At 40.7% G+C, this 144,179-nt stretch overlaps 1 protein-coding gene and 1 long non-coding RNA gene across 8 annotated transcripts; both read left to right on the plus strand.

Annotated features, from left to right (window-relative positions):
* The first annotated feature begins 25,908 nt into the window (after positions 1 to 25,908).
* Positions 25,909 to 79,797, plus strand: pcdh19 (protocadherin 19). Of its 7 annotated transcripts, none has more exons than XM_039813523.1 (5): positions 25,909 to 29,180; positions 31,706 to 32,051; positions 55,550 to 55,608; positions 57,385 to 57,569; positions 77,693 to 79,797. In XM_039813523.1, exons 1-5 carry the CDS (start codon positions 27,034 to 27,036, stop codon positions 78,250 to 78,252), a joined length of 3,297 nt encoding a protein of 1,098 aa, XP_039669457.1. In that variant the 5' UTR covers positions 25,909 to 27,033; the 3' UTR covers positions 78,253 to 79,797. The 7 variants fall into 7 exon arrangements, with proteins under 7 accessions (XP_039669457.1, XP_039669458.1, XP_039669461.1 ...); XM_039813524.1 differs by having other exon boundaries at positions 57,397 to 57,569; XM_039813527.1 differs by having other exon boundaries at positions 31,706 to 31,838.
* Positions 79,798 to 82,310: 2,513 nt separating this feature from the next.
* On the plus strand, positions 82,311 to 84,258 carry LOC120566339. The gene is made up of 3 exons (XR_005640378.1): positions 82,311 to 82,439; positions 83,568 to 83,611; positions 83,797 to 84,258. It is a non-coding gene; the product is annotated as an uncharacterized LOC120566339 (long non-coding RNA).
* Positions 84,259 to 144,179: the final 59,921 nt, after the last annotated feature.

Here is a 144,179-nt window from a genome sequence, read left to right on the forward strand (position 1 = left end):
AAATGTGACGTGAGCAACGTGTCTGAAAGTTGTAAGTCTTCTTGTAGCTGTGCCAAGAGAAATCTCAATCATTTCCAATCTTACAGAGACGGAGAGTGTAGATATATGTAAGGAGATAACATAAGCACAGGCTAATTATTGATAACTAACATGCTAGTTAACATTCGTAATTAAACCTAAACAGCTAATGTAAGTCGAAACTGCCTGCGAGCTTCTCCTGTACTATACGGTAATTCCTCTACTGTGCGACAGTAAGTCACTTAGTTATGACACAATCGTTAGCATATTTTTACAAAAACGTCTGCTACGGAGCCATAACGTGAGGTACAAGGTAATGGAGCCGTTTATACGTTGTCGTGTTTCTTTAGAACTAAACAATGGACAAATAGAGTCTTTAAACGCTTCAGATGTAAAGTTATTCGCAGTCAAGTGACGTAAAAAAAAAATGGCGGTCAGTGGAATGCTAACAAGAGGTGATACCTTTGTAGCAACAAAATGGCGCCATCGGAGGTTCGCGTTCAGAAGCGAAGCTTACCCCCTTGGGTTTCACCTGCAGTATTAGCCCAGGACAGGAAGGCCTGAGGTTGTTGAATTATGCCTGTTGAGAAATAGGTTTTCATTAATGTGATCCTTACCTGTGTCTCTCCACTATTCAGAAAATGATTTTATGTAGAGTAGAAATGCCCAAATACTTATTTAGAAAAAGTATGAAATAAATTTGTGTGCATTTATCTTTGGTAATGGAAGTGAAGCGCCTCAAGCTGCAGTATTTGAGATGTCAATTAAAAGTCCTGAGTGCAAGATGACTCACCAAATCTTCAATGCTAAGAGATAAAAAGCAACCTCTTTTAGCACCATTGTGCATTGAGCATAATTCTTCTGTTTTTTTGTTTTGGCCCAAGTTCTATTTGTGCTATAGGTGCACAGTTTTTCATTTAATATGGTATTTAAAAGAACAACCTTAGCAAATATTTTAGTTGCTGTGGTTGAGTTACTGCTGACTATTGGCAAATCTCCACTCATGAATCAGTTTAAGCTTGAATCCATGTACTTTCAAATTAAGTTGCATGCCACCACTTTGAAAAAGTCTTTGCTTAAATCGATGCTGTAAATATGTGGGGTGCAATGGCAATTCACTGTTTTGGTGTAAGACACAGTGAGTTAATTTCAATGCATGTAATACATTTTACAGAATCACAGAACCAGGTTTTTAACTAATTATTATTATATTAGTGATTAGTCTGTCAAACATTTTCTCAATTCATCAATTAGTTTTGTCTATACATTTTTCAGGAAATAATGAAAAATACACAATTTTGCTTGCATTCGGTCCGATCAATGGTCCAAAACCAGAAGATAATCAGGTGCAATCATAGAGAGCTAAGAAAACCAACAGATATTCATCATTTTAAAAGGTTGAAACCAGTCATTTTGGGGCATTTTTCCTTTGAACATTTTTCAAACAGTTAATTGATGATTAACAGACAATTAACAACAATTTTAATAGACTAATCAGTTATTCAGCTGATGGTGTTAGCTCTACAGAACACTTGAATCATAATATCCAGATTTAGGGTTTGGGTGCTCTGCTTATTAACACGTTGAGGAATACAGTATTTCACACTGAGACTGAGAAAATGATTTGAGTTGATTTAATGTATAGCATTTAAAGAATTACCTTACCTAAATGATACTGAATATATAATACGCAACCACATTTGCAGTACAGTACCAGTAAACATTTAGGGTAGATTCATGTTAGCACTCCAATTCAGAGAGAGTCTTAAATAGAAAGTTTTTCCTAACAACTCAAAGATGCAGAGGGAGTGGGCCAGATTGTGACCCTGACAAGTAATGCTCCATAGATTCTTAAGAGACAAAAAAACATACTATGTGAAATGCATTTGACTTTCTTCTTTATCAAAGAAGGCAAACATCTGGGGGGCAGAACATCCACTCTGTGCTCTCTATGCACATCCACCCACATGTAGAGTGTCTCCTTACTTTGCCGACATTGTGTAGTGAAAGGAAGCCTCTATTACAAATGGTTCTATTAAGTGCCCTCAATGGAGGATCTTTTAAGAAGCCTTGTGGTAATGATGGCTCCCACCTTCTCGCTCGGCTCTCTCTTACTCTCTTGCGCGTCTTCTTAGCTCCACCCGAACCGGAGAGCACTAAAACACACTTGTCTCCTCATCTCTTTTCAACGAAAAGAAGATGACTTCTCTCTCTTATACTACCCCTTATGCATATCTTAGGCACTTTTAAAAGGGGGCCTTCAGAATTCAGCAGGGCCGTTTGGTATTCAGCCAGGCCAGCTTATGGTAGGGATGAATGCAGATCAGTGCTTTTACTTGAGAATGTTTGATACATCCAAAAATCCCTCGTAGAAATGATTATGGATTCTGGGGGTATCTTGGGTCCTGTTTGAATAGGGTGAGCTGCAGGCTGATTCCACAGCTAAGAAGAACAGAGGAGATCAGCCTTCATTGTCAGGCCTGACAAGATTAAGCCGACTCGAAAAGCTGATCAAACCAAGCGCGATTCTGCGTGGCGAGGCGAGAAGTGGTGGCATAGGTGGCTGCTCTGAGGTGTAAACAGAATTCTGACATTGACAGGGACCCTTCATCTCACCCTGCAGGGCCAGACAGAGGCTGTACCCTCCCTTGCGGCACCACAACCACCTTGTGAGGAGACGCGATGACCATGAAATCCTTATCTTCCTCACATCAGCACTAGCAGATATTGCTACACAGCAGCATGGCTGCTACAGTAAAGTAAGTGGCAGTCGGATTTTATCTGTCTGCAAAGGGATGAATCAACTGGTTCAGTTTCCTTTTCTGCAGAAGTGATCATTATCTTTAACCTCATTATTCTGGTGGGCCTATATGTGTGTGTGAATATGTGAGAAATTTCCCTCACCTCAGTTGCATAGCTTTTTTCCTTTTTTGCTCTGTTAATAACTGTCGCCTAGTAATGAATGTGGTTATTAAAGGAACAGCTGTACAGAATGGTATTAACATAAATCGGAATTTCTGCTGGAGCAGACAGACCCATTTAATAGCATAACAGATAAATACATCTCATTTGAAATGTCACCTCATGCACCCCTCACCCATCTTCAGTTATTCTGTTTTATGTGTGGTCTCTTATGACCAGCCATGCTAGTTGATTATAACATTAGAAGAGTTGCCTGCTCAGCAGTCAAAAGTATTACAGCCTCCACTACTGTAACGGCCATGTGTCTTCCTCTCGACATTTTCATCTCCTATGCAAATACAGACCCAATGGAGCCAGTAATCATTCATCAGGAAACTGTCTCCAAATGGTAACTGCTTCTGTCCTGCTCATTCATTATTCATCACCGTGGACGGGTCAGGCGGCAAGAGGCTCCACTAGCACCACATACACAGTCAGCCTAATTCCACTGTTTATCTCTCTCACTCGCAGTATTGAAATAAGGGAAAAGTCCAATGCTCTGCTTATTTAGCTCTCTGCTGAGTGTCAGAAGTGAGGCTGTGTAGCTTGGTTCACTTCTCCGCACTTGGTTTTAATAAAACACCTTGCCCGCTGCTGATACTCCTGTTCATTACTGTGCTTAATGAGAAACTTCTGCATACACTACGCAGAACACACAGTGAGCGCACCTTTCACAAAATAAGAGGGAAATGTGTTTAGGGGGGACTGGAGGCAGAATTTGTTATCACGAATGTGACAGGCAATAGGACATCAGCGCCCTCATAAACAGGCCAATATACAAAGACCTCGGTGGAAACAGTTGTATCTTTAGTCTCGCTCCTGCTATCGTGTGCAGTGTTTAATTCAAATTACACAGAGGCAGCGAAAACATCAAACCAACATGTTAACCTAGCAAAGGAAAAACGAGCTTCCCTCGTAGCAGCAGCACCGTGCTACTGTGTCTTTCTGGTGTCTCGTCTTGATCCCTGCAGGAATTTTCTGTCTGTGTAATAATAACCACTTCAAAGCGAATACGCTTCCCTGAATGTGTTGTGCATGCATTTAGAGGTCTATCTTCCTCTGTTATGATTTCCTGCAGCAGACTACATGTAAACACACCAAAGGCAAATGCACGCCAACCTGCTGGCTGTACTCTGTCACCATGTGAGTCAACTGTCTGGGTTTTTAGTTTGATTTGTTTTCAAGCAAGAGCCCGTTACTTTGATGGATGATTTCCACGTGCGGTATTCATCAAGACTGTCGAGTGGGTTACTTGTCACCATTCAAATGAATGGTTAAACTATTTGTATAATGCTATGGAACTATATACTGGCAAAATTTGAATTTACTTTGCTAATGGAACACATCCAGAAATATTATATGTGTTTTGTCTTCAAGTTGGCTGATAAGCTAAATTTATGATTGTTAACTTTTGCCCTACAGCGACAACTTCAGCAGGGGATGCCATGAGTTTTTAGTTTTCAGCTGTGAAGTTTATAGAAAGGGCCAGGGTACATCCCCTCTAGTCTGTCATCATACTTAAGTGGAGCATTGTCTGGGCCCTGCAGCTCCCCCAGATAAAACTGCCAGTGGTGCAATTTCCTCAAGACCCCTTAGGGCCCATAATTCTCTTTGTAGGTTGTCTGACAATTTGCTAAGCAGTTGAGTCAGGGACACAGGGAGACTGAGAAGTGCTGCAGCTTACAGAGTGTTCACAAGAGGTTCTGCAGACAATTCTGCAAGGTTACTTGAACCATTAGACTTTCAAATTTCATCTATAGCAGTGAAAAGGGAAATATCAAATCTGATTCTCGGGAATTTATGGCGATGAGAAGCAGAGATGTGCAGACACACAGCAAGTTAATGAATTCAAATAATACAACAGGGCTTTTCTTTCAGGGAGCAAATATTTTTTAGTGGTGATCATCAAAAGGAAAGAAAATCCAACAGACGTATGTTGAGCCCGATGAAATGGAAGGAAAAAGGTGGAAAGGATTTCGAGTACCACTCTATCTAGCACTGGTGCTTTCTGGGCAACCCAGATTTAGCGCCTCACATGCGTTAATCACTCTGCCAAGTGTAAAAATTGCACCAAAGGAGGGCGTTGGCTTGAAGCTAGAATGACATACATTCAGCACGCGTGAGACGCTGTGACTGATGTACTACTGTACATAGAGGGAGCCAAGTCCTGTAATGATACATAATTTTCCCATCCACTTGTCATGTTGCAGACATGATTGTGAGGGAAGTTTTATTGGGGTTTATCAAGCCATCTGTAATGCTGCAAAACTATCACTAAGCTGTTCACAAGGACACACTGAAAACTTATATTTATGCAAAAATCTGTTGTGCTGTCTGTAAAGAACTTTGTATTTGTTGTGAGTTGTGTGTGTGTGCGTGCGTGTGTGTGTGTGTGTGGGGCGGGGTAGGACGCCAGGACGGCAAGAGACAGTCATAAAATTCATATTTGGTGCAATTACCCATGGAAGTGAAATCATATTTCCAATCTTTTTCACATTTTTCCCCTCACAGTAAACCATTCACGATCAACCTGTAATTGATTGTAGGAATGAAATTGCCTGCTACAATCTGGGGTAGAATTGACGAAGGGATGCCGTGGGGGAACTAAATAACAAATGAGAGGACAGGATGAAAGACAGTGCTTTAATTCACCACAGCTGATTTGATAATAAAACTCGAGCCCATTTCACAGTATAGCCAATTAGGTCTTCAGTGAGTTCTGCCATCACTGCTTGAGTTTTATTCCTCACATCCAACTCTGTGGCATATTTAAAACCAGTGTGTCACTTATTGATGTACGGTTTTATGAAAATACCTTGACATATACAATTGTGCAAATATTACATATAATTAAACAGCAAGCTATAATTCAATTAATTCCGTACATTATTATAACTTGTCAACATTTTAAAGCCCTCTCCACTTTGAAAACTTTTATTTTACAGCGAGCTCTCTTGACTAATTTTGCGATGCAAAACACACGAGGGCTCCAAGGTGACATGAAGTATGAGTCAATTCTTCATGTGAGGGAAGCAATTAATTAGGATGTCAAATCTAGAGAGCATCCTTGCCTTCATTTTTCTTCTTAATTGGGGAATAATTTGGAATTTGGAGAGGCGGCAGATCACATGTAATGAAGATTGACACCTGTTATTTCTCCCTGTCTCAACCACCCACAGCAGACTACGATTTATTAATGGTCGTGCCCTTCTGTAAGGTTACATCCACATGCTTCTTCTAAGCTCGCTGTGCATTCAAGGGTTGTGTCCCGATAGACAGCGACGATCGGTGGGCTGCTGGGCGCCACCCTTCAGGGCAGACCTGGATGATAGAACAAGACTGCTCTTTCGGGCTTGACTGCTCATAGCCAAAGAATTTCTAATAAGGGAAGAAGTTCCACTCTCTTGATACTTCCGGCTTCTGAAGGTTGCAGTTCCACTCTGATTCCATATAGGGGACGCTCACAGGCGAGTGCAGAATGGATGGGACTCTATGGAGCTATACCCCTCAAAATCCACTTTTCTCAGGATATAATTTTTTTGTCCAGTAATTTGAATGTTGCATTCGAAAGGGGAGGCTAAGAAAATACACACTGCTGGGTGTTAGATTTTTTTAAAGTGGCTTTTTTGTTCTAAAAAGCCTTTTAAAATGTCAATGATGTCATACACAAAGTACGGCCAGAGATACTGCTTTACGGCAAGCTCTGAGTCACTTCCTTTTTTCTCTCGAGGCATCGACAACACAGCTGACAGGTAGGCTCTCCCTGTTAATACATGTGCTAGAAAAAGCTAGAATGTTTTAAAGACTATGCCGAAATATTCACTCTGACATTCTAGTTCCGCTTCAGATGCCATCAAGTGGGATCTCTTGTTGTAATCGGTCCTTCAAATCAGCATTCATTGGCAGAATGCTAGCGTGTTATGGGCAACAACGACTCAACCTGTAAGAAATCCAAAGGACATAAGTACTCGTTCATTCAACTTTCGACCTATAATCCATGTTGAACTTGCAAAAACTACAATCAAATCTGAGGTTTCTCAACGACAATCAGGGCGAAAGAGACAAATTTAGCCGTCTAGCTCCATAGAGTCCCATTCATTTTGCACTCGCCTGCGATCGCCCCCAGTGGAACTCTGGTGGAACTGCAACCACATTTGGTACAGTGGGGCTTAATAGGGAGTGAAATGGCTCTCCGTAGACCGGCTCTGTCATAGCCCATGTAACAGCTGTCTCTCCCAGAGTGATGACTTAATTTTGACTGCAACGATCCCTCTTCAAATCAATAAGGCTCATCAATGGTATTGCCCCCCTGAAACTAGTATCTGTGTTAACATATGTCAAAAGGTCAAATACGTGTGTTTCCACCTTTCACACAGCACACTGTTGCTATGATCGGCCCACCCTGAAATTAAAGCTGCCGCCTGGATGTGGAAAGAAGATTAATTGCCCTCTACAGTCTGGCTGTACTTAATCTCACATCCTTGAAGTGTGGCTATGTGAGATTAGGCTGCACTAAGCCACTGAGCGCTTGGTGTACACAAAGACAGGGACATGTCTAATTGCATGCACACATATGTAAAACAAAACACAAACAGTTATGTGTGCTGCTACCCAAATGCTGCTACCCACATACAGAGGTCCAACCTGAACAAATGCCCATGTAAATCAATGCTACACACACGCACGTACGCGCATACACGCACACACATCTGCTAAACCAACCACCAAATGTCAATCTTCAATCCAGAGTAATTCACCGGAGATGCCGACCCATGCTGTGTTGTCACAGGACAGAGAATCTTAATCAAACCTGAGCTCTGTCAGGCCGCTGCTCACCTTTTTTGTTCCCACAAAACCAAATTAAATGAGAGAGGGTGGGAGGTGTGTGGAGAGTTACTGGTCTGAAACAAGAGCAATGCCTCCCATCGAAAGCAGGACTAAATAATCATTGTTTGCGTGTAGCAGATTGGGCAGCTTGAAAGGGTTAAGCATCAGTGGATTAAAAACGCCGGCACACATCCGTTTCCATACTCTAATCCTCTTAGTGCCCACTCCTAATACCTTTTTATATCTTTCCTATCTTTCACTGAGGTGAAAGATCAGATTAGTTGCCAGGCTTTGACTATATCTTATTACAACCTTATCTAACACTGAGGGGTTGTGAGCTTCCAGTTTGGCGGGGGCAGCCACTTCGCTGGGCACTGGCCTTACTGCCTTTTGTCTAGAAACTGCAGTATCATGGTTCTTGTGTTGCTGTGGTAATTGAGATTAGTCCCTAAGAGAGAATAATTTGTCCATCAGCCCCTGATTTGTTGATGTATTATTTCCACGTTTACTTGTTTGCAACGTAATGTCAGAAATCACTTCCTCTCACCGGTGATGTGGCAATTTGACATGAATTTGTTTTGGTGACTGAAGCAGGGAATGTAATCTAGATGTTGTGTGTGTGGTCGAGGAAGGTGAAAGTAAACCCAAGCCTTGCATTATGCATCTAGAGCCCACTGCGAGAAAAACTAAGTGCCCTGAGGACCTATCATGTGGAGGCATGATGTCTATTGACTCTGACATGTATAAACCCATTTGTGCACACACATACACACACATATAACCCATGTAATAAGCCACACCTAGTGTACTGTAAACAAGTAGTCTGTCAACCTTAGACCTAAATTCAATTTATACACTCCCCCCAGCTGAACTAGATCTCATATGGCTAATATCGATCATTTTCTTGCAAAAGTTAATGAAACATATGAGAACACAGGAGTTGAATCAATGAGGCAATGCTGCCATATAACAGAGATTGTTCACATATTCACAACTCTCCCCTGTAGACAGGACGAGCCACAGCATTGCAAAAAAGCTTGTGCAGTGAACTAATGCAACTTGTCATTCACGCCAAAAGGTTATTAGGTGCACTTTAACCTAATGAGGTCCAGCTGGAACAATGCCTAATCAGGTCACCTTTACAGAGAACTTTTAATTCACAGCTGCAAAAGAGAGACTATGCTGAGTCACTTTCCTGTTTGTTCTGTAGCACTTTGACTGTGGAATAGTAGACACAACCTTCTGCCTCCCAGTGGTTAATAACTTAATCAAGACCTTCTGCAGGAATGGTAAAATATCACTCAGTAGCACATTCAGATGCAAAGTTGCAGAGCTGTTGCTACATTCATGACGTTTGGCAAATGGGAACATCATGTTGTTATGACGTAGGAGTGTTCCCATGTTACTCAAAAATGGTTACTCACTTAGCTAGTCCTGTAGTCACACCATATAAATGGTGTAGCAGCAGCCTAAAGTAGCAATTGTAATTGAATCACATATTTCTAGTTGTTAATTAGCAAGTTAGATATAAACAAACTGTGTAGGCTATATAGCTCATTTTTAAATGAAACTGAATCAATTGTAATTGTGTTAATAATGGATTCTATTTACATTGAACTGCCAATGATGTTGCTTTGCAAAAATGGTCAGTTTGTTGACGCTTTCTAGCAAGTAATAGATATCGCAACTGGGAGGCTGATGTGACTGTTTTTTCCTCTCAGAAGCTCAGATTTATAGTGGGTACAATATGACATTCAATTCAGTTTTCAATTCTATTTTATTATAGCCCAATATCACAAATTTGTCTCAGAGGGCTTTACAATCTGTACAGCATATGACACCCTCCATCCTTTGACCCTATGGATAGGGAAAAACTAGTCTCCTCCACAGCGTGCTGAAGGAGAGTCTGGCTACTCCACATAGCATTCGGGGATGGGAGGAAAATGTGCTCTGGTTTAATGGCATTTCTTAAACCAATCATAATTGTCATGGGCGGTGCTAAACTCCGCACAGAGCCTCTGCAAAATAGTTGTGCGATAGAAAACTCAGATTGAAAAGATAGTCTTGCTAGCTGTCTCAATTTACCATGCAGAGATCTGAGGAGCAGTTAACAATTTAGTCCTCATAAATCCACAGAATTTAAAATCCCAACACAAAGAAAGCGGAAGGAAACGGAAAGTACATGCATCCGGCGGAATTTCCTGCAGCACTGGAGCAATCCGGGAAGTGGAACGCAAAGGATATAGACTAGGGAAAAACTAACGGTAGAAAAATGGTAGAACCCTCAGGGAGAGCATCAGAGGAAGGATCTCTCTCCCAGGATGGACAGACGTGCAATAGAGTTGTGTGTACAGAACAGACCACCATAATGAATTTACAGTATAAAAAATACGTATGACAAAATGATACACAGAAAGTAAGATGAGAGGCAGAGGGTTGAGACAGAGAGAGAGAGAGAGAGAGAGAGAGAGAGAGAGATGCTCAGCAACAACAACAGTAGTCTTGCATTGCCAGCTAGTCCACACAAGATTCCGGGATGGGAGAAAAACGTGCTCTGGGTTATTGACATTTCTTTAAACGAATCACAATCGTCTTGGGCGGCGCTGAGCACCAGACGCAGGAATGGTGACATGGTGACTGTGTTTTGGTGGAACATGTGCACAAAGGGAGGCGAGTTCTGGAATTAAAATGGCTGTCGAGTGTGTGATGAGAATTTTACTCAAAGAAAAGATATAATTGGATTGTCGGTTCCAGCTCGGAGGACGTTTTTTGAATCGACCGGAGTTTAGAATGCCAACACAAAGAAAGTGGAAGGTGAGGGACATCCGGCCCAAAATGTAGGACATCCAGTGTAACCTCCGGCGGCACCGGAACAACCCCATAAATGAAACGTCGTCGATATAGACTACAACAACAGTTATACTAACTAACTAAAAAAAATTTAATTAAATACAATCATTTGTAGCTGTAAATGGTGGTCACTGATTATGCATGATGTTTTTAATGTTTTGTTTTTTCTGCTTCCCTATTATTGTTATCCTGTTGATTTTCCTATTAACATTTCTTTATTGTTGCTATTTATGGAATTGAAGTGGCCATTTTTTTTTTAACTTAGTTCCTTTTTTCCCATTATATGTGTTTACATTGGTGTGAAACAAACTCTTGGATGCATACCTCTGCCACCATACCAATCATCTAACAAAATACTGTGAGCCACCCATTCTCACTGAGAGAATGCCAAACAATGCACCTTTGACTTATATACTCTGCCTGCAGTGCTCATATACTCTGCCTGCAATGCAGTGCACTTTCATATCAGCATAGAGAAGGCACCAGTTAATCCACAGGGTTATGATAGTGAAAGTCCTTCTTTATCCACCTTAAGATGATCCTGCTTTTGCAGTCCTGTGCAGCCCAGATATCAGAGCAGAGGAGAGAAAAAATACACGAGTATGCATAGAATGTACATCCTGAGGTCTGCAAAGGGCCACGATGGCTTGCCAACAAACACTGGAGTTTTTCCACCTTTGTGATCAGTGAGGGACACAGCAGAGGAGCCCCCAGGTTGGTGCTCTGACAGCAGTATAAACACATATTGATGGGGAAGTTTAACAGTGTAGCTGCAGCAGAGCCTGAAAGAAGCTGTCTCAAGCCTCTCTGTTATGTGACTACACTTGGTGGGCAAATGGTCTTGGTAAGACAAAGTGTCTGTGTGATAGTAGCATCATTTAAAGGCACGCTGTGGAGTTTTTGACCATTAGTAGTGCAAATATTTGCTACGCAAAGATTGCTGAGCAGAGAATGAAGTCACACTCTGTCTGTGTATATGCTGTAATTCAAGTTTCTCTGTTCTTTGTTTTGATAGTCGGTCCGACCGCATGTGCATGAAAAATGTAGGTATTTTAAGTATTGGGGAACAGTCTGTAAGAGCCATATGCAGGCTGTTTGTTTTAGTATTTTGAGTACAGCTCCTTTTAAAGTATAAAAAATTTAAGCATTTTATGAGGAAGGAAAAGCAGTGTTTGCTAGGCATCAAGGATACACACAATGTGTTTTGACATGCAACACTGAATGTTTACAGAGCACCTTTAATCTAGTGTTAGTTTTAGCAGAGACTATTTAGAAGAGACATGCCACTTCCTCAATCCTCAATACAACTATATAAGGAAAAACCGTAACGGCAAAGATGGCGGTTGTATGCACATGTCCCGCCCCTCCCGCTGGAAAGCCAATCATCTGCTTTTTAACAGTCAAGCCGGGAAACATTTAAGCCTATCGTCTAAATGAAGTTGGTGTCGTGAACCCTTGCGCATGCGTAGTAACAGTATAACCTGTGGGGAAATAGGCGTTTTAAACCTTATTTTGGGGCAAAGTCATCAAACTTTTTCAGCGATTTTTATCATATTCTACTGCTGTTTCTATACATGTAGTTTTTATGTCCCGATGACCAGTGAAAGTGCAGTTCTGACTCTCTGCCCATTCATTTAGATAGGAGCCTGGTCTTGTTAGTCCGAAATAGCTGCCCGGAGGCGTTGCCAAGATGGCGGCCGAGTGGCATGACTTGCCTAAAAGGACTTTGGTTTTAGTCTTTTGACGAAAAAGTTTATTTGTTTAAATATTAGTCATTTGATTTAGTTAGTTCTAGTTTGGTTTCAAAAACTAAAGCCATTTTAGTCTGATTTTTGTCATCATTTTTTACATTAATCCTGAAAAATACTCATTCATTCATTTAGATAGTAGCGCGAAAGATAAACGACTTAAAGTAACATTGGACATTAACGTTAGATTGACATTCACACTTTATAATGTTACATTAGCTTACCTCTTTATAAATGTCAGTGTGCTTGTTTTCATAGTTTGCCCCGGCCATTTTGTTGCTGCTACTTGTCTAATTCTGTTAATGAATTTAGAGAACCGGTTACGTCAGATAACATCACTGACAGAGACGGAACATTACTGCATGTTAGATGCTGATGATAGATGTGATACAAAACTTCTACACTAGTACAAATAGGTTATGCACTCATAAAACGATGGATTGTAAAGTTTGTAAGTACACCAGAAGTGTATGTAAATAACACTTGCCTGTTGGCTTCTGCTCTCTGCTGCTGCTGTTGCTGCTGCTACCGAGTGCTTAGGGACGTCTACAAATTACAACACCGAAAAGAGATACAACAAAAATATTTATTAAATTAATGATTAAATAAGGTAATGTCTCCAAACTTACCTCAATTATAACTTGTCTCCTGCTAGTTATACTACAGCACTTACTTTAAAAGAAAAGTAAAATTAATAAATATTTTTTATATTTTTGTTGTATCTCTTTTCGGTGTTGTAATTTGTAGACGTCCCTAAGTACTCGGTAGCAGCAGCAGCAGAAGAGACGAGAAGCCAGCAGGCAAGTGTTATTTACATAAACTTCTGGTGTACTTACAAACTTTCCAATCCATCGTTTTATGAGTGCATAACCTATTTGTACTAGTGTAGAAGTTTGGTATCATTTCGGGCATTATTAGTGGGGTAACTTACGAGATACATCACTGGATCCATTAGCCCCTGCGCTAATCTATTCAGCTGATAACGCTACTCTACGCTAACTCTCCCAATGTTCGACCCAGGTGAAAAAAGCTTCTGGGCAGTTGGTAGGCTCGAGGTCATGGTGCAAAGGACCCTAGGGTGAAATTACTCCGAACCATTACTTTAATAACAACAGGTCACGCAGCTAAATCAATTTCTGAGCAAGAGCTAATTTTGGGCGGTGGAGGATACATTTCTACTAATTGGGAGCTAGACAACAGTGTGAGTCTGCAGATACATGCAGGTCTTTGAGTAGGACCTTGCATTAACAGTAATTTGTTAATTTGTCCGTCTTTCGCCTTGTTGTTGAGTTTTCATTCAATTGACGATAAATACATTTTGCGATTGCCTAAGAATATTTTTTGTCTTAATTTGCGTTGAGGAAAGTAATACTGCTTTAATCTATTAGTGGTTAAAAACGGTCCCTTGACACGACATGCTTTTCTTATGTGTGATAAAACCCATCAACCACTATAAACTATGGCTATACAGTATATACTGTATATAACTATAAGAAAATAAAAGAGAAAATATCAAAGAGGATGCACAGCCGCTCTATACCATGTGAAATATCACATTTCTGAAATTCTGATTTCCACAATCTGTGCTCAGGTCTGAGTGAGTTTTACCTCCAGTGCTGCCATTTAGAGCTCACTTCCACAGCGCATTGATCCTGAACTACATCTTGGAAAATAGCCAGTGCCCAGGGAGCAAAAAGAAAACTGTTGAATAGCGTTTCCAGAGATGTCCCCCGCCACACACACACACACACACACACACACACACACACACACACACACACACACACACACACACACACACACACACACACACACACACACACACACTCACACACCTTAAAGAACTGCTGACATCATCTGCATCTCTTGACTTATATGGCTTTCATAAATTCAAATACACGGTTGGTTAAAACACATGAATGAGAAGGAACAACTCAGGTGGAATACAAATAGCAAGGCTTTACAACCATATCATGAAGCGGTTTCCAGGGAGGCAGAGCACTTGAGTGTGGACATCTCTCTTGCTATCTCTTTCTTTCTCTCCATCTCTGGCTGCAGCGTGAGTCTGGCTATGGGGAAATTACCCATGAATAAAACAACTGTTGACACAAAGAGAATTATTTTTTTGCCCTTGCTCCACTGTACGGGCAGTGGATTATGAAATCCTGTGATCCATCCTCAGTCCTCAGGCCTCAGTAAACATTAGCTGACACATGGGGGAAAGGAATTCCTATAGCCTCAGGGCCAGATTGCCTCTTGCCAAAAAAAAAGCAGCACCATCTATACCTACTACATAGTAAGAGAGATAATGAAGATTAGAAAGAGCAATTATCTTAGATATTCAGGTAATAAGGACCTTAAAGTTGTATGGAATAAAAGAGGAAACCTTGGGACTAGTCTGAATGACTTTCTTTGTGCTTATACCAAGCACACTATTACACTATTTTGGCCAAAAACGACTAATCAAGAAGTGGCTGAAGCCTGAAAATGAAAGAAGCTGAGTTTTAAACAGTGAGTTTGTTTTAACGAGACTGCTCACACCAAAAAAAGACAGCATCAGTTGTTTGTTTAAGTACCAAATGTGACTTATGTTTACTTGACAAGGACCTCTATTTTACTACTACTACTACTACTACTGTCTGTCATAAGCAAAGGTGGAAGTAGTGTGATGTTGTAGTAGCTCCTCAAAACCTCTTTGGTTAGATGTTGGCGGTTTGTATCCCATGTCCTACCAACAGTCAACATTTTGGTTTTTTTAAACCATCACTGCAAATTTTCCCTAACCTGAACCACGTTCTTCCTTTACCTATGACTATAATTGTTTCCTCACTTTAACCAGGTTATTTTCATAGACAGTATATAATGGAGCAACAGATCCCGTTGCTCTGGACGGAGACCAGTGAAGGATATTAGAAGCACTTTTCCGGTGAGCACTGAGCGTTACTGTGCAGCCTCCAACTGAGAGAGATGACGTAGATGTGACATGAGCAACCTGTCTGAAAGTTGTAAGTCTTCTGGTAGCTGTGCCAAGAGAAATCTCAATCATTCCCAATCTTGCAGAGATGGAGAGCGTAGGTATATGTAAGGAGATAACATGAGCACAGGCTAATTATTGCTAACTAAAATGCTAGTTAACATTAGTAATTAAACTTAAACAGCTAATGTAAGTCGAAACTGCCTGTGAGCTTCTCCTGTACTATACGGTAATTCCTCTACTATGCAACAGTAAGTCGTGTGATTATGACACAATCGTTAGCCTATTTTTACAAAAACGTCTGCTACGGAGCCATAACATGAGATACAAGGTAATGGAGCCTTTTATACATGGTCGTGTTTCTTTAGAAATAAACAATGGACAAATAAAGTCTTTAAACGCTTCAGATGTATAGTAATTCGCTGTGAAAGTGACGTCAAAATGAATGGCAGTCAATGGGATGCTAATGGGGGGTGAGTGCTTGTTAGCATCAAAATGGCACCATAGGAGCTACTCTCGCCATACGTTCGCTTACCCACTTGGTTATTTTAATCAAAACCATGATCTTTTCTTAAAATTAAACCAGTTTTTCTTTGTGTCAACAACATGCAGGTTCAACCCAAAATCTATTCTCTTCACTTTGAATGTATGCAGAGAGCAACCAACTGTATTAATGACCACATGAGCTTACATGTTATCTGTACATGTACATGCAGAGCTACTAGAAGGTTGTAAAATAGAAAATAAATTACCCTATACAACCACCAAATATTGTACCAATACAACAAACTGTTACAATATATAGAAATCATTCCACGCTGCAGCTGATGGGCCAAGACATTAATAATCCTCAGGTCTCACATTGTTCACACATTACCACATCTTAGCACAATGTTCAGCACAGTTATATCACATCTCAAAAGAGCATTGACCTCAACACATAACTGGCAACCGTAACCCAGTGCACAGCTGACCAACACTGACCTGAATAGTTAAAATTAAATGATATAAAGGCCATTATGCTATTCAAATATTAACCTGACCTATAGGAGGTGCTGTTTGGTGTAATTTCTCCCCCTTTTTCACCCCCAGTAAAATGTCAATGTGCCGAGTTTTTCCTGTGTGCATGCTGCCAGTTGCCATTTGCCCTGAATACTGCCCTGGGTGCTGAAGCACTGACTTATTTGATATAATACATGCATTACTGCAGTGGAGCTTCAACATGTGTAAGTTTGTCATAATTTTTTCTAATGCCCAGAGGAAGTGAAGAAAAGCATCAGAAGGCAAAGCAGACTCATCTCTCAGGCCTGGGCTCGAGTAAAGATTACAAACTCTAATGTGTTTATTTTAAAATGTTAAGGACCTCCAATTCTCCATGGATCAAAAATCACGGTGTGATGTTCAAATACAATCTGCTTTTCCCAGACCACTCTGTACGGCATGGGTAATTAGTGTATACTAAACAGCATGATATGCCTTTCATGTGCCATTTCCTTAATCCCACATTGCACAGAGGGATATGAGTCTCCCAAGGAAATCAATCCTCCTGTATCCCTGCATTTTCTCTTACTTGGATATCTGCAAAGGGAACTGCCACCTTCCTGTAGCACCTTACACCACCTTTAACGCCAAAGGCTTTGAAGACAGCTAATTTCCATACTAATTTCTTTCTTTTTCTGCCTCCCCTCACCGCAATTCCAGACCGGGCACGAGGCAAGAAGACATGTGTCGCTTGATCTAATGGCAGAGGACTAATTGCATTCTGGGATACATGCCTGGAATTTAGAATGTTCAACAAAAAAACATGTTGTGCAAGCAGACCACATACAACATCGGGACAATTAATAACCCTCCTACAGGGGAGAACATTTGGACTGTCCAGACTCCCAGAAGACTGCACTGCTGCACTTATTGATATCTGTGGCCAGATAGAGACGGGCCTGCCATCCCTAGGCAGCGTGACTCCACTTGGGCTCCACTATGACTGGACTGTTATGAGGCCAACTTAGCCAGCCTGCTCCAATCATAGGAGCACAAACAAGCCCCTAACCACACTGAATGCTAAGCCAGATCAGTCTCGGGGGTGGTTTGTCAGGTTTTGCAGGGATAACATAGCATGAGATTATTTTTTCTCGAGCGCGCGCTCACTCTCGCTGTCTCTCTCCCTCTATTTCTATCTCTGTGTCTGTTATTTTGAATTCACATCTCTCTGAGGAGGAGAATGCCTTTTCAACACATGCTGACACGCACACTCACATCCATACATAGTGGAATAGACACAAATACGCCTGTGTGCTTACACCTACACACACTCACCTCCTATCTCCTCTCGACACAAGCAGCCAAAGCGTTCGAGGTCTCCATTTATACGGTTCAAATGTGGTTCAGCTGTGAAATTAAGATGAGGTGTTGACAAGCTAATGCTGAAATAACAAGACCTACTAATTTGTGGCAAGCCTTATGAAGCCTGTGCCATCAAATGTAGCTGGAGCCCAGTAGTAAGGTGGTAAAGTGTAACATTTTAAACAGGCACAATCATAGGGCAAAGTCCTCATTACTGGACACTGGTGGCACATTATGAAAAGCAATAAACATGACCCCCACCCCCCCTGCTGCTGCATCTATCCCGCAGGCAACATATGGGCAAGAGTGGCTGTGCTTACCCGCCTGGGGTTTGATAACAATTATGGTCAGTGGTAAAGGAAGTGTCATTTTCTTAACAAGACCAGCAGGAAGTCAACGTTTATTAGAGTGAGACTATAACCTATTTTGGAGTATCACTAAGGTTTCTGTCTTAAGTTCAAAAGTGCAGTTTTGCTAGGTGTGTTTGGGAGTTAGAAAGGGGCAGTGGCAGGCACACTGGATGTGTGCTGTGTGTTCTGTGGAGGGATGTTATCCTCTGTGAATATAACCTGGTTCTCTCATTTTACAGCACACAGCCCGGTCAGGCTAGTCCGGATTTACCAGAGTATTACCGGTTAAATCAGCCACAGCCGCTCAAAAAAAAAATAATTTCTATATTAGATTAGACAGACAGATTAGAGAGGGAATAACCCCCCCCCCACCCCCAACAATATGTTCTCCTCTTCTTGGATCCCTAGGTTATGAATACAAAGATCAACAAACACATTTACTTAAAACTGACATATGTCACCAACTTTAAAATGCCGCTAAGCATGGCCAAGTACGGCCAAGCATGCACCAATCCAAAAGGATGGCGAGAGGTAGTGACCGTGATGTTGATGATCACTGCTTCATTCTGAGGGGGGTAAAAGAGGCACACAGCCGCAATAATTTGTCTTGACGATAAAACAGCTGTAAACACCCCCAGGGGGAGGAGGGGGGGGCGACGAGATAAGCACCGTGTTGTGGAGATGGTATCAGATGGCAGCAATGTCCCACCCAGGCACCATACTACATTTCAGGTGTTCTATACACCATGTTGTGCCTATTAATCAGAGCTGACATTAAATAAACACAGCAACACAAAGCTAATTGACCGTACGCCAGGTGAACAGAAAGTTCTGTGTTCACAGATCCTGTCTATTGTCTATTCAGAGCCTTGGGTTTGTGTGGCTCTTTTTCTATTTTTATTTTTTGTTTCTTTAAGAGACCCAGGCCTCCAAACAAAGACAACTGATTTTGCACAGCAGGCTAATTAGACCAAAATGAAATCTCCGGCGTGGTATTGTGCTCGTGATTACACCTATTGTGCTTCATGCTATGGAAACGGAAAAGAAATGTGAACTATGGTGGTTTAAACAGTCAAGCATTAAAAACATGCAGCTCCAAAATCTGTTCTCAATATAGCAGACTCGTTCCAAAACACCTTGACTCAAAGAATGTGTTTTACTGGCCTAGGTTGCCTAAAGCATTCATAGCTACTGTAAAATGTTCAATATCCCAATTCAGATATGTTTGAAAGAATGCTGTTCAGAGGTAAATAATTTTCAGGGGAATTGAAATGTGTTACATGGAGCACTTTGTTGATTTGGGAGAAATACAACTGTAAGTGGCAAATATCAAGAATAATGTGAGGCTCCAAACAATCTGTAAAGCATGTCCTCTCTTTAACATGGAGCCCCTGCAGGCAGACAAGAGAAAATCAATAAGTGAACCAAATATTTTTTTTGTAAATGTATGATTGTCTCATTAATTGTGATAATGGTTGTCTGTGTTATCTTTGGGACAGGAATGCATGTCTACATTATTTTACAGGAAAAATAAGAAATGAGAACATTTTTAGTCTATTTTTCTCTTACATTGGAGCAAGTATCATTTTAAGTGACATACGATAAAGTATTCTAAAACTAATTCCACTTTGAAGGGAGTACTTTAACAAATAGCCATTTAGAGTTTAAATTGCTATTTATCATATAGACATTTAAAGAGTAACAGAGAGAGCACAGTTGGCTCTAAACATGAGAGGACTGTACACAAAGTCTGTTAATTGCCATCTAACAGCATAAATAGCTAAACCAATTATGCACAAACACAACAAGCTTCTCTTAAACGTCTTTCATTTCAGAAGCAAATGGGTCATTGGGTTACTAATTATCAATTGTTTAAACAACAAACTGCATATTAAATCAATGCAGCTCTTGATGATCAGGAGCTCCACCAACCATGCGACTACAAATGCCCGCATTTAACAATCCTTTCATTCATTTGCATCTGTATGCATCAAGGTCCACATCCATTTTAATACAAGACCATCCGCATCCATTTCCTGCACGCGTCAGGCAAAGCAAGACGCGAGCAGTAATTCCATTAAACCTGAGGGAGGCTATTCAGGAGAACCTTTGACATTTCTACCAGAACACATCAAATCAAATCTGTGAAAATCAAAAGCAGCTCTTGTGCTGCTAAAAAAATAAAATAAAAAGGACACAGTTGTGTCCAACAAGTGCGTCATCAGCAGCCATTACATTTTTTTTAATCTTTTCTTCTGTGGTAACACTTGAGTAGATGAAAGAGGAAAGTGTCCAGAAGAGGCACAAACACAAATACTTCCACTTTTATTTCGACTGACTGATTCACGGAGAAGTGATGGCGAGGAAAAGAATTATTGAGTGGTATTAACGCTGATTGAATGACACAAAGCCGAGCTGTACCCACTGTACTCTTTCCTCCTCAACTCAACCAAGATGGGAGTCCCAGGCCAGTGCTTTGGGGAAATTAGGATTAAAAACAGGATTAAATTAAAAGTAGCACAATAACAACCAACAGCACAACAAAAAAATAGTTGGTGAAGAGTAGGAAAAAAAGCCCATTTTGCTGTTGAATTGTACTTGCAGTCATGTTGGTGAGCCCAAGGGACTCTGTGAACCCTCAGATGGATGGTGAGAGTTGATACTAATTGATGTATCATGGACGGGCACAGTGTGGAATGGAGTGGAGGGCGTATCGTCATTGACGAGAGGCCCATAGATTAAGCCTGTCAGTTCCCCTTCCTTTTTATGCCTCTGGCAAGGGGTGCTCAGGAGAAATCAATTTTTTGAGAAGCTGTATAGATGAGGACCATAATAATAACGTCATCTTCAGCTCCGGCCAAAATAAGCGTGGCCATTTTGCTCCTTCAGAATTAATGCGTTGCTGTCTGTCTTGTGCTAGCTCCTGTAAGTCTGTGTTTGTGCATGGGCCGATTTCCAGTGTCGGGCAGGACATAGGGGTGATAATGCCAGCTTCTGTCAGAGGAGCTTAGATATTCCTTTCCAAGCAAGCAGCAGGGACAGACTACAGACGTGTGCCATTCCTTGGCAGCAGAGGAAAAAAATGATATGAAATAAATCAGTCATTCTCTGTGTACTTTCAGCTGCACTGGTTCAAGCTTTCCGCCACCACAAATGCCTCAGAAATCTGCTCATAAACCAGGTTGTGAAATTCTTACATTGCCTAGTTCTGCCTCCTGTCTTTAAGTTTAAGAAGAAGCCGCTGCACAGCCTTAACGCACACACAGTACAGTGCAACACATTAGGAAATACATTTAAATATTCATATATGCTCAAGGATGAAATATTCTATAATGGTTGTAAGAACCATATTTCTCTAAAATATAAAACTATGTTGATGGACAATAAACACACACATCGAGTTTGGACTAATTTACCATTCTTCCATTTTCTGCCTGTTTTTCATCATCAACACCAATAAGAGGGAGCTTTAATTCAACTCAACAAACCTTCGGTAAGATCTCAGTTTTCAGTTTTCTGTTGTGTGATTTTGACAGCATTGTTGTGTCGGTGTTGAACAGTGTACTGCAATGTGTGTAATAAACCTAATGTATAGATTTTTCTTGGGTAAATACCTCATGTTTGGCACCGTCTTCTTTGAGGGTAGCTTTATGCCAGAATATAAGGCATAACATGACACTCCTGAGCTTCAATAACATTTTAATGAATCAGTAGACAAGTAAACATATTATCTCTCACAATCACTTCCCCTTTTTCTATCACCAACCAAAATAATGGCGATGTAAACAAACACTGGTGCCAAACAGTCAATGCACCACCACTTCACAACAAAACATTTAAGGATTTTAACAAAGCGGTAAAATCAATAAGGGACACAATAGAACGCCAACAGCAGGAAAGAAATTGAGGTAGATAGGTAGCTCATAAATGAAATATGCCACCACTCTCTGAGAGAAAGAAATACATTGTGGCTAAATTACTGCGCTATAGTTTATGATCAAGCGTGCTGCTCCAGGCAGTGCTGTAGCCTTGTTTTCCACACTGCACTCAACTGCAGGGATAAGGGGTACATTTTTAACTCTCTTAGCCCTCACCTCATCAGACATTGTAGCACTCCAAATTGGACCAAATCTTGCAAACCCAAGGATGTTTAACCCTTGCATTGTAGGGTTAACGGTTGAAGTCTCAGCACAACCCTTTTGACATGAACCAACTCACCAAATCTAATTGCCTTAAAACAATATTAGTCGTATAAATACACGACGACCTATGAATATGACAGTCACTTTCTGTTGAGGCCTTTAAATCCAAAGTATTACTCATCTTTTTACCTTAACTTGTGGGTCGGTCTCAGTCTCAATGTATAATATAAGCCTAGTAGTCCTGTTGAAAGAAAAAAACTTTGTAAAAGCCACTGCTTCTCAATAACCCTCTGTTGTTTGTGTTTAACAAGCACTTATGTGAGCATCCCTCTCTCTCTCTCTCTCTTTTAACTTTTAACTTTTAAGCTTCTCTGTGCCTGACCATCGGCCATCCTGGGACCTCTCTCTCTCTCTCTCCTGCCTTATCCCACATGTTGGATCTGGATCTCCGTCCTCCAGGAGATTCAGCCACTCCTCTTGTCTCTCTCTCGCTCTCGCTCTCTCTCTCTCTCTCTCTCTCTCTCTCTCTCTCCTCTCTCTCTGTCTGTTTCATCATCCTATCTGTGTTAATGATGTGCTTCAGTTTTGCTTCTTGTGTTTGTGTAGCCTGTCCTTTCCAGGTTACATGGTGGAGAGGAAAGTCGTGTGGCTCAGGCGCTAGTTGTTTGCCAACACCTGGAAGCTGCTTGACATCCTCCTGAATCCATCTTGTTCATATATGTTCTCATTCTATGTATCATGTCATATGGATTAACTATATTGTAATGTTATTACTGTATATTAGGCTATTCTGTACACACAAATATATTGCACTTCTGTCCGTCCTGGGAGAGGGGTCCCCTCCTCAGTTGCTCTTCCTGAGGTTTCTTCTACTTTTTTTTTTTTAAGAGGCTTGTTTGGGGAGTTTTTTCCTTATCTGAAGCAAGGGTTGAAAAGGACAGAGGGTGTCGTGAGCTATACAGATTGTAAAGCCCCCTGTGGCAAGTTTGTGATATTGGGCTATATAAATAAAATTGACTTGACTTGAAAAACAATGCACGCTAACAATATTCACTATTTTTTGTATATTATACAAGCAGTCTAGTCTCCTGATCATTCACAGACATCATGTAACAATAAAAGCACATTGCATTGTGTTATTGTTCAGTACTTTAATTGGCACTGTTACCAGGGAGAACTTGCACCTGTTCATCTTAGAGTCAAACAGGCAACTCAAGCCTCTGTAACACCATCTTAGACTGATAGTGCATAGTACGTTTTTGTATTTCTAAGTTGTACATACAGCCATCAGAAAGTCCCCTGCCACCGGTTGTTTAAATCACTGACATAAAGAATGTATGAGCTTAAAGATCCTTCTGGCGCTCTCCTTAGGCGACTGCAACATGCCGTGAAAAGTGTCATGGAAGAGCAAACAAGTTGCTTTGTTGAGAGTTGCTTGTTTGTCAAGATTATGCTTGCATTATGCAAGAGAAGAGAAAATATTTTCACTTAAAGAATATCACATCTGAGGCATTTAACAGGGATTCTTTCAGGAGAGAGCGTGGCCTCATCTTTTTTTATTTAACTACACTTATTCAGAGATAGTGGTGTGTGATTCTGAACTTCCCTTTGCTCTTGTAACCTGTAAGATATAGTAACACAGGTGTTTATATACATTTATTCTGAATTATATAAACAGTTTATCTCCATCTAGTACCCTAAAATGAGCCCAGTGAAGCTGCTATTCATCCTCAAGTGTTTTATTGACTGACGGTTTAGGTATTTGTAGTAAATAAAAACATAAATAAATAAGGTCCATATTGCACAATAAGTACCGTATTCTCCTTCCCATACATAGATCACTCTTTATTGATTGCCAAAGATTGGATATGGCTCAGAACTAATTCACCTCTTGGACAGCATATTAATAGTGGTCAAACTGCCGACATATATTCCAGTATAAGGAGGAAATTGATTTGGCTGTGTGTTTCATTGTTATTCTTGTGGCACGCTGTTCATTGGGCTGAAACAGACTCGGGGTGAAAATGGACAAGCTGGAATAACAGAATCGAGCGGCGGCTGCGGACGCTAGGTGTCACCCTTGTGACTTTGAAATCGGTCTGCCCAAGACAGGATGTGATGGCGGCTGCGCGCGCCGGTGAGAGGCAGCAGGCGGACAGGCTGGCTGCTTAGGAGGTGTGTGTGTGTGTGTGTGTGTGTGTGTGTGTGTGTGTGTGTGTGTGTGTGTGTGTGTGTGTGTGTGTGTGTGTGTGTGTGTGTGTGTGTGTGTGTGTGTGTGTGTGTGTGTGTGTGGGGCCGTCTGTGAGAGTGTCGCTGCTTCTATCTGAATGAGAAGATGTAAGGGAGGGTGGTGATGAGAGAATATATGCAGAGCAACAAGAGGGACTTTATATTCACCCCCCTTTTTTCTTTGGCAGAGTAGTTTTCTTATTTTGTCGACAGGCGTGAATTGTTCACGTCATAAGGAGCCTCAATATTATGTCGACCTGAATTACATGGAAATAAGTGATTAACTGAATAATAGCTAATGATTGATTTGTTGTTTCTTTTCTTATAATGATAAGCGACAGTCTGGAGGTCATATTCCACCCACGTTATTATTACCGGTAACCTTTTATACATGTGGGCTTTGCAGCTGACAAACAAACGATGTAATTACAGTGAAGGCAATGTATTATTTTCCATAAGATGAAACTGTTCTGTTATTAATCTCACTCCATTATACGGTAGGCACGTGTTTACTGCTGTATATCCAAAAGTATTTAATGTAAAATTCAATGTATTAATTCATTAAGTCATTAACAGTAACCAGGTGTGAAACAGACCGTTGGTTGTGATCTTAAATAAAATGAAACCTATTATTGACCTTAGCATTTTAAAGAATACTGTGTCCCCGTGAGGTTGTGTAATTGATAAGAAGGCTCAAGGGCAATATTTAGTCGAAAACCCTTTTTTTAAATTTGTGTTACATCTAAAAAAAATAATAATAATAATAACGTGGGTTATGTATTGATTTCGCCGATGGCAAACCATGATCTAAAATCTTTTTCGTTATTGGGAGTTGCTTCACCACGGTGCCTGGTGCTGCTTAGTAAGTTCAGACGCAGCCTAGTGCAGACAAGAGACCCATGTTGGAGTGTAAATAATGTAACAAAATGTGTACAGTTGCAACTTAAAATAGAAGAAGAAAATGATATCTGGTTCTTCGGTGATGCTATCTGCTTTGGCACACAGGTTACTAAACTCTAACATGTCGCTGAGGGTCAAACAGATCCATACAAGTCCATAATAACCTCCAGGATCTCCATTGAAAGACTTGTTCCAAGTAATTTCCCATACTGTAAGAGAAAATAGGGACAGATCTGTGAAAAGTTATCCTTAGCATCCCTTCTGTGCCTCCGCTGGGAAAAATTTTGTCTGTCTTTTTTTTTTTTTTTCTGTGCGGTGCGTCTCAAAGACCCCCAAGGGTCCCCAGACCCCACTTTTGGAACCACCGCTCTCACGATCATCTCTTACACAGCATCGTGTTTCAACTTGTACGCTGTAATTGCCCGTTGAGTCGCCCATCTGCAGGAGAACAGGTAGTTGGCCGTGTTTCATTGCTGTACTTTGCCCCACCCACCAGCAGCTCAGCCCTCCTGTGTAACCCCTGATTGGCTGAGGGGATTGCAGGTCCTGAGACTGAGCGCTCGGCTCGGAGCTGCGCGGCCGCCAGTGTGCACCAGTGAAGCGAGAGGAGCGCTTGTTGGAGTCAACTAGACAGCCTACTGGCAACGAGTGGTGATTTCTTTCTTTTTTCTGCCTCAACCAGGGTGGATATAGGCTACACTGCTTCTACTTTGCTGCAGCCCAACATGAAATGCTTTTTGTACATATAGGCTCTTGCATCGGTTCCTCCCCACTTCCTTTTGGCTACATTTACAACGGATTTTTGTTGTTGTTGCATGGACTAATTATCGGGATATCTGCTGCCTTTTCCAAGTGAGATACGAGGAAATGAATTAGTAAGTAAAAGCTTCAAGACTTCGGACAGAATGAAAGACTACATCTGCTGGAAATAATAATAATAAAAAAAAAGGTAATCGGGACTTCAGTGATGTGATGAGACATTCCTGCAATCGCACCCCTGTTCTTTAGGCAAAGATATCGGGACTTAAGCTGTTGAATAATTTTGTGACTGCAGATCATTTTAGCTTTTTTTTTTTTTGATCAGATGTGCAGTTTGAAAGCATATAGCCGAAGAGGAAATTGTATCACTGCTTGTAATATCACCCACAGAGCAAGATGTTTATCCAAAATGCGACTTAAATATTTGCTGGCATCAAAGCGGAGAATTTAACACGGACTTTTTGAACCCCATTACTTCATCTGCACGGAAGATTTAAAAATTGTGTGGACCTAAGTATTTTTCCTCCTTTCAGGCCACTTGAAAATGGACAGTTCATCATATGAGTCATATGTAAGACCAGTTTGCCGCTTGAGAAGAGCTGCACGGATTTACACGGTTAAATCACTGTTGTGAGAATATTGAGCATGTTTTCACAGATCTGTCGTACCCAATGTTTCGCCCGCTGCAGTAGACCGGAGGATGTGCTCTGCCTGAGAAGAGTAAAATAGGCTAAGGCACTTGTTACAATTATAGCTTTCACACAATGATATAATTTACATACATAAGAGCTAGGCTATTCGTCACCCAAACACTTTACTGGACATTTGAATGAGATGATTAATTTGGAACAGTTTTCCTGTTTTTTTCTGACGTGCATTCTTGTGCGTAAATATCAAGGTCCTTATTAGGCAGTGAAAACTCAACAGGTACAATGCAAACCAAGGAGATGGAATTAATACAAGTAATTGCTTTCTTCCTCTTATTCTGGGTCGGGGCTGAGGCTGTAATCAACCTAAAGTATGGAATAAACGAGGAGATGAAGCCCGGGTCAGTAATTGGAAACGTGACAAAGGACGCACTAAAGCAAGGATTTGAGATTTCACTGCAGCCCCCATACTTAAAGGTTATTTCTAATTCAGAGCCACGATGGGTGGAACTCAGTCCAGCCGGAATCCTTACAACCCAAATGAAAATAGATCGGGACGTAGTTTGTCGACAGAACCCAAAGTGCATTATTTCCCTAGAAGTGATGTCAGACTCTATGGAGATCTGTGTCATCAAAGTTGAAATTGAGGATTTAAACGATAACGCACCTAGATTCCCAACGAGCCACATTGACATTGAAATTTCTGAGAATGCCTCCCCTGGTACCAGGTTTCCCCTAGAGGGGGCAAGCGATCCGGACTCGGGGATCTTTGGAGTGCAATCATATTCCATCACCCCAAATGAGCTTTTCGGACTAGAAATAAAGACCAGAGGGGATGGGACCAAAATTGCTGAGCTTGTTGTGCAAAAGTCGTTAGACAGGGAGACCCAGTCCCACTATACATATGAAATCAGCGCAGAAGATGGAGGAGACCCTCCTAAGATAGGCGCGGTCCAGTTAAATATCAAGGTAATTGATTCTAATGACAACAACCCCGTTTTTGACGAGCCAGTGTATACTGTTAATGTGATGGAGAATTCCCCCATCAATACATTAGTGGTAGACTTGAATGCAACGGATCCCGACGAGGGCACTAACGGAGAGATTGTGTACTCGTTCAACAGTTACGTCACCGAGAAAACGAGGGATACGTTTAAAATTGACCCCAGAACTGGGATCATCACTGTCAACGGTGTTTTGGATTATGAAACGGCGCAAATATATGAAATCGACGTCCAGGCCAAAGATTTAGGTCCCAACTCTATCCCAGCTCACTGCAAAGTCACAGTGAATGTGATGGACACGAACGATAACCCACCTGTCATCAGTATACTCTCACTGAACACAGAGATGGTCGAAGTTAGTGAAAACGCGCAGCGTGGATATGTCATAGCGCTAGTGAGGGTGTCAGATAAGGATTCTGGGGCAAACGGCAAAGTGCAGTGCAGGCTGCAGGGCAATGTTCCTTTCAGACTTCAAGAATACGAGAGCTTCTCCACTATACTTGTTGATGGCAGGCTGGACAGAGAGCAAAAGGACACATACAACCTGACTATCCAAGCGGAGGACAGTGGCATGCCTCCTTTACGCGCCACAAAGTCTTTGGTAATCAAAGTCACAGATGAAAATGACAACCCTCCCCACTTCCTTAAACCACACTATCAAGAGATGGTGATGGAAAACAACCTTCCTGGTTCATGTCTGCTAGCAGTGTCAGCAGAAGACCCGGACCTGGGGATGAATGGCACAGTTTCCTACTCCATAGTCCCCGGTGAGATTAAGCACATGGATGTAAACACATATGTCAGCATAAACCCATCAGGCCGCATTTACTCCATGAGATCATTCGACCATGAATACACCAGGACTTTTGATTTCAAAGTGTTGGCCAGAGACAATGGTAATCCCTCTCTGTCGAGTAACGCCACGGTGCGTATTGTTGTCTTGGATGTCAACGATAACACACCTGTTATGACAAACCCTCCACTAGTTAATGGCACAGCGGAGGTTTCCATCCCAAGAAACGCTGGGGTGGGTTACATGGTGACCCAAGTCAAAGCAGACGACTATGATGAGGGGGAGAACGGGCGGCTGGCCTACACCATCTCAGAGGGGGACAGGGCTTTCTTTGAAATCGACCAGGTGAACGGAGAGGTGCGCTCCACCAGGATGTTTGGAGAAAACGCCAAATCCACCTACGAGATCACAGTGGTGGCGAGGGACCACGGCAAGCCCTCCCTGTCCGCCTCGGCCTACATCGTGGTGTACCTGTCTCCAGACCTGAACGCACAGGAGTCTATTGGACCTGTCAACCTGTCCCTCATCTTCATCATCGCTCTGGGCTCTATCGCAGCCATCCTGTTTGTCACTATGATATTTGTGGCGATCAAGTGCAAGAGGGATAACAAGGAGATCCGGACGTACAACTGCAGGTACTGACTAAATCTCGTGTGTGTGTGTGTGTGTGTGTGTGTGTGTGTGTGTGTGTGTGTGTGTGTGTCGTCGTGCGCCCGTGCCTGTGTCCGCGATCGTGCCTGAAACTGCGAGTTGTGAGTGCATTGCTTTTGTCATGCAGCATGTAGAGGCCTCAGTGTGAGGACTGCAGATTTTTTTTTTCCCCCACAGCTGAAACTGAGGTAGACGATAAACCCGACTGCTTTAAACCACACACATTCTGCTCAGGCCCAGTGGTCCATGTCAAGGAAACGTGATTGATTGATTTAATCCTTCCATTGTAACCAATTGACTCATAAATATGACGGTTCAACTGTCATGTTCAATTTGCGGGCGTGTTGCCGGACAATTAACGCCCCACTGGTTCAATAGCAGTCCCAGACATTTATTATTTAACGTCGACCGTAGCTGATTGGCTGTTATCAGCTTTAATCCAGTGTGATTATGGACAGTCCTCTAGGATCACTCAGATTTGCCTCTGCTTTGTTCTGCAACATAAGAAATATTTGCAGCAACAATAAAATGAAAAAAAGTAGTTTAGATTATAAAAAAAAAAAATATCATGTAAATCACATCATCATTAACTATTTACCCAGTTTCCTGGAAAGGAGGAGAATATAATTTTCTTGGACCTTGCCTATTGAACATTCTGTTTTGTTCATCAATCTGAACATCAGCTCTGGCTTTGATTTCCCTGTGCCACTTTACCACTAAAAATTTACATATAGATTGGATTTGAGAATTTAACCTAAAGCTATAATCATATTTTGCTCCAAACATAATTTTGTTAATTCAAAGTTTACTAGGGTCATTTTTCATGCATGTAGTCATAACACAATTTCTAAAACTCCCCCAGTACTGGTGGGATTTTTTTTTTTTACCGATATAGATTATGAATTGCGTCTTTTTAATTCTCATGTAATGTTTGGGTGAAATTGTCACCACCTTGAAGTGCTTTTCAACATTTTGTGAATTGCAGAACTTCAATTTTATAATACATTCTTGTTCTCTCTCTAGTAGCTCTAAGAAAAAGCACTCCAGTTACATTTACAGTGTTAAAAGGATGAACCCACATCTAATTATAGGAATACAAAAAAATACTTTTAAACGTGTTTTATTCAAACCTGATTTGATTCAGAATGATGCCAGCATGTTGACTTCCTGATCACAACAGCTACTTTCTGCAATATCATCTATTTCATGTCAGTTATACGTATTGTTCAGAAAAGAAAAAATAATAGACACCAATACATATTCCAAAATCATAACTGCTCTCAGTACTTTACTCTCCTAGTGTGAGCAACTCTCTCTGCTGGTTGCTTTAATCAGCTCTGATGTGTTCTGCTTCTTAGTCGCCACCTCGAATATGAGGAGCAGTTATCTCCAATTTATTGCTTGTCCTGTCAGTCTGTCTGACTCTGAAGATTTCCCCTCCCAGATTTCAATTTAGACATAGAGTAGAGAGACAACTTGTTAAATGATCAATGAAAAAGAGATGGAGTATTTTCTACTCTTCCTGCTGCCCTTTTTCTTTCCTCTGAATCAAAGGGGGTTGCAGAATGGGGGAGAGAGCTGTTTTGAAGATGCAATCTAAAAGAAAAATGAAAAGGACAAACTGCAGTCGAGCGTTTTAGCCAGGGTGATTTTAGAAGCGACAGAGGATTAGAGATGCATTTTAGTGAGGAACAGAGGCCAGTGGGGGCTAGTATAGCAGAATCAGGAACAGAGATATTGCAATTTCATGGGTAACTATAGTTTTGTTGTGGGCTTTAACAGAAAATAAACCATATGCTCCATGCCGTAAGGTTAAAAAAATGGCCTCCCCCAGAGTTTAAAGTAATGCAGATGGTAAAAAAAAATCACAAATTATAAGGAATATGTTAAGTGACGTTTGTAGTCATCACTATAAAGAACATAGCATCTGTTCTCGTGTGTAAAAATGCAAGGCTGTGCGAAGAATGGATTTTTTCCCCAGTCTGAGGATCCTTTGATAAAACATGGCTGTGTTGCTCATTTGCTCTTATTAAAGTCAAAATACTCAGTTCAAGTTTGCAGTAGCCATAGAGAGCAGCTAAATGAATTTGAATCTGCAGTTCTCGCGCACTCTGTGATGCTAGTGGGCTCACTTGATAATAAAAGAAAAAAATGGAATTAGTGTGGGTTGTGTGCTTTGCATATGATTGCATATACCGGTAGTACTGCTCAGTACCAGTGTGTTCTTTTGCTTTGCCTCTGTGGTTTTGGCATGTTTGCATATTGTCTGCCTGTTTGTGACATGTCGATTGTTGAGCATGCAAATGCAAACAAACAAGGGATAACAGCTCCATTGCAAGCCGGGAGTGGGGAGTCACCTAAGTGTGCTGTTCCACTCCTGGACATGGGCAATGAGCGTTTGTCTGGCACCCATGATCGAACAGCGCCCTAGCTGGCATGGCGGGCACGCTTTTTGACCGTGTGGACAGGGGAAGGGAAGGCAGAACACTGCTTTATTGAGTCTGTTCAGTTTCTTCTACTTGCGCAGGGTGGCGGAGTACTCATATGGCAACCAGAAGAAGTCCAGCAAGAAGAAGAAGCTGAGCAAGAACGACATCCGCCTGGTGCCACGTGACGTCGAGGAGACAGACAAGATGAATGTGGTGAGTTGCTCGTCTCTCACCTCCTCGCTCAACTACTTCGACTACCACCAGCAGAGCCTGCCGCTGGGCTGCAGGCGCTCCGAGAGCACCTTCCTCAACGTGGAGAACCAGAACTCACGCAATGCAGCTCCCAACCATGGCTATCAGCACCCGTTCACTGGGCAGGGCCACCAGCAGCCAGACCTCATCATCAACGGCATGCCACTGCCAGAGGTGAGATACACTCCGCTGTGCTCCGTCCTAAATACTTGGCTGTGCTGCTTTGGGGATGAGGAAAAGGGGAGGTTTGGTTTTAAAATGGATTCTCATGACTAAACGTAAAGGAACACATTTTCATTCATTATTATTAACAGGTCTCCTTGATTGTGCTGCATCTCAAGAATGAGCTTTGAAGAAGTAATGCACCACCTTTCAACACATCTCAAAGTCAAGTGAAATTTTGCATTCCATCACAGATTATAATGTCAGTGAAATGTCCCCCCCCCCCGAAATGCCATGTGTGACGCTTTGTCAGTCAATCTGAGTGGAATCCTTCAAGGCATTTCAAGGGGCTGAGACATTGAGGCTGACCTGTGACTGAGAGCGCTTTGCCAAGCAGTATTTGGATGCCTGACAAAGTAGATTATTTGGCCTCTCTTACTCCACATGTTCTCTTCTGCTTTTATTTGTCAGTGCTGAGCTATTGCAAAAAAGAACAGGAGTTTGAGCACCTGCCAGATGTATTGACCCGGCTAATCAGCTCCACCACTCGTCATTTTTGGTGCTAGCAGAAAGAAAAATCATTGCTTAAGTGCTTTATCTGTGTGTTGTCCATTTGGCTGCAGTGTTACCGCATGGCTGCTCTAGTCTGCACAGCCAGCCACTGAATTACCCTGACATACCATGCATGGCTCCAGCAGAGCAAACGTCTGACTTGAAAGACTATTCAGGCTGACGGAGTGTATGCAAACCTCCTGATCTTTAGTTTATTGATTTTTGTATGTATGAACTGGTCTATTGGATTCTTTTGGAACAATTTCTCTTCATGACCCACTTCTCCTTCATCCCAAGGGAGAAAGGGGCATTTATGTTTGTATGTGTGTGTGTGTGTGTGTGTGTGTGTGTGTGTGTGTGTGTGTGTGTGTGTGTGTGTGTGTGAGGGAGAAAATGTGCATCTGTGTGCATCTGTGTGCATCTGTGGTGTGTGTGTGTGTGTGTGTGTGTGTTTGTATAAGAATGTCTATGATGCTCACTCCTATAGACAGCAGCAAATAAGCTCCAGCTCCACGTACACACACGCACTTGTAATTGATGACTCCAATCTCCGTTTGACATTCAGTGAGAAGAAGGTGGGGGGTTGGGAGTGTGGGTCTTAAAACAAGAAACACAAGATGGATATTGATGTATTGACTGGATGATCCAGAGAGATCCAGGCACCGGTGGATCCTGAGGGGTCAATGAGACCTACTTACAGGCAAGCTGATTTACTGGGCCTGTCTGAGCTGGTTCTGACTGAGTGTGTGTGTGTGTGAGTAACGCAGGCGGAAGGAATGAGAAATGTTGTTGGGGGTTGTCCTGTGGTGTTATCTGGTGAGTGGAGGCAGAGGTGGTGGATTCAGCAGGTACACGCAGTGACCCGTGTGCTGTGATTGTATTCGCTGGTAGGTAGTGCTATGCAGGTCAGCACCAGCCTTTCCTCAGCCGAAACAATGTGGGTCTGACTACACAAAGAAATCATTGAAACAAATAGATCTGCACACCAATTCATGACATCTTTTTTTTATCCAGTATCCATCCTGTTGGGCACAGGGATGTGCATGTCTTTTTTTATCGTTTCTTACTACACAAAGAAACATTGTAAAAAGCTTTAGCAAGCATCCTGTCTCTGTGGCTTAACCATCCAATAAAAGCACATTTGCCGCAGGATTAGGAGAGCCTTTATGTGTTTCAGCTAATGAAAAAGTGGAGAGGGAGACAAATAGGGTTGAAGATTGATTTAGATGATTCCATATGCAAAGCTTGGAGTATTCTTGATTGAGCCATGTGAGGGCAGATAGGAAGATAAGAAGGGAAGAAGTGAGCGAGGGTGAATGAGTCTTAGTGCCAGGTGTCTGAGCCCTGACAACGTTTTCTCATTTGGTTAGAGTCAGTTGATTAGCTTGATAGAAGTCCAGCCTGTTTAGCATGCAGCTTCCATTGCGCTCCGCCTTGCACATGATGTTGACAAACATCTCTTTGACCAGGCCTTTGCATATTTTCCCTCGACTGAGAAAAAGAGAACCTGCGACTGAGAAAATAAGTGAGAAATAGCAATAGCAATAGTAGCAAAAGCATGCCATATACCCTCCAACAGAGTAAACCCAGCGCAACAGCAGTTGTCATTGTTGTCTTTCCTCCCCATGGTGACATTTGCAAGAGACAGAAGCTCTACAGTATGTACAAATGTTGCTCTTAAATAAAAAATATTTTCAGTATAAATACAATGCCATTTATAGCACAAACAAAGAGCAGTGAAATGATTGATAATTGCTTTGTTACAATGAGCAAGCTTGAGCTTGAAACCACTTGACTCCCCAAGTCCTCAACCCATATCCCATTGACTGGCTAGGACACACGAGTGGCTGCACTGTTGTGATTACTAAGGCTGCTTAGTCCCCCCAAAAAATATTTTTTTATCCTGAGGGCAACCTCATAATTATCCATGATTCATTTATCCGTGGCGGAAGAGCTTTTTGTTTTTACACCAGGGCACAATGATAACTCTGGGTTTGTTTCTTTTCCAAACATGTAGATTAAAATGATCGTAGCCCTCAGAATGTGGATACGAGGTCAGATCAGATTTGCAAATGGAGGTAAAGAGGATATGGGCTAGTGTCTATTTGTAAATTATGTTGTTGATCGATACAAAGTTCTCCTCCATTGTTAGTTTATGTGGGGCAGCGAACATCCTGCTCATGTCAGAGCAGCTGGAGTCGAGCTTTTCCTACTTCAGACAAAGCACGCTGGCACACACACACACACGTACACACACAAACACAGCACACTTGGCCAAGATAACAGTGACAGGTCTCCCTGAAGGCCTCATACCTGCAATTGCATTGTGTATATTGTATTTTCCCTTGTGAGAATGTGTACCAGCATATACCTTCCTGAACATCGCTGTCCATTGTTTTGAAAAGCATCAGCTGTGAGATGTTTGTTAGACCTGCCTGTGGTAGCACTAATATGAACGCTCACAGGAGAATAGAGCTGTCTTCCATGGCTTAATTATAGTGAATCACTTGGTGGGGGAGACAATTATAAAGCAATGGAATGGCCTTTGGCTAGAATGTTTTTTAATTTGTAATGTGTACTAAAGCTTCTCACACCTGTGATTCCAAATAATGAGCATAGCGGGCAAATGATATATCTTACTTTATCGATTAGCCTTATTTCAGGAGATTTTTCTGTTACACAGGTGATAAATTAATCAGGAAAAGGTTATAAATGGATCTAAATAAAGGGGGGTTAGACTTTGCACTACATGGTGTAAGATGTTTGGTATTGAGTGCACTTCCCAAGTTTAGTTAATTGATAATTGATGCAATCATCCTCCGGATGCTCTCTGCGCTGTTTCCTTAAAGATACTGGAACTTCATAAGTCTCAGTGATCCTGTATTGTAGTGTACGCCACAGTGTCAGGTTCAGACTGTGACAAAAGAGAAATGGATGTACATTTTGCGTTTGTTTGTTCAGTTCTCATAGTCAATCAAAGGAACCTAAATGAGTAAATGAAAATTGAAAATTGAAACAACTGACAGGGTATGTCAGTGCACCAGTCTTGCTGTTTTTCCCTGTTAGTAATGAAGATGTTTTGATATTGCTGTAGAAGAGACAACAGGGAGTGGTTCCAGCGAGGCTGCACATCCCTCGCTATCACTTCACATCAGGACATGCATCCCATATGCATGGGAGCAATCAAACGTGTCATATTGAGCATGCAAAGTAGATGTCATGCTGTCATTGCACACTACACATCTGTTGAAACTGCCAATCTCCGCCTCACACATGTACTTACGAATACATGCACACACAATATTTCTTATGGAGTGTCACATTTATTTGAAATATGGGCTGTGACATTATCATTTACATCATTATTACCGACACAGAAATCTCAAAGAAAGGAGAAACGAGAGGCATAATCCAATATATTCGATAATCAAACACGGTTGTGATTATGCATTTAAAGCAACACTATGTAACTTTTCCCGCTTTGGTCCCCCTACAGGTTGGAAGCGGAATTGTCCATTACATTACATTTTGCAAGTTTGCCAGATCGGGTAGCGGATACTATGTAATGTAATGGACAATTCCGCCTTCAACCTGTAGGGGGACCAAAGCGGGAAAAGTTACATAGTGTTGCTTTAAAGCACTATATGTTGTTTGGATATTTCCTGAATAGTTTCTATCATTGTCATAGATTTCATACGACAGCTAGTGTTAATGAAACACTTTACTTCAGTTGTTAACTGTTTCCCTCAGTTAGGACAGATTTACAGTATATGAAATAATTTATAACCCCTTCGTTGACAGAAAGTAGAGAACATTCACAATTGGTTGAAAGTGTAACTGGGAGATGACAACAGGGCAAGCAGAGACACAGAAAGTGGAAGTAAAACTTGTGTACAGCTCTCACGTTGCTGAATGCGTGCATTACTGCAAAGGGAGACATCTTTCAAAATGCAACATTTCACATGCTTTCTTTTAAATGTTTGCTCTGTCTGAGTGTCAGCTTTGTATTCACAGTTTTCAATGCCAATGAAGTGAATAGATCTTAAAAGTGAATGAGTCTGACATTTTCAGAAAATCTAATTGAAAAGCGTCCCTAGTTATGGTCTATGCATCTAAAACAGGATGAACATTAGACTTACATAAATGAAAGAACCCTTCTGTCCTTTACACCTATGGGCACAATAGTAGCTCAAACCAACCCCTGTCTAGTCCCAGGCAATGAGATCCCTGCTTTTGATTTAAAAACAATTAAGTATAGGCTACATTTTTGTAAATTTATTGATTACGTGATCCCTTTAACCAGTCTAAATTTCAGTATACAGTACTAGAAACTGAATGGCATACAGCCAATGTCTGGTCAAAAAGCTTTATGAGAAAAAACAGCCAGATTCTCTGACAATACTAAACCTCCTAAACTCTGAACAGCTCAGATAGAAAGACTAATTATGGTGGAAAGTAAACAACTACAGACATACAGATATAGTGCAATAAGGGAAGAGATACATAACTGCCTAATCTTAAAAGCCAGTTTTTAAATTGATTTTTGATGTGTTGAAAGAGTGGTAGGTGTATGTTGCAAGTCTCCTCCTTTCAAAGGATTTGAGAAAGAATCGTTTTATCTCCAAAAGCTTCAGATGCGCACTGATTGAGTGGCACATGAACCTCTTAATTATTTAGAGAGGTTATTTGTAAGGCGCAGACTTCAGAAATGCTCTGCTTTTCAAGTGTCAGTGTTTATAAGGTGAAATAAAGCCTTGTCTGTCAGAAATAAATTAACAGTGTGACAGTGATGTACTCAGTGCCCTCTTTATTGCATTCCTCAGCTGGCTCCTCCCATCGTGTTTAACACACAAAGCTGGTGAAGCTGTAGGGTGATTTTGTGACATTACTCACAAGATGGTTTTCACTTCATGCACAACCAGTGCTACTTTTACACTTGGTTGGGTTTTCATAGCCTTGACCCCAACTCGCAACACCCCATCACTGCACGTCATTCTCGATGTTGCAGAGGTACAATGAAATGACATAACAACCCCAGGCAGCCATTCAGAAGCAGCCGGGCCCGCCGGGTTGCCACCCTTTCGTTGGGATCAGGGCATACAGCCAAAGAGCTGAAGAGTCAAAACACATGAGTGACGGCGTCTGATGTCCACACGTCACTGTATGTGTCCTTAACCACATGTGACTGGTGAGGAGCATGCAGAGGGAGTAATAGCTACTGTAGTGAAATGGCAAGGCCTAGAAAAACCAGGAGCGAGAGATCTATTTATAGAATCCCAATGATTTTCTGCAACCTGTATTGCTGCTGCCTGAAACATGTTATTTTTCTCTGTAAAATGTGGTGTCAGGATGGGGAAGAGATTTCATTGCACAAACCATATCAACATCTACAGAAAGCAATAATGTCTCTTTTCTATTGTTAGTGCAATATGTTTTTCCCCTGAAAAAACAACTGTATTATTATTTCAATGTACCTGCAAACGTAGGAGGTGGTATTAACAAAGTAGAGTGATTTCAGTATACATTTTGCAGCAACTCTATTTGCTTACAATCTGGACAGTCCAGGATGAACTCATCAAATGGTTGAACATCTTGATGAAATATATATAAATATATATATGCAACAGCAGACGTTTTCAAACTGTGTTATACACCAGAGACACACAAGCGCACAATTACATCAAAATAAAAAAGTAAAATCATGTGGTACTAATCAACTTAATCATTCATCCATCGTTTTGAGATGTTTTTACGTGGTTCAAGACGACAGCAGTGAAAAGGAAAAAAATATGTGAAATGACTTTAAAAGCTCTATCATGTGGAAATTATTAACTTTCTTGTAAACCTGTTAAACATCAAAGGAAAGGGATTTTCTTGTGGGGACAAAAATAGGCACATAATGGCATTAGTCCCCCAACAATTTAGGTTAAAAGAATTTTACTGGAGACGTACCTAAATGGAAAAGAAAGGGATATAATGGCATTGGGCTTATAGGTTGATGGGTCCACACGTAAATGAGAGAAGGCTAAATGGAGTGAAGGAAATGGACATAGTGATGATGTTTATCGCTGGGGAAGGGGACATCATTACGCACCTTGTTAAGCCCTGCAAGCAATGCTGCGTGGACGTAATTACCCATTTAAATGAGTTTGCCGCAGCGCTGTTTTTTATTTATTTCTCAAATTAAACTCTCAGACACAAATATGCAGCATTCTGTTTTCTTTCAAATAAATTAGCGTCCTGACATAGAGGAAGTTAACACGTGTAAATTTACCATAAAGAAAAAGGATTTATTAAGACATTTTCAAACGATCATCATATACAGCCTTTCACACGTTCGTCTTGCAAAGTTTGCGTGTCAAACTCCTGTAGTTATAAATGTGAAGCAAAACTAAGGTGGAGAAAACTAATAAAGCCAAACAAGTCTCAAGAAAAGCTCTGACAAGGGAATGCTCCAGGAGAATACAAAATATAACCAAATCTCATTAATGCGGATTTAGCTGCCCATGGTTGAAAATGCCTGTAGTTACATTAACATAGGATAGAAAAGGTCATGTTTAAAAACAAACTTTAGACTTGTTATGGAATGGAATCTATTTGCAGTGGAATACTATTTGCTCTGTCGTACCCAGTGTATGTCAAGATGAATGTGACCGTCTCCGTCCCTCTGGCTCAGAAATATTAAAACCGAATCATTTGTACAATGTGTATTGGCATGCAGTGTAAGAAAACATCGACACTTCCTCAATATATTTGTCCTTGCTCACAGATAAGAATAACAAAGGACTCATAATCAGCCTCCTCTTTGGGGGGATCTTTATTTTATTTTCTGAACAAAACCAGAATGTTTATCAGCAAGTGAACAAAGTGAGAAAAAAGTAATTACAATTCTGTTGTAATGGCCACCATTAATATTTTGAGTGGGCCAAAAACTTTCAAAAAAATGTCATCCAAATGTGCAGAGAGAAAAGGTATTATAAAGTATCAGGCCTGTCATTTTGTTTTCACTGTCCTGTCTTAGTTGAACTGCAGGTTACCAGACGTGTTGCCACATTGTTTAGAGAGTTCCCAGGGCTTTCTCCTGAGTGCTGATGCTGTGCTTTTTGAATGACAGGGAAATGGGGGTGGGGGATTATGTGAAACGTAACAATACTGGCTGTGAAAGGAAACTTTTCCAAGCAGCCAGCTCTGGCACCAGGGAAGAATGACCTTTCCAAGTGTCCTGTTTTTTTTGTTGTTGCCTAAAACAAAGAGGAAGCAGGAGGATGTTAGTTAGCATTTTTCCCCAACAGATAAATGTCAACTCCTGCATAATTGTCGAATGGAAAGGAGGAAGACTTGAAGTGAACCAATTTGCTGGTAGAGACGAATCCTGAGCTGAGTTATTCACTGCATTGCAGATATTGTCACAATACTTTCAGTGTCTCCCGCTTAAACTTTACGTCCTTTATTTCTGTCATGTTTGGATCTGTACTTTAGCACCTGGCTTTACATTAGTTGCAACATCAAATGTAACTTAATTCAGCTGGAAATAAAAGAATTATCACTTTGTGACATGCCTATCTAAGGCAGAGCAGACAAAAGGGAGCAAACCGCATTGTATTACACACACACACACATACACACACACACACACACACACAAACGCTGCATTATACCTTTGTTTTGTTTGCTCCAGTGGTTGAGCAGTATTTCCTGTTTCTCCCCTCCTTTCATTTTCAGTAAATTCATACAACGCTTTTGTTTCTAGACATAAACCTGGATGCGCATTAGGGAGCGCATGTATGGGATGTTTGATGAACACAGAGGCTTTTGGCAGGCGAGCCACTATAGCAGCAATATCGGTCGCCTCAGAGCCATGCAGCAGTATGGCTAGAGAAGCAGCAGGGTAGCGTAATTGTGCATTGTTCATCCACAGAACAGAGGCAGAGCATGTAATGAGCTGTAGCATTTTCACCCAGCCAGCCTAATGGGCTATGACCGAGTATAGGCCTCTCAGAGCCCTTGCATTCCCTCTGCGCTGTTTGGCCAGTGTCTTGGGCCTCTTCTTTTCTTTTCTCCCATTCTCCCCCTTTTCTTTACCCGATCAGCGTCAACCATTCCTTCACCCCTGTTATCCCTCTCCTTTATCTCCGCTCTCCTACCCATTGTCCCCCTGTCTGAGGAGATGGTGGGACCCCTAATGTGTTCTATGTGTGGCTCCTTTTCTCATTCATGATGTCTGTAATGCCCTAAGCAGTCAGTCTGATTCGAGCTGACATACATCAGAATAGCTCATTGATGGAGCACTGTGTGCAGTGTGATTACATTAAAAACCCAAACACAGCATACAAATAAAAGTTCAGGAGGAGAATTTGCTGATGTTAGGTGTAGGGGATTTGTTGTTAGAAGTCGGCTTATTTTTCTATCAGAAGCTGTTTTGCATTTTGATTATCTAGTTTTCCTGAAATCAGTTCAGGTGGGCCTGTTTCGCTCAGGTTTGTTTTCCTGGGATTAGGGCTTTTCAGAAAAAGCCCTGGCCTAGCCCTGGGCTATTATTTATGCCCATCTCTAGTTTCTAAGGAGGCAGGAAACCATTTCTTTGCTCATACCAGATCAAGTTGGAAAGACAAGAATGTGTGCCAGGGAATAGATTAGATATCCACTCTGGGCTGAGCTCGGAAGATGAAAACACTACTAATGATAATAGTTATGATTGCCTTGCAAAGGAATTGATAACGACTTCACCAGCGTCTTTGTGCTCTCTTATGGCATCAGAAAACAATATTCAGGGTTCAGTCTGTGTCTGGCTGTGGAGCACAATGGGACGTCAGTTTTGACTTTCCCCTCACGTCCACCGTTTGACATACCACAGCGTAGACAGCCAAGTTAATGAATGAAAAGCACTTGGCCTGTGTCAGACTGCTCCGAGGGCGGTCCTTTCCCCAGTAACCTCCTTAGTTCAAGATTAGTCTCCTGTACCTGTTCTCTGTTTGAGAGCTGTTCCCAGTTCAATCTTGTAGGAAGCCATTGAGAAAGGAAGGCAGCATATGTATACTTGTCAAAGAAAAGATTGCTTATAAGCTTTATGCTTTAATAAGAGAAGTTGACTGCTTCGTTGGGGAGCATGGCACTGTGGAGGGTCACTTTGGAGGTTGAGTTGGAGTGCCCTTATCTAGTTCAGAGATTGTTACATTAAAGCAGGCTGTAAAGAATGCGTTGACAATATGATGCATGCACACATGGGAACATGAATACACTGTTTAGTTAAGAAAAACGTCTTTAGAAACGTTTCTGTGTACCATTAAAGGAACAGTAATTTAAATCATAAACACTACAATAAGAAAATATGACATATGAAATTAACTTATTTGCTTTTTGCATTATAATGGTTCAACATTTTGAGTAATACACTTTCTTGCTGAGTGTTAGATGAGAAGGTTGCTCTGTGATGTGTTTAGCCTAGCTTAGCACAAGCACTGCAAGCAGGGGGAACAGTTAGCTTCCAAAAATGGTCGAATATTACCTTAAATCCTTGTTTTAGGTTCAGAATAGAAAAAAGTCTCACGTTTGGAGGAATATTCTATATGTTAGGAAATACAGTAATTTTTTTTTTAATGAATTAAGCAAACAAGACTAATTATTGAGCTTTAGTGGTGCTGGTAAGCAGATTTCTTTCCTTTGGATAGAGCCAGTCTAGCGGTTTCCCCTTACTTTCAGTCTTTATGCTAAGATAAGCTAACTGCTTCTTGGCTCCATCTTAATAGGCAGATATAAGAGTGGTATCAATCTTCTCATCTAACTCTCAGCAAGAAAGTGTATTACTCAAAATGTTGAACCATTATAATTCATTGTTGCATACATGTATGTTTTCCTTGATTAAATGTTATATTCTAGAAAAAAAGAAAAAGAAATCCAGTCTTAGCTTTGTTTTTCTCTCATTTTGCGGTATCAGGCCAAAATGTTGTCCATCCTAAATGTGAATGTGTAGCTGACCCCTTTTGTATGTGTGCGATAGGACGGCAGACAAAATACCAAGGGTGGTGGGGGAGGACAGACATGGGAGTTGGTGTTCTGACTTCATTTGTTTGCTACCCAGTAATGATTATTTTAGCCTCTAAGCCCCAGATTTGGCCTTGTTTTGCTATGGGAAGCAGCCTCGATGGGGACAGAGCAGCCTTGCCCTGGCTGAGAAGCTTGTCTGTGGCTAAGCCGGTTGGCAACGAGAGTCAGGTACACAGCACGGACACATTTTGAGTGCAGTCACAGGCAGCATATTTAGTATTATAGGTAAGGACGGGTCGGGGTTTGCTTTTGAATTACGTCCATGTGTTTGCTGGTGGCTAAATGAGAGTGTTTTCTAATTATAGACCTCCATCGTTTGCCTTGTTAGTAATGCTGGTAACAAGCCAGTTGCCAGCTTGCATGAGCAACTGCAGAAAGCTGACTTTTGGTTTAATTTGGAGGACTAGCTATAATCCAGACTAAATCCCTTAAAGCTGAAGCCCCCTCCCTCCCCCCAACACTGTTGGATTACGGGAGTGTCTTTAAAAGGATAAGGACCTGCTTATCACTGCTTCCCACAACACTTGTTTGAGACTTCAGATGTGGGGGAGGACGGTTCATCGTCACCCAATGTGGCCAGTGTGGATATGACTCATAGTGATTAGGCATCTGACTGAGATCAATGATAATCACAATTTATGGTTTTTAAACCCCCACTGTCACAAAGGCATATGGATCTGAGCATATGCCTCCAATCCCACCCCGGTGATTTTCATCAGTAAGTTGAGTCTAACTGAATGAAGCAGTTAAATCAGATGTCCTGCAGCGCTTTATGCTCATTGCCTTTAATAATTTTCACACAGATATTTATGAACTGTTTTAACAGAACTGCTCCCGCCTTTGTTGCGGAGAAAACATGGATCTGAGACCAAATGCAATATCAGAAATCCCTTGTCAAAGATAAACTGATCAAAGTCACAATGTCAGAAACTTGGAGTTTGCCAATATTTAACATTATTAATGTTATAATGTTCATCATTTTTGTAATAAGAATAGTAGATGGTAAATGGCCCATCTCAGTTTATATTGTCAGTGTTTCTGACATATGCTCTGCTTATAATCACTGAAATAATAATACTACCGCGGCTACTGGCCAAGAAATAGTCCGGCACATAACCCTCAGTAAAACCACAACTTGTCATTTGTAGAGATTAAGCAAACACGATATAACACATTACATTTTTTGTGAGCTTTCGAGGTGCTGGTACTTGGAGGATTTTTCACCTTGGACAGAGGCTAGCTCTTTCAAGTCCATATGCAAAGCTAAGCTAACTGTCTCCCGGCTCAGATATCATGATTGATATCAATCTTCGCATCTAAGTCTCTGCAGGAAAGTGAATAAGCATATAGTCCCAAAATGTCAAATTATTTCTTTAATACTGCACTGAAATGAATGTAAAACAATGAGCTGCCGAGATGGCTGGAAAACACATTTAAAAATAAAAACGAATAAGTGAGCTAAAAATGCAAAACACTGTTTTGTTAAGCAGCTATCGCACGGCTCAGGTGATTTTGACAAACAAGACAGGCTCTACAGAAAAGGTGCATTCTACGAGTGTTTGTATCACTCACTGCTAATGAAGTGTTGTTGGGAGTTGGGAGTGGCGTCAGTGTTGCAACAGGGAATATAGACCAATCTAGCACATGTGTTGTTTGAGATGCTATATTTGAGCGCGAGTCTGTTACTTATCTCATCGGGGTGTGATGGTGGTGAGGTGAGGGAGCGGAGTGAATTCCTGGTGGATCCTGACTATGAACTCTGAGCTCTCATCTCGGGAGCAGTCTGGGAGTTACAGCGAGAGCCAAGCCACATCGGGGAGTGTAGAAATAGAAGTAGCGAGCACTTGTTTACCTCAGTGTCAACATTTTTGACTCAGCTCATTAACCTGTGCACCTGGGTAAAGCAACACATCTCTCGCTCTCTGTCTCTCTCACAATTAATAATGATAACTAAGGGAAAGCATAAACACATTAGAGTCGAGCTAATGAACAAATGCAACAACATGGTGACGGTGCAGCTATCACACCTCAACGGCAGCGAATCGATTTCAGCTGATACCAGTTCACAGATACACCCTGTAGCACTTTCCTCAAATCTAATCATGGATCCATTTAAACTACGTTAGCTAGGAGTCTACTTGCCATTAAAATGGGTTTTTAATTTCTATTATTTTGAAAGCATTTTTATAAAATGAACCAAGTGCAGAGGGAAAGTAACCATCGCTGTAAGATGGAAAAGGAGAAGAGTCTCCACGATCATCTGAGTTTTCCCCTCCTCTTATCGCTCCCCCTCTCGTCCTATTACCCATGCAGCCAGCATCCTCTCTAAATTGTTTTGTATGACCTTTGCTACAGTAGCACTAATTATTACCATCACACAGGCCCTGTAAGGCACATAGCTAATTATACTGGATTTATCTGAAGGGACATTGGTGCCATTCTTCATAGGCATGTCTTGGCTACTGTCAGTGTGGGTGATCTAAACCCAGAATGAGGTTAATATGGGTAATACAGTAATAGTAATTAGAGTCACAATAATTACAAGCATAGTTGTAATAACAATGAAGACAAGGTTATTAGTAATAGGGGTCCAACATTAACTCGCTACACATATGCAATACCTTATGTAATTGGCATTGCCAAAAAAAATGCGAGAAGTGCTGTGCAATATGCATAATGACATTATTACAGAGCCAGATTGTTGCTGTTTCCTCTGAATCGATGTTTGACAGTGGTAGTTGAAAAATACATTTTCAAAGGCATTGTGGGATTACCCCCTAGTGTAGGTACCAGGACCTCTAGTCATTGCATCTCATAAAGAGTTGTTACTAGAGGTAGCGATATTTTTCAAAGCTCCAACTTGAATGAAGAGGGGCAGTTGGAGCCGTCTTTTGGCTGGCGGGCAACTCGTGTAATGAGCCTAAGAGGGTTCCAATTATTCCACTTGCGATCAAAAAGGAAAAGGAGATTACTTCTCTTGCCTTTTTTTCTTTGACATTTCACACAGTAACATCTTTTGATAGGGACTGTGGGGGGGGGGAGAGGAAAAAGAAAACGATTGCTAGGGAGCGCCTGATAGTCTTGAACAGGCTCCAGCACTACAGTCCTTTCTGTCTAGCAGAGACAAAGCAATGCTTTTGCAGCTCATACATTTTCTTCCTTTATTTTTTATATATGTTTTTGTAATAAAACTACTTTTCCCACTGCATGGTACATTAGCTTTCTCTCAGACCGTGTCACCTGCGCAAGACAGAAAGGGAGCTTTCATATGACCGGAGGCTTTGGCTACAGCAGACTTGATGGCCGATCGCTGCCATATTTCTCCACAGAGCTATTGTAAATTGCGAGGAGGCATGTTGGGTACTCACTCACTCACTGCAGTTGTTTTCCTCCTCTGCTTAACAGTGTAAGTCATGTTCCACAGAATACAATGGGGAGTTGAATTATTCAATTGTGTACAGATTTTTCCCCTCTCCTTTTCATTTATTAAATTCCCAGATTACAAGTAAAAGTACATTAGATGCCTGACGGTAACTAAAAGGATTTCTCCGCTATAGGATATCACACTATATCAGCCTCGGAGAAATAAACGATGAAAAAAGACAAATAATATTATGTACCACTGCACTGAGACAAAGACAACTCCAATCGGCATCAGCACAGATAAACATCCACCCCCTAAGATATGTTCGTGGCAGATAACAGCTTTGCAACACGCACACAAACACAGACACACAAGTGCACAGAGCAGAGCTTTGATAAGCACGAAAATTACTACATGTTGTTTATGGTGGCAGAACAAAAGGATTCAAGGTCTTCATTTCAAGAAGAAATCAAGCTGTGGAAAGGTGGATGCAGGGTTTCAGATGCATTTCAATTGGATAGATTTGACTTCATAATATAGACATAAATAGGGGGAAACAAGATATGTGCTCGAATGTTTTTTGTGTGTGAGACTGAGATCTGGGGATACTGTGCCTTGCTTTCCCCTGTGAATCCACTGCAGGGGTAGAGATCCACCGTCTGTTGCTGTTTTCCATGACCCTGTATATCCCCCCGCAGTGAAAAACCACGTTTGCCCCCAAAGACGGCCCTAATACAAATTAAATTAAATGAAGTCAGTGCGGCTAATCCCTGTGTGTTTCAACTGCTGAAACAACCCCCTCCCTCACGAATGAGTGGGTCAAGCCCGCTGCATCTGGCCTCCTCTCCACTGGCCCTGCTCTCAAGCTGCTGGGCTCCCAGTCCCTGGCGGAGACAACAGCAGGCCTTGCTCCGACTTTTCCCACTGCGACTGTGTGTGTGTGTGTGTGTGTGTGTGTGCGTTTGTGTAAACACGTGTGTTTCACTGTAAATCTGTGCTGTGTTATTCCCTTTCTGACTCACACAGTGTTTACTCCCTTGTGCTTGTTCTGCCTTTGCGCCCGCGTGTTTGCATGTGAGCATTTCTTCGAGAAAGCTTTATTTTTGTTTGTGACCGTCTTACGCTATTCACACACATTTCTTGTTTTTGCTGGCGTTGTAGATTTTATTTGTAAAGTTACAGTTAAATGTAAAATACAGATGATTCAGATGTCCACATCTCGCAGACAAAGTACTTAACAGCAGTGTAATGGAAAACAAACAGTGGCTTCCGACCCACTTAGTGTTGGATGATGTTTTGTTCTGCCTGTGCCCTGATGGCGGCCTGTCACAGTCCTGTTAACAAGCTGGATTTAAAGATGCGGTGGTGATGTGCAAGCAGCTAATACTCTGCTGTCAATCCCGGTGCTGACAGCTGCCTCGAAAGACCATCCCAAATATTAGCACCAGATGTGCTTCTCATTGAAGCACCAGCAAACAGGATCAAAAGCTAACTAGGCTTTCATAGCTGGATCGCTGATAGGAGTAGCCTTGTTGTGACGCTAGCTAAAAGATCTCATATGCCCATCTGTTTAATAAAAAGCCCCTTTCTGTGATACGCACTTTGGCATCGAGCCCGATCGTCCACCCCTGATTTGTGCACCAGCTCTGATTTGCGAGACAAAGTGCACCGACTGAGTTTTAGCAGCTGGTGTACACAGATATTGTATTTAGGGGGCTGTGGGTTAGGTGGGCGGGTTGCTTTGATGAGCTGGAGTGTGTGTGTGTGTGTGTGTGTGTGTGTGTGTGTGTGTGTGTGTGTGTGTGTGTCGACAGCATGCGCTTTTGTGTGTGTGCGCTGCGGATATGAGCACCTGCACACATGCCCTTTGTAAAGCTCCATCACCCCTCCATCCAGCCAACATTCAGTGTAAACATGGTTTGTTTGAGCGAGTGGCCGGGGGTAGTTGGATTAATGAGCGCTGATGAAGTTCCACTTGTAACCTGGGTGCTGCCTCCCTATTTGCTGTAGTGGCTGTGATGTGGTAGTGTGTCTGGAGGCGGTGACTCATTCCCTTTACCCAGTGTCAGATTAAGGCATGTCAATAAACAGACCCACTCAATCCATCTCCGAGTGACTGCATCCGCTCACAGAGACTCCCAGTCTGTAATGAGCTGCTGCAAATCTCCATCCAACTAAAATGTCTAGATGCCTTGTCACAGTGAGCGAGAGAGAAAAGAGAGAGGGAGGGAGACAGAGAGGCTACAGCAGCACCGATGTGACTGGCAGCCACCTTTGAGCTGCTAAGAGAAAACGTATAAAGCGTCGTGCTCCAGCGTGTTGTAGAGTGCAAGTTGATCAGCTCTCCTCGCAGATTCGCGGATTTCTCATTTACGTCGTCCCCATGTGTATTGTGTTAATCAAAAATTAATTCTAAGTCTAGTCAATTTTCAAAAGTGACTCAAAGTTATGCTGTTTATTCACTGCTCTCGTGTAAGCATTTAAGGGGAATGTGTTTACATAATCTGCAGTGTCTCTGAGTGTTTATTTTTAAGGCCCTGCCCAGGGGAGGTGGGAGAAACCTTTGGGAATTCCTTGTGCACTACTTTAGCGTGCTCCCCCCTCCCCCTCAACACTGGCTAATATAGGGCACATTTGAGACGAGAAAATGCTATCTAGTAATTCTCTCCTAAAAATGAAATGACTGTTAAACACATATTTTTGTAGTGCTTTTTCCCAGAGGCTCTGGAATAACAATAAATCTACCTGGATTAGATGCTACACTCAACATTTCCGGCGTCTGCTAGAAAAAAAAAAAAACACAACACATACCTCTCTCTCGCTTGGCGCAGTACACACATTAATGGATTTGGGGATGTGAGGAGCATGAAAACTTTTCAGTCTGACATCCAAATTAAAGAAAATCCCTCAAGACTTGCCTAAAGGGGAAGTGCCTGCTATTTGAGTTTGATTAGGCTCTGACGGCTCTAAGAAAAGTAAGCCGATTTCTTTTAGGAAACAGCCTCGATAGTCAAGTCTTTTTCCTCCCTCTTCCCTTTTTACTATGTAAAACCATGAATCCTAATCTTATAGAGATGCTCAGGTTTTCTTTCTGACGTAGAGATAGAATAAGTCTGGAAACACATGCAGACCTGAACGCTGAACAGGTGTTAAATGAAACTCTATCCAGCCTTGTGTGTCTGGCGACGCGGTAGACCCCTATTCATTCTAAGTGGACACTATGACTCTGAGAGGCTTAAAAGCACCAGCCTTGTCTCTTAAGACAAAGACTAAACAAAAACGCCATCTCCGGATCCCACGCAGCCACCAACAGTTTGAAACACGTTGGTCCTGAGCAGTGATTCTCTGGTAAGACAACAGCTCTGAATCCAAGCCTCTTTAGCGTCAGCCGGCTCCGCTGGAATGCAGCCGTCTGCAGAGGGGGCCTATTATTTAAAATCTTTTCATCGAAGGGGGATATCTTTGACGTTGAGAAGCTCATGAATAATGAATGTGGTTTCTATCAATGTATGTATAATAAATCACATCTCTACTAACTGGATTTCTGTGGAGCCTGTAGTCCTGAGTGACATGGAGACTTTAGTCTCTGTTTCAGAATAAAAGACAGCCGCAAGATCATCTGCAGTTTCCTATGTGGGGGTGATACACAGGTGGAACAAGCAATAGCTTTAGTACTTTGGCCCTTTTCCTCACTTTATGAGAGCAGGGGGGTGATTGTTTTGGTCAGAATGAGCAAATATTTGTATAATTTCCCACAGAAAGTCAAGATAAATGAGGAGGAAGTGCAAGCAGGAAGTGGTGTTGTGTTCACAAATCGGTTTCATTGTGTTTCAGAGAAGCTATTATTTCGTTTGCTCAAACAATACTCAACACGTAACACATGTGGTCAAGGACACAATTGACCTCATAATAGCGCTCAATTCACCCAGTTTATTTGTGTAGTTATTTTTGCTCAGTTCACAAAGACTGCAGAAGTGTACAAGCTACTGCTGAGCAAGGCAGCTTTTAAAAACCTTTTCACCACAGTATCACTCGCTTTCATAACATGATTGATTCCCAAATGGGCTGCTGGGTTTGGGGTGAATTGATGGGTGATGAAGTGAAATGATGCAGAGAATGTGGCAGGTTATTTGTCACACGTGTACCCTTCTGTCACAATTGATTGTGTATAATTTGAGTTTGCAGGGGAGCCAGTTGATATTAAATGGTAACAACTCTCTGTATTCATCACGGCAGGCTCCCTTTAACAGGCAGAAATAGAAAATGTAATCTCATCCACAACCATGGCTGTGCCTCAGGCACTCTTTCACCCTTTTTACCGCTGATCCTCCCTTAGGGGCCCTGCCCTCTATAAAGGAAGAGAGAAATCTATAATCTAGCAGATGGCAGAGGATCTATGGGAAATTCTATAATCGGGAAAGTGATGATGATGATGGTCATCGCGGTAGAGGGGTGGAGGGGTGGAGGGTTACGGCAACTCAGGGCCAAAGAGTGCTTCTTCCTTCTCACATAAATAATAGACAAAATCCACTCCGAGCAGGTGCCTTGGTGGTCTGCGTTTTTTCGTCATGAGTGTCTCACAGACTGAATGTGAGCTGCTGTGAGGTGCTGCTGGGTGCAGACCCAGAGGCGAGGTGGTCGGGCGCCAGCTCAGCCCTGCAAGTCAGGGATTGTTGGAGCGGTGCTTTTTGTAGGGAAGCAGAAAGAGAGAGTCTGTGTGTGCAGGAATGTGAATGTGCAAGAGGCTCAAAGTAAAGCATTTCTTTTCATAGTCACAGTGTATAGGATGAGAAAGTCAGCCGCAGGCGCGCACACACACACACACACACACACACACACACACACACACACACACTCCTCAGCATCCTCACTGCAGAATTACATGAGGGGAATACATGCATCTGTAAACAGGCAGTTTTAGACACTGACCATCCTTCATCCAGTGGAGTTTTTCTCCTAATTTCCTCCTCTCTCCTACTTTTTTTCATCACTACTCTTTATCGCAACCAAACTTAGCTGGATAATGAAGCCTTTTTTATTTTCTAATTGCAGCTGGCTTGCCCTCTAAACCCCCTGGATCTCTTTCTCTTCATCTCGTCCTTTAGCAATGGGATATCAATAACAAGGCACATTATGTGTAACATTTCCTTCCTGGACCGAGGGGAGTCTGCGAGCAGGCAGCAAAAACAATGAACGAAGACACAACCTCACACTGCTTAAACACACAAAATGAAGCAGCAAAATTCGATCTGACAGTTTTAATTGATTCTGTCTAGTCTGTTCTGTATGTTTAAATTGTGCGTTTTAGTGTGGCGGTATCCACAACAAACGGGGCTTGATGTTTTTTTGTCAGCTAATTTGATGACATTAAAGAGTTGCATCCATGACAGACATGAAACACTTACTTCTGTAATAAATCTTTCTTCTTTTAGATGCTAAATTTTTTTAGATGCAGTCCTGACAACTCGCCCCACCCTGCTTAAATGCCTTCTGTTTTTAAGCAGTTTAACTCATGTTTGATAGATACAGTTTAGCTCAACTGTTAACTTTGCTTAAAAGATTGATCGTATGCATCTGTGTTTAAGCGAGGTTTCATTTTGTAATTTGCTAAATGGCAATTATTCCTGACAAAGATACAGCCTGGCAAAGACTGCTTGTCAAAATCGCATATTCTGGTTTCATGTCGGTCTGTTTTTTAAACTGGAAATGGAAAAGAAAAAGAAACAAATCTCTACAAATTAAATTCTTGAATAAGAAACAGATTGCTGATGGCATCATCAGTGCCAGTCGTGTCAGTGCATGTCGCTGCATCTGTCCGTTTTTTTTCGAGCTTGCTTCCCTGTTTAAATGTTATACTGTGCTGTATCAGCCTCAATAATACATACAGTAGGGCAGCTGTGTGACATTTTTTCTCTCTTTTTCTCTCCTATCTGTGTGACATCTGCTGAACTTGTCGGGTGTTTACTGGTGTAACAACTGGTGTCTTCACTCCCCACCCCTCCTCTTCTCTCTGGTGCTCCCCATGCCCCCACACAATGAATACACTTGCATCCAGACTACAGAACCAATTGTCACGCTGGAAGGAAGGCAAATCAAATCTTACGGCAGCAACTAGGCGAGGAGATTGCTTTTCCTCTCAGTGGCAGAGGAGCGAGCCCATCGTCCCTGTGCCTCAGGTTTTACTGGAGAGGAAGAAGCAAAAGGGTGAAAGGGGAAAGCTACTGGGCTGCAGCAGCTGGACCGCAAGTCTCCCGCAGGTCAAGTCTCACCCATTTCCCCCCATCTTCACCCCCCTCTCTCTCTCTCTCTCTCCACTCTCTTTCCACTTCCCTCCCCACTCATCCTGACACTACCTATCAGTCACCCGGCGACACCGGGGACTACATTCTTCCCTCCAGTCCTCCAGATGAAACGGAACAATAATTATGGGGATAGAGTGGCTCTGGCCGCCAAACTGGGGCCGCTCAGATCACAACAACACATTGTCCAACCTGATTAAGTAGCCATTTGTGGCGTCCTCGCTGTAGTTAAGCAGTCCTCATCCTCTTGCCTGAAACTTGACCTCTCAGCAAGATATATTGACATTTCCTCCAATTTGAGGTCGGTCAGAAATGTGGGGGAAGACATTACATTTCTTTACAGGAAGCCTAGGCTAATGCATCTGATTCTCTCTCAGAATAGGCACATTTGACTGACTCACCAATGCCCAAGGTTATGCCTTCACATGTTTGGCGTTTCCACTGACAATAGAATAAAAGCTGGAGATCTGGTTATCTCCAAGTAATCCTTTGAGTAATCATGAGCTATAGAATAAATGGGGAAGCAAAAACATTGCATGGACGAATACTATGAAGAGTCAACTTTGGCTGTACCTACTACCCACTTAAGAGAGCTCCATTTAAAAACCCTGAGAGGGAATTGCATTATGGAAACTACAGTTCCATTTCTGGACTTGAGCAGCTTGAGAGCCGGGGCATACTGCCTTCCTCTCCAGGCCGTGCTTACACAGAACCTGCCATCCAAACCAATTACAGGCTGCAGCCAGAGTGACATTCTCAAGGAATTTTCTATCTTGTCTTTTAAATGAAGTTTTCCCCTTGTTACTCATGCCTTGCATTTTCATTAGTCTCTCACTGGATGCTCAGCCACTGTAGAAGAAGAGGCAGTTTGATTTGTGTTCACTGGGACCAAAGTGGAGCACGGGAGAGCACAAAACATGTACAGTACATGTTTGCTATAGCATAACAGCATTATTGATCAACATTATTGATCAATCATAGAAGCATTATATATGTATAAATATATTTTAAGAGAAAGATAATATTCTTTGATAAAATACCAACTATTTGTCTAAAGAATGGCATGATTTATAAATAAATTTAAGGTGATGTGTTAATCATTCATTAATAACTAATATGAGTTGCAGTGTGTTACCACTGTCGCTACCTTTGATACTTAATGAAGTCAAGCTGAACAGGAACTAAAGGAGTCAGGGGTAATACAAGAGAACAAACATGGTGTGCTCCACATTAAGAGCTAATAATAAAATGTTAATTAAATTCCTTTTTATGAATTATCTTCTCTATATTAATGAGTTAAAGTTTAATTAGGGGTAAATGGTAAAGGGAGACAGAATGATGCTAACCTTCAGCGCAAACACATTACATCATAATTGAGCGAGCCCCAATCAGAGGTTTGCCCTTGCATTGTTGCTTAGCATTATACAAACTGCCTGCAGAAATAATTACAAGGAAAGGAGGTGAGATGCCAAACAACAGCTTATCTCCTAATGATTGAAGGTAGACCTATGCACCTTTGAGAATACTGAAAGATAACTACATCACTGACATACATCCAAGTTCCTTTAGGTTTACAGCAACTAAAGAGACGAGAACAGCATCAGCATCGGTCGAATAATAATGCTGCACAGCATATAAGAAAATGGCATCAATACCGCAAATCTAAACAAACAAGGACATGCATTTGGTAGCATTAACAAGCTCTTACATTTTTCATAGACTGCAAACAGGTCATGGTAGCTATTTGCCAGAGGTAAACACCACACGTTGGCTGCTGTGATCTGCCAGCATCACTTTTATTTATTTATGCATTTATTTATTTATTTATTTATTTCAAAAGCGATCCAAGAAGACTGGGACTAATGTTTGACATTTCCGCTGCTCCCCCGTCCTCACTGCTCAAACTCCTCTGCATTGTGGTTCCACTTCCACGCCGTCGCTGAAAAAGTTCAAAATGTTCAACCCCATTAACATCTAATAAGGAGAGTGTGCGCACAGTTGCACACTGAGTTTTAATCCAAATCTGTTTGGTCACCATGTATGGCAGCTGTGCAGGGCCACTGCTACCTCAACAGCAGGCCTGTGTCAAATGTGTAGCTCACTTGATAATCAGCAACTGTGCTCCAGTGCCTGCATTAACCTTTCTTATCATAGGGGTGACTTTTTTTTTTTTCAACATGGCTTTGATATCGGTACTGTAGACTTCCCTCGGAAGTCAGCCATTGACTCACAGCTTTTTATCAGGATAAAGTATCTGCGCCGTAGAACTTTAGGTGAAGGCTCTGCTTTCTTTCTGCAGAAAAAAAACTGCATCTTATCAAAGTTTGTCGAAAGGGCCATATCATGGCTTTTCGCAGGACTGGGGAAGTCCTTTGAGAGGCTTTGATAGCCTTTGGCCCTCTGACATCTTACCAAGTGTGAGTAGAAGCTTGGCAGACGCAGGAGGAGCTACCTGCTTAGTGTACGCTAACTCCTCTGTCCTCTGGTGCTCTTAATCGTCAGACTTTTCCTTGCTAAATAAATGTTTAAAAAAGAGAATGATTGTAGGATGCCTTTGAACTGTGTTCTCTAATGTGGGTCAGGGATCTATCGTATGCATATTCCGAAAGGCTTTTCATCTGCAGTTGCGGAGTTAAGATTCCCCTGGTGCACTTTTAATTTCATCTACTTCTCTTGCAGTTATTTATTTAATATTTCCACATTAATGTCTTCTCAAACATGGTTAACACAAAGTTCAGAGAAGAAAAAAGGGAAACTTTTCTTCTCCTTCTGTCTGCATGATAGTCTGTCCGCCCTAATGACTCCATTTTAAAGACGGTGGGCTGACCGGCAGCGGAGGGAGGGAGCGAGCGAGGGATCAAGAGCGGGGAGGGTGAAGAGGAGAAGAGAGGCTGCACTCACTGCAGCGCTCTCCTCGACTCTCAGCTCCCAGTCAGCCTCTCTGTGTGTGTGTGTGTGTGTGTGTGTGTGTGTGTGTGTGTGTGTGTGTGTGTGTGTGTGTGTGTGTGTGTGTGTGTGTGTGTGTGTGTGTGTGTGCTTTGAAAGAGAATAGGATTCAGCCCTTTGAAAGCCGAGGCTGCTCACCGGGGCCTTTGTGTAAAATAACATTTCAACTGAAAGCCAATTACTGGTAACATTATGTTGGTTGCTTCCATTATTAAAAGTACCTCTCTCTGTTGCCCCCCCCCATCATCCCTCAACCACAACCCCCACCCACTCCCCCCCCAACGCCCTGCATTGCTTTGTTACAGACGGAGAATTATTCCATTGACTCCAGTTACGTGAACAGCAGAGCCCACCTCATTAAAAGGTATGTCTTGATTAGGAATTGTTACCAGCACCTCGTTACCATTGTTATCTGTAATTATTTTATCTAATGAGTGCACAGCTACCGTTGCAGCAGTTTGCATGTGTAACTGCATGTTTCTTGTTCAGTATAATTGCAATGGGAGGATAAGATTTGGGGATAAATTGCATTACTCCACAGTGCGTTTAGTAGACATTTGTTGAAACGAGCCACAAACTCACACTTTCAGATTATTAGATTACACACAGCAGCAGAATCAGCAAGTAATGATTTTTGTATTTACAGATAACCTTATTACTCCGCTGTAATTCGCTTCATTAGCAACACATGTGGCTTGAATTGCATCAGGATACAGCTTAAAACCACTACTTAAGATTAAATGATATTCAAGAGATTTCTGAAGTGCTTTTCTTCCACTGTTTTTAAAAACAGGAATAGCTTCATGAATAGTCAATAAGTAAGTTGTTTTTTTTTCCCTTGGGTGAAAAAGTGAAGAATACATGTTTTCACTGTGCTTTGTATTTCAGTCCACCTGAACCAGGATATTAGATAGGGTTGGGGGTTGGGATGGGGGTCATATAATAATTCCCTCCAGCCAGGGTTTTGTAGGCTCACTTGGAAAACTACAGTTCTGCCTTTATACCTGCAGCTAGGAAACATTCCAGCAATTTTGTTTGACGCCATCCTGGCCTTTTGAAAACCCATTAAAAAAAAAAAAAAAAGATTCCCAGCGTTAATGTAAACAAAGAGCATTCAAGTGTGGGCTTCTGCAGCACACTACAAAGAAATCCCCTCAGGAGCCAGTGAGCCTATGGTCTGGGACAGGTGCAATTACAGTGATAACATCAGAGCGCCAGCATTACCTGCAGTCCTCCCTCCCAGACTGGAGAATGTGAGGCTCAGGCCCAGGAATGCAGCTACCTTGTGCTATCCTTCACTTCCTTTCCCTTTCTTTTTGTTTGCCACACATGTGTTTACTCTAATTTTCTCCTCTGTCTGTTCCGTTTTCTCCTTTCCAACCTCTTTTCTCCCACTACAAAAACTCATCGATATATATTTCTTCTCTCCTGCAAGAACACATGTTCATATATTCACCCCTATTTAGTGTTGTTTGTAAAGCTGCATTTGTTCCAGTGGGATGGAAATCAAATGAAGGGAAATCATGCTGTTACTGTGCAGCTGTTGATTGTGCCCCCCACCCCACCCTCTTTATTGACTGTGAGCCCCAAACAAGACAGATGCTCAGTTTGTATACTTCCAGCGTTTCCTACATCCATCTTCCTTCCAGGAATTCCTGATTACTGCAGTATTTGTTTGATTGTAGTGAGTGAGTGCCTCCTGTTTGTTCAATGCGATGTCCTTGAAGTCAGTGCATCCATCCTGACTCTCCCTGTCTGAGACATCCTTTAGCTGCCACGCTATCTGTAAAGGGGGGGAAAAAAACTTCACTTAATCCAAAAGACCCTCAACAGATTTTAAACTTATTTTATTGTTACTGCAAGCGTAGAAACTGGAGCGAGGCCTTGTTCTCTGCAAAAGCGTAGTATTTAACTAAGCCTTACAACAACAGCAGCAACAAAATCACTATGCATCTGATTTCAAATTCATGGACACGGACCACATAAAAGGGCAAAGAATTCATAGAAAAGGACATAAAAAAGGACAGGGAGAGAAAGACCGACAGCTCGTCACAAACCATCAGAGACACAGGGGATGAAGGAGAGCATGTAAAAGCAGGTGATGTGACAGTTAATCAACATATCCCTCTCCTCCCTTCTGGCCCCCATGTAGCACGTCGACATTCAAGGACCTGGAGGGGAACAGTCTGAAGGACAGTGGCCACGAGGAGAGCGACCAGACCGACAGTGAACATGATGTCCAGAGAGGACACTATGTTGACACGGCTGTCAATGACGTGCTGAACATGACTGTCCCCCCCAATGTTTGCCAGCTGCCAGACCAAGGTAAGGAAATCTGTTGCTTGTGTGTGTGTTCTGTGTGTGAGGAGGATTGCCACATCCTTTGGAGTGTGTTTTGCCAGTTTCAAGATAAGACCAGTGTGTACTCATGTGCGCACCAGAGTTTGTTTTCATGCCACAAGAGCATCTTTTAAGGTGCATTATACCCACTGCAAGCTTCAGATGTGCAAGTATGAATAACATCACAGTTTTCTTTTTGTGTCTCTGATGTCCTGCTAGAGCAGCTAATGTGAGGGATCTCTGACAGCTAAAGCTACCCTTTGATACAGGCTTAGGCAGCATTATTGACTGATAGTAGCCACGTCTGCTCTTGAAGTGAGGCCCGTCTTCAGATGTGCTTGAATGGCAGCAATTAGGCTCACAAAGGTACAAGGTGGAAATCTACATACCTCCACGTGCCCTCATCCATTATTCAGTGGGATCATTTAGCAGGGAATTAATGTTGATGTTTCATTTCTGACTCGCCGTTTAAAAAGACATCCACTTGGTTGGCAGAAGTCAGTGTAAGGGTCATGTTCGTTCTTAACTACTGCCAGTCAGACTGAGAAAAGAGAGTGGGTCAGTGAGAGGGAGAGAGAGTGGAGAAAGCTGTCTGGAGCAGACCAGGATGTTACTATATTCACCTGAGGGTATTTACTAAGCTCAAAGGTAAAACTACATGCACAGGTGTAACAGCTCAGCAGCGCGTGTGTGTGTGTGTGTGTGTGTGTGTGTGTGTGTGTGTGTGTGTGTGTGTGTGTGTGTGTGTGTGTGTGTGTGTGTGTGTGTGTGTGTGTGTGTGTGTGTGTGTGTGTGTGTGTGTGTGTGTGTGTGTGTGTGAAAATTGCAGACATTTTAGAAAGACTCGCATTAGCAATTTTATTCTGAGTGAGGTGGAAACACGAGACATTTTATTTTAAAAGCACACTCCCGAGGACAGCACTCCCAGATCACTCGCCGTATCTGAACTTCACATTTGCGCTGTGCTCCAATTTGAGTACTTGTGCCAATTTTTTTCCCTCAGTTAACGTCGACATGGTTTTGGTTCCTTTTTACTAACACTGCCCCAGTAAGGCTGTCTACTCTCTCACTACTCTACTGTCTTCCTCCTCGGCTCATATATGAAAGACATTTTAATGAGCAAGAGATAACGAAAAAGGAATCCTAGTTTGTGAAAATGCACGATATTTTTATCAGTGGACTGTGAAGTGTGTGGGTGTGGTTGCAGAAGCAGTAATATACATGTGTAGGCTCTTCCTTGTCTGGTTCTCGGCACATTGAACAAACCTGATGCTTCACTTGGAGCAATTTGGCTGTTGACGTTGTTTGACTGGGGAATAATAATATTAGGCAACCTACACTTAATGTTAATCTAGAATATAGTCATACAAATGGATCTGCCTTCACGTCCTATATATTGTGACTACTAATGACTTAGCTGAGAAATACAGATAGATATATAAAGGGTCAGGATGTATGGTTACTATTGGAATCAACTTGTACTGGGCATTCCCTCGGCAGCATCAGACAATGAACAATGAAAAGTGAATTTGCTGACTTTTGGTAGCCGACTGTAATTACTTCACAACCCGCAAAAGAATGTCCTGTGCCTTTAAAAAATGCATGCTGACAGGTCCTCTAGTAGTGGGATCTCATTATTGGAGACAATTACAAATGATGTACATGAGGAATATTACAAGTGGGGAGAGCTCTCTGAGGCAGTTCTTTTTTCATTAACACCATCAATGATTGTATCTGTTTCAGCAAAATGGATGCATACCTCCTGAATGTGTAATGCAGCACCACATTGCTGGTAAACAGAACAAGAGGCTATTTCACAGCTCTGTCCATTCTTTTGACCAGAACAAATAGATGATAACAAAGTATCTGTTTGGAATTACAATTAGATGGTTTGTTATTGACTTTTCTTTTATTGCACTCAGCTCCAGAGTCACTTTTGGCCAGCAATTTCCCTCAGTAAGGACTTAACAAAATGGCTTCACTGGAAGCTTCCCCCTCCCTTTGTTTTGAAAGTCAGTCAGCAGCAGTGGTCACACTAGAGAGTAATGAGAGTCTGTTCATAATTATTAAATGAATTGACCAAAGATCCTTACACGTGCAGAAATGTAATGACATAGCAAATGAAATCGTCCCTCTATTGCCATCTCAACGGTCTAATTACACAGTTAAAGGGCATGGTGGGCTGACAGAGATGGGCAGATTCAGCATGACGCACAGTTGAATCTGTCTCTCCTATTGTATGAGGATTTTACATCATCAGATTTTTTTTTGTGGCGCTCCTCAGGAGAACACTACCTTCCTCTTTTCCCTCCTTCATTTCTTCTGTGCAAACTCACTTGAGGATGAAGGCAGAAATAGAACAGTTGGGGTTTGTACAATATGAGAGCTGCAGTGGTTACAGACAAGTATATATGCTGATGTGGTTTCACTTTGAGCTCATCTGTCCTAATTGACAAAAAATGGACACTATCTGCTGTTTCTATTGAGTCAATGGAGGGAATTGTCAGAAAACAAATAAGCATGTTCACTAAACACCCCACTGCTTAGATATCTTTTGGGACTAACTGTTATGTAGTGCGCCTCTCCTGCCAGCTAAAGCAGAAAACAAGTTGAGAGACTGCAATTGCCAAAGGACGACAACACCCACAAGCCGAGGGTAGAAGAGCCTTGTTTTCTGTGTGTTTTATTGTTCTGTTTTCTTGTGTTGATAAGTGCTGAGAACAAAAGGAAGCTTGAAAGGGGAAGAAGGAAGGGTTAAACTCTCGGGCTTTTACAGTGCAAATGTTTACCATTCCCAGTGCCATGTAAGGGTGTTGTTTGCCCAGGAGACAAGCCGTTACCTTTACACAAAGACCCCGCATCCCCGTCATGTTGTGGGCTTTCATGTGGGAATCCAATTGTGTGACGAGATTCAGCTGCTAACTAGCCCAGCTCTGAATCACAGTGGACATTTTCCCTCTCTGTATCAATTTACGAGTTTGATATTTGGCTTTTGTCCATCAGAGTTATGCTTTTTTTTTCTTCAGTGATGCGGTTTCAACAACAGCTATTCATTATTCCTGCACCAGCCACCACCAAGGTAACTTTCAGTGAAGTGCTTGTGAAGAGATTTTACACTTAAATCTGATGCCTCTTTGTTGAATCCTTGCCAAGAGTCTAAAGAGGTGTGTGTGCTCTTTTTGAAAACCTGACCTGAAATATCCTCACCCAGTGGATTAGATTAGGGAAGTATCTGAAGAACAAATTAGATTGAATCTCTTAAAATCTATAAAGGAAGAGCTATCTTTAACATGTAATGGCTCCGTCATATCTGCCAATAGAATAATAAAAATAGATGGTATTGCTGTAACTATAAACTGAGAAGAAGAGCTTTATAAAATTAATTTGTCTTTATCTTTATAGGCATGTCTGTGAAGTTAGGGGGGATTTGGTTGAAATGTGCGACATGCTAGCTTTGGCTCTGTAGAACCATAAGTGTCAAGGGAGAAGCGAGGGAACAGACTCCGAGGGGGCTGGTGACAAAAGAGAGCTAAATCTATTTTTTTTTTTTTTTTTTTGACTTCCTTTGATTGTCATAGCTCACACTTTAATTCCTCCCGGATATGGATGAGCCATGGTTTTTAAGGATTAAGATTCATGTATTGTTAAATCGCTCGAGTTATCTCCGTGGGAGGGAAAAGGGGGAGCATGATGTCGCTTCACTGTGTCCGATTTGCGGGTTTAGAGGTTTGTGGTCTTGGTTTTAGAATTATTTCCAGGTCAGTGTGTGGGTGTTATTCAAAAATAAAATAAAAAAGCCCTTACTTTTGGCGTATTAGACTCAAAGGGATCCAAGACTGCTCAATTAGCCAGAGCAGGGAACAGGCCTCTTTTATTTCTGACATATTCCTCGGCCTCCACCTCTGGAGAATATCTCTCATCTATCTGTTAGCTCCCTATGGGTGTGTGCCTGAAGCTGGAGCCCAGGAATGAAAGCCCCCTACGTGGGCCGCAGAATTCTCCATATTCCCTCCTTCCATCAGCAGATCCGCAGGGTTTCACTGTTCCTAATTGATTTCAGCCCCCCCACACACACACACACACTTCTCTCTCTCTCTCTCTCTCTCTCTCTCTCTGTCTCTCCCTCCATATGTCTTTCTGTCTTCCTCTTCTGTTTCTGTCTACTGACTGCAAACATCTCCAACCCACATCTCCCAACTTTGTGCCAGTCAAGCAGTTCCCTTCCCCTGTTGAATTAAAGAAAGAGTAAAGGCACCTCACATGTTTCTGCTGAAAACTTGCCCTAAATTCAACACGGGAACATTTCTAGTTTGCAGTTCTCTGATCTACTAACGAAAATGCTGACAGGTGTCAGAATCCGGAAGGCAACAGGAACAGGGCTGTGCTGACAACACGAGAGGAGGAGATAGAGTCAGTGCGCGCGCGTGTGTGTGAGGGAGACAGAGATGGAGAGATGAGCTGAGAGTCTAGTAAGCAGTCTTAGCGAGGGGAAATAAAAAGAGGAAAGGAGGAAACAATCTCTCTGACAGGTAGGAGTGATTCTTTTCGTCCTTCTCTCACTCCAAGATAACTCTGTGAATGTGCCTGAGGATTTAACTGATTCTCAAACAACATTTGATTGAATTACGCACCAAAACTCGGGCTGGCAACAACACGTGTTGCGTTATGATATTTTATGATTAGATTAACATACAAACTCTATACAGGGACCATCCATTTTGATTTTGATTGGCTTAATCTAATGTGTAACCCATGGTGGAGGTAAAATGGCTGACAGTGACAAAGAGCTCAGTGCAATACAAGCATTAAGGAAGATAGAGTGCACACACACTACATGCTCAAACACACCAGAGACTGCTTGCGAGCAGGTGTAGTGAAGTCTGTAATGAACAACCAAGATGCAGATTTTGCCTCTCAGATGTAGAGACTTGAGGAAGTACTGTATAAGGAAATACAATGTCATTTCAAGCTGTGTCCATCTGTGCTCAATTTTTTTATCGTGCTTATATCGCTGAATGAAACTGTGTGACTCAGTGAGGTCTCCGGCTCTGTCTTTTTTTTAAATTACACCTAATAAAATAAAAAAGAGCTGACCAATACAGATCTTTATCATTTAGAGGAAATACATGGATTTATTTTCCTCCATTTTTGTATCAACATATCTCACTGAGTAAAGTATGCCGGTTTCCTACACTGCTTTCATGTCTGTTCTAAATTACAACTATTGGCAGTTGCCTCTTGGTAGTATTTGTTTGTAGTACTCACATAAGTAAACCAACAAATTCTTAAAAAAAAAAAAGCATATGTGAGCCCATCCCTGAAGATAATTCTACGAGGGAATAAGTTAAGAGATGTAAAGAAGTGCTTGAACAAACTTGACATGTTTTGATTCTGGTAAGTTTTTACGAGCATCGCCTCCAGCTTGCTCTTCCTCAAATGCACACTCTAATACAGACACATACAAAAATGATGCATGCAAAAGGTCTTCTTCTCCAGCGCAGATGGAAAACATAGTAATGTTATAATACTGGCATCCCCTGAACCCTCATTCTGCCAAAGCTCTCCTGAATATACCCAGTGTATTTAATCAGCTCAAGAGGGGACTGCTTATCTCTCTGCACTTGTCATGGATAGCGTATTGAACATATCAGAGAGAGAAATGGGAATAGTTCATTATTTTCTAGGGCTCACAATGAGCCTGATGTATCTCATTGCAGGCCTTCAACTGACAGCTCATTTTCTAGACAATCCTGGCATTCAGTTCACAACGCGGCAGGGCACGAGAGAGAGAGAGAGAGAGAGAGAGAGAGAGAGAGAGAGAGAGAGAGAGGAAACAGAGACAGAGTGAAAATAGGGCTCCGGATCTGCATTGCCTATTCATGACGCTGTGGCATGCTAGGTGTGTTAATAATCTCCGCAGAAACCAAGTGAATCACAGTTGTTTGTTGAACACCTAGCCAAGCTGGGCCCAAATCGACAGCAGATGGGAAAACAGGGGGATCAGGATGATCCCAGACAGAGGGAGGGAGATTAAGAACAGGTAATGTGCTGAAGTTGATGCGGGCCGAGTGTGTATTAAACCAAGAGGAGAAAGTACCTGAATTTTAAATCTTGTCTTAGAGTGTGTGTACACAGTATATGGAGAGAGTGTGTGTGTGTGTGTGTGTGTGTGTGTGTGTGTGTGTGTGTGTGTGTGTGTGTGTGTGTGTGTGTGTGTGTGTGTGTGTGTGTGTGTGTGTGTGTGTGTGTGTGTGTGTGGATGTAAGGGTGTCTTTAAAGGTTAATCAGAGAATGAAGAGGGGAAAGAGAGAGAGGGAGGAAGATAAAGAGACGGCACAGGAGAGAAATACTATGGATTGGGGAAAAATAGAGTGAAATTCAAGTAGCAGAGCTGTAGCATCGTCTCCAGTCTACTAGCCTTTTGTGGCTCCGATTGATTCTAGTTCTTCTCCGAGGAACGGAGGCAGCAGCCATTTTCTTCCTAATCGCACCATTCTTTTTTTTAATACTTTGAGGTCACCGTTTGGGCACAACCCCTTCTCCACTGCAACAAAGCCAGTAATACGCATTACAACAGAGGGCTGTGTGGAGTCCCATTTGTACTTAAAATCTTTAATGGGAATAGGATCTTGTACCTCCAGTTTGCCATGGATAAACATAATTTGCATTTAACAGTGATGATCTTATCTTCATGTGCAAATTCTACATAATGAGAGGTTAACAAAGCCTCCTCCACAATGGTGTTCTTTATTTTACGTCCTTCCCACCCACAAACAATTCAAGTGCAGAGGCTGTCTCACGCACCCATATCGAGACAGTGAAGCCAAGGCATTTTTCCTTCAGAGGTGCTAAACACATACATTCACTGTGTTGTTGCATATCCGTTGAAATGAGTAACATTTAAACCAGGCCAGTGACTCTAATATACAGAAAATGACACAGTAGTGAATTACATTACTGTCTTACTGGGAATGCTAATTTGATGAACATGGTATCTTTTAACACTTCATTCCCCAGCATTGGTCCAGACATCCTAATATCTTGGGAGTTTTAGTGGAAATAAGGAAGCTTGATGACTAATGGCTGCTGGTCAGCTGAGTGAAAGATTTCCATGGCACTGCCGGGGGAATGTACTGATTAGCCATTGTTGTCTGTCTTGTCAGGAATGTAATTTGCGTGCGTACAAGTTGGCCACCAGAACCACTCTGCCCCTTGGACAGAAAATAGCAGATAGTATACCTCCAGAACAGATCCTGGGCCTGTGGTGACAACTTTGGTTCCTCTAATACACATTTACAAAAAGCAGGACTTACCACAGCCTTGTTGCTGTAATGGTATGACTATAGACCGATACCATGTGGAGTAAACAATCTGATGAGGATATACTATACACATAGACTAACTCAAAGGAGCCTCAGTGTGTGGCTGGAAGTGGGCAGGATAGTCACTATCCTGCCAAAGCAAGGCTTGTATTACAGGGATCCCAGGATATCAGACACCAGGCGGCCTGTGCTCCCTCCAGGCAGGGCAGAGTCTGGCAGCTGGCCCGTAGCCCAGATAGCTATAATCAGCTCCATTACCTGTAGCACTGCCTCCCATTTATGAGCCCTCATAGTGGAACCTTGGCTATACTGTGGGGATTAGGGATGCTGTGAAATTTAGAAAAAGCACAAATAGCATGCACATGCTATAGCTACACCTGCTGCAGACACATACGTTATACACACAGGAGCGCATTCGTAGCTTCGTGCCACACACACGTGTTGTGAATGGGAAGAGAATTTCTGGGCATTGTGGGTCTTGTCACGAGGCATTTGTTTTATCTTCTCCCTCCGTGAAAGGAAAGATTAAGAATATACTCTGCTCTGTTTAAGGGGAAAACCAGCTGTCTCCTGACAAGTACATTGTAGCCCGCAGTTTTCTGTCCAGAATACAAAGAGACATTTATCACTGCAGCTGGGGTAACGGAGGAAGGGAGAGAGGGGGGTCTCCTGTGCTGCAGCAACGTGCATTTTTTTTTAACCCCCATTACTTCCTTTCTGTGGGAAAAACACTATACCTCCATCCTCTTTAATCCATTTGAGATTTCCCACGTCCCTATTTTTCTTTCATTTCATTGTCTCATCTCCCCCTTGGTTTTGTATCTTAGCCCATGTCGCCTTGTTTCTCCTGACAACATTATAACCCAGATGGAATATGTAGCAGGAATATGTAAAGTTATGTCGTCCTCCTCAGTTGTGGCAACAAAAGGTTACTGCCTCAGGCATACTTCTATAATATTTCCATATTTTGCTCTCCTCATGTATATTCAGTGCAAATGATTTATTCTGTAACATTTTATAGACGTTGAAATGCCAAATTTCTCTGCATAGGCTGTAAAACATAGCATGGCAGAATGTGCTCTTCGGATTTGAGCTCAGCAGAAGTTAAACAGAGGTTAAAGAAAAGTCGTCCAAACCATCACTACCATTACTATCTTTCATTCACCAATTAGTGTCAGTGATCCCTCGCTGTCCCCTAGATGGCCTTGCAGGGATGAGCTCACTATGTTGTAATTCGACATTTTGAGTAGGTCTCAATACTGGTAGGCACGTTTTTTGCTGCCAGTGACCCAGATTATAAACTATTGATGAGAGAGTGAAAGCACAGTAGCAGAGAAGAGGGACCTGCTGAGGTGTGTGGAGACCCAGGGATCCTCCACCGACCTTTTCTTGGCCACCGGTCTCCACAAGACTTGTCTTTCAACACGTCTTCATATTCAAGAACCTCCCCGGTCTTTTTAACCTCTCTGCTCTGTTGATTCCTTATTCAGTGGTTTCACATGCACACTAGTAATTCAGGTTAAGGACACACATATTGACTACAGACTTTAAAAGGATTCTCTTTTAGTTGGGTAAGATCAAAATTGTAATGTGCATAACCTGAGCAACACAATGAGTTTATTAGTCAATCTGAATTATACAGACACTGTATTCAGATTTCCGCCTGTTTTGACTCTGTTCAAAGGTCAAGAGCTAAACAGGATGCAGAGTGGTGTTTCTGCATTGTGGCGTAGCTGGCGGTGGTGGATAATCAAATTAGAGCAAATTCATCAACATTAGAAACATTATTCACAAGGGCCCTCCGATTTTGTATTGTTCTGCTAATAAGATGTTTCCTTTAGGCTACCACTTTCTGGGCATTAAGCTAATTATCATACCACATTAGTATATTATGTAAAATCAGGTTAGTGTTATCCATGTAAAAACTACAGTAACTGTTACATTAATCTGCTTATTTACAGTTTATAAGGTCACAGTATTAAAAAACAAAAACAACCTGTCTTACATTCCAGGAGACGTTACTGTCATTGCTTACATGTACAAATGACTAAGGGACAGAATTCACTCAATGGATGCATCTTGCCAGCCAAATGTGACTTTTCAAACCCCACTGTCCCCCTCCTCCTTAAAGGGGAGGATAAAAGGTAATGGCAGAGGTCGGCTGTTAAGTTTAATGGCAGACAGGAAAGTCTCAGAATGGCTCTTTTTAATGATGTGCCTGCTCTCATGCAGTCCTCGTTAAAGATGAGGCCAGGATGCATGCAGAGGACAGGGAGGGAACTGTGGCCAGACACTGCACTACCCCCCCCAGCATCTGTAAGATCTGCAGTGGGGGTCTCAGGCTCCTTTGTCTGTTCACATTGTAGAAACCCTGCACTCCTTTTATATTCAGCTCACATTAGCATCAGAAAATAAATAAAGCAAGCAATCAGGCCGTGACCTCTTATATCCACGGTGCTTCCAGCCCCCCTCCCTCCCTCCTCCTCCGCCTCCTCCGCCTCCTCCGCTACACTCAACATAGGTTTAACTTTCTTGGATTTGCAACTGAATGTCAAGCTTGGTGTTTGGCTTTACCACAGGGCAGGTTGTTCCTCAGCTGTCTCCAGAGAAAAGGAACTCAAGGATCGAGGGGAGCCAGGGAATTTGATCTATGACACCTGTCACTTCCACTCTGCTGCACCTTGCTCCCTTGCCACACATAAGGACTTTTCATGTCACAGCTCAGCATGTTATCATGAGTGGGCACAGGGCCTGGGAAATCCAATTACTACCACTGTGTCAGACCCCTGCCATCTTCCTTATGTATGCTATAGTCATGTTCCTCAAATCAGAAAAGATGTGCCTATTAGTTCCTTCTCTTTTGTTCAGACCAGGCTTCCACCTCCATTTCAATCTGTGTGTCTTAGATATGAGCTGCAGCTCTTCTCATTGACTGCCTCACTGCTGACAATCCTCTTTATAGTGTAGCACTGGCTGGTGGGTGGCTAATGCTACGGACATTGGTTCTGACTGTCTGATATTAAGTGGTATCATGGTGCAGACCTCACTCTGGTGAGTAATGGGGAACCTTGGAGAGTGTCAGCATGCCTCCCAGATGCCAAACTAAATGGCCTTTGTAATAGGGAAATAGAAAGTGTTAGAAAGGCTTCCCTCTTGCTTTGCCTCTGCCCAGTAGGTGTAAATCTAATGCATCTCCACGCAGCAAGGGCCTCGCTGTTTCTTTCTTCTGTCTTTTATATGCCTCTGAGTGACACTGTCAATATGGCTTATGGTTCAAACCATGATCAGTGTCCCAATGTGGCCCTCCCCCTCTTACCGTACTGTATGTGTTTCTGCATGCTGGGCTCAACCTGTCCATCACACTACATACCATCACACTCACCATGTTACAGTGTCCTACTTTCAGAGGTTGTTAAAATTGTCGAGAAAAGGAAGAAAAGAAACAGAAAATGGGAGAAAATGAGAGAGACTAGGAACCATGCTGGTGCTTCTGCGACAAGATAAAATGGAATATAAAACACAGTCCTGGCTGACACAAAGTGATCATGACTGAATGAGAAGCCACATTGTATTAATTATGTAAGGCCACTCTTTTGAGGCAAAGCTAAAGCTCACAGAGAGAGGGAGAGAGATGAAATCCTAAGATATTGGTATGCTGCCCGGTTGTTTGGAGCTGGACACATTGACAGGCATTGAAGTATTGTGTTTATTTCAGATGGCTAATAGAAATAGCACTTGAGAGAGGAAAAAATAATCTTAAAGAATGAGTATGAGAAATAATATCTACTTTCCACACATTTTATGAGTTATGATTTTGGACTGTTGGGATGAAAAGCATCACAAATAGAAATCTTCGTGCTGGCGAAACATCTTTAATTTGTCATGGACCTCTCATTTATCAATTGAAAGCTCTATGCCACACAAACCATTGTTTTCCCATCATCCAGTGTTATATTTCCCTGACATTTGCAGTTTGTATTTTCTCTCCTGCCCATTAAAATTGCTGAAAACTCACACTTACTTAATATTAGTATAATAGGGATTTATTCCAGCTGATAACACACTTATAGATTCAGTGAAGTAATGTCTAATTGTCACTCCTGGTTTAGGTATTAAACAAAGGGACCTCAGTGACTCACCTGACATAAGCAGTGTTTGATCAATGATCCCATAGCGCTGCTATGCCTAAGCCAGCATCTCCTCTCCATCCCTTCTCCCTGTGTAGCTTTCCTCTACCCCCCCAACCCCATTCACAGATGTAATTTAAGAGTGTGTTTCTGTCCCCCTTGCTTCTCCCAGACTCAAGGGTTTAGGAGCAAATTAGCTTGCTAGCTCGGTCAAGCTTAAACACAGAAACGCTGCATTTGTGCCAGTGTATTTAAAGATGTCCTCTGCCAATGCATTGTTGAGGAAACGAGCCAAGCAGACAGAGACAGGCAGGTGATCTGGCTGGCTGGCTGGCATGGCGGAGTGGGCAGGTCTGCAACTGGGACGCCAGCGGCCTGCTGTGCTGAGTTCTGGGGAGTGCATTGTATTGTTGGTGTGGGCCTGGAGCACCTGAACACAGGTTAATTCAAAGCCCATTATTAGAAGGGCACTTTGGTTGTAATCGACAAGGGTGGCATTTGCTCTGTCATTATAGTGAAGTACATTACATCACAGTACAACCCAATACTTCTTCTACCTTGATCAAAACATGAATACAAAGCTGGAAAATATTAGTGAATGTAACATTCTTGCTTCTTCAAACCATGAGAGCACTTAAATACCTATGAAAAAGTCAAAGATCTGTATTATATGAATGGAACACATTATTTCAAAGCTTTATTGTAGATGATATTATGTTTTTTTGTTATCTGTCACTTACCAAAGTGTGGAATGTGGAAAGTGTTGTGAAGGTCAGGAACTCAATAGACCGCCAAGCAACGAACATAGCTGCAACTGTATAGTTACCATTAAAAAAAGCCCTTTCAATCAGATACAATTCTCTCCTATTTGCCTTTCGGACACTTTTGAATTCCTCCCTGCATGTTTTAAGTGGAAATATATCAAGTAATGTGAGTAAGAAGAGCTCAAGTTGCAGTTTCATTTAGTCTAATTGCATTCTTTTTCATCCTGTATCTTTCATATTTTAAAATAATTATCCCTTTTAAGATACTTCTAACCCAAAGATGGGTTTTCTCTGATGAAATTCATCACAGAATTATACCCCTGATTAGTTTTTCTTGGAAATGTTTTATACAATATGGCCACAAAAATGATCTAATTTACTGCCACAAAGTTATTAAGATGATTTCTTGTTCCAATGACAGCGATATGGTTGCGGATGAAAACACAGACATATTCCAAGTTATTTTACAGTTTGTAGTAATCAGCTGTATGCAAATAATCATTTAACCAAAATACACTTCTTGACCCTCCTCCCATCATCATAATAATGTATTAATAAATATGAATTTATTTTCCAACACCATGTACTACACCATGAACCCCGTGTACATGTTTTTGGTTATTTTGTGATTTGACATTTTTTGCAACTAGAATGATGATGTTTTATTCAAAGTGCCCAACACATCCAACTGCATAGCCACATTCCAAAAAACTGTGAAATGGCTTTTTAAAAATGACAATCTACCTCCTTTTAGATAAAGTGGTTCAGAAGAAATTGCAGGTAACAACATGAGTAGTTTTCTCTAAAAGCAGTGATTTGACACAAACCGTGAATCCTGAACAGAATCTGTTCAGTCTGTGCTTATTTTTTCATCATAACAGTCTGGAAGAAGGCCTTTTTCTCTGCCAAGCATGTTGCTGGATTGGCAGTGTGGTTGAACATTTGGGCCCTGCTCAGGCAGACATGATGCCGGCCATCCCAGAGGCTTTCTGATATTTTGTGTTTAGTCAAGTTCACCTCATGCAGCCAGGCTTTAGGTCTCTGTGCCTTTGTCCCTGAGTTAAATCCAGTTCAGAGTGCCTGTTGAAAGAGAGTTAAACAGCCACTGGCTCATGTATTGTATGAAAACCAGGGCATGAATTATGGTCTACATACCTGCAGACCACACAAGATCTGACTGCTGTAAAACCTGCCCCTCCAGGCGTTACATATGCCATGAAAGGTAAAGCTTCTACGGCCTTACTGAGACACTGCAACCTCTAGGAGCAAGTGATGGTAGGAGCACAGCACAATAAGGTGAGAGAATCTACTTAGCAAGCTTTTTTATAATATAGTATTTGTTGCCGGGGCATTAAAGCCTGCCAGGCCACCCGACCCATGCATGTCATCATAACAACCAGCTCGCATCGTTTCCACTACATCAAGCAGTCCATTGGCTATTGGTCCTGCTTTTAAACCAAACAGTGCTCTGCGATGACATAGTGATTTATAAAACAGCATAGCGATTGCTTTTTTCCTCCCGCTGCTGTTACACAGCTGTTAAACAGATGCTGTTTGTACCAATTTAGAAGCTAGTGCATTGTTTGTCAACACCAGTTTGGAAATTCATTCTTTATACCAAGACCTGCTGGAGAATGCACAGGCTGGGCTGGATGGGCCCGCAGCGAGGGAAGGGATACAGACAGAAGAAGTAAACATTTGCAGAATTTGGCTCAAACTGTGGCTCGCTTTTAAAACAGTTACTGACAAGTGCTTATTAAGAATTGCGACTGTAAGACTGGCTCAAAATTAAGTTAACCTGCCATTTTGCATCTGCTTTTGGCACAGGCAGGCCTGGTGGAAGTGACTGTCAGACACTCTCTGCAGTGCGGGATGGATTAGACAGTGAATTCGTTCTTGATAAATTGACTGGTACGAACGCTCAGAAACAGAACATAGTGCCACGTGAACTCCTGGACTTACAGCCGTACGACAGTACTAACAAGACTGCCCAGTGAGTCTAATTTACTCTGCAATTAATATTTGACAGGAAGAGTAGAAGGAATTCTGGTCAGATAGGCAGAAATGAGAGATTTTGGGGTGAAGGATTTATTTAATTACAGCAATGTACGTGAGACAGCAGTACTGATGAGAGGACAGAAGGAGGAGAAGCATAAAGGATCGGCTTGTGCAGGGAGCTGCGAGGGATGAATCTGGGGGTGTCGGAGGGGGATAGCTTGATGTGACTGAACCAGATGCTGAGGGGAGAAGGAGAGGACTCGGTGCTGTGTAGAGAATGATGGCTTGCATGGCGCAGTAAGGGTGCCCCTCTACTGTTTGTAAAAACAAGACCATCACACTCCATCTTGCCGCTCCCGCAGGAGCCAGGCCTCCAGGCTGATTTATGGCCCACAGACTGAATTGGCTGGCAGGGATGACGGCAGTGCTTGGACTCTCCCTGGTGAGTAGTGTGGGAGGCTGCTTTGCCCAGCCGCAGCCTCAGCTGGCCGTCGACCTGCCCTCTGCTGTAGTTGGGGCAGACTAGATGCTAAGTTCCATCCCCAGTGTTAGGACCAGGCAGGGCCAAGCATGTTATGTCTCAAGCATGCTTTGGAGTCTGAGCACCAACCATTCGCGGACAGTTATCCTCTATTCGGCTGGTGCCATATTTTTTTTCCTCCCCTGTGACACTTTCATCAGCTTCTGCATCACAGGCTCCATCAAGACTCTGTAGTAACAATTTAGATTTAATCAATCTTTGCCATGTGACTGCCAGGATGGAAAATTAATATGGAGTGCAATTAGAAAACAGCCATCTCACTGTCAAAGATACACCAAGATGTGGCCGGGTTGGCTCAGTGGTAGAGCAGGTGCACATATACTGAGAGGTTTATGCCTCGATGCAGAGGTCCAGGGTTCGAATCTGACATGTGATTATTTCCTGCATGTCTTCCCCCTCTCTCTCCCCTTTCTCACTTAGCTGTCCTGTCAAATTAATGGTGGAAAATCCCCAAAAAATAATCTTTAAAAAAAAGAGAGAGCAGAAAAGTGGACGGCATTTTGCAGCAAATAAAATCCTTCTGTACACCACCACTCCCAGACTCTCCTCAGAAAGGGGACTGAGGTTACATGTATTTAACTTTCTGTAGATCTAATTCTTTTGGACTATATACCAGTCCTCTCACACCGCTATAAAAAGAGACGTAAAGCAAGTCAGAGTTGCTGTCTGCTCTTTCAATCACCAGTACTCAGTAATTGCTTCTCAGACTATAGACAAGCTATATTTGATGGCTTTGCCACAGCATTTGATAGGGTGTAATATCAAAGACGGTAAAAAAAGAACAGGAAAGCAAGTTAAATCAAAGGGAATCAGTAAAGTCTATGCAGGCCACAAGTAAAGTATATCTAGGTTAAAATTGCTCTAAGTTATTTGCTTTCATAACCGCTACATCACAGTAATATCTAAATTATACCGTCTGGCTGTCTGTTCAGGGGTGTCTATTTTCATATGACAAACAGAATCAGGACATTTATTGTTACCGCTACAACAAAAATGTCAGCGTACAGAGGAAATACAAAAAAGTAGTTTAAGCCAAAAGTGGCAGACATTCTTTGTAACGTGATTTATCATGCCACGCTGCTGTTCCAAATTCTTTTTAGGGTTCATCATGTTGTAAAACCAAACTGACTGAATTGTGTCACACAGCAAGTCCCCATCGCCTCGTGGCTCCAGTTAAACTAAGAAATAGAAAATGAAGATTCTGTCACCTGAATCTGGTTTCACATTAACTTAATCTCGTCTCTGGCCCTCTATTCTGGCCATCTGTGTATTGTGGCTGCTTACACTCATTTTTAGGATTACATCATTGTTTTCAACCTTGAGGCTGTGTGCGCTAATTTTGTAGGGGAATAGCGCCTGTGTTTTTCAAGCCAGGCTCCATGTGTGAGCCAACCAGGACGCAAAATAGCTGGCGAAAAGCTTGGTTAATTTTTCGGGATGTTGCCTCTTTCAGTGAACACATCCCTTCCCTTTCGGGGGATTTTAGTCTTTTGCTGATTCTTCTTTTTTGCTACATTGGCAACAAACAAATAGCACCTCCAGCTGTATGACATGAAGGTATCATTATACTGTATGCGGTGCACAGGGGTAAATTGAGCAATGAGCTTGTCAAGTTATGGGATCCCCATGCTGAAGCTGAAGATCTGTCTGCTGTAACTTGAAGTTAAGACGCCTTCATCTGATTGAGGGAAACCGTCAGGATTGAATCGGTTGCTGGCAGGCTGCAGATGCGAGATGAAATGGCAGGGAATGTGTGGGTTTTCTCCCCGTGCTGATGCAAAGTGATGCTATTCCAGGTAACTACAAACGGAAACATATGACCAGCATTATCAGGAGAATTTGGCTTTTGCAATTGAAGTGGCAATATTTATTATTTTCCATAACCATGCGCATCAGTACATGCATATTTAAAGGTATCCCCAGTGCATTTGCAGTCTTTCGACTTAATTCAGTATTAAAGTGCAGTATGTCTGATTTGATACTGTAGCAGTGCTGTGCTACCTGTAGCATGTTTTTTTGTGTGCCTCCACTACCAGTGCACTTTTTGTATGTTTTTTAAATGTGGAACACTAAAAAACACAGGCAGCCTCCACCTCCCGATGGAGCTCCCTCAGTAATTAATAGGTATTAAATCGTAGATAGGAAATGTTCCCAATAACATCCTGCTCTGTACTGTACTTTAAGTCTGCTCCTGGAACTGATTGGCAAGCTTAATTTCCTGATGACTTTCAATACACGTTCACAGCAGGAGGTGCTTTCACTTCTGTTCTGTACGTGTTGACTTCCAAACCTAATCATCGCTGTAAATTTTTTTTAATTCATTTCTTACAATTACAGTTTGCACATTTTTTGAAATAGGGGGAGATTGTGTTTTGTTAGGGGTCAATGGACTGTTACATTTTTTTATTTAAATTTTGTCTCTTCCATTTTTTGTAGGTCTTTTAGAGCAACATCTGCGTTTTATGAAGCTCTGAGCTGAGGCAGGATGTGTGAGTGCTAATGACACTTGGCTTTCATAACAATGTCATTTACAACCCAGTTGCTCTCCCATAGACCCCTAAAGGAAAGGAGAGAAAATGCCATTCACTGCATATGCATGCACTGCTAAGTAGAGAGCATACAACTTGTGTGTATTGCTTTGTGCCTTGAGGCTTTTCATGCTTTAGGCTATAGAAAAAAGCCAAAGTATCCAGAGGAAATTGCATTTATAACCAAGATGCTTGTAAATCTTTAATTAGCTGAGAAAAAAGATCTTCTTTGTCAAACAAGATTTGGGGAGGAATTCCAGATTACTAAATGTAGTGAAGTCAAATGTGTTTGAAAGTTTTTACTTAAAAGTTTGAAATTTACATTACAACTTTTAACTGCATATTACGTGCAGAGTTTTTCAATGCCAGCAAGTACTAAAATATAATATTCCTAAATATACTTTACATTGCTGTTATGCCTGACATATTGGCATCTTTATTGTCTGCATTTATTTTAAAGAAAATGCATAAAAAAGGATATCAAAATAGACTTAATGACAAAGCAGTTACATAGGATTAAAAGGGGAACGTGGGATTTGAAAGGGCTTTAAAAATACCGTCACAGTGGACAGTCTAATCTCGTGTGTGGGCATGTTTTTGTTTTTTTTATTCGTCGCTCTACATTATGTTCATGCTACCTGGTAAAGACTTTTGTAAAGACTTTTGATTACATTATTACATTCTGATTGGATCCCTTCTCTTTAGACAAAACCCCCAGCTTCGTGCCTTTTGTCTCCCTGATTGCAGCCGGTGCAGTCCCTTGGACCAATCAGCACTGGAGATTTACATACATACAGGAGTGGAAAATATCTCATTCTCTCTTTCTTACTTTTTGGCCTCATAAAATGATTTGGACTGTATAGTGATTTTATAAAACTGCCTATTTATGCTGCAGTGTGGATAATGTGGATGATAGTGTGTAATGATATTTTATAAAGCTTATATTTTTTTACACAGAAAGAATTCCTTTAAGATGTTGTAATTGTAGACTACATGTGAGAGGCGTATTACAATGCTGTCCCTTGTAGGGAAGAGGATGTCTCAGTCCACATTTATTGGGGAGAATACCGTGTCTGTGTGTGTGTGTGTGTGTGTGTGTCAGCGTGCATCTAGACACAAACATGATCAAAGGAAGCTAATTCTGTGCCGCCTCTATCTCAGTATGAAGCATGTGTGTGGACGTTGGTCAATCATGCCTTTTTGTGTGCTTGTGTTCATTTCCAGCCTTCAAGCATGATGATGCCTTCAGAACTCCACTTCCCATATTTGTGTTCAAACAGCCCATGATACCATTTACTCATGCATCTAGTCACTTAGTCACCATGTTATCTGTCAGTCTCATCAGATTATACTTTATGAGAGACAGCTCTGGCATATCTGTCCCCGAAAAGCCCATCCAATCTTTAAATATCGATCCCCAGGGTCTAAGCAGAGGTGCCTCTCATGAGTGCAGGGAAGAAGGGAGAAAAACAGATCATTAGTGATTTTAATTAGGTGATCTGTCAAGCTGCGATTGCCAGATGTAAGCGTATGCATTTGGGTCGATGGCAATCCCTCTCACAATCCCCTCTTGTCACCTTGGGCCTCTGGAACGGAGGATGGCTCTTGCTAGAAGTGAAACAAGCAGTAGGGGAGCACAGAAATGTGTCATTGCGCATCTGTGTGGCAGGTTCTTTCTCAAGATTGGAGCAGGTAGAAAACACAACAGAGATTTTGGAATTGTTCTCTTTTCTATGGCTGAATCATTTAGAGAGTATGTAATACCGTATTTTCCGGACTATAAGTCACCCTTTTTTTCATAGTTTAGCTGGTCCTGCGACTTATAGTCAGGTGCAATTTATATATCAAAATATATATAATTTAACATGTTTTTAAGTGTTAATTCATACTGACTGACATGAACCAAGGAGTAAACATTACCGTCTACAGCTGGTTTCTAAATAAATGCGACTTATAGTCCAGCGCGACATGTTTTTTTCCTCTTCATGACGCATTTTTTGACTGATGCGACTTATAGCCCGGAAAATACGGTATACATCTTTCTTTACTGATTTCTAGCACCAAGCTCTTTCAGCATTTACGGTGTACATATATGTGAATTAAAACAAACAGTAAAAGCCTGATTACAGCCTTTCAGTTTGAGTAAGAGAGCATGACGCTTTTGCTGTTGTTATAACGATGTAAAAACTGTCTTGAAAGTACTTCCCCTCCGACACAACAAAGTACGAAAGAGTGCAGTTTTACAGACTCAGGCAAATCTTTTTTTCACTGCAGCGTTAAACATCATTACATATTTATAAGTCGGCGCCAGATGACAGAGACAGAGAGGAAGAGAGAGATGAACCAGGCAACAACACAGCAACTCGTCTGGTGTCTCTGTGAGATATCTGATCGCACTGTTTAAACCTGCCTTTCATCTAGTGTTGCTACAGAAAACCCAATTATACAAGAGTTGCAAATGGACTTTTGATTTAACAATACATAATTCAATTGGCATATTAGAAGTGCCCTAAACATCCAGCGTTAGTTATCAGTGAACAGTGTTAACAGGGCTTGAGCAGATTCAGGGATGCATTTCAAGTGAAAGCAAATCATTGAGAAATGTTTAATTGGTTATGTTTTTTCTTAAAACAAAATGCAGGATTGATTTTCATTTATTTATTCTATTATTTCATGACAGGTTTGGCTTACTTAAATCAAATGAAGGCCACGTGGGAGAGAAAACAGAGATGAGATCTGTGTGCAAATGAGAATAAATGTCGAAAGTAAAGCTGGTTTTACAGACAAATCTAACAATCCTGTTTTCTCTTTCTTTTGTGTCTTCACAGATCCCAGCGAAGGCTTTCACTGCCAGGACGAGTGTCGCATCCTAGGCCACTCTGACCGCTGTTGGATGCCTCGTGTCCCAATCCCGGCTCGTGCCAAGTCACCCGAGCACGGCCGTAACGTCATCGCTTTGTCTATCGAGGCCACCACAGTGGACGTGCCCCACTACGAGAATGGCACCACCAAGAGGACTTTTGCCACCTTCGGCAAGGATGGGCCTGAGGACGTGGAACGGGGAGAGTTTAAGGGAAAGCGGACTCAGGAGTCTCAGGTGTGTAGCCCCAAGGCCAATGGAGGGGCTGTCCGTGAAGCTGGCAATGGGCGCGAGGCAGCCAGCCCCATCACTTCCCCTGTTCACCTGAAGAGCCCAGTGTCCAAGCCGTCGTCTGCCTACAACACGCTGAAAGGCCGCGATGCAGAGCGAATCGCCAACCACAGCCTGCTGCGGCAGCCGGAGGGGAAGGACAGTGAGCCAGCTGTCAGGGAGATCAACACGCTTCTCCACGATGGCCGAGACAAGGAATCCCCCAGCAGCAAGCGCCTGAAGGACATTGTGCTTTAGCGAGCTTCTGTATGACACACACCAACATTCATAAAACACGCCGTGTAAACTCACATATATGTACCCCGCAATAGCTGTGTGTACAGGAGAAGAAAGTCAGGCTGTGGGAGTATAGAGACACACCCATTTGCAGTATACAATATTGAAGAGCCAGCTCGTGCTGAGGATGATGAACTGTAGTATGCTGCAGCTAGTTGTGTGCTTAAGCCGAGGTAGTGGATGTGGCTTTGTTGTAGTCGCAGTACTTTTTCCTTGTTTGCGTTTTGTTCCGTTTTCTTCCTATCCGTCTTCAAGGAGTGGACAGGCAGGTTACTGTTGACTGCATGGACAATGGCCAGTGGACCTCTCCAGCGCTTGCGCCGAAGCAGGACACTGCGTGTTTGGACACCTGAGGTGCCAATTCATAAGTACATTTATGCCTTTTGAACTACTTTTGTATCACAAACTGATATTTGCCTTCTTTGGTTTTGCAGTTTTGTTCTAGCTGCCAAAATCGCTCTTTGTTCCTTTGTATAGTGAGCTCCATCAACGTTATAAACGACATACACAGGACTCAGTCTCAAAATATTCTCAATTTACTCCTTCAACAGTTTTCAGTGCATTCAGGGGAAGGAAAGAGAGGCCTCCCAGTCTCATTTGCCTCTTCCCCTGACTAAAAAGAGAAACTTTATCTGCGTATCCCTGAGGACATCCCAGTGTCATCAGACTGTGAGGTCTTTACAGTATTTATATTTTATCAAGGATGGAGCTAAATGAACTCTCGCTATCTGCCCAGCCGCTCTGAACACTGAAAGTGGGACAGACATCCTTGTGTTCAGATTGAGTTGTATGAGAAAAAAAAAAAAAAGACTTACTGCTTTTAAAATCTCCTGTGCCCAACCTTGATTGTAGCCAGAGGAGCACAAATTAGAACTTTGTGCTCTGGTCTTGTACTTTTTTTGACTTTTGACTATGGGGCTAGGATAGAAGGGATCGTCACTCATGTCTTGCTATGTGAAACTCTCTATAGGGTTTACTATTACCATTTTTAATAACCTGTTGTTATGTGACAATCCCTTTAATGTTTTGTTTCAAGAGAAAAAAACAAATAAACATTGGTGTTCAACTGAAGCTACAGTAGCGTTTGTTACACAAACACAAAAATAAAAAAAAACATATATGCCAAAATATATTTTATAAATAATTTAAAAAATGTATAATGAGAATATTTAATGCTGTGTAGTTATTTTATGAGTAAGTTATACTTGAAATTAACTTGCTTTTGTTCATTTGTCTTTTGCTTTTATATTGAATCGGATTTGTTTTTTATTTTCAAAATGAACTTGGATTATTTTTTGTTTACTGTGTGACCCCTGGCAACTGTTGCAGTCTACCTTGTTGTAAAGAGTTTCTTATTGGTCAGTTCTTGTGCCATCAAGTTTCTGTGTGGGCTACTAGAAAATGTAAAAAGACAAAAAAATAAAAAAATTACAAAAAAATAAGCGATATCAGCACCAACATTAGTGTGTCAGTTCAATGAGCTTAGAGTGAGATAGCAAAAGAAACCAAAAAACATGCAAACAAAACCTTAAAAATTGCAGGATGTTGCTTAATCTTAATATCTAAGGAGGAGAAAGAACATCTCCCAGTGTTCTTCAAGATGGTAACAGGGTGCCACCTACTGTATTTTATCTGTCTAATGAGTCGCCTTTCCTATTGGGCCCAATCAAGTTTGGACAAGACTTTCAGCCTCAACTGAGGGTATTTGGAGGGAAAGGGTGTTTGGTTTGGGTTTTGTTTTTTTTTTGTGTTTTTTTTTTTTTTTTTTTTATAAAAAAGGGTGAGAAAAGGGGTATAAAAAGGGGTTTTTTCCCTCTCCCCCCCCCCCACAACCCCCCGAATCATGTTTGAACAAACTGATGTCTTGGAAGAACCGTGTTGCACATCAGCAATGTGGTTTTATGTTGCTTTGCAGTAAACTATGTACAATGTGGAAAAATATGAATGAAAATTGACAAATTGCATACAACAAACTAGATCTTGTAGCTGAATGTTTTGCTGGTCTCACCCATGGCTTCTGGCAACATGAAAATCGGAATAATCACTGAATGTATACAGCAGCTTATAATTAAACTATTAAATGTCCTCTGCTCTGTTTCCTTGTCTTCACTCATCACAAGTCAATATTAAAGTTTTACAGATTTTCTTTGTGTAAGGAATTATGAACTATAATGATACTGGAGCTATTCATTATTTTATTTTTTTCTTTAAGCGACTAATACGTTTTGGACTTGTTTGTGGAAACTTTCTAAGCGTGAGGCTTCCAGGTGGGCTTTCACCTTGGCAACGGTCAATGATCAGTCTACAAAGATTGTTTGACTTTGTTAACAAGCTAACATAGCGTTGGTTAAGCATGGTTAGCAACATTCATCATTTGGTTGGAACCATTTTAGTCCACTGTTAAGTTAAGAAACTGGAAGTTAGCTAGCTAGGTTTACTAGCTTCCACTGGAAAAATGGAAGGAAGGGGCGTATTTGGGCTAAGGTAACATAAGGCCTAATTTTGATGCCGGAGAAACAATGGGCCTAATTTTTTGATTGGGGGGGAGGGATTTCACAGAAATGTGGGAACATAGGGTTGAGGGAGCATAGGGCCTAATTTTTTATGGTGGGGGAATTTAATAGATATGAGGGAACATGGAGTGACATATTTTCTTAAATAACAGAAGGGACTAAGCAATGGCTAACAATGTCAGCCTCCCAGCTGGTCACCTGTGTGATCCATGGATGTGTAAAGAGTGTGACCATTAAACAATTTTTAGTGCCTGTCCACACAGATATTGCACCAATCAGATTACAACTACTAACACTATGTAGGGTGCACTGTGGCAGCAGACAAATTAATACAACTTAAATTCCTCCTTTTTGGTGATGACACTTATGGCCAAATAAATACACAAGCCAAAACTAAAAAAACAAGGATATGTCTACTCATGTTTTTTAGGTTTGATTTAAAGGGGCTGTAGGCGATATCCAGGACATTAACATAGCAGCAAAAATTTGCTATGTAAAGATATGGTGGAGTAATGGTGTCCTGGCAGAGAATCATGTCACACTCCCTCTGTTTGTGTTGTAATCTGAGCTTCTCTGTTCTTTGTTTTGATAGCCTGTCTGGCCACACGTGCATGTGAGTGCCTTGTGAGTTGGTATCAGACGCCAAGGACCACGACAAATCATCAGTATTTGACGAGTTGGGGAACAGTCTGTGAAAGCGTGTGGAGGCAATCCCAGACCTCTTTTTTCAGTATTGTGAGTACAGCCCCTTAAACATTTGGGTTACATTTGCATTAAATGCATGTTAATTAACTTGAATAGTAACCAGAAATGGAGGTGAGTGTGGGCTACAACAGTATGCATCAAGTCTTCTAGTTTGAACTAGATTTAGGTCTGCTATAATACATTTACAATCTGTACTGTGATGTGATAGTCTGACAACTGTTGTTGAAAACAGCATGATAACACATAGAGCAATGTCTTTTCTGTTTGTCATGTTAAAATGGATATTAACAGTTTGAGTCAAGGCTGGCTCTAACTCTGCATTAATATTCCATGCATTCACTGTTGCTCTTTCCCATTATATCCAAAGCAGACCTTTGGGAATGGTCCAACAAGTGAGGTGAGTGTCTATTTCTGATTTTAGTGCTCTTTTCATTTGCTAGAGTGGGTCACACATGCCATTTTGGAGACTTTTAACATCTCCAAATGTCTCTTAAAACACTGCAATACAGACGCTGATCAGGACAATGTAGCCTGTCATTGAGACTCACACTCGGCTGGTGGTTAATGTGCTTTCACAGCCAACGACAATAATGATGTCATTACAACTCCAGAGCCCACTAGAAATATTGATTTATTAGTCGACTTTGAGAGGAAGGGTCTAAAAGCTATGAAATAAGTTGAAAGGCAGAGCAGATCCTGATTCTTCCTCTGCTGGTCTGCAACAATTTCTATGTCAGTTTCACTCAATAATGTCTCCACTTTTCACCTCCCTCATTCACAGCAGCTCTTGCTCTTGAGTAAGTTTGTATGGATTGATGAGGAGAAGCAGAGAGTTGATGTCGAACAGAACACATTCCAGCGCTGTAGACAGAGAAGAAGGGAAACGAGCAGGGGGAAACACACAGCTGCCCTCTGTGATAAGAAAAGGAGGTTGGCTTCATTTCTATAATTAATTTGCCTTTCCCTCTATACCCTCTGGTGGAGCCAACATGAAAGCTGGTCTGAAAGCGCACTTGCTAACACATCCATTAGTCTATAAGGAGGATCTTATTTCTTCCAGCTAAGTTCTCTTCTCATGGGCAATACCACTATTCTGCCCCACTCATAAGAATTACTCATGCCCTTTCAGTAGTGTTTAGACCCATGGGTCTCCACAACAAATTCGCCTGAGCTAAAGGTACTACCTCCAACTGAAGGGCAAAATATGCATTATGAATAAGTCAGTCTCATAATCATTAACCTGAAAAACGGACTCAGTAGCCCAATATTACAGTAATTCTTTCAAACCATACGTAAAAAAACCTTGTCTTCCATATCATCAGTATCACCGCGCGTCAAACCTTATTTGCAAAGCACGAACCGCATTTGTAAATTCCCAAAATGGTACTTGCCACACATTTAATTACTCTTGATCCATGGTGGTCACAGAAAATATTCTGCATTACAGGCGAGATTTATATCAAAGGTTACCAGGACACACAACCTATTAACATCCTATTAATGGTTCAATTATCATTTTGCAAAACGGTGAGAGGGGGAATCAGAGAACAATTAAAATGATTTATTTCTGACACAGACATGCATTGAAAAAGAGGAGGAGGGCCTGCAGCCTTGCATTCCTTCAATACCAAATAGTTTGTCGCCAGTTCTTTTGAGTGAGATCCCCCTCCCCCACGCGGCCAACCCCCAATCAGGCGAGCTGATCTCTGTCGCTCTAGTGACCTCATTCTATCAACAAGGCTTGCAGCTGCTCCTGCCTCATTATGACCAACTCCTTTTCACTAACCTTTGGTGGAGGTTCGCCACAGTCTGTAGAGGCAAAAAAATGGGCTGATTCCGTTTTATCTGTTATTTGATGTGGCTGGAAAGTCCAGTGGCAACATATGAGACTGTTTATTTCAATGACTCTGCTTTAAATACAGTTTCTACAAATAATGATTTTCTCTCCCTGGTCCACTGTAGTTTGCCATATTCATTTTATTTCAGTCATGCAAATGAGACTCTGACTCTGAGCACTTCAGGCTTACATCTCATTTCTAATTTCCTTCCACAAAAAAGCAGGTGAAGCGGTCAAGACTGTTACAAGATAGAGGAGTTACAAGGTGTGGAAGCTTGGTCAAACATGAAAAAAAGTTTTTTACTTTGACAGCGGTTCTTTGTAACTCAAACTTGCAAATTTAAAACAACTAAGTATCTTTAAAGAAATGCAACATTATGTTTAAGTCTTTGTGCAATTTTTACATTCTCCCTGCATGAGTTACTTAACAGCTAATGGTTTGTTCCACAGATCCACACCTTTATGCAGGACGATTATCGTCACTGCTGGAGAGAAATGATATCAGCCCAGAGCTAGGCTCACCTCGCCCTGTATGTGTCTTCACACCACATCTGCACAGCTCTCAGCCTGGGCCCGGGTGGAGATTGAGGTCCTTGGTGGACGCCTGCTTGCACTGCACTGTGGATGACTAGTTCAGACTTTGCCACTGTTGCGGCTTTGCTGCAGTCATTTGAAGGTAGCCGGCTCTAAGAATGAGATATTAGTTTTGAGACGAAAGTGGGTAGAAATTATAAAGACTCTCAGGGAACGTATTTTTCCTGGCCCAGAGACAAAGCTATCCAAACAAGAAGAATAACCTTTTGTTATGGCTTTATATTGTATTGAAGAGGTTAGTCTTTGTCACAGTGAGAAGTGGGCTGGTCATTGCTATCAGTAAGAAGACTGATTACCCTCTCCATCTCCCCACCACAACTACATATCTAATAGGCCTGGCCAGTGGCCACTTCCCTTTGTGGTAGTCACAATGAAACTTTGATCGCCATTGAAATGAGTAGCTCAAACAATAGTCTACATTCACTGAACACTGCTGAGCCTCAGTGAGATGGGGAGCAGCCCCGTTCCCCCAGCCAGCTTTAATTGGAAGTGATGCTAGACAGATCATATCATAACCATTAGTGATGCCCTGATAAAACTGACCTGGGAGCGGCTCTGTAAAGCCTCTTTGTCGGAGAAGGGTCCGATGTGCCCCAGGACCCTTCAGCCTGACATCTCCAGCAGCAATCACAGTCTGACCTCAGCCACCTCTCTCAGCCCTTAATGCCCAGGATGCTGGCTCTGGGGCTGTGGAACAGGAGCAGTTGACCTCCCCCTCTCTAGAGGATAAAACGCTGATAGCAGGGACTAGAAATTAAAGACTGTGGCCTTTGAAAGCCTCCATTATTGTCAGCTGGAGCACAGCAATGAATCTCCCCAGCCCTCTCCATGGACATGCATTATCGGAGGGGTGATTATTTGACCTCAAACTCTCTGCTTGGCAATGTTGTTTTTTTTACCCAGGCAAAGGTACATTTCCTGACCTCTCTGCCAACATAAAACACCAGAATTCTGTTGGACTTTGGATCATAAGTGGTACAAACGTTTAAAAAAAATGTAGGAACCATCTTTATTTCATTTTTGAGTCCATCTCAAAAGTGTAATTCTGTGAATAAAGCTTTTTACAGGAATATACAGGGGACTGAAACGATTGGATCAATTGTTCCACTGCTGCAGTAATTCAGAAAGATGGATTGCAGTCCAAAGTGAGACCAAAATGTGCTGTGAAAAGCTAAAACCAAAAGAGTGCGTCACTTCGGATGTCAGTTCTCATGGTTACTGAGGTATGCTTGCAGACAAGTGAGTAGTTTTCTGAAATATGCAATATCTTCAAAAACCTTGTACTAGTGAGAGGTCTCTGTTTTCTGAAGTGTTTATAGCTGTTGTTCTGTTTCTTGTGATCTTTTGACAATATACTTAGGTGTAGTTTGAAGAAGTCCAGACACAATATAAACTGAGTTGTTTTTTCAAACACTGCAACACCTTTTCTTTTTGCATCTGCGTGACTCATACTGTAACTCAATTTAACCTGCTTAATTGATAATCTACTATGCATTTGATGACATATTGATTTTAACCTCTTTGGTTTTTTTTGTGCTACTATACAACACAATGTTTTTAAGCAAGCTGTACAGTTTACACGGTTCAGTGCTTGTTTCTTGGCCCTTCTGTTCATATGGAGTGCCAGGGGAAATAATGCTTCCATTGTGTGCAGGTAAAGAAGAATGCAGCAGTGAAAATAAGCTTCTTGGAAGGCAGTCCTGTAATGCTCAATACTCTGCATGCACTCAGCTAATGGTGAATGAAGATGAGCACTTTAGAGCCATAGCACACCAGTTTTTGCAGTGTGTCCGACACTGTTGGCTGTAGTTGGCCCTAATCAGCAGTCATTAGGCCGATTCAACATGTTGAATTGAACTGTCAGTGGATGCAGTCAATGAGAGAGAGAGAGTGCGGTCTGACTGACTAGTAAACCAGTGATTTCCTCCATTTCATTGCTTTTTCTCCCTATTATTGCATCTTTTCTTTTTCTTCTCAAAAGCAACAGACCACTGGCTGGAATCGCCATTTGTGACAATTAAGCTGACAATTTAGCTGACAATGGTTTCTTGAGCAAACAGACTACACATGATCAAAGTGGAGAGGTAGGTTAATTTGTTTAGTTTGTCTTCCCATTATGAATAGAGACTACAGACGAGATATTTTTTTATATATATATATCTATAATTGTGTTGCAAGAGCAGCTATTGTAGGGAAAACAAACACGTTTACATTGCAATACATCGCCGAATTATGACTTTTTGTGCAAAACTGAAAAATACAATTCGGTGCAGGATATATTACTTAGACAGCGCTTCTTTCATTTTTGCAATTAGTATATAAACGTCATTTCTAGCAGACAGCTTGAGGGATCACTAAAACTTCAACTTTTACTCAAAGCAAAAGTAGGAGATTTAAAAAGTTAAACCCCTCACCCCATTCGTCAATAAGTCAATGCTGAAGCCCATTACTCGTAAAAAGTTAGTTGTGTATCAGCTTCCAAACAGCCAGTTTGATCGCACTATCAATGCCAACCTGATCAAATGTTTTTTTCCCCTCTAGCAAGTAGCCAATCAAATGTTAGATTACGAAGGGTGGCGTTGTGTTACCTTGCACGGCAGCCGGATTCTCGCGATTCTCACAAGATAATGTGAGAATTGCAGGATCCCATCAGTATTAGTCTCCACAGCGCTGTGGAGTAAGGTCTGGCTACACCACAGATACATTCTAGGATAGGAGAAAAAAACGCTCTGAGTTGTTTGCATTTCTTTAAACCAATCACAATTGTCTTGGACGGCGCTTAGCTCCAGACGCAGCGACAGTGTCTCTGCAAAATACTCTCGGGAAGGAACATGAACATTTGTCCCCTGCAAAATGCAACTGTAAGTGTTACTTAAAAGTTAACTGTTCATACAATACAGTAACGTGAGCTATCTCAATTCATGGCTTGATACATGGTTAAACGTAATTTGCTCTTACCAGTGTATAGCTGTGTGTGCTTCGTCCTCAGCAATCCCTGCCAATCGGTCCCAAACCGTCTCAGTTAGATAGTAAATGCCGTAAACATATTCCTTGTATATCTTTACAATCATTCCCCGAAAGAACCAAGCAGGCCTGCCTTAGTACACGATCCAAATCTTCAAAACTTGCTATTTGCAGCATGTAGTTTGCTAGCTGGAAGTTTGTTGTTGTTTCACGTAGCGAATTGGAAATGGATTTTGAAATGGATTTTGAGAACGGCAACACAGAGAGCGAAAGATGAAGGGCATGCGGCGCATAAGCCACGCGACAGATATCAGGCAATTATCCGGGGAATGTACTTCCGGTGATCCAGACTACATCACCATAGACTGTAATTCATATCACCCGAAAATCTATCTTGTCAGGCTTCAAGTAATGCGTTTGTGTCCAAAACAGCAACGAACCAAACCAATCAGCGTTGGGTAAGGAGCTCCTGATGCTGCAGACGGGGTTTAGGTGGGTGTGACGACCGCGACTGTTCAATTCAAAACAACAATGCCGGACGTGATAGACAGATGGTTCATCCATTCACCTGCCAGGTATTTTTTTGAAAGTGCCTGCCCTTTTCCAAACAGTTTCCAATGACAGCTTCTCAGATGGTTCTGTGTAACAAACCATCTGGTGCGTCAGGTTAGGAGATGTGAGGGAGCATCATCTGTTTATGTATCTTAATAATTTAAATCAAATCATCAAACTAAGAACTTATATGCAAATAAAAAGTTTACATATTTACATATGCACAATATTTACACAATCCTGCTGTAAATAAATGCTTTTGTACTCTAGGCATTTACAAAAAAAAGGGTTGAGTGGATTTCACTATTCTGCAGAGAAGAATGAGAGATTACTCAGAGAACTGAAATTGGAACGGTATGTAGAGTGCACGCTACTTATATTGTTCTCTATGTTATTTAAATCTCTGAACGAAAGTGAATGGGTCGCCTGGAGCTTTGACTACAGGTGTGTGTAGCTTCTAGTGCAGCTGGTGGAAGAAATTGGACATGGTTTTTGTTGAGCCTAAGTTGTAGAAATAGTTCGAGACAGATTTCTCCACAGCACAAAAGCAGAACATGAAATAGTGTCTGGAGTACAGCGAGAATAGAAATCTCTGGCCAGGGTGGCAAGTAGCTGCATCATCACAAATACATCTTCACGTATTTCTTGTGGGTGGTTTATGTAATTTGTTACTCGACACTGGGATAGTCAGCACAGCAGTGTATATATCTCCATGCTGTGAGTATTGTATTGTTAAAATCCTCTATTTCAGCATACAAAAGCTAAAGTTTTACTACCACTTGTGGCCACACTTTTTGATTTACCATGCCTGCAATTCATTTCCTGTGCAATTTGTGATGATCGTATTTTTGTTGTCAAATTCCATTATTACAGTTTCCAATGTTTTCTTTCAACTGTGAAACTTCAGTTCTGGTGATTGAATTTTGAAAGTATTTTGTCCTGTTTGGAAAGTTCTAACTCATCTAGCCAATGCAGCATATTCTAGCAATGCAATGCTTTTAGGGATCACTAAAAAGCAGTGGATAGTGTTTTTATTTTAATGTGACCTCATGAAGAATAATTAACCTGATGTGAGCTTTTCCCCTCAAAACACTTTAACAATGAAAAGCTTGGGTGATACTGCCGGCACTGCAGGAAAGGGAGAGAGGGTGCAATCTACAGAGGATCCACAAAGAAAAAATGTGTGTATTAGAAATTTCCCTCCCCTGTCTCTGGTGATTCCTTTGGCCTCTCTCCTGAAATCACTTGGGAGTTTATTCTCAAATTCAACAGGATGGCTTCTAATGAACATGCACCTCAATTTCCAAGCATTTTTATGGAACAGTGTGCCACAATTACGAGAAGGTCCTTAAGGGATTAGTGGAGTCTGTATTACAGCTTCAGTGGTGCAGTTCATCAACTCCCTAGATCAGCTCAGTATATAGCAGGCTATTGCAATGGAAGAGGGAAGGTTATTGGTAACAGGAGTGGGGATAGACCACAATTTTGTATTGTCAGTGATCTTTTTTAGTTACAAACCCACGGGGTTAGACCATAGTATGAAGAACCAACTACAAACACTTAGCTGCCATGTTGTTTTTTATTAATGTTGTGGATTTTATAGTTGCCGATTATACTGATCAATACATTTTTTAAGGGGAGACCGAGATGTTGCAATATAAGGTCTGTATTCAATCAAAAGACCTGCAGAGGAATTGAAGACATTCTAATAGCATGCAGTACTTTGTACATTGGGGGGGATTGACTTCCCAGCACAGTACAGTACGTCAGCACAGTACTTCATCTGACGACCACATGTTTCTCATCAGGCCCATGATCCGGCCACACTCCTGTTGTTGACTGTAGTAAACTCTCTGTCCTCTTAATGATCCTACGCACGTCCTGTTTTCAGAACTCAGCTGAACATTCCAGAATTGTGAAACCACTTCTCGTCTGAACAACATGTTCTACTACATTAATAATTAGGAAATTACCACTGATTCGTAATTTGTACTCACGCAGGGTCCTGCATCCTTTGTCAGTCAGGTTTGCTGCATTTTGCATGACAGGGATTTACTACTAAATGTTTTTGATTTTTTCCAATGCATTTGGAGACAGTAATGGAGGCAACAAGAGTCAAATCACCAAAATGTTACACTCCATTCAGAGAAAATATTTTTCAGTTTGTCGAGCAACAATCTGTCAGACAAGATGACATCACAGATTACAGTTTGGGCTTCAAGAATAAGCAACACATAAATAATCAGTTGTACATGAATGAATGAGTGCCTGTATAAATGATACCGGCGATAAAAGGTCAAGCGTAATTTAAGGCAATATTTTCCCCATGATTCTCCCACAGTATTCTCTCCCAACCGGTGTATGAGGTGTAATAGGAACACACTTTCTTACATACTGCACATCATTTAATATTTTTAAGGAATGGAAAGATGCATAATTTCACCATAGAAATAGAATTATTCTAATGATTATAAATCAAACCCATGGGTTTTATTTTCCTTTGTAGCACCTTAAAAAAATAATGGGAAAAGAGCTAATGGTGTGACAACATTTTTTACGATGCCAATACTCCCATTAAATCAAGCAAGAAATAGGTTTTTAACATTGCAATATCAATGCTTTGAATTTATGTTTCCCATAGTCCTCTCTTGCAATGTGGAAAACAAGGGTGTCTCAATGATTAATTCAATGTTAAATCTTTAGTGCGTAATTTTTTTAATATTAATGGATGTCAGTTACATTTAGGATTGGGCATTCCTACTTGGAATCGTTTCAAAAATTACGATTCCTGTAGAATCGTTTCTTTATTGGAATTGTTTGGAATCGTTTAGAGGATTTGGTTTCAAATCCGATCATTGCTTCCCAATTTAATATGCGCAAGTTTTGGTTTCCGTAGCAGCCAGGCGCTTGTTGTGTTGCAGCCTTGGAGCAAAGTAAGCGGCGCTCTAGTGTGGCTTTATTTTACGTTGAAAAAGCCTGGTAAAACTGCAAACCACCAATGAATCAAAATAAAACTTTCCTCTTATTTTTGAAAATAGGCATGTGACCCGTTTCAACTGCAGCCCTCAAAGAATCGGAATCGAGAATCGAGAATCGATAAGAACCGGAATCGAAAGGAAGAATCGGAATTGGAATCAGAATTGTTAAAATCCAAACGATGCCCAACCCTAGTTACATTAAAGCCATTGCCAAATGAGTTGATACAAAGCTAATTAAGACTATCAGCTCCACACAACTCTCTCTGGATTTTTCAGCATGGCTGTGTTTAGAACATGGTGCGCGCAGAAACTCGAGTGAAGATAATTACGTCTTCTGAAGAGTCCAACATGTTTTTTAAATCCTCTGTGTCCTCCTTGGCTATTAGCAACTGCGTGGAGGAGGGGTGGAGGCGCGTGCGCAATTACGGAAGGCTAGTATCATGTGGATGCAACAACAGTGGTGTTGTCGTTACTTAGAATTCCTCATGGGGGTGACAGAATCTATGCACTATAGCTTTAAAACTGAGCACACTGGGGTGTCCTCTAGCTCATCCAGCAAGATGCGTTCGCCCCACGTCGGCTAAGTCCTGCGGCGGCGCAGGGTTTGAATCCGACCTGCTGCTCTTTGCTGCATGTCATCCCCCATCTCTCTCCCCCTTTCATGTCTATCCACTTTCAAATAAAGCAGCAAAGCTTGTCACCACAAAATAAAAAAAATCATCAGTACAGTTATAAAAATTCCACTGCTGCAGCGCCACAGATTTTTGCGCTGAAACAAAGACCGTTAGCGGACTGATGCAGGCATTCATTAAAAATGGTATTTCGCATGATTAATGATACTTGCAATTTGCTAGGAAAAGAACAGGCTCTATTGAGGCTTGGGGAGGAAGATTGCACTGCATTGGGTAAAAGGGTGGGTGGTCCTCACTCCTCTCTGTGGAAACCCACTTGCTCTGTCATGTTGCATTGTGCTGCAATGCCTCTCAGGGACCAACTCTCTGGAAGACAATGACTTGATTTCCTACGACGAGTAGTCTCTTAATTTTTTTCTTTTTCTCTTTTTTTTGCCTGATCATTATTTCCTCATTTTGCATTCGTTTCATCAGAGATAATTTATCTCTGCCTGCTTTAATGAAGTGATAATTCCATGATAATTAACGTAATCCTGCACCAAAGCAAATTTGCCTAATGACTGTTGTTTTGATAGTCAGAGTTGGTGCATGGGAGAATGTCCACAGTGGGAGAAATCAAGGCTCTGTGCCAGGCAGAGGAAATAGGAGAAAGCAGAGTCAGGAGCCAAAGGACGGAGAAAAGTACCAAAGAATTTTACTTTGTGACCTTAACTTTCTGCGGTGTATTGAAGGGACACTGGCACTTTTCATTCAGTAGTTCAAATAATAGGGTGCAAATAGGTCAGCTCAGTGAAAGAAAGCCTATTTGGTCTGCCCACTTATGACTACAAATATGACTGCCTGGAGATGATGAGCCAGTTGAAGGAGGGCTTGGGCCAAGGTATTGTCCCTGACATTTCATTTGTTCACAGGTACCAACTTTGACATTTCATTTGTTTGATATTTGTTCGACTCACATGCCAGCAAAGTTTAACCTTTGCAAATCCTGACTTAAAGATCCATAAATACTCCCTTTCCAGTTAAATTTAACAGATAATGTTCAACAATTGATCATGGCATAAAGATGTGCATGAATATAAACTAGCTTTTTCAGAGATTAGAAATGGCAGCCAGTACATGTATTGTGCTGGAAGCGTTTTTCTCATGAGCAAAAACATGCACATCCAGCCTGAGAAACTTTCATAACTACAGCGTATGTTTTTTCTGTAAGAAATGACATCTAGTTAATTAACTTTACAGTGTAGTCTGCCCATCAGCCATATATGCCTGTATTTCTATTCTGTGCATACATGTAAATGGATGTAGATGTAGATGGATAGAGAGAGACCCAACTATGGGACCATACTCTAACTCTAAATACGTTTTGAATATACCTGGCTCTTCAACGTGGCTCTTCACACCACTTTACATAAATGGACAACAATGGGTTTCGAGTGCATAACTCATACATATTTACACTTGGCATAAACCTAGAATTTAAAACTATATTCATTCATGACTTCTTTGATTAAATATGATTTGGTTTGACCAAAGAGGAGAGAAAATGCATAAAAATACAAGCATTTCTGTACATGCAGCCCCTGTCTTTTGCTCCTCCCGATTGAGGTGCACCTTGTGATGTAACCTTACCTGGGAGTTTGACCTGTAATGTGGGTTGCATATAGTATTTCCCTGATAACTTGAATTACAGGTAAAAGGGGGCACATACTAGATGAACAGAAGATTCATAATGATTGTATTGAAATGTTTACAGACGAGGACATGAAGCATGTGTGGGTTCAATATGACACTAACAGGAGAACTTTTTAAAATCCAGCATTGGTTAAAACTGACTGAAATATGTATGGCGTTTTGGAACTGCTAGCAAATGAAAGAGATTATGATTTTTTTGTTTTATTTTTCCGTAAAATAAGAAAGTAAAAACACAAAGACAGGCCTGGATGAATGGCTTTAAAGTCAAAGAGGATGTGGAACATCCAGCGGGCTTGATCTATCCACTGGCTCACCCTGGATGTGGGTTTAGACTGGCAGCCAACAAATCACCCCCATGTTTGTGTATTTTACATTATTAAGCATATGGAGGGAGCATTAAATCACCCTTAACCTTGCTTGACTAACCGACAGCTGCAAAACCCCCTTCATTTCTCTTTGCGTGTATCGACAGAAAGTGTTTTCATTCAGAAAATGACGATTAATTGTCCATAACAAAAACATGACCATTACATATGATAACAATTAATTAACAGCAACTTTGAATGGTCTCAGGCCTCTTAGTGCTGATTTGATCATCTGTATGTTCTCTGTGCAATAAGGTCTGACTTGATAGTTAATACGGTATGATCAAATAATTTATCAGAATATATACAGCTTTTAGCATTTTACAAACCATGCATTATTAAAAAATGCTTTATTATTATTGTTTTCTCATGATCATCAATTACTTTAGCTTTATAGGCCTATCTACAGTATTGCAGATGATAAGTTCATAGATAAATGATTTGCAGGTGAGCTCTTGTACATTGTGACATTCTATAAAGAGGTGTGTAGAAGACTGTTTGGAATCACAATGACATGCGGATACACTTATTCTAACAGGACATTTTCAGTTCATACTATGGGTGACAATTTACATAGTAGCATGTGTAAATAGACAGAAGCAGATGGCTGCTGAGGAGAAAGCATAGACATCTTAAAGCAAATTGGCCCTTGTTGGAGTGTACAGGGGAGCTGCATGAACTGGCAAGCTAGACACAAGTCGCTGTAGTAAAGCAGTTGATGAGATTCGGGTCAAAATTGATTATGGTGTTAGATAAGTAGGAAAAATGGGCCCAGGTCAGAAATGGTTATGTTTTACATTTAAGTCATTACATAGTTATAACTTAATAAACAACAGATATGACTTTAAAAACTTTTTCAAGTGCTTTAAGTGGTTATAAAGTACAGAACCATATGAATAGATGAGTGAAGTAAAGATTGACAGATATAAATTATCCGCGTGTAGATCACAGCGGCACATGTTGAAAGATTTATTTATTCTATTCACCAAAACAACAAATCCCTAGTCCATGAAATGCCCTTTGAAAACTCATCTGACTCCCATTTTGTGAAAACCAGACAGAACAGATGAAAGCCAATATAGCCATCACAAACACCCAAACAACAATGTGTACACTGTATTTTGGCTCAGGTATGATATTTGTGAGCAATTGACCCTTTAAAGATTATTTTCAAGAAAGTGTAGTAATTATGCTGTTATGTTATTACCAACGCACCATGGAGCTCGCAAATGGCATTCTGCTCATTGTTGCTCTCTGGTCACTAGCCCTTAAAGTCCTTCAAATGTTCTGAACATACCCCTAGAGGAAAAAGATGGAGTAGAATTACAGTTTGATGTCTGAGGCAACCAAAATTGATACGGTATTGATGAGATGATTATTTTGCTCAGCACATTTAGGCTTTTACGAGGGAGCCAACTTGGACAAGGGGACTACTTTTTCTCAAACTGCAATTTCGTTAATTTTGTAAAGTTAAAAAAAGAAGTTTAATGAAATCTTAAGTAAAGAAAAGAAAAATGAAACACCAATGAAACAAGTATGGTTTCCATTTTGTGTTACCTTGACATTTGAAAGTGCCTTCATTATGTCATGTTTTGATTGTAAAAAAAAGAGAGTAATTTAAAGGAAAAAATAAATATAATCTATTTAGTATCTATACGTGCTGAACTTAACGGACATTTGCATTAACTAACAGAAGGTTGCATGTGTTGCATTTAACTATAACCATAAAGGAACGACAACTAATAATAGACCGTTTGCACTTTAACATTTATTTAGAAAAATTTGACAACACATGAATGCAGATTAACAAAGCATTGTTACTGATGTAGGTGATTTGTAAAAGGAACTATGAGGAAACTTAGAAATGAGAACGGATCAGGCACCGAAAGAAAATATACTGCAGTTCATCTCATTTACTAAGGAAACATAATAGAAGGTCTTTCATAGCCTAAAGTCCTGCTGTGGATAGCTGTGCCGCAGACAATGTTGAGAGACAGGGTGGCCTGCTCATTAAAAAACCTCCAATTTGCCGGGAGAAGAATGGCAATGGGCCCAAAAGGCCTCTACAATGCCGGGGATCTACACAACCTTTCACAGCGGTGTGTGTGCTTGTGTGTGGGTTTATCAATTAGGGAGGCTTGTTAGGTTTCTCTCTTCAAAGTACCTAAATAATTCAACCATCAGGGGTTAGAGCCTATTAACCAGTGTGACATCAGGTCCATTTTGTGGCAGTGTTTATAGAGCTACAAAGTATTGGGGAAGCTAAAGAGAAACAGGGTTAAGAAAGTGTGACACTACATGATGCAGCCTTGCGCACTTTGTCTTACAGTGAAAGGGTATCACTGTTATAACTACAAGTATCTGATACTGGCACTCACTACTAAGGTGGGAGAAGTTTAAATTGGCTCTGCTGATAGTTTAACTGCTTCCATCAAACTAGATTATGAAGGTGAGTCGGAAGATGGACCCCTGATGGTTAATTGAAGTTTTATTAATGCTGCCGGAATTCAACTGGAAAAAGAGCCGATATGACCGCAGGGCTAGTGGGGAGCCTTCCACATTGCAGTGTTTTAAACAAATTATAGGTATTTCCAGTGTCTTTATCCTTACATAGTTGGCAAAGAAACCTATTTTCTTTGCCCTTGAACGTCCCTTTACGGTTGTCTGCTCTGAGGATACAGGGGAGCTCCCTAGTGAGACTTCTAGTATTATATAATTAATAATTCATCAGCTCATTGCTAACAGATAACAGTTTGGTGGAGGGACTGACATATTAGTAGCTTGGGGCAGCCTCTTCACTCAACCTTAATGAAGTGTTTATAGTTGATTATGTAACAATACTATATTCAACACTGACTTTTAACTTCTTTGTACCACTATTTGACTAGTTTCACTAGACTTTTCTCAAAAAGCATTCTGATCTCCTTTGAGGCCATGTACATGGTCAAATACTGTCCATATACAGTATTTTAGTTTATCATTAGCTTTGAACAAAAAAAAATGCTAAGGAAATTTCATTAAGTTATTAGTTAGAGTCAGCTTCTAAAAACCCTGACTGCTGCATTTCACAACTGTGCGCTGACTGTAGTTTTAAAATGGAGTGCAGAAGCAGTGGGTCTGCACAGTGTGAAACAGAATCACACCCGATGAATGGATGTTTAAGGACTACTTAGACAATTTGGGAAATACACTTATCCATGTTCTTTCCAAGAGTTAGATAAGATAAAATAAGATAAGATAAGATAGACTTTATTTATCCCACACTGGGGAAATTCCCTTGTTACAGCAGCTCAAAAGAAAAATTCACACACATCAGAATAACACAGATACACATTAAACAGACATAGGAAAAATATACAAAACATATTATAAGATAAAGAAAAAAAATAGAATAAGAGTTATAATAATAATAATAGTTATATATACACTATAAACACCTTATATTAACAGACAGTATACATACACAGACATACAGATGAATGAGGTGTGGATGAATATAAATGATATATTGCACAGTAGGAGGTGACACATAGAAATAAATAAATAAATATGCATAGTGCAGAATATTGTCAAGTGATGAGAATGACCAATGAGAATACCAATAGAGACCGTGCTAGGTACACGCGAGCAGTCTCCTGGCTGTGGCTTCATAATTAACAGACAGATAAGAGTGGTATTGTTCTCGGTTTCTTGTCTAACTTAAGAAAGCGAATAAGCCTATTTCCCAAAATGTCCAACTATTCCTTTCAGTGTCGGAGGTTTTTTCAGCAGTTATTCTAGGATCTGTGCTAAATCAGAAAGACTCAAAAGTGTTTGTAGAGATTCTCAGATTTTTAATCTAATCTGTGTCCTTCTTATAAATTCATCATCAGGAGATTGAGTGTATGATGCTACTGTCTGAACTGACACTCCTGCTTGCTGTTAGTGGTGTCAAGTAAATTGAAAACAGCCAGTGGTTGCTGTCAAAGATGTTACTGTGGTGGTTACTGACACTATTTACTGCCTTCCCAAGATCAAGGTTTCCCATGCACACACAGTTTGGTCAATTTACTTCACTCTGAGCCAGTGGGTTCCATAAATATTTATTTACAATTTCAAAACTTCTTGTTTTTATGTAGTCACTGTGAATTAGAACATGGAACTATATCTAGCATGTCTAAGTCATATAGTAATTCCAAGTGATTAAGAGTTGGTCATTTCTTCCATACATGTCATGTGATAAAAAAAAAAAAAAAAAAAAAATTAAAATTATGATAGGGGGTTTTTTTTTTTTTTGTGCCATGTATCCCCTTTTTCCTGAACACAAAAAAAACTAGACCCTGCATAACTAAGTAAATCCAGAAATCAGCGGTAACAGCCTTTAGACTGACGACCCCCTTCTGCTACTGCAGCTTCCATTCTGTATGAGATTAATATTCATTTTCTTGTTTTTTAACGAAGCAGGCAACAGGCATGGGGTGCCCCGGGAGCACTGCATTTACCATCAATGGAGATACAGTCAAACAACCAAACACAGAGGCAGGAAGTTGGCTGTCTCCTTCCCCTGGGCTCCATATTAATGAGATAACGCCACACTGCAGCCAATTACAGCCACTCCCAGACAGATGCCTTTGGTCTAAGACAACCTCCCACTGTAGACTCAACCCCCACCTCCTCCCAGTCACCATTCCTTTACATGAGCATACATACATCATTTTTCCCTGACACAAATCCATACAGGATATACATTATGCATGTTTTTGCAGATAAAAACAGATAATAAGACCAACAATGGACTATAAATGCCAAAACTCAAGTGCTAAAAACCATTGAAAAAATGTCCCTTTAAACCATATCTAGATCATATATGTTAAATCATGCATTGTTTGATCTGATGCATTGTTTGATTCACTTCAGTTATCTATCCATCCATCCATCCATCCATTCTCTGAACTGCTCCTGTTCAGGGTCATAGGTGGATGGAGCTTATTCCCATATACACTGGGCAAGAGGCAGTGTGAGAGGTCACACGTATATCACAGGGCTACAAACAGGCAACCACACACTCACATTCAGATCTACAGGATATTTCATTGTCTCCAATTTACCTAACCTACATTCTGCAGTCTTTGGCTTGTTGAAACCCACACAGACAGAGAGAGCAGTGGAGAGCATGCAAACTCAAAACACAAAAACGCTTGAGTTGGTTGAGTTGTACGACTTGCTGTGAGATGACCACCCTCAATAGTCAAATATGATTCATCAAAACCTTCCCAACAGAGTACTGTAAAACTTTGGATCATGACTTCCAATAAAGATGTCATTACACAGCAGCCCCAAATAGAAAACCTATGAAATTTCAACCTCTAGGTGGTCATTCTAGCATGACAAAAGATTCCAAATAAGAGTGCTCTTGAAAGTTCCTCATTATTTAAAAGGCATTGTCAAACCTGTGTGAGATGGCTCATTAATTGTGCATTACAAAGCTGAAGCAGTGGAAATAAGGCTACCTGCCTGCATCACAGCAGCCCCTATATTGGATAGCACAACTACATGGTCCTTTGAATAGGCAGGCTTAGTGGTATGGCTGTACTCAGCACAATGGAAGTAAGCAGCTGCTGTTTGCCTACTGAACTCTAAATTGAGACAGAGAGCAAGCTCCTTAGAAAAGGGTCTCATGACCTGATGGAATGTACATTTACCCAGAAAAGTACTGATGCACAGCAGGTGTAAAATGACTACCAGTTTTAAAAGGAATTGCTGTCACGCAACCCCATTACAAGAAGTTTCTTTAAATTGTCATAACCTTCCCTTTCCCTTGTTCTTTAACTGATGCTAATGCAGAAAACATATAATGTATCAGACAGGAAACATATCATTATATTTCTATGATGGCTATCAATGGAAATCAAACGCAGCAATACATCTCTGCTACATGCTGGACACAATACAAATCTATGAAGACTATGTGCACAAAGATAGTGTTCTTTATCATTTATCATTTCTACATATTTTTCTCATATAGATTATCTATATACATATGGAAATGCACAGTCTTGCACTTCAAAAAAACTACAATGTAAAGGGGCTGGACATGTAAAGAAAAAGTACATTTTGACATCATCTGTGAGTATGGAAATAGAAAAGGACTGAATCTGTCACAATCTGGCAGCTAAACATGTGTGCAGACAAAAGACTGGCCCATTTTGAGAGTGGCGGCAGACAGACCCCAATAGGGGCCTGGGGACCTAAAAATCGTTGGGCTTGGCTGGTATTCAGGGTGAATCAGGGCCAGTAGTAAGATGCATGGGCCCGATACAACTCAGGGAAGGGGGAGGGAGTGGCATGACTGGAATTAATTTCCAGTGATTGAGGCAATTGCCAAGGTTACTGCGGAGAATCAAACAGTGGAATGTCACAGGAAGTGTTGTTTTCAGAAGCACAGTATCCTTGGTTGCAGCTCATACCAAGGAGATGCTAATGATTGTATCTCTTTGAAAAATTGGGAAAAAGCTTTGTCCCACGAGGCAAACCTTTTTCTTAGGTAAGAATCATCAGAGTCATATTTTCAAAAAGAGCTCTATCCAGCTCAGCCCTCTCAAGTATTTTATAGTTTCGGGTGTTATAGTGTATAGCAGGTGTTTTTTTTCTTCAAAACAAATAGGTCTTAATTCAATTATGTGTTTTAACATTGAGTTAGGTCATATTGGTGTTGCACTGGACTGCATTATATTGAGAGGTGTTTTGAATATTCTGCCCCCATCAGGTATTTCAGTGGGAAGGACAATAAATGTTGAAACACCTCTCAATATAATTTAGTCTAATACAACACCACCTTTAACTGTGACCGTAGTAATAAACATATTATTACATTTACACATTTAGTGTACAAGTACAAGACCTGGATTTAAAATGTTACTTAGGTAAAGGTACAGAAGTATTATCAGCAAAATAAAGTATCAAAAGTCAAAGTAAAAGGCTCAATGTTATTTGTAAAAAGTAACTAGTAACAAGTAAAAAGTACTATTTCTCCTATTAAAAAGTAGTGGAGTAGAAGTACAAAGTAACAAAAATGGAAATACCCAAGTGAGGTATCCTACAACTATGTCAAAATTGTATTTAAGTACAGTATTTGAGTAAAAGTACTTAGTTACATTCGACCACTGGTTAAGGCAAAGCTTGAGTGGCCATAAGTCTGCTCCATACGTAGCCTATAGTAGGCTATAGCTGTAATATAGCTTCCGGCCACTAGGGAAAGCCATCCATAAAGGCAACACTCAGCAGCTAATCAGTGAGCGATGAAGAAATTAGTTGTATTAATGTTAATGGAATTCACCTGTTGGTTGGAGTACTGTCTATGGTTGGAGTAAATGCTCGTTTAGTTAATTCACAGACGTCCTGACACTGATAAATAATCTTGAACTATAGCTGCGCGTTCATATTTTCAACGTGCGTTCAATTTACAAATTTATTAGCACCAAATGCCCGTTTAGCTAGCATCCAGAAAGTGATAAATGGCACGACTTTAGCGCATCAGGCCGAAATGTCCACTTTGTGTCAGTGAAAACACCGCGGGGACAGAAGAACGGAACACGACCTCTGAAGTGGGATCATCAGCAACAGGTGCTGTCACCAGTAAAGCCCCGCTGCCAGGAGTAACGTTAGCCAGTCAGACATCAGCAGCGAAGATAGTGGTAATGTTGGAGTAGACACATTAGTCCCACCGCCAGCATCAGGGCTGTCTTCAGCAACGGAAGTAGTGTTTGCTTGGCAAGGCTTGTGAACGGACAGCTCTTGTGGGGCAGATAAAGCAAAGATGAGAGGGGAACCCGACGGGCCTGCAGTGGGGACCAGCCGGAAGAGGAATACAAGCAGTTTCAGTTTGGATGGGAGCTACATTTAAAAATGGTGATGGGAAAACAAATTTTCCAGCCAGAAAAACAGCAAAATGATTATAATATGTATTCAGATTAATAATAGCTGTTATGGAGCATGCCAAGGAAGCGGCTGTTCATCAAACCTCTGCAACCTTACAGAGAAGGGCTGAACCAATCTGTGGGACACTGACCTTGAAAGGAAATTTATTCCCACCCTTCCCAGTGACCTGTTGCATTGCTGCCTCCCAGACAAACTATAGGCTACCAAGAGAATAGTTTATTTAATCGCCATCAGGAGGTTTGGCATTGACTGCTGTCATTGGCCCAGAACTGACTGACTCTGTGCTGTCATTGCTGGCAATGGAGTCCAACCTTGTGTGATCGATGGAATTTGTGGGTTGGGTGGATAAGTTTGCACTCACAAAGTCAAGGAAGAAACTCTCGTGAAGGTAAGACCTTAATCCATTAACTCTTTGCAGTGTGATACAGATGGTGGTCAGATGTTTGTTTATTGTGCAACATTTAGAGCTTGGTTATTGGATGTTTATCGTGCTGGTTTCTGTTTGGCTTGGTTTTGCCGCTTGTGATGCTTGAACATCAGTTCTGCTATGGATTCATCTCTATAGGACATTGTTTTCATGAGCTGCAGTTTACACTGTCACATCAGCCTGTTGTTGTGCTCAGTGGATGGTGTTATTGCTCTTTGACAGTCTGTTACCTTTTGTTGCTATGAGTGGAGTAGCACAGCTTAGTGCTGAAGTGGTGGTGGTGGGCTTGAGCGGTCATTCCGATGGACTATTATATCATACTGTAATTATGCAACTTAACACGTTAGGTGTGTGACTGCTCTCCTTTTTCTCCTTTGACAGTTCGGCCTAATAGTGTTCTATGGTGTGACTTTAGTATAATTTGGAACATGATCATTGATGTTTTTGATGATTGATATAGTGTATTTGGAGTGGAATATGGCAGTTTACGTTGGCGTATACATTCACATGTTGCATACCACAAAACCTACAGATAGCCTATTACATTAGCCTATTTACTATCCCATTAGACAAAGAAAAGCAGCAAATCATCACATTTGAGAAGGGGGAACCTGCAAATGTTTGGCATTATTGCTTGAGTTGAGTCAGTTGACTATCCTGAATAAACTAATCGACTAATTCAGCTCTAAACTCTATTGAATCAGCTAGATGTATGTAAACTGTATATGTTAAAGTGATTATCTGTAGCCTTGTAATTAAGCCATGCTATATGAGTGTTATGTAATTAGGGCCAAACACCAAACTCAAGACTGCTGCGTTTCCTGACCAGTGCAGGGAGTGGTGCCAATGTGCCATAGAGTGGAGAAGTGGATTGTACTGCAGTCAATGTTTGAGAGGCTTATATAAGCATTTTGATACATTGGTCATACTTTGCTGAGGAAAGAGTGGACGAAAAGTGCTGAAATAAAAGTCCAAATTGCGCGAAACAGAGAGCGCTGAGGAGGGCAAGGAAGGCCAAATGAAATAAAGTGATAACTCTAATAATTTTATGAAATTGAGTGAGTTATTTAAGGACACCTCATAATACATCTGTGGAGCACCTGCAGCCATTCTCCTCCATTGAGTTTATTCAGTTTGCCAAGTTTTTTTTTTCACATTTTCTCACTGCACTGCAGAAAGTTCAGTGTTATTCCATTATGGATATTAATAATAAATGAATTATAAAATGAACACATAATTGGTAACTGTCTTGTCATTTTATTGTTGGACCTAACCTATTGATGGTTGCAGTGCACATCCACTGTGAGACTCCCATTGTTGATCAGAGTATCGCTGCTACTCTTGTTTTCTCACACTCTTCAATTGTGTTTTAACTTTGAGTTAGGTCATAGTGGTGTTGTACTGGACTGCATTATATTGATTTATGTGTGTGTGTTTTGAATATTCTGCAACCATCAGGTATTTCAATGGGAAGGACAATAAATGTTGAAACACCTCTCAATATAATTTAGTCTAATACAACGCCACCTTTAACTGTGACCGGGGTAATAAACATATGATTAAATTTACACATCTATCTATTATATATATATATATATATATATATATATATATATATATATATATATATATAATGCTTATTTTAAGTACCCGGATTTAAAATGTCACTTAAGTAAAGGTACAGAAGTATTATCAGCAAAATAAAGTATCAAAAGTCAAAGTAAAAGGCTCAATGTTAATGTTAATGTTATGTAAAAAGTAACTAGTAACAAGTAAAAAGTACTATTTCTCCTACTAAAATGTAGTGGAGTAGAAGTACAAAGTAACATAAAATGGAAATACTCAAGTGAGGTATCCTACAACTATGTCAAAATTGTATTTAAGTACAGTATTTGAGTAAAAGTACTTAGTTACATTCAACCACTGGTGAAGGCAAAGCTTGTCTGCTCCATACATAGCCTATAGTATAGCTGTAATATAGCTTCCGGCCACTAGGGACAGCCATCCATGAAGGCAGCACTGAGCAGCTGAGCAGGGAGCGATGAAGAAATGAGTTGTATCAAAGCCGGTTTACGGAAAGTCTTTCCACTCCCTATCCAGCCCCATTATACCGAATTTGGTTGCAGTTCCACCAGAGTTCCACTGGGGGTGATCACGATCCAGTGCAAAATGAATGGGACTCTATAGAGCTAGACGGCTAAATGTGTCTCTTTCGCCTGATTGTGGTTGAGAAATCTCAGATTTCATTGAAGTTTTTGCAAGTTCAACATGGATTATAGGTCGAAAGTTGAATGAACGAGTATTTATGTCCTTTCGATTTCTTACAGGTTGAGTCGTTGTATATATCGTGATATTTGATTTTCTTCATATCGCCCAGCCCTAATTACTAGCCAAAAAATTATATCCTGAGAGAAGTGGATTTTGAGGGGTATAGCTCCATAGAGTCCCATTCATTCTGCGCTCGCCTGTGAGCACCCCCTATACGGAATCAGATTGGAACTGCAACCAGTTCAGAAGCCGGAAGTAACGAGAGAGTGGAACTTCCTTCCCTTATTAGAAATTCTTTGGTTGTATTAATGTTAATGGAATTCCATTAACGCTACTCCTTGTTTTCTCACACACTGATAAGTTGATGGAGGAATTTACTTTTAAAGCAGAGTCCACAACAGAGTCTACAGCTTTTATCGGTTAACTGACTGAAAGCAAGCTGAGTTTTGTCAGTGGCAGTGTGGTTAAGACAAATGAGAATAACAGCAAATGATGACAAGGAAAGGGCTTGTTGAAAAAAGTTAATCACTGCTGGACTGACTGTCTTTTGTCAAGTTTCAAAATATCATGGGGACAAAAGGCTGATTAGTCTTGGAATGGGAGGGGTAAACAACATTGTACAGTTTAGGTCACTTTATGTTTTTTTTTTTTTTTTTGCTTGTCTTTAGATACTTTTTCTTCAATTTTTAAATTGCTATTATCAACTTGACCTTTTTTTAAACTATATTTACTTGCTTATTTACTGGGGATGCACCACTTGTGAAATTCTGGGCTGATACCCATGTTTTAAAATAACAATTTGGCCGTTAGCCGATATCGATGTTTTGTCGTCGTTTCCCCTTTTGTGACAGGATAACGAAGAATGCTTAATTATTAGAAATAACTGAGCTGTTTTAAAGTCATTAATCCCTTTTATTACACTATCTTTGAATAAGCACACATTTATGAAACAACCTTAAATACTTTATATCTTTTTTCACATGAGAAATAACTGCTTCAAATAAAACCACACAAACATCGCCCTATGTCCTTGATGAATGCCATCATAGCCAATAGCAGTCAACGAGGCGAATATCGTCCGATACTGATGTTCTGCCTCCCTATTATTTACTTGTACTTTTATGTTGCACACTGCTGAAGAGCTGCTAAACAGGTTTTCATTGTTTTAAGCACACTGACAATAAAGTGATATAATGACAATCTATTCTATTTTATTCTTAACATACCCGAGCCAGTTTGTGTAGCCTACTTCTGTTTTATTAATGCACAATGATTTTAGCAAATTGACCTGACTTGTTTTATGGATAGTAATGATAATGTTTCTTTGAATGTGCTCATACAAAAAGGAAAAAGTATGGAAAGCAAAACTTAAGATCTAATTATAGCACTCTTTCAGCCTTAGAAATGGCCGCTAAGTATTTTGTCACAGTAGTTATAAGCTACTAACAGCAGGGTCTTACTCACATCTGCAGGGGTTGCACTACATTTGAATCAGATTTTCCTCAAACATAATGTAGCCTACATGTAAGGCCCTCAATTACAAAATAAACAGCAGAACGGGAATTTCTTTGTAACAGAGTGTTACGATGCATTTAGAGCACAGTTCATCTGGTCCAAAGGAAATGTTCTCAGAGGTCTGGCCACTGTAGTTAGAATTACACTGCGGTAGAATTGGGTTTTTCTTCATTGGGAGATATTGAGATTAGAGAGAGGGAGTGTAAATTACTCTCCCTAAAAACTTAAGAACTTAATTTGTTTTGGCAAACTGTACAGTGGAGAGAGATGTGGAATTTGGAACAGAGTGATCAGGAGAGCTGCGGGAGGTTTCAGATCTGCATATTTCTCTAATAGTGTCACATGGCTGCAAAAATACTGTATACTATGAGAACAGTAACGCACACTCGACATATTAAGCCATTTTGTTGTTATTAACACTTTGAAATAGTCTTTAAAAGAAGTTGAGACAGTGTTTGAAATACATTTTCAAGACATAAGCACCCCCTGTAGAACTCATTCACATCTAAGATCTAATCTAACCGGTCCACCTGGCACACAGGCAATAGTGCATTTCAATTGAACCACAAATTACGAGTCACATTTATGGGAAGCAAATTGTGAGTTGAAAAATGCTGGCAGTATGACAATGCATACATATCACTTGAATGAGGGATGGCAGCCACTAATAACCAGTTTGACATCTAATAAGAGAGACTGCAAAAATAAACAGCACTAAATGGCTCCTGTATGACATGTAATATCAGATTGATTGCAAAAAGACACTTTAAAAGGCTACACATGGGTACAGTACCTGTTTAGAAGCCCAGCTGCACTGTAATGTTCATCACATTTTTTTCTTAACAGAAAATAAAATAGAATTAATTGACCTATAGATTATAAGGGGAATAACATTTGGACATAAATATTTTCTTAGAAACATGAAAAATATAACATTGTATAGACCTTTTTCACGGCAGACTAGGGCTGGACCCGAATATTCGAATATTCGTTCGGTGGGTTGGTATTCGATTTTTTTATTTATTTTGGTTTATTTATTTTCTGCATTTATCTCTCGTTCACACTCCAGTCCAGTTGGTGGCGGTAATGCACATTTAAGTTGGTTTGCCAACCCCCAATAAACTACAAAGAAGAAGAAGAAGATACGATGACGCCCACTTCGAGCATGTAGCAAGCGAGAAGCTAGCGGCGATAACAAGTGCGGAAATGGAAAACTGTTTCGCATTTTTCCGTTGTGATTTGTGTGTTTTATTTTCTGTTACTTTGTAACACTTGTGTACATGGCTGTATATTTTGAAGATTTAATGCTTTAAAGTTATAAAAACGCTCATGAGTGGAAGTTTTATCGAGGTTACAGTGACGCCCCAGTCACAAAGTGTCCCGTTGATGGGACGGTGATCCTTGAGAGGTTAAAAGTTTATTAATTCTGAACACGTCTGGCCTGTCTATCTATATTGCACCAAATACGACACTGCACTCCTTTGTGAAGTCATTTGGATGAAAGGTTCTCAAAATAATCAAAATGCAAACAAACAGACAGGCACATAGAGATTCCTGCCTTTATTAGAGATAATAATATGTTCAGCCCCCTCTCTCCGAAGCTTCGAATATTCGATGCTCATTACTACCGAAGCTTCGAAGCTCAAAAAATGGTATTCGGACCAGCCCTACGGCAGACATGTTGACATGTCCTAGTAGGAAAAGCACAGGTGTATTCAAAACCATTAGTGATGGATGCATTCCACTTTGGAGAGGCCCTGGTGTTGTGCATGCTGACTCACTGATGTAGCTTACTGTACACACTTGAAAACACTTGATGGAATTGAGCCATCGTTAAGGTTATGAATTTCAGCTGTACTTTTCCTGCTATGACGAGTCAAAATGTCTGCTGTGAAAAAGGTCCATTAGGATTGTAATTAAGCTGACTTATTAATTCCATTATTGTGAATATAATGATTAATATATAAGCCATTTTAGAGATAGTATACTTGACATGCACCTAAAAGAATATACAGCCTAACATAAACAGTGCCAGTGCACTGCTTTAGGCATTTCGTTCACACCTTTATTTACTGGGGGGAAAAGAATAAATACCACATCATCTGAGTTTGTTTTGCCTGGAGACCATAAACCATGGTAGTGGTACCATTGGAATCAACTCAAAACTCCCCTTTGGCAATGACTGTCCAACCTTGGAGAGGTCGCTTTTGCCTCTGTCCCTGAAACCTCTCTTCTTTTGGGGCTGAGGTGTGTGTACCATAGTGACAATTTGCCACTAGGTCTAAGTAATGCGATGTGGGCAGACAGAGGCGCCCTTTGCCCTCCCTTTTGCTTCCCACAAGGCAAAGAGAGGCTTCTGTCTTGTCAAGGTCAACTTCCCTTTCAAGCAGACAGCACTTCAAAATGCAGGGACTGCAGTCACCTCTGAGCCACCTCGGTGCCTCACAGAAAGCCTTGCCCCTCGCGCTACTTGCAATTACTGCCGAGAACACCACACTGCTGTTGCATCTGTAGGAGCTGTAAAGACAGGAGAGACGTGTAAACAAAGAGGTGGTTTAGATGTACCACTGACACTTTTGGCCAATTACTCATGTCTGTGGTCTGCAATCTGGAAAAAAGGAACAGGGGAAGTGAAACATCATTGAGGTCCAACTAAAGTAAATCTAGTTTTGTTATTATTTTCCCTTCATACCTTCATTGCAAACGGGATTTTTTCAGGATTTTAAGTATAAAGCTTCATAATTATTTTTAGTCAATAAATGTTGGATAAAGCAATCTGTGGAATATTATAGAACACAAAAGACAAGCACTTGTACCTATTTGAAGGAGACATTCTTTGTACTGTGCTACTGAGAAATGTAGATCAGCTTGCAATGTCTTATCAGGTTATACTTAATCTGGTTAACGGTGCCAATAAAAAGTCTGTTAAAAAAAACTGCGTTGGCGCATGGGAACAATGCTTTTTTTGCCAGGTTTGTACATACTGTATTTTTGTTCATTAAAATCAAACATAAGCCTGAGCAGGAAGACTGCACTTAGCAAACAGAAGCATTTTCTAAGTTTTGCAATGTTTTTTTTTTTAAAGTAAATGGCAGACGTCCACACAAATTCCACATCGACTTTGTTATCTTTGCTGTAGACCTTAAACCACTCAATTTACCTCTCAAATCAAAACTATTTTTGTCAAGTACATGTGCACATGCAATTAATTCATACTGGAGGGTTGCTTTAGCCAATTACATGCCAATTACATAAGGTAAGATGGATTGCAGAGTGTACCGAAATATGAGGAATAGAACCTTGCAGATACAAATGTACAACACAAAATAATCTAATAGCAGAAAATGTACATGGTGTACATACAGTTGATGCATAGCTGTACTTTTCTAAATGTATGGGAGAGACTGATGTGCAGGTTTACATCAGTGTACATATGCACATATGTACTTAGTTATGTTAAGCATCCGTCAGTCGTAGGTGAGTCATAGGGGTCTAGATCTTTGTTCTTTGGTGATTTGGCACAAAAAAAAGCTGTTGTTGGTAGTGCTTGTGTTGGCAGTTCTATAGCATATTTCAGCTGAGAGCGTTTGGAAAATGCGCTGGCTGTTGTCAGAGGGGTCAGAGAAGAGATGTGTATTTAAGTGCACTTCTTGATTCTGGTGTCACACAGGCCTGGAAGGAGAGTGAGTTGCATATAGTGATTTTCTCAGCTGATTGGATGATGCAGCTTGGTGCTCTCATGTTGGATGGCTGCTGCAAAATAGTCAGTTACGGTGAAGGATAGAATGGACTCGGTGATGAGTCTTCAGGATGTCACTTTTCCTTGCCTATGATGTTTAATGTCTTCTGGTTGATGGTCCTCAACGCCGTTTGGTTGTTAAGCAAATGTGAATCAGTGCCACATGGTCAAATCAGCTCTTGCCCATTCCTTTTAGAATGCTCATATTATGCAAATTTTCAGGTTCATAATTGTATTTAGAGGTTATATCAGAATAGGTTTACATGGTTTAATTTTCAAAAAACACCATATTTTTGTTGAACTGCACATTGCTGCAACTCCTTTTTTCACCCTGTGTATTATTGTTGTTTTAGCTACCGAGTGAGGCATCTCCCTTCTGTTCAATCTTTGTTGGGAATCGCACATGCGCAGTAGCTAGGTAAGGACTACTAGCCAGTCAGAAGCAGAGTATGAGGGCGTGCCACGCTAGCAGCTAGGCGAGCATTAACATGTGTTACAAAGTGACGTGTTGTTTGTCATGGAAGTAAAGGCTGGACTACAATAGAGCTGTTTGGAGCAGTTTGTGAACAGTGTTTTCTATTGGAGATGGTAAGTGCCTTTGGGGTGGATTTGGGGCTTTTTCACTTTGTAAACCTATAACATGCACAAAAAAGATAACACAATAAAGGAAAGGGGGAAAAGCCAAAAAGCATAATATGAGCACTTTAAAAGCAGTCAGTAGCTCCTCCAAAAAACCCACTCTGCACATTGTGACACTTTCAAAAGATGTCTTTCATGAAAAATACTCGACTAAATACTTTTGCTGCTTGAGGGGTTTAGTATCAAAGATCAAAAATCTGAGAAATCCACAAATGTTAGTGAGCTTTTAAAAAGGATCATGTGTGCATGGCTTGGTAAAGCCATACACACAGCAAAGATGTGACGTCACCTAGTACCTTACACATTTTTGGGGCATTTTTAGGCATTTATTGACAGGACAGCTGAAGAAATGAAAGGGGGGAGAGAGAGGGGGAATGACATGCAGCAAAGGGCCGCAGGTCGGAGTCGAACCCAGGCCCGCTGCGTCGAGGAGTAAACCTCTATATATGGGCGCCCGCTCTACCAACGGAGCTATCCAGGCGCCCAGCTCCTTACACATTTGACCTAGCCTGAGCATGTGGGCTATTTAAGTGCAAATCTTCATCATCCTTGACACAAAACCACACTGGTTAGGTGCAGCCTAGGGGTTGCACAGACTAGTGGACTTACCTACCCACAATGATGTTTTGAGCTTGAATTCGACTTGTCGCTGATCATGTGGTTTTGTCACTAACAACCTAGACCTATAGCACTGTCACTGACAAAATTTGGAACTTAATTTGAAAGCCACGGAACATTTGTGACGTAAGGAGATGCGTGAGAGGACAAGGAGAGCTGTCTGTAACTGTTTGGATTACTGCTGCGCTAAAGGTCGTTTGCAGTCAGCGGTTTGTGTAAAGACACGCAGGAGCTACGTGCTAATGCTAACGTTTCAGGCTGTCCAGCTGTTTACGGCAAACTTTTGATTGACTGACTATTACGGAGATGCGCGACGCAGCGTCGGCTGGTGTGTGTGTGTGTGTGTGTGTGTGTGTGTGTGTGTGTGTGTGTGTGTGTGTGTGTGTGTGTGTGTGTGTGTGTGTGTGTGTGTGTGTGTGTGTAAAGTTACCACTGGTAAACCCAGTACTGTGAGTATTGTGTTGAAGCACAAACTGATAAATAGGTAACATTGGTTAAGCTCACTGCAAAAGTGCTTGCTGATAAATTGGACAGGTTGCAAAATGCTAGAAAGGCTAAGCTACACAAAGCAAGCCTCTTAAGAAAATCAATACAATGGTTGATATTAAAGGGTGAAAAAATACAGGTATAGAATGCAAAGCAGTGATTTTATTAGGCTAATGACTTCAGCGACTAGTTGACTTTACTTTCATCACATCAGAGTCGATTTAAAAAAATTCTGAAGTCATCCAACCCCTAGTATAGCCTGAGCCTAATACTCCCCCTATACTGTGCCTTTTATGGTGTCAATTCCATAGCTAGTCAATAAAATACCAAATGTATGAGAGCAACAAAGAAAGCAAGCTTGATTTCTTAACATTTAGGTTTGGCACAACCGATCACACCACTTCCATCATATATGTCCAGTTCAGCAAGTTCACTCTGCTGCAACCGCCATTTTCTAAAACGGTAGCTTTGACAGGAGCCACTGAGCCGACCAACGACTGGAGCCAAAAAGGATTGATGTCCTGATCAGCCCAGTCTCACTGAAAAGCGTACAAATACCACGGGTTTCCACCTGTGAAATAGTGCAATGTGTACGCGAAATTGAAATTGTGCGTACAGCAGATACGCGGAGCGCTCCAATTACAGTAATGGAAACCACTGCGTTTATAGTATGAAGGGACGTGTGGCTGCGTCAGGAGGTTGGTTGGGGTGGTGGATGGGTAAAACACAGGACTTTCACCCAGGAGACCGGGGTTCGCGTCCCGTGTTTGGCGATTTTATGCCGTTTATTAGCGTGTTTATGTGGCGCGTTTTTGCGACTTTGTAGTGTTTTTTTGTTAAGCCTTTCCCAATGTTTCTTCCCTAAACCCAACCAAAACACAGGACTTTCACCCAGGAGACCGGGGTTCGCGTCCCGTGTTTGGCGATTTTATGCCGTTTATTAGCGTGTTTATGTGGCGCGTTTTTGCGACTTTGTAGTGTTTTTTTGTTAAGCCTTTCCCAATGTTTCTTCCCTAAACCCAACCGTTTATTAGTGTGTTTTTGTGATTTTCTTGTGTTATTAAAGCCTTTCCCTGCATTCTTTCTCTAAACCCAACCATATCTATGTTTTTGTGTGTGATGCTGTTCTCGCGATAACACACAACGTGGTAACGCGAGCTGCGTGCATATAAAACGCACCGGTCCCCATGACTTCAATTGGAGCGCTCCGCGTATGTAATGCACGTAGAATTTCACTTTCTCGTACACATTGCACGGTAGAAACCCGTGTTATTTGTACGCTTTTGAGTGAGATCGGGTTGTCCTGATGCAGCAATCACGTGCTTAATGTTTGACAGTTTAGTAATATTGAGAAAAACATTTGTTATGATGAATTGAATATTGATGTTGACGCATTTTCAGCGTCTACGTCATCGATTGCGCCGACTAAACGTGGCAGCCCTAGTATGAATTTGGCAAACGTTCACCATGTACTATTATGAGCATATTTAATTTAAGCCACAGTTTTAGAAAAAAGAGATTATGTATTTCTGAAGATCAAATGAATGGTACTGCAAAGTGAAAGAAACAAGAGAAAGGTTGAGAAAGTAAGATAGAAAACCCATTACTGTTCTTCTTCACGGTTCCCTCCGTACCTCCTGTGTTCTTGTGAATTAACTTTCAAGGGCACGGAGTTTCAGCAAATATTTAATTTCCCAAGATGGTCATCACTCAAGCTAGATCTCGAACAACTCAAATCCGTCTTTTGTGAAGGAAAAAGATAGAGGGTATAGAGAAAGTGGAAGATGACTGAAATTACTTTGTTTCTTCCAGTGTCAATATCTAGAGACAGAAGTTGGAAAAGTGAAGATTGGAATCAGTCCTATTTCTGTTATTAGTGGTAATTTTTATCTTTACACAATTTTGAAAATAAATTGAATTCTAAGTATTACTTATTCAAAACTAACCCTTTGCACATGATTTCAAAGGTTTCACTTCAGCTAATTATGATAAATGGAACCTATTTTGAGGATAAAAGGTAAACCTGCCTGTGGCACTGTGTTAAATGTTATTTTTTGCTTACTTCAAATGTATCTATTTTTAATTGATTGGGTCTTTCTCTGCTAGTTTGTCCGTTAATCATTTGATGGTGTGAGCAACAAGGCAGTTACCAGCAGTAATGTAAATTGGGCTTGAAAGAGAAGGTTTATTTTTAAGATGTGAGAGAGAGCAGTTCTTATTCAGGTTGATTATGTCTACATACAAAGGCTTGACAAAGTATTAAAGAACAAGCGGCAGCGTGTGGAATCAATGCATTCCATTTCCTTTACACATTTTGGACTCTTTGTGCTCAAAGGAAACCTCATGATGGGCCTCATCATGGCACTTTGAAGAGTAATGGTCTGTTTTCATAAAGCAAAACCACAAACTGATAACACATTGTCAGCATTTCCTCGGCTGAATTGGGTATGTTGACACAAACGTGTGGAAGAAATAAGATTGTATGGTCTGCTTTTAAAAGGTGGGAGGGCATTCAAACATTAATCATATCTCTGTGTAGATTTCCTTTTTTTTTCTAACTGTATTTGAATATCATCTGATTCTTTGAGCACAAGGCTCGAGAAGTCAACGTCTTACCGCTGCGGCTTTCACCATGTTGAAACAAGAGGCAGAAGGTCAGATTACCCCCACCAGGATATGAAAAGAGAAAACAGTGCATTAGCCAGCCTTTGTTCCTCTAGCATACGTGGGCTTTTCCCACTGGTGCTGCTGGTTCATTGTCCCCAGGGTCTCAACGGGTCACAGGCTTTTGGGGTGGAAAGGACAGGGGGTTGTCATACTGCTTTCCAAAGGTCGTCTGTCATCCCCCTAAGCCATCAATGGGAAACAACTGTTGCTCAGTTATCGCAATACAGGGATATTAAAGCTATTCATCTAGATGGCCTGCCTGTGCAGAGACAGCTCAGAGGGGCTCTGATGCATGCTTAATACACTAATCACACTCATTCCCTAGGACCCCTACTTGCTGCCCTAATCTCTTTCTATCTCGGTTTCTCTCTTTCTCATAACTTCGATAACCTATGCCATGCAAAAACAAATTGACAAGTAGTATACTCTCAAAACTACTGACATCCCCTGCACAAATACATCACTGTGTCTTCTGCTGTCTCGTACACTGAAACAAACCCACTCGGAACAGGCTGGCAGCGGTGTGCCTTCAGGGGACTTTATTTTTCAAATGCAGACAGCTATTTTGGTGTCTGAAGCCACAGTCCCATCTTAAATCTCTTTCTGCATGTCCATTTGGTGTCTACATATTAAATTGTATGGGCTAAGTGTGTGTGCATGTGGTTGCTGGTACTCTGCATTATCTAACAGAGCTGCTAACTATTACCTAGGCCTTGACATTTTCAAAAGTAGTTGTTTTTTGCTAAAGTATGTTGCTTATAGGGCAGCAACTAACAATAATTTTATTATTGATAAATGTGCTAATTATTTTTTATGATTTATCACAATTTTTGGAAATTTGATAGACGAGTGACTTTTTGATAAACGCTTATCACAAATTGAATTTGTTTTATCCAGCCATCCATCCAAAATTCAAAGATATTCAATTTACAGTAATATAAAAAAAGAGACAAGCATTAAAAACTGACAGTTGAAAATCAGGGACTAGGCAATGTTTGGCTGTGTTACTTGAAAAATGACTCAAATGGTTAAGCTAAATCAATTTGCCAAATGTTTTGACAGATTGATTTGTTTGTTTTATACATCAACAATTAGGCAACAGCCTTTTTAAGCGTAATCAATGCTATTATTCGATTTTTCATTCAATGTGTCAGACATATTGAAAGCTTTTGACACAATCAAAACAAGTGGCTGTAATGCATAAATAATAAATACATATTTGAATGTGCTACCCACAAAACAACACTTTCTCGACTTTTAATACCAGGACTACCTAAATGCATGCTGACACACAAACACTCGTGAGTGATAGAAACGGCATGGCAGGTGCTATGGGAGAAAGCCTTAAGATCTCTCATGTTAAGTGTTGTACTTGATTGTGCTGAGGATCAGTATGCAGCAAAATGCAGGTGGATGGATTAACTGCTGTGGCAATTTTTAATTGAAGCTGTGCACAGCTGCTGTTATGAATCGATAGCTTTTAATGATGAGAATTACTGTCTTCTCGGTTATTATTGTCAGTGATCTTTTTGAAAAAAATCTGACACTAATTTTTGGTTGCCACTAACTTTCTTTATTTATCCTTTATTCTTGTATTATAGCGTACTATTAAAATTCATTTTCCAGCCATTTTAACTCTTTGAAGTTAGTGAAATCAATACTAAATAATGGCAAGCCATCACTTTAGCTATTTCTAAGTTTTCATTTACTTTCTCCCATTTTTCAAGTTTTATCTTTTTAACTCTTTTCTATAAATGCCCACAGACAGATTTACTCATTGTAAATGGCAGAACACCTACACAACCAATTCCAGTGAAAATGCATGTTTTGTCTGTTGTAGTTTCAAAAGCTTTAATGCTACAGATAAAAATGAAATGCCCCTTAGTGTTCCCTCTTCCATGCCACAAGCTATAATAACTCTACTTTCATTCACATTTGTTGGTGCCTCAGTTTTTCCTCACTGACAAGTGCATATGTTTTCTGACATCAACATGACTGCAATGTCTGCACTGACAGGTTGAAGACAATTGCATTGTGCTAAAAAGCCACTCAAGCCTTTCCTCATGGAAATTTCACCTGCAACAGTAGTTACAAAACCTTTTATGTGGAGTGAAACCAAATGCATCAAGCTGAACTGTGAAAGGCAGCAGATGAAAGACGGACAACCGGACAGAATCCGAACCCACGGCAACAAAGACTCCTGCCGTTATAGTATGATGCATTACAGCATACAGTACTGTGAATGGTTTATTCTTTGCTTAATAAAGAATAATGAAATGGTGAAATAAGTTTTGGGGTCAATTAATTCTAAACTATATTAATATTGCACATAATATATCACGCAAAGGTACTCTTATGAATCGTATCAATATCGAATTGAATCATGACCCAAAGTATCAAAATCGAATCGAGCCAACAGCCAGCCCTACATCATCCATCCATCCATCCATCTTCGTCCACTTATCCGGTGTGGGGTCGCGGGGGGAGCAGCTCCAGCAGGGGACCCCAAACTTCCCTTTCCCGAGCCACATTAACCAGCTCCAACTGGGGGATCCCGAGGTGTTCCCAGGCCAGGTTGGAGATATAATCCCTCCACCTAGTCCTGGGTCTTCCCCCGAGGCCTCCTCCCAGCTGGACGTGCCTGGAACACCTCCCTAGGGAGGCGCCCAGGGGGCATCCTTACCAGATGCCCGAACCACCTCAACTGGCTCCTTTCGACGCGAAGGAGCAGCGGCTCTACTCTGCTCTACCCTATCTCTAAGGGAGACGCCAGCCACTCTCCTGAGGAAACCCATTTCGGCCGCTTGTACCCTGGATCTCGTTCTTTCGGTCATGACCCAGCCTTCATGACCATAGGTGAGGGTAGGAACGAAAACTGACCGGTAGATCGAGAGCTTTGCCTTCTGGCTCAGCTCTCTTTTCGTCACAACGGTGCGATAAAGTGATAAAGACAACCCCAAACTGCTTTTCATAGTTTTAGTTTGTTTCTGTCGACTTTGAATGAAGTGTATTTTACGATGCTAAAGTGAGATGGAGTTTGGTGGGTTTAGCGAACGCAAAAAAAGGATCTTACTCTTTAACAGAAATGTCTACCTCCTTAGAAATCCTTTCCATAATGTTGTCTGACACTTAAAATATTAATCTGAGCCTGTCCGTGGCAAAACGAGCACTTTTGTGAAGGTATATACAAGCTTTACAATTGCCCCCCAGTAACTTACATTGTAGCTTGTTTCGCCGCTGCCGACTGAAGCGGTCTTGTTTAATACTGGACCAGTTTCAAAGATTGTTGTTCCCATCAGTCACTTAGACACAAAACATAGGGAAATAGGGTCCAGGTTGAAAAAAACAGTTACCCTTTGATATTGAATGACACTGAAGGCCATATCTGTCCAAAATATTAAGCAAAGATAATTGAGTAATTAAGAGACAAAATATTTCAATGGGAGGGAACTGAATGTACTAATAGAGCCAACCTCTTTATACTTATTGAGTGAGGTTCAAGGTCACTCACTGAGGCTGACATAGCTATTCATCACAGCCTTAACATATTTCCACTTGCTCACACCGACTCATCACAACCGTACCCACCTCAACAGAGGATTACTTCCGTGCCCTCTGGCTCAGCCCACTCATCGTAAACTTCTGGTCGGAGGTCACGAGGAAGCCATCTGAGATTCATAGTCAGAACCTCCTCTTACTGTATGTCCCATTGCTTAAATTCCTCAATCTCTGAAAAAGACCCAAACACGTTAAACCCTTCTTACTAAACAGAATAACCACAGCTGAAAACAGAATTGACAAAACAATACTGTGTACAAACGACTGGTTAAACCTATTAACATATCATATCAATTTGGAGAAATGTAGGTATCCTCATAAGACAATATATTAATATCCTGCTCCAACATTCTGTAATATGTCCAGCACTTATTTGAAGACACATCCAGTCTGTCCTCTCTTGCTGTGTTATGCCCTGCTGCAAAGCTATGTGTGACATGACTAGATGGACACACATACTGATGATGAACTGTAAAGACTAAATTTGGAAATCATAAATATCCAGATCGGCTGTATTTCCTACTGTTGCCGCTGTCATTACAGTCATTACATTTCCATAATATCATTATCTCTGTTTTGATTTGCATTGCCTGGTTGACAGACATTTTGGAGGACACATTATTTAAGAAAATACCCTGAACTGCCAGTTTTAGTTTTCCCGGCTAAAACTGATGCAGTCTATAGTCCAGTTCAGACCAAAGCTTTGCGAGAAGAGTTGAAACTTGCAACTTCTTGCAACAAGCCAGTCTGCAGCGTTCTGAAACCTGCCAGTTTACACCAATAAGACAAGACAGTAGCTAAGTTTCCATCCACTTGTCAATTGAATTATCTGAAGTTCGGTAAAAAAACTCATGCGAATAAAGCTGGTGAAAGTGTGTTTCCATCCAACAGCTTTAAAGCGAATAAAAACCTGTGCGTAATGATGTGACATGCTGTTTTGCGATTAAATTGGTATATCGAATTGATTTGAGACATTTTAAGGTGTTTCCATTCATTTTCGCACTGAATCGCACAACATTCAAGCAAAGATTTGCAAACAAAGTTTTCCTAGACAAAAGTAGTTGTTGTTAATATTAGATTAACTTTGTGGGCAGTTGTGCTAAAGTTTGCTTGCTAACATAACACAAACTGGCTGGCAGACACGTCGCAAATAACCTCAGACTTATTTTCTGGTTACAGTAACTAGGTCAATGGATTTTACTATGTCTATTTCTCAATACTTTTTACAAAATCTAAGCAAGAAAAGGCCAAACAAATAAGATTAATATTTTAGCACGACAGTCTATGGGGTTTGCCATTCTGAGTACCGTTTCGGTGGTGAGCGACACAGACACAGGCGACACTGAACTTCGAAGCCACACACCACCTAGCGTTATGGCAGTGAAATGCACCGCGATGCAAATCAACCCCGACGCAGAACTCAGCCTTAAAACTCTGCCATTTCGACCAGCTGTGTGTAACATAAAAATAAAATGGATTATGGATCATTTTATTTCTATAGTTTGTAGCTGACTTTACCAGCTGACTTCTCTAATTGGCTGTTGCCTCTTGCGTTCTAAAACCAGCCTCGGCGACTTGAACAGCTGAGTTGCAGCCACACAGCTGGCTCGCGTCGAGCTGAGACGGGCCAATTCAATCCGCTGCAATCTGCGACGTTCTAAAACGGTTTTGTCTCATTGCGAATCTTTGGTCTGAACTGTCCTTATGAATTCTACCTCATAAAGATTATACTGTTCAGTTTTTGTTGAAACTGTTTTAGAGAAGTGTTGATTCGCATTTAGGAGGCTGTAATTTGTGATGCTGTTGAATTATACTGCATTATACCGAAAGGGGTTTTCTAACACTTTTGTCCACCCAATTTATAATAATGAGGGTCGACTATTACTATAGTAGATTAGAAGCACCACTTAGTGTCACTGGCTCCAGCAGTACAAACATCAGATAATCTGCTGGAAATTTATTTGGCTTCTCCTCGAATTAATTCAAATGTTTCGCTGTATTAGAAAAACACACTTGTAACCCTGTTAGATGAGACTTTCAATAAATACATATTTTTGTTTGGTAACTAGTGTTTCCCACAGATTAGAAAGTAACTTGTGGCCGGGGGGTGGGGGTACTTGTTTTCGTAACAATCAAGTATCAAAAACTGAGCAGGACACACTGTTGGTTGCTGTCCTCCTCTCCTACTCTTTCTTCAATGCCTAACAAATCTATCTATTTCTCTCCCTGACCCTGTCTTTCTGCTGAGCAGCACTGGTTGAAGCCTGAAAATATTGTAAACAAATTAATAACATGACTAATTACACTTGTCGGACTGTTCAGCTCTGTTTCAGACTGATACCTCCAGTTCAGGCTGGTCCTCATCCTCAACACGTGCCTTTTTCACTCGCGGAAAATACTTTTCAATACTCATCTGGATTGAAGCAGCAAACATTCAGTGTAAGAGTAAAAAAATTACATAACATTATTTATAATAAGTTTATTTGATTCACAGCTGCTACGTATAGTGTTTTGACCTCGACAATCCAACTGCATTTTACCTGACTGACTAGTTAACTTTTTTAAGCAGGCGCAATCGGTTGTTTGCTAAGAGTCTGGTCGGGACGCCAACATTAACACACTGACAACATTGTATTCGGAGTGATTGTGTAAAGGTGTTCACGAGATACCAACCTTTCGTGAAGCCATCTTCTCAGACAGACGCTGTGTGCACAGAGGGGTGTGTGTGTGTGTGTGTGTGTGTGTGTGTGTGTGTGTGTGTGTGACGGAGGAGAGCAGGGAAAGGAAATGCAGCTGAACAAATAAGCTGCATGTTTTAAATAGCGTTTTTAAAAAAAAACGCAATATGTGGCGGCCGGTGTTGATTGTATGGCGCACTGCCACAAATTAGTCTGTGTGGGAAACACTGGTAACATTTGTCATTCACAAAATTTAATAAAAAGCTATTCAAGTTATAATAAAACGTGTGCATGCCTGTAAAGATTGGGAGATTGCTTGGCACCCGGTATCCCTGCTTTCATCGTATTGGTGGGCGTGCCTGTTCCGAATGCATGCCAGTTTGGAGCGGTTTGGTGATTGCTTGGCCCATGGAGGTGCTGCTTGCAGTATTTTCGAAAACCGCTCATCCGATCAACTTCACACTCGACACTGCACTCGCTTGGGTCCTCAGCAATACTCCTGCTAAGTGTGAAGTCGATTGGATGAGTGTTTCTTGAGACATGCGAAGGACAGTTATACATGCGTACATACACAGTCAGACAGACAGTCCTTCCTTTATAGTTAGATGAGGCTGCTACAGTGCCACCTGGCCAAATTACACCAAATTTGTTTATCTACTAATGGTTGGATTCTCTAGGCACCTTTCGATTATGATTTTTATCATATTTTATCGCTGCATCCATCTTTTTATTTTTTATTTTATTAATAATTTTTTTTATTTTATTAATTATTTTTGTCTCACTCTGTGACTACTTGCTACTTTTAAAACATGGCTTATTTGTAATCATTCATGATTGAAATAAACGGATTAATTTGTTTCCATTAGTTTAGTTAAACACAATTTGCATTAGGGTTTTTTGAAAAATTTAAACATTCACTGGTGGCTCATTGGCCATAATTCTTATTGTAACCGTTAAGGCACTTAAATACTGGCATATATGTCAGTAATTTTTTTTCCCTGCATCAATTATTGACTTTTTTGCATTGAGACTTAATCTTTTGAGAGACAATCGCGATGCATCTAAGAATTGATTTACCACCTCTAATATTACACAATTCCACCACATGTGGTTGTAGTAGCACAAAGCATTCAGGAGATATGACATTTTTTGTAAAAAAAAAAGCACTGCCCGCAGAATTTGAGCAAACTCTGTATGGAACATGAAAAATCTGAAAAACATTCTCCTGCTTGGTCCAGAGATGTACTGTACCAAATTTGGTGATGATTGCTTATAATCTGTAGCAGAAGTAGCGAAAAAACAGATGTGGACACAATTCAAAATGGTGGAAAATTGTTTTGATTACTTGCACTAAATTCAACACAATGCACGTCCTCAGCAATATGACTGGCAAGTGTGAACTAGATCGGCTGAACGGTTCTCAATATATGTAAAGGACAAACTGACCCACTCACTCAAGAAAACATTGCTGCTTCCACTGCTGCTGAAAAAATAGTGCATTATCAGTACTTACCATGAGAAGATCAAATAGATTATGAATCTGTTAACTAACTGAATGGCTGTGGCTGTATCTGCTATTAGCAACGAATCTCCACTACTGTCCAGGCTTTGCTACTAAAATAGCTAATAGGTGACAAAGACCAGAAAGTGCTGTATGCCATTGTGGGTAATTGTCCCTCATCAATATTACATTACTTAGTTAGCCTAAGCTTGATACCATCAGTTAAATGCTTTGGGCAATGCCTTCAGTTAGCGTGGAGCCATTGAAAGAATCCCTAGATACTCATTTACAAAAGTTTGATATGAAAACAATCTATTTGCTCCAGTGGGAGATTTAGTATGAATAATCCTGATATTTTTGAAAGAGAAGAGTTTCTTTAAAATGGAACTGTTAATAGTTTCCTTGTCAGTGAATGTCACTCTCCAATTACATACAGTAATATTCTGTATGGAACCACACAGCAATCCATTCACTAGCTACTTCCATTAATTAGTATATGACAGATGTGCTTAAGAGGTTAAACTCTCGAAGATGATGAAAAAGCAAATCTAGATGCCTTTTTTCTTCCTGTAAAGCTCATTTATTTGTGAGATGAAGATGATGCATGTTTATTGATTATGTGTTCTCATAAAAAAAAAACTTAATTTGGTTTCTGGTGGACTGCATCATCATAAATTCATAATAAATTCAAACCAGAACGATCAGATAGCGCTTTATTCTACATTATCATCTGTGACTGTGACATTGTGAGAAATACTGCTTTGAAACATATACAATTATATCCCCAGTAATGTATACTATATGTATGTATGTATATGTGTATGTAATGTATGTATAGTAATGTATTACAAACCAAATTTGCAAAAAAGCAAATTACACGTCCTTCTAACATTGAGGAATGACATGAACTGTACAATCCCACAGCAGTTGACTTACAACTCAATGTTAAAAAACCCTTGAGGTTGGCTCCTAAAGGAATGTTTTGGGGGCTTTATGCACCACTAGAGAAGGGTAACAACAGCATGCCATAAGAAATTGATACAACACAAAAGAAACTCTGCCTCCAAGAAATGTTCCCTCTGGCTCTTTATGTTCTTGAAATGGCCTTTTTCAAAACACCACTGGGCTAAACGTTTCCAGAATTATTTTATTTCCCTATTGTTGAAGCCATCAAATCTGCCAAGCCAGGCCAATTCGTGCTGCACGGTATGGTATACAGCAAGAATAATAAGAAGTAGCCTTACATTACAGAAGGTAAAGAACACTCATCTATTCTAGATTACATTTTCAAGTATATCATACATTACCTTCTTAACAGCCTCATCTCTTCACTTCAGAATAACGAACACAGTATAATCAAACAGCAGTGATTGTATTTTATTTATCGATGAGAGTAAATCAAAGTGTAACACCACCAAGAAATTACAATGCTAGTCTTAATGAGTGCCTCGATTTACGCTGGTTGATTGCCAGAGAAAAGCAATGTTTTTCTGTACTCCTCAATTGATCATTGAAATTAATTTCCTAAATGTGCAAACAAACAATAAACTAAGTTTATTATGATTATTAACAAAGCCCATAATGCACTCCTTTCTACACAAGATGTTGCCTCATTTCATCTAAATTCATAACAAGCATTTCAAAATGTAAAACAGGCAATAAATGACTTTTGAAGACAGACATGCAATGCTTAATTTGGCTTTTGGTTGACAGAATGATTAAATAGTGGACAGTATCAAAGATGCAATTACAAATCAGCTGCCTGAGCATGCAATATTATGCATTATCAGCCAGTCACATGCTATATTTGCTGTACACTGTGTCCCACCTACTGCTGCAACACCGTTGACACTACAGCTTTCAATCAGTGAACTCGAATCACCCACTGACTGCAGCACAGCAAAGTGATTGCTCGCATTCTGAACACAGAAATTGTGCAAAGGTGAAAACATAGCTGCTTACTGCAGTGCTCCTAAATAAAACTGCATCACTAGATTTAATAACTTCTTAGACCTTCTTGGTGACTGTATTTCTTAAAAGCTGACAGTGACACATTTTTCAGAGAATCTCCAAAAATGGTAGACTACATTTTAACACGTTTTGGTTTATTTATTTTTTACAATTGACACATCTGTACTAACCAAAGTAGTTTTCAGCCATTTGCCAGCCGGAGGCATAGCCCCACTCCCACCCTTATAAATAAAGTTGTACTGGTGGGTTCTAGATCTCCAGTGTCCTTGCCACTGGTCTCAGGTGAGCTGAACATTTTTGCTACTGAGTGAACTGCAGGCCAGGAAAGAAGAGCGCAGATTAAAAAAGACCTGGTCAGCAATGGGCTATGTGTGCAACAGCAGCTAACACGCAAACTTTTTTTTGTGTGCCAGGAGTAATTTAAGCAATAAAGTTGTTCCAGTACAGGAAAATAATCACTGAACCCTCTGCATTGTGTAGGTCCAACCCTGCCCACCTTCCTGCCATGCCCTTTTCTCCATATTTTACTATGTCGGTAAACCTTGGATTGCATAGTCGGATTTAACAACATGCACTGATGTCACAATATGACAATGGTTGTCCAACATCTTTCCATCATTTTCTGGCATCACCATAGAGGGAAACAACTGTCGAATTTATGGATTTCATCTTAATGCAGAGCTAATAACCCTGCCCCAGAGCTGGGCCAGCTACTTTATAAAGGGACTTTAACAGACATCAATCAGGCTATGAATACCAATATTCTACAACAAAGTTAAGTTGTTAGTATTCAGGCAGAAAAAGGTGAAAAAAGCCCAATTGCTTTTATATACGTTGTGTTTAAATGCAGTATGGCACTCATTATTGTAATTTACCGCAGAAAAAGGTGAAAAAAGCCCAATTGCTTTTATATACGTTGTGTTTAAATGCAGTATGGCACTCATTATTGTAATTTACTGCAGATATTGCTACTTTACAGGAAAGAGTAAAAAATACTACGATGCCTTGGTTAGGTGATGAAGGTTAAACTAAATTTCCTTATTCACTTTGCTGATATATTGATTATTCATTGGTTACATTTAGTGTAATTTAGTGTGTGTATAGTCCTTTAAAAATGTAGTGTGCACTGTGTAGTGAATTACACAATTACCATTGCAACAACTGAGCCAGGAGCTCTTATTTCTTCTTCTTATCTTGTTACCCTTGATTTCCTGTAATTCCACAGATGCCACTTTGTCTGGGCTTTTCCCCTGAGACGGCAGCCATGAGGGATAGGGCCTAGATGACGGAAACTAAAGCTCGGGGAAAAGGACTAGGTCCCCTGTGAACTGACTGTATCAGAGTTTAGGACCCTTGTGACAGTACAGCAGCACTACAAGAATGATAATACTGGAAAACCCTGAATGGAGAGAAGGAAACAGAGGGACAGACAGATGTTACTGTTACATTAACTATATCCATCCATCCGTTTTCTATTCCCACTTATTCTGTTCAATGTCACAGGGGGCTGAAGCCTTTCCCAGCATACATTTGGCACAGGGCATGGTACAACCTTGTAGGGTTGCTCGATTATGTAAAAAATAATAATCACGATTATTTTGGTCAATATTGAAATCACGATTATTTGACACGATTACTCATTAACATTTGGATATAATGGATAGTGTCCAGGGTATAATCTGTTAGTGTCCTTTATCTCCCAGAAAGAGTCTTTGGATCAGAATAAAATCTGTTTTACTACTGTGAGTCGGTTCAGCTTTACAGATATCACACATAACGTTACACAGCTAATGAACAGTTCCACAGACATAACACAATGTGCATCTCACATCACATGTTCACTCACTATGACCACTACTACTGTCATTACGAAACATTGTGCCAAAATATCAACAATAATGTCGCCGTCAGTGGGCTTATTTGCTAGCTAACCTTAGGAAAAATCCAGCACGTAGACGGTACCTTAGAGTAACGTTACGTGAAACAGGTGATTTAACGTCCCTGCTCATTTACATACAGTTTAACAACAAAACTAAATGCTGAGGGAACATTACTATGTTTTTTTTTTTCATGTTGTTTTTTAGCAGTATGCCTATGCACCCCCACTAAGCTGGAAAAAGTTTTAAACAGTAAGTGAATACAGTGTGTCGGGGGAATACAACGTCTAACCCCCGCAGGGTTAGCTAATGTTATCTGTTCCCAGACAACTGAGTTGGTTTTGGCTTTTTTTGCTCACCAAATGCTGCTGCCATCTTTACTCGCGCTGAGTTTTTAAAGGTCCCATGGCATGAAAAATTCACTTTATGAGGTTTTTTAACATTAATATGCGTTCCCCAGCCCGCTTATGGTCCCCAATTGGCTTGAAATGGCGATAGGTGTAAACCGAGCCCTGGGTATCCTGCTCTGCCTTTGAGAAAATGAAAGCTCAGATGAGCCGTTCTGGAATCTTGCTTGTTATGAATGTATTTGTTACACTGTCATAATATGGTAATGACAAATAAAAATGTTACCACTTTACTTGAAGTCAAAGAATGTTTTCGTTACACTGTCATAATGTTGTCCTGACAGCAAGTCTTATCTATGATATCTTAATGACAAATACAATTGGTACCACTTTACTTGAGGTCAAAATATTTATTAGTTACACTGTCATAATGTTGTCATGACAGCAAGTCTTATCCATGATATCTTAATGACAAATACAATTGGTACCACTTTACTTGAGGTCAAAATATGTATTAGTTACACTGTCATAATGTTGTCATGACAGCAAGTCCTATCAATGATATCTTAATGACAAATACAATTGGTACGACTACTTGAGGTCAAAATATTTATTAGTTACACTGTCATAACAGTGTCATGAGACCCAGTTTTGTGAAATTTGTGCCAATATCTACAACTAGAAGAGTGACAGCAGTTTCTAATCCTAAATTTGGGTGTTGTGGTTTGCCTTCCTGTTTTTGTTTTGATGATGGATTGTGATGTTAACAACAGTAATAAATACTGAAACTTTCTGTTGCTCAAACTGTGGGCAGGAAAATTCGATCATTGAACTTGACTTTGAATAGCTGTTATTAAAACCTGCATCTAGTCATCCCCTAGATAAAAACAAACAAAAGACCTCTGCTTTTTAATGTCCAGACTACCCCAAGAAAAGAGTGTGTGTATATATCCAGCACTTCAAACACAGCTATGTCCCTGCTCCAAGCATAAAATATACATGTCAATATTGCAAGAGTCAGAAGAATACCCATACCTAAAACCTTAATTAATGTTTCAATCTTCACTCACTTGGCCGCAAATTGGTTTATTTGTTATTGTTGTATTTTGTCCACAGATGGTCAAATTCTAAGTCAGGTAGTGGGCTGTTTCTAATCCTAATGACTATTACTTCACTGGACTGATAAGGCACTAGTCTGTGACACTCAATTTTCAAGACCCAAACCCTATCAAGGAACTATCAAGTGATAGGATAGCTGCAGGACCCGTAAGTGAATGTCTAATTAACTTATTGTAAGGCATTTCTGAGCTGGCTATCAAATCCTTCCTCTAGGCGCCAATGCATCCATCTGACCTGATTTGATTGCACAGTCGCATTAATGAGCTCTGTGATGTCCCACATACAGGCTCACCTCGCTTTCCAGCTGCAGCCAACAGCAAAGGGCTATTAGGGGTGGGGGGTTGATTGTGTGTGAGACAGAGAGAGACCAGAGTTTTGATATACGACTGTAACAGCACTTAAATGTCCCTACTGGTATTTAAAGATTAATTTGTTTGTTTCTGTGATTAAATGGCTCTCCATTAACTTTGTGTGTCAAATATATGTTCGATAAGCTGGCTAATGCTGAATCCTGTCAAGAATATATGAGTGTAAGTGTGTGTCTGTCTGATCTTGGTGGGTTATTGAATGGGGGAAGGGGAGAAAGACAGCGTCTTGGAGCAGGGATATCCCAACACACCTAATTTCGAGACACATGACCCGCCCTCTTAGCTTAGAGGAGGAACATTGTGTGGAATCAAACCCCATTTTCTATCTATGGGTGTCATGTGTCTTTGCTGGTGGGAGAGAAGAGAAGAAAAGGAGAATTTATTTTCATGCAAAAGGAAATAATTTGCATAACGTGTAAAACTGATTTGCGAGACTCCCCCCAAACTTTGCATGAACATGGAAAACAAGCAGACAAAAGAAGTTAGGAGTCAGTCATACACACTGAATCAACTGGCAACTGTGTGGAATTTTAGATAGTATAACTTACTTAGTTACCTACCATCATATATTAAGACTTTTCTGTGTTTTAAACCATTGGACTCGACTTTTACCTTCTACCTATCGATTAAGTTGCTTGTTTAACACATCCTTGAGTATAGAGTATGTGACCAAAAGTATAACCAAAGGTCATCTCCTTAAGTTGATTGTGAAGGATACTGGAGGGAGATTTTGTAAGGATTATTGTCTCTGTGTGCATAAGCCCTGGGTTTAAACTTTCACTTTATCAATCTACTGTTCTCTCCCTGAATCCCTCCGCTGGCTGAAGTCAGAGAGGTTCACTGCACTGCCCCCTCCTGTATGGGAACGACTAAGAATATAAATAGGTGAGCTCCTCAAGGTATTACAACTCATCCATGCTTGGCAGCTGGTTGAGAATGTCAATACCTGCATAATACTGGGATTGTAATTTCCCTCCGTTTCGAAAGGTTACAATGGCTGAAGTTTCACCTACAATTTAATTTATATTGGCACCATAAAACACCACTGTAAGGGTCAAGGATATGGCTAATCTATACCCTTATCCATCCTAAATGTAACACTTTATCAAATCTGTTATTTAACATATTTGAGGAGAAATCACTGTTATGGTACTATGTTGCAAGAAATTTTCACGTTTATGGGATTCGAAAGAATACATGTCCTATCCACATGCATTATCATGTGTGATTTGCTACAGATTTTCCTGTAATTTCAAGTTTGATTAAAGGTAAATACAGAATTCTTCTCAATTCTTCGTGCTCTGTTAATCAATCAAATGAACAACATGAAACAGACAAACCCCTTTTTGGATGAAATAATTCAGCTCTCTGCATATACAGGTTGGTATGTGGAGTTTGCAAATACAGTAGGTATTGCTTGCCATTTTAATGGGTCAAAATGAGGGATGCACCGATCCGATACTGAAATCAGATATTGCCCGATACGGATCCAAAAAGTTTGTTCAGGTATCGGTGACAATGGGGCCGATCTATTTAATTCTGTGTTTATGCTCTGTTTCTTTTCTCTCTCCACTCCTGTTTACTTGCACGCACAAGCGTAGCTTACAGACAGGCAGCATGCAGCCAAAGACACAGGGTAACGTTAGTTTACTGGTAGCCTGCAGCTGCACTTTTCCAGACACCATGGCCACTGCTGGAGTCGGAGATGATGGAGAAACAACAGAACTGTTAAATCCTCCTGCTTCCCTGAAGTCCTTAACAACGAACAGTAAAGCATGTGGGCTCTGATGGGACTTCATGGTGTGTTCAGGTGCCCCTCGTAAACTCATGGTGCATTCTGGTGCACCCTCTCTTGATGTTGCCTTACACAAAAGAAGGATCACAGTCACTTCCACACAGTGAGGCATGCAGCTCATTAAGGCATACAAAAAAAAATAGTTTGGTTCCAGTTGGTTGTCAGTTGAGGTCATGGGTCGGTAGGGAATTTTTTTTATTTTTTTTTATTTTCCTTTACAATAGCAATGGATACTCAGTTTTTTCATAACATAGCCTAACATTGCCTACCTGTACTACATGTACTCTACCACCTTTTGTGTCCCAGCATGTTACACACACACACACACACACACACACACACACACACACACACACACACACACACACACACACACACACACACACACACACACACACACACACACACACACAAAATTAACTGTTACTAATGTAGGCTAATTAAAAACTGACCGGAACCCGTCGCTGGATGCACCGGAGGACCGAGACACAAAGTTAACACGCTTCTCTGACTGGTACCGGGGGATTAGCGGTTAAACTGAGCTGAGGACAAAGCTTGAGCTAACATGCTAATGGCTTATTAGCTAGCCAAACACCGAGTGGTAACATCTGCAAAGATTGGATCTGGGAGCGCATTAATCTGCTTGGTGCGTCTTATAACAAAGTCCACCGGCTGCAGATCTTCATGCACGACTGATGACTAATTATAGTTTGCCTCAAACTTTTTATTTGTGTATTTACCCTTGTGTTGTCTTCGGGTCAAATTGATCCGTTTTCAATTTTTGTTTTATGTCAGAAAATATGGGACGTAGAAATAAGCGCTGAAAATGTGTAGAAGAAAAATGTAACAATTTAAAATGTTGGAAAAAGCAACAACATTTTTTTTTTTTATTATTTCTTCCCCAAGCTCATAAAATAAATTTGGGTCGCACATAAATTGACTGGGTCAGCTTTTTTTATGCCTAATAAAACACTGGTATCGGACTGGTACTCGGTATCGGCCGTTATCCAAAGCCCAGATATCAGTATCGGGACTGAAAAAGTCGGATTGGTGCATAGTTTAAAATCCAAAAAGCACAATAAGATTTCTGGGACTACCGCAAGGATTTAAAAGCGGACCACCTACATACCTGGCATGAAACGACTAAGCAAATACCAAAATGAACACAAAGCGCATTATCAGGCAGGAGACAAATCCAGAGACAAATAGGAGAAGACAATGATGCGGTTTTAGCAGAGTAGGCCATTAAAATTCAATTTGAATCATAGCGGTCTGCAATAGTGAAAAACAGCAAAGCTGGCTAACACATGGAGCCTGATGCTGGGACTGTGTGACTCAATCCTCCTCTGAATTCAAAAATGTTGCTCCTTCCTGTGATCAGTCAGCCTGGGGCAAAACTGGCACTGCTGGACTGTGCCTGAGTGAGAGAGAAAGCGAGAGCAAGACAGATATAGGAAAAAAAGAGGAGAGAGATGTTGGTGTGTGTGTATGCGAGTCGGGCTTTAGGCCGTAATACCAAACTTCCTTTGAACCAAGCAGCTGTGGGCTGCAGGACTGATATAATATTTAATTAAATAGTTACTTATACAGAGAAAAATGCATTGGTTAGATAGTGTACCTTTAATGCGGTGAATCTGGGAAAATGTGGTACTAATAGACATGATTTGGCTAGTCTCTCTCTCTCTCTCTCTCTCTCTCTCTCTCTCTCTCTCTCTCTCTCTGTATAATGCATGCGGCCCAGCTCTGATATTAAAATGTGTGCATTAATCCTGAATTTTAAGTGTGGGTAATATATACCTGCATTTTATTTATTTTTGTAGGCAAAGTCTCATTGTCAGCAGCCTTACAGAAACATCATTAAATTCAGTATGTTTGCATTCACATTTATATTATGGAAGACTCAACTATTCAATTTAAAAGTTGGTACCATATCATCTCTAAAATAAACAGAATACAATCACACCATGTTTAAGCTGGGTTTTGCCAAAAGGCTGATGCTGAGATATTGAGGCATTAAATGCTTTATCTATGCTATTTTTTTGTCTGTGTAGGTTCTGTTTCCATGGTAATATTTGGATAATAGTTTGTTTAAAGTATACAGAAATACTCATAATTGGGATATGAAGTGCAATTAATTAAGAAATGTTAATATACTAGGTATTACATTTCTTTTTTTTTCATCATGTAGAATATTTGATGTAATAGACATAAAGTAGGTGTTTAATTTGAAATAGATTATTAGAACTTTCCATGTGATGTATGCCGACGTGTCAAAGCTCTCATCATTTCTGCTTACGCCGCATCTCCTGCCAAGCGGTGCATATATCAAAATCCTTACAGAAACCCATAGCTCATCTTTCTTTTAGCAAACTACAACACACAATGCACTGTTACCTGAAATTTCACATAAGATTAATCGCTTAAACCGGACGTGTTGGACAACTTAGAAGTTGCTGATAAATCTGTGCTCTCTTTAAAATGTGCTGTTTTCCCATAGCTTTCACTTTTATATAGAGAGCTTCATATTATCATGTTTCTTTTGATTGGAAATATATTTACACTTGATCTTACTCAGTCCAAGGTGATCAATTTCAGACGTACTTATAAATAAATCAAACCTCACATTCTCTTTTTCTTTTCAACACAAGTGCCCCACGTTATCTGAAGTACAGAGATTACCAGTGATTTATACATATAATAGCCATACCCACAACAAGTTTGCTCAATAACAGATAGATGGTGTTGCCTAGCAACTGCTGAGTGCCATAACAGCAACTAGTAGCTGCTCCTGGAGGCAGACTCCATCTTGTAGGTTTCTCTGTCTTCTAATTGGCCAGGTGGGTTAACACTGATCCCTTGCTCCTCCATCCTCCCATTTTCAGCCAGGGTCTTAAGTGACAGATAGCACCGGCATTATGCTAACCTTCTGACTGGGAGAATGTGCACAAATGCACTGCTCCTGGCATGAAGTGACAACATGAAATACGGAGGACATTTACTCCCCTCTCGAGAAGCCCACAAATGTACTGCCTAAAAGTAACCCATATTCCAACAATACATCAACGTGTGTTGTCCCTCATTCCCAATCAATTAGAGCTTATTCAGGAGGTAAATTGCATGAAATGTATTTGTGGCACTTTGAACACAGAAAAGTAAATAGGCTGCAGGGAGAGATTGGTAATTATAAACAAGTAAACAGAGGAGCTGAGCTGGTTGCAAACGTAATGTCTGCTGTTAGGGGTACTGTACTGATGTTACTTGTTGATTTTCTGGTCGCTGCTTTTTTAGTTTTTGCCTTTTGTCTGCTGTGTTCCAACTCTGCTACATTCAGGAAGTGTCTTTTTTTTTTTTTAAGAACAGATACAATAAAAAGGGGAGTTCATATATATCTGACTGCTTGAATTTGTTGATGAAAACCATGTGTAGCAATATATAATAATAATAATACTAAGGAGGTAAAATATCGTGATGCATTGGGATATCTATTTGAATTGTTGACAGGATAATCGTATATTATATATCTGCTGTACACCTAGTTCTACTTTTCAAAGATGGACATTGTTGTTATTCTTGTGTGGCAGTGCAACAAACCACTGTCCTTTGACAGATGAGGAAGAATTAAAGAGTAATTTAACACCAGGGTAAAGCCAGTTGTTTCACTGCCCTATCTGGCAAATGGTGTCAAGTCGTTGCACCTTTGACCACACCCATAATTACTGATGGGTATGGTCAGCAGTGTCATCGGCTGAACCTGTAATCACACACAAGGTGCACTGTCACACCCTGGGGGAAACGTCTACATCACTGCAGGAAAGTGAAAAGTAGAATAATCTGTACAAAAGACTGTATTGTTTAAGCAGTGAAGATTGTCTGTTTAATTTTGAAATTTAGCATTTGATTTGAGATTATTTGTCAGCCTTATGTCTTAATTGGTAGCACGTCTGGTTTCGAGCTGTCCTGAACTATTTAAATTTATCGGCCAAAATAAAGCAGAATAAAATCTAATATTTTCCACAGCTGGGCTCTCCAGTGTGAGCATATTCACATGTGAATAAAGATTACAATGTGTGTCAATGTGAATGCAGAACCGGTGAGTTACTTTAAACACTAAGGTTGGCTAATTATCATTAGCAAAGAGCAGTGTGCAAAACATTAAGGTAGCAGTTTCTAATTTTTATCCGTTGCAAAACCGTTGCGGACCATGGCTTTTATTGGTTAAAAATTTTCAACCAGGGACCTCCCACATTTGGATCAAGTAGTTAGGGAAATAAAGTGTACCAAATTGTTTTATCTACAGCTGTTATTTCAATGTGTCAGATACATGTTTTTATCAATAAGTATTAGATACAGACTCCCTTTCGTCAAATATTGAAGGACTCAAATCGGGATTGGGCCTAAAAAAACTTGATCAGGACATCCCTAGTTGAAATAACTGCATGCAATACTGTGACAGTATACTCAGGGGTTTGCAGCCATCAATTGTCCCATCACCATAACCTGCTGGTTAATATACAATATTGCGTTAGCTGACTGTGCATCCCAGTACGTTGTAGCTAGATAGCAGTTGAGAACTGACCGCTCTGGCCAACAGCTAATGCTAGCAGATGTTTAATTAGCAGTTTGTCATGATTACCATTTCATATTTTATTATATATTTATAATAACATATTTTGTTTAGAGTAATAAAAAATGTAATATAGTTATGTCTGTTGGGACCAGAGCAGTGGGATTAAACATGATCTCAAACAAAGGAAACCACATGTCCCAACATGTGGCCTAAGCGTCCTTTCAAACCAAGAGAATGAGGCCTCCATGCAACTGTAAAAGCCTAAAAGTCACACCTCCATGAGAAAAGATGGCCGAAGGTCTAAAAACTTGGATTCCATATTGGCTGGGGTCCCTGAACGCAGCAGGGGGCCGTGCCCAGGTGACCCAGGATATAAATACTCCCACCCACAAATCTGTGTCATTCCACTGCACGCGAAAGCAGCTATAGGATGCACTCAGTCAAACGTTTGTACTTTAATTAAATTGTTTCATTTTCCTATTGGACTATTTTTGGTGTTCTGGCAAGACCCTGGATCCTGTGGAACCACGAATCAGTGCTTCACCTCTGCAGAAGAGAAAACAATGTTTTCGCTTTTAGAAATCGGACAACAGGGACACCGCTTTTTCTTACTGAGTCGACTAACTTGTTCTTCACTGCCTGTGGTTTTTCCATGAATCAGTGACGAGTGAGACAGACCCATTTTGTTTACCGTGGAGCATCTATGGACCAAACGAATGAGAAAACACATAGTAAGGAGGCTTAAGTTTCTGGGCAGAGAAATATAGGTGTGTGTTTATTAATGTCAGTAACCGCTATTGCTGCAACTTGTTAAAGGAACACGCCGACTTATTGGGAATTTAGCTTATTCATCGTAACCCCCAGAGTAAGACAAGTCGATACATACCCTTCTCATCTCCGTGTGTGCTGTAATGCTGTCTGACGGCTCCAGCATTAGCTAAGCCCAGCACAGATCCTGCAGGTAACTGGTTCCAACTAGCCTACTGCTCCGCGAATAATTGAAAAATAGGCATGATCAAACATGTTCCCATTTACATGTTGTGATTTGTAGAGTCACATCGTGTACAAAAAACAACGTAACATGAGACACAGCCATCTTCTATCCGTAAACAAACCGGGAACTATATTCTCAGACAGGATTGCTGCGAGCATATCACTCCGCCAAGTACTATATTCTTCCGCCTGAGAATATAGTTCCCGGTTTGTTTACGGTTAGAAGATGCTGTTACTCTACAAATCACAACATGTAAATAGGAACATGTTGGCGTTATTTTGTCACTTATTGGGAGCAAATGGAACCATTCACCTGCATGTTCTGTTATGGGCTGATGCCGCTGGAGCCGTCAGACAGCTTTACAGCACGCACGGAGATGAGAAGGGTATGTATCGACTTGTCTTACTCTCGGGGTTACGGTGAATAAGCTAAATTCCTTTAAGATATTGAATGTGATTAATTAGTAAGTGCTACTGTTGCAAACATCTTACTATTAAAATGATTGTGACCACCGAGTCCAATTCATTGCTGTGGAAGTACTGGATCATGGTACTTGATATGTTGTTTGAAACTGTAGCTTATTGAAACTGTAATGCTACACTGCTATCTCCCACTGCGGATAAGTTAGTTACTGTACAAGCGAGATAATAATCCTTCCGTCCATTACTTGAACCACGGCACCGCGACATAATGAGACCGTTACCTTGTGGCCCCGTGTTGGACAAAGGATTGGTTATTATCGCTGCAAGAAATCAGCTGTTGGCCCACCAGAGGCTGAGTAATAAACATCACGTGCCCCCACTGTGAGGGTGGGGGTGTAGCCTTGACCAACTGCCACTTTGCTCGTTTGAAAGCCATGATGTCTCTCTCTCATGGTTGGGCCAAATTCTCTGGGTAAAGCAGAGAAAGGGGAGGTAACCTTGCTACTTATGACCTCATAAGGAGCAATATTCCAGATCGGCCCATCTGAGCTTTTATTTTCTCAAAGGCAGAGCAGGATACCCAGGGCTCGGTTTACACCTATCGCCATTTCTAGCCACTGGGGGACCATAGGCAGGCTGGGGGAATGCATATTAATGTTAAAAAACCTCATGAAGTGAAATGTTCATGCCATGGGACCCTTAATATTATTTTGCAGCACTTGGTCACAGTACTTTACAAGTAATCTTTGAAAGTTAAGTTTAAGTTAAGTATACTGTGAAAACGTCCTACATATTCATACACAGCTGTGATGAGCTACAGTTTGCTCTTCCGGCCGCCTTGAAAAGGTGTCACCTCACTACTTATCAATACTCAAATCACTGCCTAATTAGCCACAATTAAGTCTGGAACAAGCTACAAATAGTAGGGCAAAATAGAACACTTAATTATCTTTCTCTTCAAGCTGTTTTCAGGAGGAAAATGCAATGCTAATTAGATTTCCTTTTTTTTTATATAGCCTGCATTTTGGATCCCCTTTAATCAACAGTTTCTGAGTAACAATCTAATACGTTTACTAAATATAAGGTATAGTACAGTATGTTGTACTGTACATTGGTGATGTGGTAAACATATTGTAAGTCGTTACTGCATTCGCCCAGTACCTCTTCAAATGGAACCTCTATTTAATCAATAATTTAAAGTACTCATAAAAAATTGGTAGATTCTCACACTGAGATGATGAACTACTTATTGGTTGAAATTACCATTCCCAATGTTTACAAGTTTTGCCAAAGTGCATATTAGAACACAAATGAGACTGCTTTGATAATTGGCATCTAATAAGCACATTCCTCTTTTAAAACATCACATTGTGAAGGCATGTTAATAGGCAAATGTTCCTGACATATTCCTGTATGTGTGAATTTGTGCATATTTCTCTGTGTACATGGATTTGTATGTGCATACATAAATAGGCAATACACCGTATTTGTTGCTGTCTAATTTAACTGGGTAGAAATACATGTGTTTATATATACAGTGTATGTGTGTGTGTGTGTGTATGTATGTGTATGTGTGTGTGTATATATATATATATATATATATGTATATATATATATGTGTGTGTGTATATGTATGTATGTATGTATGTATGTATATATATATATATATGTATGTATATATATATATATATATATATATATATATGTATGTGTGTGTATGATATATATATATATATATATGTATGTATGTATGTATGTGTGTGTATATGTATGTATGTATGTATGTATGTATGTGTGTATGTATATATATATGTATATATGTATGTGTGTATATATATATATATATATATATATATGTATGTGTGTATATATATATATAGTATATATGAAGGAAGCAGTGAGATTGTGAAACATGAGGAAGGTGCAGGAAAGCTGGACACAATAAGTATTACATTAATTAGATTTTGTAAAGGGGAGGGAGATGGCATCGGGTTAATCACCACCCTGTTGGCACCTTCTGTAATCCAACAGAGAGACATGTGTTCATTCATAGTTTTGATGCCTTCAGTGAGAATCTACAATGTAAATAGTCATGAAAATAAAGGAAACGCATTGAATGAGAAGGTGTGTCCAAACCTTTGGCATGTACTGTGTGTGTGTGTGTGTGTGTGTGTGTGTGTGTGTGTGTGTGTGTGTGTGTGTGTGTGTGTGTGTGTGTGTGTGTATATATATATATACACAGTTACCAGGCAATGCATATTATGATTCACCAACATGTTTTTCCGATGGCGAATATGTGACATTTACCTCTAATCAATCTTTCTTCATATCAAAGACACATGGAGTAATTGCCTTGGATGGCCTTTGAGGCTTGTATAACCTTTCTTGCTTATCCTCAAGTGTCAGTCTCAGTCCACATATATGATCAATCATGACTACTTAATGTCATGATTTGTCATCATCCCTGGTGCATGCATCGGTGTAAGTGAGAATAACTTAGATAGCCATGTGTCACTGTAAAGACAGTAAGGAGTTGGTGGCCATCTCAGGAGACGTGAAGGAGAGTAAATTCATTTTCTGTGGTGCTGATGATGATGCCGGTCATCTGTACACACAGACTGGGTGGCAGTCCCTCCAGGAGAGGAGAAAAGAGGAGAGGAAAGGGGGACAAATGGAGCATGGGAAAAGGGTGAGTAGGGTGCATCCAAGCCCCTCTCACACTGAGCTGGGAGGCAAGAAAAAAAAAAACATAGTGGTTGATAAAAGAGCCATTCAGCTGAGCACACGAAGGACCTAATTACCAAAAACAGCCTTGAGATTGAGCCAGATCTCAGAGTGAAGAATGGGGAGATAGAGGGATTTCTGTAACCGTTTCATTAATTTATTTATTTGTCCGCATGACTTGTATCCAAAGATATTAGAAATCAAATTCAATGAATGTTTATCTGAGTAAGAAAATGTCCAATAAAAAGTTAAGGGGCAAGAGACAGACTAAGAAATAAAGAGAAAAATAAGTTGGACAACTAGTTAAATGTATTAGGGATTAGTAGACATGTCATGAGTTGCAACATTGGTGCGATTTCTGTGGTGCAACAAAGTGTGTTTACATTTTAAAATCAAATCCAGATGGAAATAGGATTATTAGCCTTGAGTGCTGTTAGCCACTCTGAGCAGCTTTAACTCTTCACATTCGACTGCCTCTCCTGGAGCAACCTGAAAAAAGGCTTTTCACAGCACTTTTGTTGCACACAGGAGATTAACGTTATATTTTAGTCTTCATTTATTTGTTTGCCTCAAAGTAGGTCTGTATAGGGAAACATTTGCCTTGCTCAGTCAGTGATTGTCTTCCAGAAATACAGTATGTTTTGGTGTTTTTGTCTGATTGTAAGTGTATTTATAAGACTGATGTATACAAAGTTTGGTGCTGAGAAAAACTCGGAGTAGCGGCGAGATGGTCCACCTTAAAGGTCAGCCGACCTTATGAGCCTGAGCCGGTCACTAAGGTCGGGGCTAACCCCCTTCACATGGAAACTTGGCTTGGCTTAGCATTTTTTTCACTGATGAAAAGGTGTGTGTGTGTGTGTGTGTGTGTGTGTGTGTGTGTGTGTGTGTGTGTGTGTGTGTGTGTGTGTGTGATCAGTATGATGGTATAGGCTAAATTCCTATTATACGGGAAATTAAAATTGCCCAACACTATATGATTGTAAATAATTAAACAATTTCAGCAGCTTTATGTTTCAGATATTTATTCACAAATTTCTCAGCTTCAGGCAAATATTTGTTATTAAGTACTGATTAGTTTCCCACCCTATATAACTAAAGAAACAAATATTGTTAAGTGTCAGTGTTTATTTGTAACTCAGGTAGCCTAAATGCAATTGACAAAATGATCCTATATATTGTAGTTACCTCAGACCAAGTATGGACAACTATATGCTATGGAACCCTGGACGTTTTCATTCTAAACAATGATTATTGCCCACGTTAAATACTTTTTGCTTCTTTGCTTGTTGAAGTTAATCAGTGAAATTACCTGGGTCACTTTTTAGAGCTCCAACACTTTAATGTTAGTGTGTTAAATGCGTGAAGTTATACTCTGAAAACATTTTTCACAACAGCAAAATCATGCCGGCAATAAACAACGCCCTGGTGTTGGTTGGACTGAAAAGCTGCAGACTATTGACACCTCAGGGCAAATGATTTCCCAGCCCTATTTTTGGCTTTCAGAGAAACTCTACTCTGTTAGTTTCTCTGATTGGTAATGGAGAATTACAAGTAAAAGTGTGCGATATGCATAATGATTGATGTTTAATGGCATGGGGTGAGAAATATAAATAATCCTGTTTCGAAGTTATACATTGTAACTACAACTCTTTGAAAACAGGGTGAACTCTCTAAGAAGGCTTATAAACTCAAATTTCCAAGCAGGCATACTGCAAGTTTGTATGTACATGTTTAACCAAACCGGGTCACAGCTCATCTCTCCTGATGGAAAGTCTGTGATTCTATTATTTATCCATTATATCTGCAGCAAATAATAATGGAAAAGGCAGAAAAGCTAGTTAAAGGGCTCTCCCTGTGTTTGTGGAACTAGGGATTTACCATAATACTTAATGGTTGCTCTATTTCACACAAGCGTTGCCCTTTAATGAGGTTGTTTTGGCAGAGGGAGTGAAGCCTGATAACTTGCTCTGACTCTTTTGTAAAGCACTTAGTAAGACTATTAGACTTTTCATGAGCTTCAATTTAGTGCCACTCAGGTCAAATTGTCAAGGAAAATTAAACCACACTCATACTATTTCTCATTGATTGAAAATTTAACAAAATTAAAGCAAATTAAAAAAAGATGTCATGTATTGAAATTTGTTGTCAAAACTGCTTTAATAGGATAAATTTCAAGGATGATGTGAGCGATTTATGAGTGTGAATTCCATGGGACTACAACTACTGATTCATTTCTTGATTAATTCTTCTACAAAATGTCCAAAAAACAGAGAAAAATGCCATAATTTTAAAGTGACGACTTCAAATAGCCAAATGATAGTTAACTATCATTTATGACAAAGAACAGCAGCAGATTGTCACAATATGAACAGCTGGAACAAATGAGTGTTTGACATTTTTGCTTGAAAAAAATTAGTTTGTATGATTATTTGTTTATCAAAATAGTAGTTAATCTACTTAAATTGGGTCATTGACATTGCACTGAGAATCAACATTTCTACCACGTCACTCAGTTGACGATGTGATTCCATTGAAAAGCACAAATTAAATCTGTGATGGGAATGCACATCAGGTGCAGAAAAATGCTACATAATGTGAACATGCACTTTGACTAGACACATTTAGATCTGCAACAAAAATGCTTGTTCTGTTATTTTTGCAAGAATGCCTTAAAGAAGTGCACAATAAACTAAAGATAGTAATTCTTACTTGTATGAGTTATCAACAACAGCTTGTAGATGAAAGCCTTCCCCTTCTGTTTATTACATCACTGCAGTCATTTGAGGCACGGCAGCAGGACAGATATGCGTTTTCCACCTGCAGCCTTTAATTTGAAAAGTGCTGCCAAATGGCAGTGACACATTACACAAAGTGATTCATTGTGGGTACTGTGGTTAAATCTTTCTCAGCCACCACCAGGTTACAAAATAATTATAATGTATAATGTATACTTTTATTAATCCCAAAAGGGGAAATTACAGTGTTTTCACTCTGTTGTTATTACACACATTACACACAGGCCTGAATTACACACACATGCTCCGTACCTCTACATGCACTAATGAACCACACAAACATCTGTGCCTTTGCCCACATTAAACTTGTGGGATATGGGTAACTCAGTATCCTTCCAGTTTATATACCGGACAAACCATCTGATGTGTGGAGACGCACTGGGAAAGCTGTTCGAACCAGTCCTCTCTCTGTGTCTTCATCTAAAAACACCTGTTGACTTATCCAAGTAAGTAGTACTGCATGCACCTTCTTTTTACCTTGTCTGGTAAAAGTAGTGTTGCAGTGTTGCAAGTTCATGAAAGTAACACTATTATGACTGTTACTACTTAATGGCACACCATGCAGGATTTACCTAAAAAACAATGTAGGTACAAAAGTAATCACTCTCAATCATCCCCTATGACCCAGCAGTAGTATGTGGCGTATAACACAACAATTAATAACCCACAACTAACTCTATTTAACAGGACAAAACACCATAGCACACAACAGTTTGTGACATAATCAGTTTGTAACACTAATAATTGTACATTTACAGATGTAAACCCCCAACCAATAACAGTGCATAGGTGAGGTCAAGACTAGTGACCAGGTTACATCGCTGTCTCCGTTTCTCTCCTCTGCTCTCTGTCTGTGTCATGGTTGTATAAAGAGCTGCAGGTCTTTTTGAGGACCGGGGTGAGCCACATACACATGACAAGCAGAGAGACCACAGCCGACAAGATGAAGCTTGCTCTTCGGCTGCATTCGCACAAAATGCGGCACCTTCCCACAGGGAAGTTTATTTGTGCTTAAGAACTTAACGGCTGTAAAACAATCAGAAAATGAGGTTTTATTTCTCTGATTAACTGCTTTGTTCTTGCTAATGTCGCTCCCTCTCTTCATATACTGTCTAGCTCGCTCAACCATTGCTGCTCGCTCCAAAAAACGTAGGCATTTTGTCTTGATTAAAAAATACAACCACCTTCTGTGGGCATTCTCATTCTGCTCTCTGCACATTCACATGGCCTTCACACTGCAATTTGTGGGTTTTTTACTTGCTGGAACAGATGCACAAATTTTCTCAGGTCTCTGTCTCTCTGGGCTGTGAATGATTTATTTGCATCTCAAATGCCTGAACTATGACAACTTGTCAATTAAAGTCAGGATCATGGCTGCTGACACATGACACTTTTCATTTCATTCACTGCCATGCTGGGGCACCACTTCAAATTCAATCACAGTTGTCCATGGGAACCTTGAAATGTTTTTTAATTGTACTCTTCTCACAGGTTGCATACCATTTTGCCTTGTTCATACAAACATCATTTTTGAAACTTTAGTTTAACTAGGCCTTGGGGCCAAAATTCAGATTTGTCTCTTGGTTGAAACTGTATCTGTATTTTATTACAGCTGACTCTTTGAAGTTCTTTCCTGTAAATGTTACATGAAGAGGAAGCAATACCAACCACTCACTACTCACTGTCCTCTTCCAGTGATATCAGAGCTAAGCATATGTTTGCTCTTACATCATGCACATAAAGGGATAATAAATGCATATTAGACCGGAGTCTTTTATGTGATGTACGATACAAGATGCAGGCCTCTACGCGATTGTATATCATCAAAGCAGAAGGTTTACACTGGTATTATTTCCAGGATATATAGCCGTGTTCATTGGTTCTGATGAAGTTTAACCAGCACATAGATAATTAATTGTATTTCATACTAAAACACATGCAATGGCTGCATCATTTTACGTGTTTTTTCAATCCACAAAGTAAAAATAAAAATTGAGGTTGACCCAATTCACCACCAGTTTACACAGTGACAAGGTTCATTGTCAAGGGTAAACTCTGTAAACTGCACCTACGTTGAATTATGCAGAAAGTAGGCAGGGGATCATTATGTGACATCTGCAGTGCCACCAAGTGCTGGCAAAATTATAGCCTGGAGTACTGTGTGATTGGCACTTAATGAGCAAATGTGAGTGACAATGAGCCTTAGCCTGGGGGCAACAACAGCATGGGGTGGTGGTAGGTCATGAATCTGGAATAATGAAACAGTAAACGGTCTCCATCACTGGTATTGATTTTCCTTAGCCTCCTATGTTTTATGTCCATGATCATCCCCCAACATTGTAGCGACTCACACATAAGGCAAGCAGCACTTGTAGGCAATATACATGTAGAAAAAATATCCCATATCTCATACCATCTCATATGGATTGAACAGACTTTATTAAACTGTGCTCGTTTAATGTGTAGCTCTACCTTATAGGAGCTAAGGCTTTACAAGTCCTGATAGAGGTCTTCTGTCATCACTTTTAAATGGAAAGAAAAAGGATAAATTTGCAGAAAGGACACCTTAGCAGAGGACTTGCACTTGACTCCTGCTCTGTTGTCTTATCAAGTCTTTCATTAGCATGCTGCTGATGGAGCGCTTCATAAATGTAGCTGGTAATTCACAGGAAGCACCCCCACCTGCTGAGGCCTTCTCCTCCCCGTCCCTAGCCATTATTCAGTTCCTCATGGATGTGTGACTCTTCTCCACACCCACCTACCTGCCTGCCAGTCTAGCTCCCCTCCTATCTGCCACTCACATTTTCAACTACAACCGCCTCCTCTTCCCACAGCTACTTTTACTTTTCATTTTATGTCCCTATTCGCTCTCAGCTTCTAAGCACGAGGATGTTTACAGTAACAGAGCTGCCAGATTTAGATTTAATGTTTCATCATCTAATTAGCTGTGTACCCCATTTGAATGATCTATTTTTTTCACTAAGTAATGTTATCAGGATGATATTATATTCTCACCAATACATTGTTTTGTATGCATCATTACTAAGCTTTGAATAACTATAAAATCGGCTGCCTGCTGGAAAAAAAGATGGAGATATACTCTAGCTTTTTAAATGTGTTTCATTCATCAACTTGAAAAATATCCCAGCGTGAGACAACAGATGTGATGCAGCTTGGTCACATTTTAAAAAGCCATTGAATTAATCAAGAGTAACTCTTCGTCATATATTTCATTGGGCTTAAATAAGTTTAATATTTGGTATACATGTTAAAAATACATGACACAGCACCTAAAAACCCAATGAGTTAACACATTTTGCAATTTTCAATATTATATATCACTTTAAACTGGAAATTGTATTGTAAGACATGTAAGCAGGCATTTAGTCTTACTTTAGCAAGCTGGATACTTGTCGTCCCATGAGGAATAAACCATGTCCCCCAGTTGAAATGAATGCCTTACTGAAATGTGCAAGTTATACTTCTTTTCAAATTTTAAGGCATATTTTGCTTACTTTTCCTAAGTGGAAACAGATGGGTACGGTAAGGAAGGAGCAATAACATGGCAAAGGTAATGTGCCAAATTAGAAGCTATGGCACCACATGCACTTGGCACAACTTTAGCCAAGTGGGAGCTGCCAGGGTGTTCTGAGGCATGCTATTGTTAGCCTTTGCATCCCCCACAACAGACAAATGTCATTGACCTTCTGTACTGCTTAGCAAGCCAGACTATTAAAGGTGCAGTAAGCGATGCTGCACGAAGATTGTTGATATTTGAACTCAACTGCCAATCAAATACAACCCCACTTTCAGATTATCCCCCCCACCCCCCCAGATTCATGGGCGCACATTGCCATAGCGTCCACTTCTGTTAATGTCTCTGCTGACTAAACGAAATATGGCAGAATCAATGTTAGCACATGTTAGATTGTGGATTAGCAAACTGTCGCTACTGCTGTAAAGCCAACCAGTTGGGAGCAGCCATCATAAACAATGGCAAAAGGACGGGGTTAAACTGACATCAAACCGTGAAACAGCAAATCTAATGTTAGTACTCACTTGTC

The sequence above is a fragment of the Perca fluviatilis genome, chromosome 10, assembly GCF_010015445.1.
Source record: "Perca fluviatilis chromosome 10, GENO_Pfluv_1.0, whole genome shotgun sequence".
Taxonomy (NCBI): Eukaryota; Metazoa; Chordata; class Actinopteri; order Perciformes; family Percidae; genus Perca; species Perca fluviatilis.

Coding starts and splice junctions, on each gene's coding strand:
- pcdh19 (XM_039813523.1), top strand. CDS start 27,034: ATGCAAACCAAGGAGATGGAATTAATACAAGTAATTGCTTTCTTCCTC. Junction 29,181..31,705: donor ATCCGGACGTACAACTGCAG/GTACTGACTAAA, acceptor GAGTCTGTTCAG/TTTCTTCTACTTGCGCAGGG. Junction 32,052..55,549: donor ACGGCATGCCACTGCCAGAG/GTGAGATACACT, acceptor GCTTTGTTACAG/ACGGAGAATTATTCCATTGA.